At 42.3% G+C, this 121,896-nt stretch overlaps 1 protein-coding gene across 1 annotated transcript; it reads right to left on the bottom strand.

The window, feature by feature from the left end:
- Nucleotides 1-248: 248 nt before the first annotated feature.
- On the bottom strand, nt 249-65,274 carry LOC126481422 (uncharacterized). Its single transcript, XM_050105163.1, has 3 exons — nt 65,052-65,274; nt 10,734-11,011; nt 249-1,935 (listed from the first exon to the last, which is right to left on the bottom strand). The coding sequence occupies exons 1-3, from the start codon at nt 65,226-65,228 to the stop codon at nt 867-869; spliced, it is 1,524 nt and encodes a 507-aa protein (XP_049961120.1). The 5' UTR covers nt 65,229-65,274; the 3' UTR covers nt 249-866.
- Between the last annotated feature and the right edge of the window lie 56,622 nt (nt 65,275-121,896).

The following is a 121,896-nucleotide window of genomic DNA, read 5'->3' as shown; positions in this document are numbered from 1 at the left end:
TGAAAGAAAAAAAATATAGTGTTTTGTTTAAATAAGCCAAACTAATTCTCCATACAACACTAGAAATTCTATGGTAACACCAAATGCTTCAGTCTTCATAGGGAAGGGAAGAGAATGAAAGAAAGAAAAAGTTTTATATCACTGCACATATGAAGTAGGGTAACATCAAGAAATTTATGTAATAAAGGTACAGGAAGAATATCAACTGAAATACCTTATGTCGTAGAGTAGCTTTAATTATGCCAAAACAATGTTACGATTTGCTATTTAAGGCAAATAGCTATAACAAACACATTTTATAAATAAGTTGATCGCTGTACACCAAACTCTAATATTCATATGAAGAAACTTTATTAAGTCAGATATACAGTTGATTTTCAACTGTTTACAAAACTAAAATACAATTTACATTCATATTCAATATGTTTAGAGAAAAATGACTAGTTCTTGTAAAAAATAAAACAGTTTGTATCTTGCTCCATGTGAATACTGCTTAGTATCAACATATTTTTTGTATTTCATTTACATAAGGAAAAATCACAATTGGTACAATGTTAAATATTGGCAGTACCTCCTGCCATGTGCATGTATCTACTCCTTGTATTATGTATGGATGTAGACAGTTTTATTTCCTCCACATCACTTCATACAGTTTATCACATTTGTGTACATAGTGATTTAATATCACAGTTTTGTATCAATTAATGCGTCCTACGTGATGTTTTTAAAGCATAATACATTTCATTACACAGCAAAGTAGTACTGTGACTAGCATTCTGTGGTTAGCACAGCATGGTACTTGTTGCACTATGCATGCTAGGCTTATACGAATCACTTAAGATCAACAGTCTTCATGAAGAAAGTCTTCACTTCCCATCATTAGATGGAGTGAGATAATTATCTGTTATTGGTTCTGCTCTTTCAACAATAACGTGTAATTCAGTTTCCCTGTATGTTCGTCCATCAGGAACAACCAGTTTCAGTCTATTTTCTGGTGTTCCAGACTTATCTTTGGCAGTTTTGTTTTCATCACCACCTTTTGAATTGTTAGAGGTTGGCACACTAACCCAGTGCTTCCGATTTTTAATTTGTTTCCGCCTCATTAAAATTATGCAGATACCAATTACCAGTAGCAGAACACAAATAGGAATGATGATGAGAAGGAACAAATTCAATCCAGACGGTATAGCACTGCACTGCAACATCTGGAAGTCTCTAAAAAGTATAGCTTTCTTCTGCGGTTCTTGCTTTATACACCACAATATTTCTTCTGTTGACAGTGATGCAGATCCCTTCAACTGGATATACTGAACATCCTTCTGTATATAAGAACTCCATTCTTCTAGTGAAGAACATGAACATGGCTGATTCACCACTATCTTTCTTAGAACTATGTCAAGACCAGTTTTGTTAAAACGTAGTGAACCCTTCTGAAAGACTCCAACTGTGTTGTTTTCAAATGTAACCCTTCTTAAATTATGAAGTCTTAGACTATATCCATCTACAGCCAACCCAGCAAAAGCACCTGAATCTAACACAGAGAAGTAGTTGTTCCTCATTTCTACAGGCCCTCTCACAACCACTCTAAATGCTTCGCCATGAGTCCGATTTATGTTGCAGGCACGAAGTGTGAAGACTTGTGGTCCTTCAATTTCAAATGCCTGGCTCCGCACTTCCTCCATTGTCAGTCCATCTATGTGCATTTCGCGCATCACAGTTACATCAGACAAAGTACGACTGTGTACTTCACCATTGATACTCCCTCCAGCTATGATAAATGTGTCCACAGAAAACCTCTTGAATGCTTGTCCCTCAATTTTGTCAATTGTACAGTTTATGATCTCCAGTCGGTCCATTTCTCCCAGACTAGCAAAAGAGAATGGTGCTATGTATTCGATGTGCAATGCGTGCAAAAGGATGTCTTCAATCCGATCTCTGAAAAATAGCAAAAACCATATTTATAATTATGAACACCAGTTATTTAACATTGCAAAAGCTTTATAGCAAAGAGTGCCTTATTAGAAAAAATATTTTTAATGAACTCTCTGAAAGATTACTGTGATACTTAAAACACGAAAAAGATTAAGAACAGTCTTTCCTTCCTTTGAACTGAGTCACCTAGCAAATTATAGAGGGATTTGCTATTTATATTGAATCTGAATAATAGTGAAACTGAAGATTTTCATGTGCAGAAGGTATTTTTAGAGGTGAACAACACAGCAACAATTATTCTTGATGATCATATCATTTTGTTTCTGTAATCATTTTCCAGGTCTGTAACAATGTAAACAATTTTATGCTACCAAGAATACATAAGCTGCATAATTCTGCTTCAGATGCTCAGTAGTACTGAGTGTCCAAAACAGTGTTACGCTAGTGATAAAATAATAAGCACGCTACTGTAATTCAGACAAGGTATTCATAATGTACTGAAAAATTCTTCCATTCATCTCATCATCAAAAAGAATATATGGAATGAGTCCAAGTACACATTTACAAAAGAGAAGCAAATCATAACTTACTCTGTACACTGCATTATTTTTTCATTAGATGTTGCTGCAAAGCAATATAGTACATCTTTATTTAAATTAATTATCATGTAGGATATTTCTGTTTTTGCAGAATTAGTTACTTGTTTCTGCAAACCCACACAGTATTCTTAAACTGCTCACATGAATCCACTAAGTCTAAGTAGCTTCTGCAGGGAAAATTACAGTTCTGATTAACTGTTTTTCTTCCCTGATGGCACTAAAAATTGAATGATGCCGTAATAGCTCGATGAGCTGACTATAGTGATACCATTAGAGAGGATTTGTTCTTGGTGGTGACATTACTGTACCTCTAATGCCTGCAGAAAAGATTGTGCCTACTTCTGCCTGGTACAGAGGCAGCTAAAGTTTCATTGATGTAATAAATAATTCAGGAGTAAAAGTAATGACTCACCAAATAGCAGAGATGTTAAGTCATCGATAGGGACATAAAGTTAACTGAAAATTTCAGTAGCTGTCAGGTGGAAGGGGTGTGAGAAGAAAGATGGTATGTAATGGGAGAGAGGATTTAGGAACAGTGGCTCTGGGGGAAGCAGCAAGTGCACAGGATAGGAATGTGACACTTTGGCACCTCCAGGTATGTGCAATAGACAAATACTGTGAGACAAAGACAGACTGAGCATGGCAAGGAAAATCCGTCTCTGTAGTAGGGTTGGGGAACTAGTGCATGTATCATTAAGGGAAGTGATGAGAAAGAGGAAAAGGCATGAGAAATACGTGTTAGCATGTACAAGGCAGAAGGCCATAATGTGCCTGCCAGAGGCAATACATGAAAATGAGCTGCTAGTTTACAGTTTTCCCTTTCATTATAAATGCCCCCATGTGCTTTACTGGACACATGACATGTCCATTTGGTAGCAGATTTTCCAACTACCCTGCTGTTGACAGTCATCATAGTTGTATCAGTGCATTTTTTAATGATCTAACAGTAGTTTTGGAAATAATATATGACATAACACTAAATCCGGAGACGTAGGCTGCCTTGAGGGCAGAACTAAGCCAGCTTAGCAGCATGCCCAACCTGACAAAGATGCAAGGGTCTGTGTTGTGTACTTGATAGGTAAAATGTCTGTATTTTTATATATTTGCAGGAGTAATCATAATTACATCTAAAAATCACATGCTTCAGCTTTCAGTATTAGACAAGTGCCCATGATGTATAGTGGCATTACTCAGCAATTGTCTTTGAAGCTGATGAAATGGTACAGTATGTCACATCTGATATTCTAATTGTAATTGAAGCATTGCTGAATATGTATTAGTGTCCACAATTTTTCTTCCCAAGGGCTGTGTTTATTATGACACACAATAATCAGCCATGATTCTCCGGTATAGGCCCAGAGTTTACAGTGACTAAATTTACATGAACTGCACTTAATAACTAATTACATCATAATTTCTGAAAAGTTCCCCGACATATACACGTGACCGAAGTTACTACTTGGTGTGCTATATTTTTAAAGATTCTCCTCCCATCCTGTCTGCAGTGGCCATTTCTGCTGCTCTTCTTTGTTTAGGCTCAGTCTCTACTGTTAATTCTGCAAAACAATTATGCAATATTTCAGAAAGTTCATGGTTCTGTTTTATAAATGATCTAGGAAACAAGGGTATTGGGGAAGTTACCTACGACCTTTCCTAGTCTTATCCTCACATTCAACTCTCCACTGAGTCAGGATTTGAAATGACTATAAAAGCATACTTAGAAAACTACCCAGACCAAGTGGAAATGTATTAGACTTCGTGGCATGGGATGGAGATCAGTATTGCTTCTTTTTTTTATCCAAGGTAAAAAGGGTCGCAAAAATAAGCAGCAAAGTCTTAAACAAATGGAGACTAGTTGACCTCATTTATTGTACAGTATCTAGAATCATTTAATTTGGACAATGAACATGTAAAGCATTACACTCAAACAATCTGTCAACACTGTTCCAGGAAAATAGGTAACTAGCAGCATGATTAAAGATGGTAAGACCTTCTTCCCCACACCCAAAGAAAAGTTGTTTCCCTTGGTATACAAACAATATCAGACAGCTTTCTTAAAAGCTACTAGCTATTGGAAAACAACTGCAGTAGCTAATATTTTATCACATGTCATCTCCCAAAACCTAAGCAACTTTTATTGTATGTTAAGATTCCCTGTGGTCTAGTCCTGAAATATTGTTTTACAATTTTAGGGCTAAAACACAACCACTCTCTCCAGATGTTCCTTCCTTATTAGCCACTCATTGTGATTATGTCCAGCACAAGTTGGCTAGGCCCTCTGGATCTCAACTCTAACCTTCAAAGATAGTAACTGCCAAAAACTTTCAACACTATTCCACACTAGGATATGTCAGGATGTGCTGACTACGTTCTGTCAGGAAAAACAAAAAGTCTGCCCTAAGAGGATCAAACCTGTATCTGAGATCAGATCTTATACTACTTGAACAACACCCATTCCAACAAAGGCTTTATGCATTCAAACCTTTTCGATACAACCTGTGAAATAATTCTATGGTTTCCATTATAAATATTGGTTAAAATGCTAAAAATTAAATAAAAAGTCTCAATTGCATTTTCAGTTTTATTTGTTAGCATCCGGATTTGGCCCTTTCCTCAGACCATCTTCAGGCTTTTCCCCCCACTACCAGTAGCCATAATGGCATGGAAAAGCCATGATCTGAAGAAAGGGCCAAAACTGGGTGCTGACAAATAAAGAACATGAAAATGTGATCGAGACTGTTTTTTAGCATTTTGTACTGATTGCTGTGCTCCAATTACAGAACGCTTTCTAAAATTGTAAATTTCTATTTCGAGAGAGAGGAGAGAGGCCTTTATGAGGGGCAGTCATAAGGTTTTAATTATCACCTTGAAAAAATAGTTACATCATTTTTATTATTTGGAGCTATGTTTTCAAATCCTGGTAGATGTACTATGGTACTGTGGCTCACGTGGCACATCACTTCAGTGACAAATTGATGCAGCCAATTGATAAGATTGATTATTCTGCAATAATTCATATTCTTCATTCGGAAGTGTATGATAACAATACATCAGTATAGTGTTTAGGTGGTATGGGTGCCCGCAGTGTCGTCAAACAAATCAATGATGATGAATGAAGTGGCAGACTATCTCTCTATGAAGAACCAGAAATCACAAGTGAACACTGAAGTATCACAGTAGAGGCAATAGTGGTAAAACAAAAAGTAAGTTTTCAACAACCAGCACCACATTTTTAAGACGACAAATCACTGCCTCTGGGTTCTACAACTGGCGACACCCATTAGAAAACTGAAGCAGAGGAAATGTTGCAGCTGCATCAAGCCAACATAGATGACTCCTGTAATTGCCTAATCACCATGGACAAGTACTGGGTGTATCAATGTTGTCCTGAGGGAAAGAAGCAGAGGAAGTAGTGGAAACACGTGGATTCACTAACCCTGAGATAGGTGACAGAGCAGAGTGATGCTGAGAGACTATGCAAATCATCCCAGGAGTGTACTATCAAAATTTCTTGAGGACATTATGGGAAGGTGGTAAAAACCGAAACATCGTGGGGAAGCTGTCCAAGAGGGTGTTCTCGCTTCATGAAAATGCCTCACCTCATTCTGTACTAGACAGTCACACATGCTGCTTCTTCGGGCTGTCAAATTTACATTTTTAAAATTATTTAATGTAAGAAGATTAGTACTAGCATCAGATCAAAAGGCCCAAGAAAATTTTATTTTCTTTATTCTGAAACCTTCTACTGCAGTGTGTTTTCTTTCTTGTCTACATGCTTGGAATAGTGTTATTGTATGAATCCATCTTTTATCGTGTGTGATACGACAAGAGTGAGTGTTTTTCCACTGCAAGATATAGTCTATAGGAAGTCAAATAAATACGTATTCATTTGTATGTAAGTGAATGGGTTTATTCATGAGTATTTTTTTTGTAAAAAATTTTTTCCTTCACCTAGTTGGCCGGCCGCGGTGGCCTTGAGGTTCTAGGCACTTCAGTCCGGAACCGTGTGACTGCTACGATCACAGGTTCGAATCCTGCCTCGGGCATGGATGTGTGTGATGTGCTTAGGTTAGTTCGGTTTAAGTAGTTCTAAGTTCTAGGGGACTGATGACCTAAGATGTTAAGTCCCATAGTGCTCAGAGCCATTTGAACCATTTTTCTCCTAGTTGTAGGTAAGGCAACAAGTAGTTTATTTTCTCTTGATGACAAATGCCTAAAACTTCTTGTGGATTTACTTTGTGATGACTATGATGATGATTGGTTTTTGGGGCGCTCAGCTATGCGGTTGTTAGTGCCTGTACAAAGTCCCAAATCTTACACTGGTCCAATCTAGCCACTATCATGGATCATGAAGATGATGAAATGATGAGGACAACATAAACACTCAGTCCCCGGGCAGAGAAAATCCCCCAACCCAACTGGGAATCGAACCCGTGCCCCGTGATCCAGAGGCAGCAACATGAGCCACCAGGCCACGAGCTGCGGACTTGTGGTGGTGGTGGTGGTGGTGGTGGTGGTGGTGGTGGTGGGGGTGAAGGTGAAGAAGAATCAGTAAGATGTTTCTCTGAAGCTTGAGCATGATAAGATTGAAGAAAGTGAATACAATACTTATTCAGATATTAGTGGCACTTCTAGTTTGAAACCATTGATATTAATAATGGCTTCCTTTTTTCCCGTCTGAACAGTTCATCTGAATTAAACAAGCAGCCGTTTAGCCAAAGGAGCCCCAGTAAAAAACCACAATATTATTTTCACATATTTACCTGAAGCTAGGGTGGCCAAGTGCTGAGCTTAGACTGGAGAAGCAGGACCCAACCATGAATGTGGGCTAGCATAAAACCAGAGATAGTTTTTGCCAGACTACCTGTGTGGTGTATTATATTGCATAGTGTAACAAGAAAACACAGCTGTGATGTCAAATAGTGGTGTCACTCGGTATTTATACATTAAGTACATGATTATTATGAGCTGATGAATTCTGAATTTTATTTGCTATATGTGAATTTCTGTCCCATATAGGAAAAAAAATTATGCAAAAGCATATATACCTACAGAATATCTGACAAGGGATGAGTAACTCATTCCATTTTGGGTACATTGCTTATTTAAGCATTTTAAATTATATGAAAAATTCCAAGTATTTTTTGCATCATCTTTGACAGCATGCTGGACATCTTGCATATGTATTGAATCAGAGAAATCATATGATAAGCTCAGATAGAAAATAAAAAAGCGAAAGTAAGAGTGTCATTTGTGGTTTATCTTTCCAGCAGATTTGGAAGAAAACTGTTAATATAACAAAATATATTTTTCTGGTTATTGAACACTATGGTCTGGCAATAACAATGTCCTTCTACGATGTTTGGAGTGCATTCAAGGGTTCAAGCAAGAATTTGTGAACTTAATGCTAAGGCACAGTTGGAACCTGTGAAAACTACCATCTCAACCTGTGCGGATCACACACTTCTGCCACAGTTCTATTATGTGTGACTTTTTGGAGACCTTAGAAAGTTTGTACACATTTTACACCACTTCATTCCTTAGATGGACAATTCTTTTGACAAATGTTGAAGTTACAGTTAAGATACTTCCAGATACATGATGGAGTGCTCACTACAAGTTTCAATGCCTTAAAAAAAAAATTATCTTGACACTGAAGAACTGTGTGTTTGTGGAACACGGTCTTACAAGTAGTCAACCATGCTTAACAGTATTTACAGATTCTTGGATTCAGCTTCAGATTGTTTATTTGTAAGGTGAGAAGTTGAAAGCTCTTTCGAAGATAAGAGAAATAGTTCACGAGGCGCTTTGAATTGCAAAGGGCAAAAACGTAGAAGGAATAAAATGATGCCTGGAGAGAAGATTGCAGTGAGACACTGTCTTTGGATTAGGAACTGAGAAGGTCAAAGCTGGAATGCATCTATGGGTTTCTACTAGAAATAAGTAGATGTTGCAATACCACAGACTGGTCATCAGATCATTATTCTGTTTTATTAGGGTCCAGCAGTATGACAAACCTCAAAAATGGAACTTCTGCCTGTTGTAAAAAGTTTAGTTGACAATTAGGATGAGATTCCCGAGGATGATATCCTTGCAGAAATTCCGTGTCTAAACACGATTTCTGCATGCTGCCAATGTTCCAAAAGATTCTTACAGTTCATGGCTGAATATGACTTTTTGAAATCTCTTCCCAGTCTCCTTTTAACATTAGGATTTTTCGTAGCTTGGTACGTTTTGCTTGTGTCACGGAGAAGTAGTTCTTCACGAAATCAAACTAAGTAAGGATTATGTTAAGTTCACTATGAGTCAAGCACATTCTCCAATTTGGCAATTTTGTCAATCAAATTGTCAATTGGTTGTGATAACGCAATTCCAAAATCTGCAGCAGAAAAAGTTGTTAGGAAGATATTCTAAGCTGCATGTTGAAGTCACTTATTATTAATAAAATCTTTGTCTAATTGTATTCCTTCATGGATAAGCCGTTAAACTGTGTGACTTATGAAAATGTTTTACTTATTTATTGCCATTCATAAAAACTGTTTACAAAATACATTGACAAAAAATATTAACAAGGAGGAGTTGTTCAAAATTAACAAATGGTGGTAGGCGTGTTTCTACATCTGAAAGATGATATCTACTCAAATTTTGGACCAGTCATATAACAGTGCACTAGTACTTCCACTATGAGGATTGCGAATCAGGTTTCTTTTAAATACACACTGTAACAGTCATGAGCGTTAGTTACCTTTTAGATTGGGTGTTTTGAATTGATTTTAGTCAAGAATGCCTTTAAGGTGACAAAGATGCCATTATCAACATCTCAGTGAGTGAACTTCGTCACGCAGTAGGGCTACGAGATGCCGGATGTTCCTTCTGCGATACTGCAGAGAGACTTGGCAAGAATGTAGCCACTGGCAAAGGTTGACACGAGAATGTAAGGTCACAAGAGGACCTGACTCCTGACAGCAACGCGGCACTACGGAGAAGGAAGACCACTGTGTTCAGCGTATGGCACTGGTGCACCCTACTGCACCTGCAGCAGCATTTGGCACCACAGGGACACAACAAACTGTTACAAACGGTTTACTTCAAGGACAGCTCCGAGCCAGACACTCCGTAGTGTGCATTCGACTGACCCTAATCTGTTGCCATTTGTGACTTCAGTGGTGTCAAGTGAGAGGTCATTTGACAGCAGGCTGGAGATCTGTTGTGTTTCCTGATGAAAGCTGGTTCTACCTCGGTGCCAGTGATGCCGTGTATTGGCTTGGAGAGGTGAGTGTCTGCAACTGACCTGTCTGCATGCTAGACACACTGGACCTACACCTGGAGTTACGGTCTCCGATGCGATTTCGTATGACACCGGGAGCACTCTTGTGGTTATCTCGTGCACCCTGAATGCAAATTTGTATATCAGTCTGGTGATTCAACCTATTGTGCTGCCATTCCTGAACGGCATTCCAGGGGGTTTTGCCCAACAGTGCAACACTTGCCCACATATCACTGCTGCAACAAAACCTGCTCTACAGACTGTTGACATGTCGTCTCGGCCTGCTCGATCACCAGATCTGTCTCCAATTGAGAACGTACGGGACACCATCGGAAGACAAATCTAGCGTCATCAACAACCAGCATTATCTATATCTTTACTGACTTACCAAGTGCGATAGGCACAGAACTCCATTCGAGAAACTGACATCTGGCACACGTACAACACAATGTGTGCACATCTCCGTGCATGTATTCAAAATTCTTATGGTTCCACCAGTTTTTAATGTATCAGCATTTCACATTTGAAGTGGCTTATCTCGCACTTACATTAACCTGTGATCTTGCAGTGTTACTTGGACAGATGTATTCCTGAAATTTCATTACTCTACATTAATTATTTTTTGGTGTTGCAATTTTTCCTTCAGTATAGTTAACATTAGACTTTGTATTAATTAACCACTTGCTTCACCCACAAAAAATTGTGTGTTGTGTTTGTCGGATTGGTGGTCGTTGGAGGGCGGGGGGAGGGGGGGGAGGCGTAAGCTGACAAGTTAAAACTCCGCACCAGGTGACTATCTAGCTATGCCACTGTGTATTATCCGAGAGTGGCCTCCCTGTTATATTTTTAGCTAACTTGAGATGAACCAACTGTCATGGTCACTGATTTTTATCGAGGTGACAATTAAAACTTTTAAGGCCAGATGAAACACAAACCTGAAGGCGAAGCTCTCTATGGAGGTGACATTGGAGCGTTCGATGTTTATGGCGAGCGGGGGTAAAGCCCCGTAGGTTTCGAGCGTGGCGGCGTCGCGGCCGAAGGCGGCGGTGCGCAGGCGCAGCTGTGCCACGTGGGCCACGTGCACGAGGCGCAGGCGCCCCTGCTGCGACACGGCTCCGGCGCCCACCGTCACGTTGGCGCACCGCTCCACGTGCAGCGACGCCGTGTTCACTGGCAGCGCGAAGCCCCCGTCTTCGGCGCCCAGTGACAGCTCCTGCAAAAAGGTGTCGCTATGAAACTGTTTGAGGACACTGTTGCAAGGGGAAATATTATATCTACACAGATACTCCGCTAGCAACCGTACGGTGCATGGCGGAGGGTATCCTGTACCACTACAAGTCGTTTCCTTTCCTATTCGACTTGCAAATATAGCGACAGAAAAACGACTGTCTATGTGTCTCCGTAAGAGCCCTAATTTCTCGTATCTTCGTGGCCCTTCCGTGCAAGGTATATTGGCGGCAGTAAAAATCATTCGGCAGTTAGCTTCAAATGCCCCTTCTCTAAATTTACTCAACACCGTTCTTCGAAAAGAACGTCGTTTTCCCACCAGGACTCGCTTTTGAGTTCCCGAAGCATCTCCGTTAACACTTGCGTGTCGTTCGAACCTACAAGTAAGAAATCTAACACCGCGCCTGTGAATTGCTTCGATGTCTTCATTCAGTCCGACCTGATAAGGATTCCAAAGACTCGAGCAGCACTCAAGAACAGGTCGCACCAGCGTCCTATATGCGGTCTCCGTTACAGGTGAACCACACGTTTCTAAAATTCTCCCAATAATTCGCCTTCCGGACCACAGTCCTCACATGCTCGTTCCATTTCATATCGCTTTGCAACGTTATGCCCAGATATTTAAACGACTTGATTGTGTCAAGCACGACACTAGTAATATTGTATCTGAGCATTAAAGATTTTTTCTTCCTACTCACCCTCATTAACTTACGTTTTTCCACATTCAGAGCTTGCTACCATTCATAGCACTAACTACAAATTTTGTCTAAGTAATCTCGTATTTTCCTAGTCACTCAACTTCGACACCTTACCGTACAACACAGCATCATCAGCAACTTGCTGCCCACCCAGTCCTGCAAATCATACAAGAGTGAAAGAGAGAGAGAGAGAGAGAGAGAGAGAGAGAGAACACGAACAACACCGGCCTTATCACATTTCCCTGGGGCACTCCTGACGATATCCTTGTCTCGGATAAACACTGACGTCGAGGACAACATACTGGGTTATGTTACTTAAGAAGTCTTCAAGACACTCACATATCTGTCAACTTACTCCATATGATCATACATTCGTTAACTTCTTCTTGGTTGGCTCTACAGTCCTTTAAGAACCTTGGCCTCCTGTATCACCTGCCTCCATTCTTTTCTGTCCATCGTCTTCCTTCTCCAATTTCTTATTCCATCGCCTTTAGATCTTCCATATCATCCAGCCACCTTTTCCTGGGTCTATCTCTTCTTCTTCTTCTTCTTCTTCTTCTCCCGTCAGGTTTTCCCATAAAAAATTTCTGGATACTACGGGTTTCTAATATTCTCTGTACATGTCCTGCCCATCTTATTCTTCCCTGCTTAATTTTAACAAAAGTATCCATCTGTCCAAAAAGTGTTTGTAGTTCTACATTTGTTTTTACTCTCCAGCCATCTTCCTCTCTCACTGCTCCAAAAATCCTTCTCAGTATCTTTCTTTCCCATCTCAATAACCAGTTCTCCTCCTCTAATGTCAATACCCAGCCTTCTGATCCATATATTACTATAGGTCTTAATATGGTCGTGTATATTTTTATTTTTGTATTCCTACTAACATTCCTGGAATTAAATACGTTCTTTAAGGCAAAATAGCAACGACTTCCACCCGCTATCTAGTCTTGAATTTCTGCTGCTACTTTATTGTCCTCCGTTATTACAGAACCTAAATATTTAAATGTTTTCACTCTTTCATATTCTTTCCCACTCATTACTATTGAATTCTTCGTAAACAGCCTGCAGGAAATCTAGAAATACGGCATTTGCCTGTTGCCCTTCGTCCATAGTTATCTGTATATCATGTGAGAAAAGGGCAGGCTGACTTTCGCACGAGCGATACTTTCTAAATCCATGCTGATTCGTGGACATAAGCTTCCCATTCTCAATAATGTTTATTATATTCGAACTGAGAATATGTTCAAGGATTCTGCAGCAAACCGATGTTAGGGATATTAGTCTGTAATTTTCCGGCTCCGTTCTTCTACCCTTCTTATATACAAGAGTCACCTGCGCTTTTTTTCCTGTTGCTTGGGACTTCGTGCTGGGCGAGAGATTCACGATTAATGGGTTCTCTACCCCAGAGATGCGTATTACAATGTCGTCCTAACGGGAGTCAGTCCGATGGTCTGATGGCGGTATGTTCGTACGATTCTACTGTGTCAACGATTTCTTGAACGTGAAATTTAAAACTTCGGCCTTCGTTTTACTATCTTCAGCTTCCACACTAGACTGGTCATGAGGGACTGAATGGAAGTATTTTATTTCTGTCGAAATTTCTCACGCGCGAGCGGGAAATTAAGCAAGAATCTACATTACAAAAACGCTGTACCAAAACCCAAAATAGCATTGGGACAGCAAAAATTCGTTTAAGTATTACGCGTAATTATTGGCCAAACCTAAAAAATTAAAATGCTATCGATCTACTTGTATTAAACTTTTAACACAATAGGACAATAGAAACGCCGGCCAGAGTGGCCGAGCGGTTCTAGGCGCTACAGTCTGGAACCGCGCGACCGCTACGGTCGCAGGTTCGAATCCTGCCTCGGGCATGGATGTGTGTGATGTCCTTAGGTTAGTTAGGTTTAAGTAGTTCTAAGTTCTAGGGGACTGATGACCTTAGAAGTTAAGTCCCATAGTGCTCAGAGCCATTTGATCAATAGAAACTGTGTGTTTGCTTTGTGATAGCACAAATACTCGGACAAGTCATCCAGTATTTGAGAATGAGAGCAGTTAGCGTCTTCCAAAAAGTTTTAAGCATAATTTCAAAACATTTCTAAAATTTCTCTCGCTTATATGCTTCAGAGCAAATATTTAACATATTAACTCTTTAGTAGAGTAATCGGCAATCTGAAGCTGTTTTATACATGGCAGTTCGTTTCTTCGAAGAGTCGAGGGTTTATTGGTTCTTTCTGACATGCACATTGCACTAGATACAGTAAACGCATTCAAGCCGAGATCCAGGAACTGTGCTGGAAGGGGGGGGGGGGGGGGGGGGGGGGTTGGAGCAGCAAACCAGTTTCACGCTGAGTGGCGGAAACTCTTGAGATTTCACCCTGGGCATATTCGCTACTAAGGTTCGGAAACACATGGTACCCATCCTAACGATAATTTTATATCAGGCTATGTACTCTGCTGAAAACTACCTGTTTGAATAAGCTCTTGAATGATTATAGCGGCCGCCACGAAAACAGGCACCTCAACGCACTGTCAAGAAACTCGGAAAAAATATTAGTCCTCTAGTCTAGAATATAATGGAGTGCTTTCCGAAAGAAAATTCTTTCCAGCTGGTACGAAAAAAATAAATAAATAAAAACTAACGTTACAAGAAATTTCGAAGAAAAATATCTGTATTTCAATCAGTGGGGAAAAAAAATACAGAACACCCTGACATATTTGGACTGAAAATAATGTATGAACATTCTCAAAGTTTATAGATGCCTATGGTACATATTTTTATCGTGAAAACATGAAAGTATTCCGAGGTAAAATATAAAATACCGCAAGAGACGTGAAACTGTTCAGCCTGTGTAAAGAAAAATGTGGTCGCTGATGGATTTGCGTTCTGTTGGACCTTCTGGAAACTTCCAGCGGGATAGTTGTTGAGAAAACTATGAAATTAATTTTGGTTACGTCCGAGACATCATCATTATTGAATCATGTCACGAATGAATGCATTTTATTTACGAGAGCCCCCGTGTGCGACAGCGCGCGATTACTAGTACGCTGCAGTCAGGATTTTAGTTCCGACGGCTCTTCGTAATATGACCGTTAATTTTTCCCTTCGCCCAAAACGCCGATATACGCTATATAAAAGTAATTGTAGGTATTTTCAGGCCATATTTCCGTTGAAATCGAGCAAAATATATTTTTGCATGTTTTGTGAAACCCAGAGTATGCTATTGTCCTTAGCAGGCAGTTAGGTGCATTTTACACAAAACTTCGTCCTTGCTGCTGCAAGGACTCTGCATTCCACTAAAAAATTTTGCCCATGATTATGGTTTCTGAATCGAAACCGAGTGATCGGAGAAGACAAGCAACGGAGGTCTCTGAGACAGAATAATTAATTTTTTCACAGAGATCACTCTATGTTTCTAGCCATCGGATACTCTCCTCTGCGTAGTATTGAAGTACAGTTCCTGCCAGAAATGTTTTGTGAAAATCGTCAAATGCATGATTTCCCTTTGCATGTATATCTCTTTCTTGGATGATCAAAACGCCTGTTCACATCTAGAGATTCTGCCGTTGTTACTGCACTGCTAATAAGGATTATGTCGATTATATGAAATACTACAAGATTTTGTTGTCATTTTATGAACTTTCGCAAAATTTATATTACTCCTGGCTCTTTCACTTCCGACTAGATCAATAAGAAATCTTCAGTACTTTCTATACGACAATTTTAGATTGTTTTCGAATGTCTTTTCACCCTTTACGCACACCGACCGGAGTATCACTACAGATAGGCCCGCCCTTGTTCCTGCATTTCGCTACTTACCAAAGAGACATAAGTGCGTCGTTCCACGGGAAGACTGCCACAAGTGAATACACGATATCGCACGGAAACAGTGATCATTCAGCTGACACTGACCTACTGCACTTTTAACAGGGTACGTACGTGCGTGTACTCAGACGAGGGAATCACGTCGGTTAGCGCCGGCGGACTGCAGGGAGCGGCTGTGAAGGTCCTTAGAAAAATAAGGTTGGGCAGTAAGCTTTGTGTTGCCATTGGTTGGCGCTGTGACGTCACTAAGGAACATCGTCTACATCTACATACATACTCCACAATCCACCATACGGTGCGTGGCGGAGGGTACCTCGTACCACAACTAGCATCTTCTCTCCCTGTTCCACTCCCAAACAGAACGAGGGAACAATGACTGCCTATATGCCTCTGTTCGAGCCCTAATCTCTCTTATCCTATCTTTGTGGTCATTCCGCAAAATATAAGTTAGCGGCAGTAAAATTGTCCTGCAGTCAGCCTCAAATGCTGGTTCTCTAAATTTCCTCAGTAGCGATTCACGAAATGAACACCACCTTTCCTCCAGAGACTCCCACCCAAGTTCCTGAAGCATTTCCGTAACACTCGCGTGATGATCAAACCTACCAGTGACAAATCTAGCAGCCCGCCTCTGAATTGCTTTACGTCTTCCCTCAATCCAGCCTGATAGGGATCCCAAACGCTCGAGCAATACTCAAGAATAGGTCGTATTAGTGTTTTATAAGCGGCCTCCTTTACAGATGAACCACATCTTCCCAAAATTCTACCAATGAACCGAAGACGACTATCCGCCTTCCCCACAACTGCCATTACATGCTTGTCCCACTTCATATCGCTCTGCAACGTTACGCCCAAATATTTAATCGACGTGACTGTGTCAAGCGCTACACTACTAATGGAGTGTTCAAACATTACGGGATTCTTTTTCCTATTCGTCTGCATTAATTTCTATTATCTATATTTAGAGTTAGCTGTCATTCTTTACACCAATCACAAATCCTGTCCAAGTCATCTTGTATCCTCCTACAGTCACTCAACGACGACACCTTCCCGTGCACCACAGCATCATCAGCAAACAGCCGCACATTGCTATTCACCTTATCCAAAAGATCGTTTATATAGATAGAAAACAACAGCGGACCTACCACACTTCCCTGGGCCACTCCAGATGATAGCCTCACCTCCAATGAACACTCACCATCGAGGACAACGTACTGGATTCTACCAAGGGAACAGCGCTGTAACATATAAACGCGCATTTATGCGACGTATCTGTGGTAAGTTTTAGTCTCTACAGGAACAATGAAATGTAAATTGCTATTCCGCTATTGCTAAAATGTTGCTGCTGAATTCTATAATTGTTTCCTAAACAGACACTATCGACTTGTAAAAACTTCAAGCATTTGAAACATGCACAAATAAGTGCACATGTAGGATATCGAAATCTGCTACTGAGAAGTCTAGGTCTTCGATGTCTTCTCTTTCAATTGCCTCCACCTCAGGCATATGTTGCAAGATGCTGCCGAACACAGTTGCAGTCACAGACCTTCCTTCTTCTCCTGGCTCAGCACACGATGCATCTGAAGGAGGAACAGCGTGGGCGGTTTGCTCACGACAAGAACAGTCTTTTCCCGCTCTTTACCGCGACTGATGAAGAATGATCACAAAAATGTCCAAGGCCTTTTATAAGGGAAACAAGTTCTCCAAACAGTCTTGATTAACTTCTAAGTCGCTGAACTGACCCAAAAGTGACCGAATATTTTTCAGTAACACTTTTTGAAGTTGTAGCAGATGCTTTGAGCAGCCAACGCTGACGTTCTAGCAGCATTTATAAAATTTATTTAGGAAATGGTCTTGGGCTTGAAAATTAATATCGAATCCACGGGCTAGTGAATCAAGCACATCGAAGGTGTCACTTTCTATATTTATGAAATCACTGACGTGCCTTTCTCTTTAGGCATTTAACAGCGGCTCGCCTGTGCAGTTGTGGGAAACAGTGGTTGAGCTGCTGAGCACACTTGTTGTCGGTCTCTGCCTTTCATTGTGAAGCGTCGTTGAGATAACCAGGGCTTATTTTCACCTCGTGCTCTTCCATTATTAACAGTTTCTCGAACGCTGCTTTGTCACTGCCTTGTTTTCCAACATGATGCCTTGATCCAATAAACGGTTTCTCAAGAGCTTGAGCAAGTTTGGGACGTCAGCAAACATATTTCAGAGGATCACACAGTTATTTCGGTCAAGAGAGCAGTATCGAGTATCAAAATTGAAGAAGCAGGCTGCTGCTTAGTTGTAAACAACCCTCAGCCCGTAACAACGGGGACGTTGCTGTGAAGTCCAAGTATTCTGTCATCTTGCTGATCGTAACAAATTCTGCTATCAGTGTTCATTTCATCGAATGACAAAACACAAATATGTTCTGTCAATCAGTGTTACAGCCTGTATTTTTATCACCACTAATATATCCTTCAAAAAATACCTGGGTGACATCTGAAATTGCGGTTTATCCAAGAACGCAAGGTTGACACTGCAGGTGATGGTTATTCGAGTCGTTCCCTGAGAAAACTAATTTTTCTGCAATACGGAGCATCTGAAAATGTCCTCTTTGCCCCATCGACCCCGTTTCGACCTGCCTACTAAAACTCTGATTTGAATGGGTGAAACCGTTTTGCCCAATACTCGATTAATTTTAGGAGACCCAAGTCCATTTTGATTTCTTTCTTCGTCGTACAGAAGCTGTTTCGTCGATCAGAACTGAATTCGAAGATCTTTATGATGTACTCGCAATTTCGTGCGCATGGTTTTCAGATGAGCGTTTTTTTCTCCTTTTTAATGCCACTACGGAATTCTGCAAAATGATTTTATCTGAATCATTACAAACAACTTCATCTGTAAATGTACATTTATCAGCACTGTTTCTCCGTAGTGAAGGCTTTTCTTAAGTCTATGCTGTTTCTACAGATCAAGTTTATTTTTTTATTTCAAGTTATTGCCTTTCGGGTAGTGCCCATTCAGCTATCTCGTAATGGAAAGGCGATACGACAGTGTACTAGAGACGATTGTCAGTTATGACCACACGAAAATAAGGACAAAACAACAGTTAGTGCCCTCGGGAATCGAACCTAGTCCCTTTCGGTTAGCAATCTGCCTCACTGACCGCGCATCTATCGAGACGGACGTATCGAGTTTATTGAAACGTTCCGTTCTTTCTTCTGTTGCGCGTGGTGTACTCTCAGAGGCGTTAATAATTACACTATGGTAATGCATCACTCGTAACCACATGTTTCCGTGGTAAATTTAGCAGTCCCAAACGCATGTCTCCAACATCAGTTTCTTTAAAACGACGAAAATGTATTCTAGCATTTGAGACATTCGCAACGTCTTTGCTACCGAGTTTCGACAGCCAGATCTTTTGTAGATGGGCATCGCGAGAATAACAGCAAACAGCATATTCCTTTTGCACGCGTAAAACACACCACTCACTATGCAGAAGTAATTATGGGAAAACGACAGTACTCAAGGAAAACACAAAGCCTCCTACAAAGAAGTATGGGCGCAGTGTTCCTCTGTAACACAATGGCAGAGACGCGTTTGCTTATGCGCAGTATTTGCTGGCCCCCCGCTGGCGAGCGCGACCTTGGGGTGTCTAATTTCGAGACGGTAACTCTAGTATTTGTTGGATCTTTTAGAATCTACATCTATACAGTGCAAACCATCGTGAAGTGCGTGGCAGGGTACGTCCCATTGTACCAGTTATTGGAGTTCCTTCCCGTTCCGTTAACGTATGGAGTGCGGGAAGAATGACTGACTGAATCATTATCATGTGGCGGCTATTTGCTCCTGCCTTCAGCAAGCAGGTTTCGGCCCAAAACATCCAGGGTGACAACTGCCGTCTGGCCTACTTGTTAAGAAATTCCCCCCCCCCCCCTCTCTCTCTCTCTCTCTCTCTCTCTCTCTCTCTCTCTCTCTCCAAACTGCTTTAACTATTTCTTGTTTAATACGAGCATATAAAAACGCACAAGTACAGCCTCTTTACGTCTCTACGTTAGCGCCACACGAAAATCGAAGTCCGCCCAATACACAAAGAAACGACGATTGAGGACAAATAACCTGAGGCTAATTCACCCCGCCTACCTCCGACCTGTTACGTACGACTGGTGAGTGTTTGCGTAATGCAGGGAGAGAGAGAATTAATAACGGGCTCGATACAGAGCCTACTCCTTTCAAAGAGTTCGAAGGGACAGTCGAACTTAATCAACAAATATCAGGTGGGACGCTAGACACTCCGAGGTGGTTAAGAATCGAATCCAGAACATTAACGTAAAGTTTGGTGTTCTGTGGGCAATCTTCCACCATCCGTCCTCTCCTCCTAGCCACGCATCATCGATGAAAAATAAGGCAACAGTCAGAACCATATACGTAGCCCGCGTTAGTTAGTTATCCTAAACTCGTATATATGACACATGCATTTAGCCGGCCGATGTGGCCGAGCGGTTCTAGGCGCTTCAGTCTGGAACCGCACGACCGTTACGGTCGCAGGTTCGAATCCTGCCGCGGGCATGTATGTGTGTGACGTTCTTAGGTTAGTTGGGTTTAAGTAGATCTAAGTTCTTGGGGACTTATGACCTCAGACGTTAAGTCCCATAGTGCTCAGAGCCATTTGAAGACTTGCATTTCCCTGCTCAACCGCCAACGATGGTGTGTCGCATGGTAACTCCTGCCTTCATTGAATGCATGTGAAGGATAGTGTATTATTTTTATACCGGTTACGGGGACACTAGAGAAGTTCGGATCATCAGCTAGTCTTCGGTCACTGATGGAGCAAAGGCATAATTTCGTAGAGTCTGATCTCACAAGGGAGCCTCCCCATCGCACCCCCCTCAGATTTAGTTATAAGTTGGCACATTGGATAGGCCTTGAAAAACTGAACACAGATCAATCGAGAAAACAGGAAGAAGTTGCGTGGAACTATGAAAAAATAAGCAAAATATACAAACTGAGTAGTCCATGCATAATATAGGCAATATCAAGGAAACTGTGAGCTGAGGAGTGCCGTGGTCCCGTGGTTAGCTTGAGCAGCCGCGGAACGAGAGGTCCTTGGTTCAAGTCTTCCCTCGCGTGAAAACTTTAATTTTTTATTTTCAGTTTACGTGACAAACTCTTATGTTTTCATCACTTTTTTGGGAGTGATTATCACATCCACAAGAAAACCTAAATCGGGCAAGGTAGAAGAATCCTTTTACCCAATCGCCAAGTGTACAAGTTGGATGGGTCGACAACATATTCCTGTCATGTGACGCACATGCTATTCCTGTCATGTGACGCACATGCCGTCACCAGTGGCGTATAGAGTATATCAGACGTGTTTTCCTGTGAGGAATCGGTTGACCTATGACCTTGCGATCAAATGTTTTCGGTTCCCATTGGAGAGGCACGTCCTTTCGTCTACTAATCGCACGGTTTTGCGGTGCGGTCGCAAAACAGGGACAGATCATAACTATGCGAAAATAAAGAAAGTAAACTTTTCACCCGAGGGAAGACTTGAACCAAGGACCTCTCGTTCCGCAGCTGCTCACGCTAACCACGGGACCACGGCGCTCCTGAGCTCACACTATCCTTTTGTTACTTATCTTGCACATGGACTACTCAGTTTGTATATTTTGCTTTTTTTTCATAGTTTCACACAAATTCTTCCTGTTTTCTCGATTGATCTGTGTTCAGTTTTTCAAGGCCTATCCACTGTGCCAACTTATAACTAAATCTGAGGGTGGTGCGATGGGGAGGTTCCCTTGTCAGCAGTGACTTTATTGCAGGCAGACGACCTGATATAAATCACAGCAGTCCACGAGTCAGCTGTGATGATATTGGCGGAATGGAGATTCCAGTGTACCTAGTTTCGTTCAATGGATAATTAAATTTTCTTTCCTCTCTTTTGTGTTTCAAAAGCTGATTAACGAAGTTCATGTTCCATGCCTCCCCACGTGCTATTAACCATCAGAAATGTTGTTTTTTTTCGTTAGTAGATTCTTTGTTTCAGCCCCAAACGTATGCCTGTTTTACATCCTACATCTTTACATTTTGTCATGGCTTTCTTTCAAAAGTCCAATTTAATATCTGAATGTTGCAACACCGGTAGGGGCATTGTAAATTAGAATAAAATGTAGTTAGTATGAAGAATCATAACTTCCCAAGACGAATCATCGCATGGTCCAGTCACATTATCACCGCCTCCCATGTTCGACGTCAGCGTGTAGTAACCACCCACCGACGGCAGGTGGCACAACCAGCAGTGAAGCGTGTCGGGCGACTCGCATTGTTGCTGCTGTTGTAACGCGGAAACGAAGCGGATTATCTGACGTCCAGAAGAGCACGTTCATTGACTTTCGGGCCAAGAGTGCGAGCATTTCGGAAGCGGCTAAGTCTTTAAATTGTTCGCGTGCCACCATGGATAAGGTATGCCGTGCATGGCAAAATGGCGCGATGGCACCGAGGACCGTAGATGGTGGCGATGAACGACTGCTGCGAAGATTTGAACGTGCGGATAGATGCACAACTGTTCAGAAACTGACCGCCCACATCAACTAAGGGGGCGAACAATAGTGGCTGTTAAGCGAACGTTATTGCGTACGGGCCTCCGCAGCAGGCACCTGGATCATGCAGCCACGTTGAGTATGCCTCTATCCTTGGGGAACGACGGCATCTACCAGCTCGCAGTGTACGTCCGTAGTTCGAAGAGCGCCACGATGAGTTTGCAGTACTCTCAGGACCACGAATCTCCCCGGATTTAGACCCAGTCAAGAATTGACCTCGATCGGGCTGTTCGCGTCACGCATCCTCAACCGAGAAACCTAGGGCAGCTGGCCACATCACTGGAATCGGCATGGCCCCGCAACCCTGTCGATAAATATCATAACCTCACTAACACTCTTCCTAGCCCGCCCGGTTGGCCGTGAGGTCTAACGCACGGCTTTCCGGGCGGGAAGAAGCGCCTGGTCCCCGGCACGAATACGCCCGGCGGATTTGTGTCGAGGACCGGTGAACCGGCCAGTCTGTGGATGGTTTTAGGCGGTTTTCCATCTGCCTCGGCGAATGCGGGATGGAACCCCCTTATTCCGCCTCAGTTACGCTATGTCGGTGATTGATGCGCAAACAAGTTCTCCACTTACGCGTACACCACCATTACTCTACCACGCAAACATAGGGGCTACACTAGTCTGGTGTGAGACGTTCCCTGGGGGGTCCCCCGGGGGCCGAACCGCACAATAACCCTGGGTTCGGTGTGGGGCGGCGGAGGGGTGAAGTGGACTGAGCAGTCGTCGTGGGGTTGTGGACCACTGCGGCGGGGGCGGAGCCTCTCCGTCGTTTCTAGGTCCCCGGTTAACATACAATACAATACATACAAAATTCTCTTCCTGCACTTCTCGCGCTGCGAAAGGTATTATTCAGGCTTTTGACAGGTGGGGACATTAATGTGACTGTACGGTGTAAATACCCGGTTTGGAATAGTTCTCGATACACTGATGCCGGCCGCTGTGGCCGAGCGGTTCTAGGCAACTTCAGTCCGAAACCACGCTGCTGCTACGGTCGCAGGTTCGAATCCTGCCTCGGGCATGCATGTGTCTGATGTCCTTAGGTTAGTTAGGTTTAAGTAGTTTTAAGTTTTAGGGGACTGATGACCTCAGATGATAAGTCCCATAGTGCTTAGAGCCATTTGAACCATTTGACACACTGATAAATATTTATCATCGTTATTTATTTATTTGGCAGGTCATAATAGATTTTCATAAAGTCCGCAATCAAGTTCGATGCACTTTGTACACTGGGAAGAACCTATTGTGTTACTCGTGTTGGTGCAACTTTACGTTCCACAAGGTTGCGCACCATTGGCACGTCTGAGTATCGCAGTACATGAAATGTGTTCCGTTCCGGGGAGTGTCAGTCTACACTGCACATCGACATTCTTGATGTCAAGTTATAAAACTCGCATAGAGGGTCGAGCGTAACTCTTGAGTTTGTTGATGATTGATTAATTCGTTTAGCTTTCGAAAGAGTATGAATTACAATCACCTCATTGCATTTTTTCTTCTCCCTGTCCATAAAAAGAATCTAATGGCTTGCGACAACGTTACGTAATTTTTGGAAGTTACATTCTGAGGTCGAAAACTGAAAGAGATTAATGGAAGCTTCCGCTAGTTTTGTAGTGAATGCTTGCTACTGTTGGTTTTCCCCTGAACTTACGTATGTTTCCTATGTTATTTAAGTTTGCTAATAACACGTTTCCATTTAAAGAGTCATATCGTAGAGTTATATGAATTTTTTTAATTGCATTTTTAGCCATATTTATATTTTTGGACTAATATAGGCGGTTTTAATTCACTCGTTTTGTGATGTTACCGGAACCTGAAACAACCTAAGCAGAAGGTTTGTCCACAATAGAAAGTCAAGAAGTGTAAATATGGACACATCTAGTATCTACAAATGCATCTATAGCCAGTGCAACAAATTTCACATAGGTCAAAATGGCAGACATTTGAAGACACTGTTTAAAGAGCACACGGACTGTTATAAGCCGGACAAATGCAACAAACGAACATTATCGGCAAATAGTCAAGTCACAGGCCACCAAAATTTAGGACTACCTGCAAATTCTGCTCAAAATCTAAAAATAAATGGATGCCAGAGAAACGTAAATCACAACTCATAATACAGTGAATGAAAATATTATTCTAAGTGAAGTAATTCTTTATACTGAACTGGTAGCAATATAAAACAATTCATTAATAACAGTCACAGTACCGATAGTTCGCGGTTAAAGGCGCTGCAGTCTGGAACCGCAAGACCGCTACGGTCGCAGGTTCGAATCCTGCCTCGGGCATGGATGTTTGTGATGTCCTTAGGTTAGTTAGGTTTAACTAGTTCTAAGTTCTAGGGGACTAATGACCTCAGCAGTTGAGCCCCATAGTGCTCAGAGCCATTTGAACCTAAAGTTGGTCACAGTAAATCAAAACATTTTATTTGCATAAACATCCGTTTCAATTCGGATAAAATTTTAAAACTGCAGGCATTATTCGACGACTGAAGACACGCTGCTTTATCATATGGGGTTATTTTCATGACAATCCACTAGCAAGTTTGTCAAGAGGCTGGGCTAACATTTGAACTTGACTACGCGCTACCACAGCGGACTATATTTTTAATGTCTGTTGTTGTATGGGCTCCACGGCTGGCGAAGGAAAGTGCGAATACACATGCTCGCGAACGTGCAGGCTTACATATAATGTAAATTTTAGGATCAGAATCGTGTCGACGTACATATACAGAGCCCCGTGAAGCGCCGCGCCGTGGCGCCTATGATGTTACTTGTCTGATTATATGAAACCAAACAGCATATTATGTGAACTATGGAAGAAATGTCACGACAACCAATTTAAATTCTGAGTAAGCCATCAGGTCTCATCAAGACTATAAGCCTTAGGAGAAGCTACAGTTTCGATCAATAAAAGTTCTTCAGCAGACAGTCGCCGGACTTTTCTTCATATTGTTATGTCAATGCAGTCAAGCAATATTTGTCCTTTATTTTAAATTCCGTAAAACATGTTACATATTAACTACTTTAAGGCCAGTTTCCGGCAGAGGCGTTAGCAAAACGCATCTGATTTCTGCAGTATTTTTTTCTCAGGTAGAGAGGAAATAATGATGCGTATATTTTTATACTGTCCTAACTGACAATCATACGGCTGGTATATGTACGGTTGCTAAGAGAGAGGGAAAAAAAAACGTTTTGCTCTAAAAGCCAAACTATATACTTTAAATAGCAATAGCTTCAGGTGGGTACAATCAGTTACAGTTAACTTTTTGTGAGATCAACGTTCAAAGTGCTTAAACTAAAGAAAAAAATATTGAACAGGCTTATGATTTGGCAGTTAGGATACCAAGTGTGTGCTCATTCTTCTTTCTAACGTAAGATAAACTTATGTGAAAATAAAGCTTTTTATTAAATAAATTAAATATTTATTTTTCTGGAGCACAAAATAAAAAGATGTTCAATAACTTTGCTCATTTCGATCAGACTTGTAAAGAAATAATTTGTCGTTAATATTAATATTTCTCATTTGAACCTACTTTAACCTGAACGTAATTCTTCTTGAAAATAGGTTAGTGAAACTCTTGACAAAGTAATTTTAAATTAAACCAACATCATCATCATCATCATCGTCGTCGTCGTCGTCGTCGTCGTCGTCGTCGTCGTCGTGATTTGTGTCGGTTTGAATTTTATTACGTTTCTCTGTCCAAGGGCGTTTATGGATGGGAACACACTTACGACATTGGTATTGTGCCCTGAAACTGGAAAATAATGTTCTTCCCATTTATGTAATTCCGAAAATTCTTCGTTATGCTATGATTTAAAATAAGCTGTCCACTTTTTGTGTGTCAAAAGCATTTTAAAGGTACAGTCGCCTTTTTTGGTGCTTGAATTTCGTGAAATTTTAACATTAACTAAATTCCTTGCTGTCGTCCATGTGGCGGGGCGGGACGGGGCGCGCATCGGCTCGCTCGCTCAGCGCGCGACGTGGCAATGACGTGTATTACGCTCCTTAAGCCTGCTAAGAAAAACAGACAAAATTAAGAACAGCATTGGTGTGGATATCTAAATATCCTTATGGTACATCTCCTTATTCTTCCCTACACTTGATCGTCACACTTACGTCATTAGCTTTGAACGGGCCTTATTTGTGCGTTCTTCACTTCGTCGCTAAGAAGCCTAACAAAGGCCGAACAAATCAGATTTATATATATTTGGCCAGATACGACCATAAAAAGTGGACACGTCAGGCTAAAGCAGGAAAGCTGGCAAACCCTAGTTGTATATCTACATGCAATCACAGTTAAGCCTCTGGCAGTGTGTTCATCGAACCACCTTCAAGCTTCGAATAGCGCTCGGGAGAAAGCGTATACTTAAATCTTGTTGTGATAGTCATTTCTCCCTATGTAGGTGGGCGCCAAAATGTATTTTCACAAAACACGTAGTATATGACTGGCAAGTTGATAAGCGCCACTAACGCAGTTTTGTAATCCAACCTACTGCAAGTGCGTTGCTGGTATTACTCCGATAGTCGCCTCTGCCGTTACTACACAAGGTCTGCGAAGTAGAGTTATGGCGATTCGTGAATAAGTCGTTCATTTGAACGACTCTAAATAAAGAATCGTAAGAATCGAATCGTGATACGGACGAATCGTCGTTCAAAAGAATCGTAAGAACGATTGCGTGTTTCCGAGTAGTGACGATCCCAAGTTCCAACGATTCATCTATTCTCAGTAGCAATGCTTCGAAGGCAACTTCCGAATCATGCCCAGTCGTGACGAATGATTACGACCGTCAGATGGTAGTCAAGTGGAGGATGCGTGTGAACAAAGGAAGCTCGGAACGAACAAACAATAGATGCAATCAAATCAAACGTGACCTTTCATCAATTAAGGCACTACAGGTATAAATCAAGAATCACACTTGTAACGTCATATGCATGTTTACTCATTAATAAACTATTTCTGGCATATCTTGTCATGATAGTTCGATTCTAACCCCATTGACAATTTCAGACATGTCCTACCATCTGTGAGTAAGATGTAGAACTTTTTGGATTCCGTAAGAATCGTGCCATCGCAGACTAGAATGGATCGTGAAAGAATCGTGAACGAATCGTAGGAATCGATTCACGATGTGAGATTGAATCGTAGGAATCGAATCTGGAAAAAGAATCGTGTTGCCCAACTCTACTGCGAAGTAGCAGCAGCAGCCAGTGTGGAGCGGCTTCCCCCCATTCTACCTGCTTCCCCTCGCGGGACAAGCGCGCACCTGCAAGAGCAGCTGTACCGTTCCTTCTTCCTCCTCCTCCTTAGCTGTTCACAAACGGCCCTGCACCCCACTATCCCGTTCCAACCTCCGCCCCTTGGGCGAGGCAGTTTCCTCTGAAATTACGCGCGCGATACTAGCGAATTCATATTTCTGCTTCACGATCCTGTCCACCTTACGCCCATCGAAACCGACGATTCAAAAATTGAAGTCGCCCATCGTTGCGGCAAATTTATTTATTACTCATTCCCAGTGAAATGCTGCAGTCAAAGATTACCCTAAAGTGAATTAGTAATGAGTTGCAGTTTTACGCACATGGCCATTCCTTTTTGAAGAATTTTCGTGGAGAGGAGAAAACTGTCCTATTTATCTTCGAGACATCGGCTAAGCTGACATTTGTCTTAAGAAACTATTTAGCACCTTTAGAAACAACATGTCATCAGTCGGAGGCAGCTTCCGACGCTAGTCCATCCTGGACTAGTCTTTTTGTATATTCATAGGTAATGGACCCTACTTCATTTGAACCTGCATACTGTACTGAAGTCTGTCTCCAACTACAATTCCCTCTCCAAACCACTCCCATTACGAGGTCAACAATTCCTTGATGCCACAGAATGTGACATACCAACTATCTCATCTTTCAATCAAGTTGAGCCATAAAACTTTTCTTCCCAACTCGACTCAGCACTTCTACGTTCGGTATTCGATGTGCCCGTCGAATCTTCACCATTCTCCTGTAGTGCCACATTTCGAAAGCCTCTATTACCTTCTTGCCTGTCGCCCACGTGGTTCCCAGCTCGTGGTCCTGTGATTACCACCGCTGCCTCTAGACCATCGGGTCCCTCGTTCGATTCCCTGCCGGGTCGGAAATTCTCTTCGCTCGGGGACTCTGTTGTCATTTCATTTCACCTTCATCGACGCTCAAGTCGCTGAAGTGTCATCAAGTAGAAAGACTTGCACCATTAGCCAAACAACCTCAGGTAGGGTCTCCCGGCTAATAACACCATACGATCATTTCATTTCATCGCACACGCGTAGCTTCCACGTAATGCTACAGCGTAAACATAGCCTCAGAAAAGACTGCATGACGCGTAAATCTATATTCCATGTGAACAAATTTATCTTTTTCTGAAAGATTTTTCTTTCTATTTGAAACGTGAATTTTCCTCTATACTTGGGTCGCCCTCCGTTATTTCACTGCCTAATTTCCCAGTATTTTTACTTGGTGCAGTCTCCTTAAATTTCTTTCCCCATAACTCACTATACAGGGAAACATCTATTTTGTGTACCTATAAATTCTTTTAATATTTGCCACTATCATCATTACTATTGTCACTGTAACTGCCAGAAGCAGCAGCAGCACAAGTACTGCCAGTATGAACTATATTAGTTGATAGTATTATTTGCTCACATTGTCGCTATAGACACTCAAACAATATTAATACTATTTGCCCTATGAAAACTTATTTCTTAGGTTACTGATGGAAAAAAGTACTGAATGTGCGAAACCCTGGTCCGATGGAACATAGGACCCGGTGACCCTAATCAGATCAGGTTACATAAATATGTAAATAAATAGATAAAAACAAACAATAAAACTCATCCACCACTTATAGTGCGCTATTTGCTAATACAGTTATCATGGCCGTATTTGATTCGCCTACACTTCATTACACTTGTTCAACTTTCGTTGATGCTCATCTTATAACATCAAGATGCTATCCATTCCATTCAGCTGTTCTTAAGTCCTTTGCCGTCTTCGACAGTTATAATGTCATCCACAAACCTTAGAAAGTTTTCATTTCTTCTCTTTCAACTTTAATTCTCTTTCCAGATTTCTCTTTAGTTTGCTGTACTATTGGCTCGTTGAAGTTATTGAATGACAAGGGCGATGCGCTACGACCCAATGTCTTTCCCTTCTCAACACGTTGCTTAACTTTCATGTTGTTGAACCCTCATAACACGTCATTAGTTAGCAAGGTATTGATTTGTGTGTGTGTGTGTGTGTGTGTGTGTGTGTGTGTTTAAGTTGGGGGGGGGGGTAATTATCGCACACGGGGAGACAACGGCTCCGAATGATGTGCGATGCAGTAGTTAATTTAGGGATGATGAAACTTGCACAGAACTGGCTAACGTGGAGAACAGCATCCAACCAACCTTAGGACCGGTGACAACAGACACAACAAAATGCTGCCAGTTTAAGGTAGAAGGCGATCTACTCGGAATCCGTTATTTTCCGAAATCGTCAGAAGAAGTAACGGGGAAACCGGTAGTGTCGCGTGGTGTGCTACGTCCACTGTGCGTTGGATACTGGAGCAGCAGCGGCAGTCCTACGGTTCCGAACGAGGGCGAAGCGGCGCTGCACGGCGCGCCGGTGTGGCGATAAGGCGCTCTCCCAACACACGTGTCCGCCGCGCCTCAAGGGCCCCATTGTCCGGCACTCCGCTGTCCTCACACAGTGGGTGCGCGGGCGCGCAAACACACCTCCCGTGCATCCAGCGGAAACTGCTGCCAGACATCCACTGTTCCGTCATGGAAAAGTATCTCGTTGCAACTAATGTGGTGAACGTCTTGTTCACGGCTCGTCGTTTGAATATTTAGGGTTAATACTAAGAAGCGATATGAGATGGGACGGTTTAGGGAAGGCGAATGGAAGACAAATTTCTTGAAATGGTTCCGGGAAGGTACAGCACATCTGTAAATATACAGGGTGGTCAGAAACAGTCTGAAATGCTCGTAGGGGTGTTGCAGGGTAGGCTGTGATGATAAATAATTGCTAAGAAAAAAGTTCGGTATATTGCGCCGTTTAGAAATTAATTATCATTAACATTACCTAATCAGGGCGTTGTGCGCGCAGATTCTGAAAATGTAGCCTAACGTGTTTAGCTGCTGTGACAGTAGCACCGATCTCGGTGGCTTCCGCCGACAACCGACGTGCCGACATGGGCCGAAAACGCCTGATGTTTTCAACTCAGCACGCAGTTGTGTGTGCGGTCAGAATGTAGCCGATCTCTTCCGAACGTATAGACTTTGGACGACAGTCCCCGATATTCAAAACAGTTTCTTTTCTTCGGTCATATTGGCTCACACAATACGAAACACGAACTTTGGGAAAGTGATAAGTTTAGCCAAAGCAGGAGTTTGTGGCATCCGGAGCACGAAAAATATAATCGGGACATATTTTGGAATCTATGGAATGAAATTGCAGGTTTATTGCAATTCATAAGTAGGCAAAATCTGTATCAAAAATTTTAGGCGTAAATAATAACCTCAAAAAATTTCTTCAGTGAGAAGGATGGTGTAATGGTGTACTTTATGCTTAAAAGCTACTGTAGTGGATCTTTTTTTGGGTTGTGGTAGATGGACATTAGATGTCTACAAATTATTATGAATGCTGACTCGAGTTTTTGTGCCAGTGCGGTGGTGATTGTGTTACATGAAATGGTTTGCAAATTTGGTGTGTGTTTTTCCACTTTTTAAGTGCTTTAGGAGTCCTACCGACTTGGATGAACATCAACAAAAGCAAAACGAGGATAATGGAATGTAGTCAAATTAAATCAGGTGATGCTGAGGGGATTAGATTAGGAAATGAGACACTTAAAGTAGTAAAGGAGTTTTGCTATTTAGGGAGTAAAATAACTGATGATGGTCGAAGTAGAGAGGATATAAAATGTAGACTGGCAATGGCAAGGAAATCGTTTCTGAAGAAGAGAAATTTGTTAACATCGAGTATAGATTTAAGTGTCAGGAAGTCGTTTCTGAAAGTATTTGTATGGAGTGTAGCCATGTATGGAAGTGAAACATGGACGATAACCAGTTTGGACAAGAAGAGAATAGAAGCTTTCGAAATGTGGTGCTACAGAAGAATGCTGAAGATAAGGTGGGTAGATCACGTAACTAATGAGGAGGTATTGAATAGGATTGGGGAGAAGAGAAGTTTGTGGCACAACTTGACTAGAAGAAGGGATCGGTTGGTAGGACATGTTTTGAGGCATCAAGGGATCACAAATTTAGCATTGGAGGGCAGCGTGGAGGGTAAAAATCGTAGAGGGAGGCCAAGAGATCAATACACTAAGCATATTCAGAAGGATGTAGGTTGCAGTAGGTACTGGGAGATGAAGAAGCTTGCACAGGATAGAGTAGCATGGAGAGCTGCATCAAACCAGTCTCAGGACTGAAGACCACAACAACAACAACCGACTTGGATTGGTACTGTTATCCTCTCTCCAGCCATTTTGTTGTCAGTCTTTGTCTAATTATACGTGCTGGAATTCCTCGTCCCGGTGTTCACCTTACAACTAGGGAAAACCACCAAAACCCCAGTCGGGTTGGCGCTGGATTTTCTAATTTTCTATTCATGGCAAATCTCTCTTTTTGTCTTGTAGTTGATATTGTGTTTTAGATAGATAGATCTCTTGCGTATTTGTAATGTTGGAGTACTATTCTGTTGGTTGTTATAATGGTACTTTGATTTTACTCTGTTGCTTATTCAATTTGATTCTGAGTTCAGCCTGCTTCTACGATTGGATTTTGCTATACTGACTGAGTATGTTTTTAGATTACGATTTAGTTTCTTGGTTAGCTCTGTTCCTAAGTTCTGGTATGTGGTGAGATTGGTCAGGTCAGCTATGGTGGGTCGTGCACTTCAGGCCACTGATTTGTGGTGATGGGAAGGAGTTGTGTGTAGCAATTCACTTCACCGACTTCTCCTCTTTCTAACTTTTTCCATTAACTCTTTGTCATTGGGGAACGTCCTTTGAATTGAGTGGCGGTGAAGTCTGGGGGGGGGGGGGGGGGAATTAAGGGTGTGTGTGTGTGTGTGTGTGTGTGTGTGTGTGTGTGAGAGAGAGAGAGAGAGAGAGAGAGAGAGAGAGAGAGAGAGAGAGAGAAATCTTATGGGACTTGGCTGCTAAGGTCATCAGTCCCTAAGCTTACACACTACTTAAACTAAATTATCCTAAAGACAAACACACACATCCATGCCCGAGGTAGGACTCTAACCTCCGCCGGGACCAGCCGCACAGTCCATGACTGCAGCGCCTTAAACCGCTCGGCAAGGGTACTTGTATTTGATTATTCCGAAGTGATAGATTGGCCCACAGATCAGGTCTTCCATAGTCACTTCTCTACCTAGTCCGTGTCTGGCACATTCTAGTGTTATCTTTTCCAGGTTAGGTCGGGTACTGGTGGCCTCACAGACTAGTTCGTTTGCCGTGGTGTAGTGCAGCCTTAAGTTTCGGCGGTCGAATGCAGCAATTCTGTCGCATTGTGCTTTGGAAGCTGTCCATAGGCAGTGGCAATACTCAAGGATTTGCCCTATAAAGTATGACTCAGAGAATGCTCAGGCGAGTCTCTCCGCTTCCGTTTTTTCCCCAGAGCGGGTGGTGGACTGCTCGAGAGCCGGTTGCTCGCAATTTCATACGCACCTTAGGAATTATTTGGAAATTGAAACCATCACGTCGAAAATATTGTGGGTAGGGCGGACCAAAGACGGCATTTTATTGGCAGACTCTTAGAAGATTTAACTAATGCAGGTGACTAGAATGAGATTTTCATTCTGCAGCGGAGTGTGCGCTGATATGAAACTTCCTGGCAGATTAAAACTGTGTGCCGGACTGAGACTCGAACTCGGGACCTTTGCCTTTCGCGGGCAAGTGCTCTACCAACTGGGCTACCCAAGCACGACTCTCGCCCCATCCTCACAGCTTTACTTCCGCCAGTACCTCGTCTCCTACCTTCCAAACTTTATAGAAGTTCTCCTGCGATACATGCGGTACTAGCATTCCTGAAAGAAGGGATATTGCGGAGACATGGCTTAGCCACAGCCTAGGGGATGTTTCCAGAATGAGATTTTCACTCTGCAGCGGAGTGCGCGCTGATATGAAACTTTAAAGGTAGGAGACAAGGTACTGGCGGAAGTAAAGCTGTGAGGATGGGGCGTGAGTCGTGCTTGGGTAGCTCAGTAGGTAGAGCACTTGCCCGCGAACGGCAAAGGTCCCGAGTTCGAGTCTCGGTCCGGCACACAGTTTTAATCTGCCAGGAAGTTTCAATGCAGGTGACTACCTAAACTACGCTTGTCCGTAGTCTTCTGGAGTATTGCCACGCGATATGGGGCCTTTGCCAGATATGATTGACAGAGGACGTCCAGAAAGTTCAAAGCAGGGCAGCACATTTTGTATTATCGCGGAATAGGGGAGAGTATGTGTGTGTGTTTTTCCACATGTGCTATGTTCAAGTGTAAATTGCAGTCTAGTCATCTAGATGCAGTAGATTTTCTCATAACTCTTGTTGGATCTATTTAGAGAATCTGTAGTGCGAATAAGTTTAGACGACTTTAAGTACAATATTCGTAATGAAATTTTGAGAACTGATGTGGCAGAGTCGCGCAAACCGTATATTAAATATTAGGTCGCGCGCAAAAGTGTATTGAAGCACAAGCTCATTTTCAGCACTTATCATAATGTAATGTAAAAGACGAGATCAGTTCACTAAATATGATCTTTTGCATTAACTTAGTTATTTCTTCATTTTTGTTATTGTATCTGTTCGTGGTGGACAAAATTTCGTTCGTAATTGGTGAGCAGTATGCTCTCAGGCCCGGTTTTTCATGCGCTACCCCGCAGTATGGCAGTGGGCTTGCTACCCGTCATATGAGGGTGGTTCATAAAAGACACGTTTACACAGGCTATAAAAATTGTACAGTGCCGATAACATATCCCGCTAATGTTGCCAGGTTTCTGCAGGCACATGACGTCAACATTGCTGATCACTGTTGCTCGACAGTGTTCGGGGCCGGGGCCAGAATCGATGTTGATGTCAACATTATGTTCAAACCTTGGCGTAAATCTGGCTCATGTAAATGCGCTTTAAGTTATAGAGTCTGTCAAATCTCTGTTGATCCACTGGACAGCGGCCGGTCCAAATATTTACCAAGGAAAATCGTGAAACAACCCTATATTTTGAGAAGTTATTTTATTTAGGCAACCAGTTTCGGCATCTCAATAGTGCAGTCTTCAAGCGACTATGCATTCCATGAGTAGATAATCAGATATCTCGATACTTGCATAACTGGAGCCACCAATAATTCTGTGAATTCGTTTTTGGAGTGTTTACTACGAAGATGTGACAAGTTATAGTGTTAAAGCTTGATTTGTTAAAAAGTTCCGGTACTGTGACCTTCCGGAGTGGGGTATTTGAAATTTAGACTTTTTAAAACGTTACTTTAATGCTTTTCTGCTCATTTTGAAAGTGTGAATACAACATTTACACTGACGAAAAAATAAAGTTCTATCGTGCCACAACTCACAATCTGAGATTTTTATTTTCTTCCGTCAGAGGAATCGGCACGAAGTACCGGTGTGTGCTGTAACGAATCAAGCACTGTGTTCGAAGACAGCTCTGTATAGAGAAAAAGTATGGTCAGTTTGTCGGTGGCTGCCATTTTTGACCCATTGATTTGCTGCTAATACGCTGATCATTCCAGTATACCGGTAGGTATTTAGCAGTTTTTGTAAAAGAAGCGAGTTCAATAAAGTTAATTTATCAAAGTCGCGCTTTTCAACTAGTATTTTAGATGTTTCAGATGTTGGTTGACGTGTGGGTAATGACTGACTTGGAAGTTGCCGCGACTCACTGCGGAAGGCACACCCATAGCACTTCCATATACTACTGACTGCTGACGTCAGGACAGGAAGCAGAGAGCGGCATTCACTCGCAGAGCTCGTACACACAGAGAATACTTGCCAGTGCGGCAATGTTACTGATTCCTGTCTAGCTGCACAGTCTCCTGTATCCCGTAGTCTTTATCGTCATGTTTGAAATCATGCATCGTATGTATCTTTCCTTTTCTATGGCGGTTGTATTTCTCTGTGTAATGGTCGTTCACTTCTAAGTATTTTATCCTCAACCCTTATCATAGAACTTCTCCGCGTAGGAATTTAAGCAGTTGACAAAGGCTATGTTCATTTTCTCGTCGCATCCAAACGGTTGTACACCAAGCCCCGGTATCAAGTGCGAGATATCTAAGTGGTTGAAAGACCGGCAACATGCTTTCGTATCTCAGAAATGTAAAACACTGTAATTCCCAAAGAGCAAAAATACTGTATCCTAGGACAATACGAATGAGTCACAATTTAAACCACTCTTCTTATGCAAATGCCTGGATTTACATTTTGTGGGGATCTGGAATGGAATCATCACAGACTCATATGTAAAGTAGCTGGCAGCCTTCGGCTCATTGGTAGAATGCTGAGAAAACACGATCACCCTACAAAAGAGAGCTCTTGCCCAACACTCATGCGATCCATCCTAGGATATTGGTAACGTGTGCACAGCAGTGTTTACTGTAGCTTAAAAAATTATGGGGGCTCACAATCCGACTTGCTGACACGGCACACCACAGTCAGATTTTTTCTCCGTGAAAACGTTCCTCGTTAATCGGATAGGGATTGTTTGTTAACCAGTTCCCATGTCCTGTCAGCTGGAACCAGCTTCATCACTCATGAAATCCAACAGGGATCCAACATTCCACTCTGAGTTGTTTGACATAGCCAGTACAGTAATTGACACGTTTTGCCTTTTCTTCCTCCTTCAGTTCTTTGACAGTTACAATTTCGTAGGGCTTCATCCCTATATGGTGTAAAACATGTTGACAATATCTATGCTAAATGTTCTCTTGTTGCGACAATTTAGATGTCGACTTCAAAATGGGTCTGAGCACTATGGGACTTAACATCTGAGGTCATCAGTTCCCTAGAACTTAGAACTACTTAAACCTAACTAACCTAAGGACATCACACACATCCATGCCCGAGGCAGGATTCGAACCTGCGACCGTAGCGGTCGCGCGGTTCCAGACTGAAGCGCCTAGAACCACTCGGCCACAACGGCCGGCCATGTCGACTTCTTTGAACACTCATTCGTGCTGGAATCTCCGCGGCTACAGCAGGTTTACGAACGGACATGGCTTTTTTTTTTTTTTTTTTTTGCGTTTGCAGTAGACCCTGTAGTACGCCACATTGTCATCAAACTTTGTATACTGCTCTTTTCTGGTATGGAAACGCCAGGAAACTTTTTTGCAAAAATGCGCCATCTTTCCTTAAATGAACGGCTTGACACGTACGCTTCCACTACTGTGTCTTTCTTGAATAGAATACATCTCGCTGAAATATTTACTTTACACATCTTAGCCACGCCATGACGCCTTTCGTACTGACAATACAAAACGTGGCACTGACGGCTCCGGAACAATAATGACAATTGGCGTGTGACAATGAGCAGTCTACTCGGGGCAGGCGTTTTCTTGCGCCACACTGTAATATTATGATCGCGTCGTGAGATGTCCGCTGTCAGAGGGGCGAATGACACTGGACGAGGGAAGCATCCCCTGCGCATGCGCAACACTAGCAACACAGTCCTCGCAGCACTTAACATCTGTTGTCTCACTATCCGAGTGGCATGTTGGCAGTTGAGGCAGTAGTTTCTACCCCCGTACGATGCGCTTTTAAGCTGCTACGACGTCTCTCTGCCGCGCGCTTACAGTACTGCTGCGTCAGTTGGACGCACGCAAAATATGAGCGAGTGGCGGGGACTTTGGAACGCGGCGAGTCCCCTCACCTCGCCTCGCAGCGCAACGGCAACGGTTGGGTGGGCGTGCCTGTGTAGCGCAATCCGTGGCGTGAGCGGGCGCGGGCGCAGCTGAAAGCGGCGGTGAAGTCACGGCTGGCGGGCCCACAGCCACAGGAAGCCGCGCGGCCCGGCGTGTCGCCCTCTGACGAGAGCCGGCCAGCCACGCCACGCGCCAGCTCGTTATCGGCGCGCTGCAGTAATGCCAATCAAGGACAGCGGCCTCGTTTCCCTCTGCTCGAACGCTGCTCACGTCCGCGGAAGGAATCGACCGTGAACTTAACCGACTGCTCCGCCATTCCACAGCTCCGATTTTCATCTCGAGTCACGAGCAGATAACGGAGTCGAAAGAGACGCAACCTTTTCCTGCTATCCACCGCCACCTACCTGCTACATTACAGGCATTGGTTTGTTATGAGAGAAAAAAAAGAGCCTCAAAGCTAGCCTGAAGTGGTCTACCGTAACATCATTCGTGACAACGTGGTAACATACACCTTTGGCCGATCAACATGCAGAACAGCTATCCGTTAAATATTAGCACTTGCAAAAAAAAAAATAGTGACGTCGTTCTTTATATACCGGGTGATCAAAAAGTCAGTATGAATTTGAAAACTTAATAAATCACGGAATAATGTAGATAGAGAGGTACAAATTGACACACATGCTTGGAATGACGTGGGGTTTTATTAGAATCAAAAAATACAAACAGATGGCGCTTCATCTGATCCGAATAGCAATAATTAGCATAACAAAGTAAGACAAAGCAAAGATGATGTTCTTTACAGGAAATGCTCAATATGTCCACCATCATTCCTCCACAATAGCTGTAGTCGAGGAATAATGTTGTGAATAGCACTGTAAAGCATGTCCGGAGTTATGGTGAGGCATTGGCGTCGGATGTTGTCTTTCAGCATCCCTAGAGATATGGGTCGATCACGATACACTTGCGACTTCAGGTAACCCCAAAGCCAATAATCGCACGGGCTGAGGTCTGGGGACCTGGGAGGCCAATCAAGACGAAAGTGGCGGCTGAGCACACGACCATCACCAAACGACGCGCGCAAGAGATCTTTCACGCGTCTAGCAATACTAGGACTTGCACAGGGAAGTGATTGCATGACATTTATAATAGTAACCAATGTCCGGAAATGCACCGTTTCCGTTCTACGACGGTTTTAATTGGGATGTGATAACGCGTCTACGTCTGCTGAGGGAAAGAGAAAAGTCAGTCTGGCATAACAATGGTGGTCGCCACGTCGAGCCGCTGTAGTAATACTTTACTTCTGTGCTGTTCTGTAAGATTCAGTATGCTGGGTTCATTTCTGTTTCGAAATGATGTAAACACTTAATATTTAGTGTTGATGGAAATAAATGTGCTTACGTGACAAATGGATGTTTCGTTATGTTTCCTTTCGAATTATCTAATAATTGCACTGCGTGTTCCATTCCTGAAGCAGAACTGAATGAGTTAAACATCTGAACTGGAACCGTCGTATAACGGAAACGGTACGTTTCCGGAAATGAGTTACTTTCAAAATATTATGTACTCACTCCCCTCTACGAGCCCTGGAAGTTTGTAACGGTAATTTCCAAACACCCTGTAGAAGCGAGAGTTAAAGCGGCATCCAGAGCGTCTCATCAAATTTCAACAGGAACCAAAAGAAGTATATATAAACTATAGCAAAACTGGTATTACTATTTGGGCAGAAGCATGGAGAACAGATAAGTACATAGCGAAAAAGGTGAAGGTCCTGCGGGATTTGTAAGGGAGGAAAATTGCGAAGGAGAAAGAGCAAGAAGCTCAGGGGGATACACTAGGACATGCTGGAAAGAATTGTCTCCGAATTTTTTACGTGAAAACTCGAAAAGGTTTATAAAGAAAACAAAGTTTATTAACATTCTACACCTTTACTACTCATGATTAGATATTTGCAGCCCGAACTGTAGCGTGTAACATGGCAGTGTGTAATGTGCTACGTTGGTGCTTGAGTAACAGCGTGCAGTTATATCGAGTTTCGAAGAATTCTTCCACACGAAGCATCCTCTCCATCATGACAATGCCAGAATACACACGAGCGCTGCGACATCTGGAGCAATCCGACGCCTTGGCTTCACTATCATCGATCACCCTCCTTATACTACCGACTAGGCCGAATCCAATTTTCACATGTTTCCAAACCTTCGAGGACTTCATTTTGTAGTGATGAAACGGTGCAAGCAGAGGTGAGGGGTCAAACATTCTACAGTGACGGTATCGACAAAGTGGTCTTTCGTTGAGACAAATGTGTTAGTCACCAGGGTTGCTATGTTAAGAAATACATATGTAGACACGAAGAACAGAGATGTATAATGTTAATATTGTTTGTTTTATTTAAATAGCCTTAAGAGGTTTCACATGAAAAACCTGGAGGCTTTACTTTTTCAGCACCCCTCTCTATAATAAATGAGAAGTTATTGCAAAAGCCAAGACAAATAAACTGAGGTGGGCCGGCAACGTCTGTAGAAGTGAGGACTGCTCAAGATTAAGAGAGCCGAAAGACGAACCCTTTACACAGACCAAAAATAAGATCGAAAGGACAGGTGGCCAAGAATATTCGGATACTCTGAGCAAGAGAAGAAGATGGCCAAGGACGTGAAACTATGCTGAAAGCTACCTGACGAGGCCAAAACCCGACTTCAATTTATCGTGCCAGAAGAATTAAGAATAAGTGGCCTCATCGGATTAGCTCGGTAGCTTAGTGGTAGGGAACTGTTACTTGAAGCCTCGCCCCGATCTGATCCGGACATGTCGACGCCGGGACGCCGAGCTGTGTACTGCAGAGAACAAGAAAAGTTTGCCGTATTTGGCTATTGCGCAGTATTTTTATGTAGTTTATTTGAAGATACTGATTTCAATAAGATAATCTTTGAAGTTTAATTTTGATCGTGACTGCGTGAAGGCTAGAGAATTTGAGCTTCATAATTTCTAATGTCGCAATTCACTACTGTTTTTTATGAAAAACTACAAAATTCGCGGATTGCCAGACGCGTAATTACACAAGAGTCACTACGAAATTTACACATGCTAATGGAAGTATAAGTGTGGCCTATGGGGACGTGGGCGTGTGCAGTCAAACTCCCAGGAGGACGTGCGTGCATAGTGCAAGCTGCACCCCGTGGCCCAGCTACCGGAAGGCTGTCCAGCGAACCGCCGTACCGCTGACATCTACGGCAGCGGCCTGTGGCGCAACGCACCACCCCTCACCCCCCGCCCCCACCCATCTTACGTATGCGATGAAATTCTCGTGTTTCGCCCACTGAAAACTTCGAAATGAATGCTGAGTAAGGCCATATCGATTATAGTCAAAGGACAATTTGACCCACAGAATTTATCGAAAATTGTGCACTTCCACCGAAATCCGTACCGGATGACATAAATAGCGTGGAAACGGGCTATAATGCATCTGAAGACCTCCTTGAAACACCTGGTGAGTGAGTGTGAAAAAGGAAAAATAGCCCATCAAGCAGCTGAAGCTGTGGGCGCCAAAACGTGAGACAAATCACGTGAAATCAAGCTGAAGACAAAGAAACTCACGTTATATCAGAAGGAAAAAGAGACATCGTCGATAATTCTAACACCAGTCGGGACAAGAAAGCAACCCCTCTCTCAGTCCAAGGAATAGAACGAACATGGTACGAGATCGGGTAACCAGTGGTGTCACTCCAAGAATATAAAACCTTGGGAAAATTGAATTGAGGCACTGAAATGAAAGGAAAACGGATAACTTCAAGTGTTGACTGATGCTCGAAATGGCGACAAATTTCAGGATTCAATCCCGTGTCTTTGCCGTAAACAGAAGGAATCTTTGATATTACTTGATTACAGGAGGAAATTATCCCCATTCTTTACATACCACACTTTGATGAAATTTTCAATGCGGCTGTCGGTAACTATCATACGTGATCAATGAAACAGGATCCGACTCAATAGAGGAATGCAAGTACTCTACTTGATTTGAATTCTATGAAGATAGTAAAGACAAATTTGGCGTTTTCCATATGCAAGGAGAAGGTTACATCGCAATAAATCAAAATAGAGCATAAATTGTGCTACTGAAAACAGTGAAGAAAGATGAACATGTAGGCTTCTAAGTGCTTCAGTGAATGAACTATGAGAGCTGCATGTTTTACATTTGCCTTCATCTCTGTTTAAACTATTTTATGTAGGTGATTTGACATTTATTTAGTTCACGTCAATGCAAATGCAACAATGAAGCAATTTATTTCTCTATATTTCATTTGTTTATTATTCCCCAAGGAACATAGTAATGTAAAATCAAGTATATCATATAGGGCTTTACAAATTTGAACTGCTATAGTAATTTATTGAGATAACTTACAGATTCGGTAGATGTATTATTTTGTAGCAAGCAACCTCAAGTTTGAGTCATGTAGTGCGTCAGTACCCCATTCCGCCACCAGAAGCGAGAGCGTAGTGCACAGTTAAAATGGCTACATTCACTGGTCTTGTGTATCTGGATGTGCTTGAAAAGTTCCTAATTCCGCAGACTGAGGAATATGACCGAGATAGGATGGTTTACTACCAGCAAGGAAGTGCACCACCTCATTTGCTCGCGGAAGTTGGAAGCGTCCTGGATAATCGCCTCCCAGTCGGTGGACTGGTCGTGAAGGGCCAATCGCATGACCACCTCGCTCTCCTCACTTTACAGCATTGGATTTCCATTTTTGGGGTTTCATTGAAGATCTCGTGTACGTTTTTCCTCTGCCAACCAATTTAGCCGACCTGAAAAACCTGATCTACGCTGCCGTTGCACAAGGTACGCCCGATTTGCCATAACGAGTGTGGGACGAAATTGATTACCGGAGGGATGTTTGCAGACATCTCAGTGGTAGTCACCTCAAATCAAAACGGCACTTGACACTTATGTGAAACTTGAGGTGGTTTGCTACAAAATGACATCTACCCATCTGTAAATTATCTCAATAAATTTCTGTATTATTCCAAAATTGGAAAGCCCTTTTGACCCACCCTGATTTCCTCTTTTTAAAGACACAATAAACAAAAGTTCCTTTTATGAGGATCCAATGTTTATTTTATAGAGAAGCAAGTATTTATCTCCTTGCCATCTCTCCCTGATAATCAACTAGAAACGAATTAATTTTCTTGGAGAAAATTTTGTTTAATGGCATCCGAAGACTCGCCGAGATGGCAAATGGTGGTGAGTGCAAGAACAGGCTGAAGAGGAAGGAGGCAGGTTAAAAAAGACGGTACAGTTTTAGGTTACGACTTAAAAGGTCTGGGGTGAAACACCGGTCAGTTCTAGGATTTTCGTCTGTTACTTGTCACATCTTTCGCCTATTGTAATGCACGCTAATGTGAGGAATGCCAGCAGCACTGTGGTTTGGAGTCCACGTTAAACTGTAGGTTCCCTTGTAACAGGTTGGGTGAGTCAGTTCAAAGGCGGGAGGCAAGCAACAGCACACTACCTCCAATAGGACCATGCCTAATGAAGCAGTATGGTGCAATCCAGCCATCGAGTTGACAGGTTTATTACAGACTAGCGAACCTGGCAGTGCTTTGCAACAGATAAATATTTTCGGGAATTGAATATACGTCTTAATTTCCGTCCACCCCTCTCTCTGTTGATGGAGGGGAGGGAGGAGAAGACCCCCCCCCCTCCCTCTCCCTCTCTCCCTCTCTCTCTCTCTCTCTCTCTCCCCCCCCCCCCTCTCTCTCTCTCTCTCTCTCTCTCTCTCTCTCTCTCTCTCTCTCTCTGACCTAGAGCCTTGTTTGTTGTTGTTGTTGGGAACGAATCCTTGCACAGTATGAGAAACCTCAGGATAGTAGCTTCATTGACAGTATTCCGCATAGTTTTAATCTGCAAATAGGTATGATTACAAAATTTCAGACGTTTCAGATTCTGTCGTAGTATTCTAATCATAAGTCGTTTTTGGCAACGAACTTGTACATTGTTGTTTAAAAAGATACATAACCTACGTCTGCCTGAATATTTATTAGAGTATCGTGTGAAACTCATGTAAATAAGCAGGAACTTTTCGAGATTTTTTGGTAACAACGTTAGACAACGACTTGGCTTTATATAGTAGTACAGATTAGGACCTTCAAGGCCCAATCTTACATCGAACCAAGGAACAATATTTGGAGAGAAAGCTAAGGCGGTGTGGCAAATTACTAGTTGCACCATCATTATTTATTGCGGATCACTGTAGTGGTGTGTACGTGCATTACTAATTAGGATGATGATGATGATGATGATCACATCTTCACGCATTTTTCAGACTTTTTCCGATTGGACTGATCTGCTTTTCACGTTTCTAATCCGATTTCAGTGTAAAAAAAAAGTACCTCTTATCATTTGTTTCAATTCTTTTCTATCTTCAGCATCTCCAAGGATTTTCCTCACTTTTTCTTTCGAAGATCTAATTTTTTCCTATCTTTCCAAATTCCTACATGTTCACTCAGTCATCGGACACAGCGAACTAATTGGACGAATTACACCGTTATAAGCTTATATTTTTGTTGTACGCAACAAGGTTTCTTAATCTCAGCGTACTTCTCAAGGTACAGGAGAACAAGTGTTCCAATTTTATCTTCCAATTTAAACCAATGACTAATTCATCCCACGTGATCAATCTACCAACCATAGTCTCTTTCTATTCTTGACGTCAGGATGTATTCCGTCTTTCCTCTGTCGATCAGCAGGCTCAATCGCAGGCCAGTTCCAAGATCCGTTTCACTAAGTTTCTCTGTTCGTCTTTCTAGTGGCTGATCACCATCTCGCTATTTATGAAGCTCTACGTATTCCATTGACAATAGGCTTATCTGCAACTTAAAACTTTATTAACTGAAAGATATACGTTCGAGAATAATCACCTAAAACTCTGTAGACATTTCATTAAGGAGGAAAGTAATTCGTCTATACCCGACATCTTACTTACACAGCCGTTTTAATGAATACTACGTATTATTAGTACTTCATGCCAGTTTATTTCCGCTTCTGCTTGCTTTTATAAATGAATAACAGGTTCGGGAAAGAAAGAAAGAAAGAAACAGCCATCGCCTGCGTCGTTACGAAGTGTGCCCTAATTCCACTTACGTCGTTGTGAGTTTTGGTCACCAGTTCGGCGTAGCTGTTTTGTCCTGAACTCGTGTTTAGAATTACATTAAAATCCTTTTCCGGCTGTCCCAATCAAACAAAATCTGTATAATCAAACAACAGTATAGTGCAACTTCTTTTTTCTTTCCAAAGCGTTATACTTTACTGTTTGTTACCACAAGTCTGTTTCTTGAAAGACACATGGACGAAAAGCGTCTGGCCATAGTACAGCACCTAACCCTCATTTGATAGATACCACAGGTGACAGCACAATAACATCCGTCAAGCCTCGGCTGTTTTCTTGTCTTGCTAAAACTGCTGAACCAAAACAAGCTGTCCTTTGTTAACATTACTTGAATCAGCATCTTTCATTACCTGCACGTGGAATCGTCTGAATGATTTCTCTGTACATTTAACGCTTGTACAGGCTTTATACTGCTTCTCGAACCGCATTTAGCTGTACTTCGCACCCCTGTAGAATAGAAGTGCTCTTAATGAATAGCCTGGCAAATCAGAGGTGTTATCTAAACGAGATACGGCAGATCCTTTCACCCGTCTTTTCTCTAAAACTTAAATATAAAAACGTTCGTAACAAGACACTGTAGCACCGCGAATCCATTCCAGATTCCTGTCTTTAGCAGGTGGTATGCCACTAGTTGCACTATACGAACACGCCTCACAGTCTGACTAAAGTTTTCGATTTTTCGCTCATTCCCACCTACACAGTCCTAGCTTGGTTGCCCGCGAAAGGCAGGGATGCCAGACCGTTCCGATCGGAAACATATTTTTACATTTTCGCAAATGTTCTTCGCAGGAAAAGAAGCTATATCATCTCAGGTTTCTTCAAATTAATCGCACACTAGTATTTTCTCGTCAGCGTAGGATATGCCTGTTGGTTCTATCTTAAGTCTCTTGGCCATAGATACTTACCTGATGCTGGTGACCCTACGGATTAATTCCCGATACATTCATTGATACTAGAGCCTTCTGCCTAGGTATACACGAAGCGTTTGTGTTTGCCTACGACAAAATTACTGGTACCAGTATCGTGAGTTGATTTCCAAAATCTTCCGGGGATGCAAATTTTCTGCCAACAGTAGAACATCAAGCAGTTGGAAGGATGACCAGCTCTCATCAGTAACAGTTTCCAATCCATGTATATTTTTTACATTATTTTATTATTTTGCCACACTTTCTATTTTCAAGAATTTTTTCTTTTCTTTTTACATAATTCTTATGTGAAATCAATGCCAATATTGTTAGTTTCTGATGATGTTTCGATAAAAGTATTAAAAGTACTGCAAAATGACATATTCCCTGTGAAAACGTAATATTTGTTGTTCGTTGTATTACTAACATTGTTTAGAAGACCTGTTTTGTGTGAGAATTATCCTGTCAGCATTTTATAGGCAAATAGTAGCAAGAGCCCTGGAGTAGTCCACGCACAAAGGTAACTGCTTTGTCTTAGGTTGCTGAGTTCAATACCTGGTAGAGACTTCAGGGGCCGTACAGACGAGATTTATGATTGGAAACATCCCGTTTCTACATTAAGATAAGATCCAATGTAATGAATTTGTTGGTCATTTTTAGAGCTAAAGATGCCGTCGACTAACTCCGAGGACATTTTCCCTTTAACAGTTAAATGTACTTTGACAAAGGAGCGGTACATCACCTACTGAGAAACTACTTTGCCGTGGGGCAAGGTAGGCGGTTTGCACCACCTCCTATCCCCCCCCCCCCCCCCTCCCCTCACACAGCCACACACACCTCTGGTGGGTTCATACTATACGTTCCATTCATTCCTACGAAACAAAACCTCTCAGACATACAGTATCATTCATCTTTAACACAGTGCTTTGCTACGATTTTTTCCAGCAACGTGGTTTTATTACAGCTTTCCGATGCTTTGCTCGTATCAATTTTCGTAACCTAGAGCTACTGCAATTATTCATCAACTGTTCAGTGCCTAGCGACAACAGTTTTTACCATTCTATAAATTCTCAGAAGCAAGGGCAAAAGAACAGCTTGCGTACTGCACGTATTTCATTGCCGTTATTCAATACTTTTGTAGACGGAAACACGTCAAACAATTTGTATTCAGAAGTTCTTCGCTTACGTTATTTCCGTCGTTTCGCTAAGTCCATGCAAGTGTAATGGCGCCCCGTTAAGCAAGACCATGCCATATTCTTTCTCTAGCCTACATGCATTAGTTAATCACGGAAACAACTAAAATTTCATACTGGAATAGCTATTTCTACCTAAACCCGCCTTCCACCAGCTCACAAGAAAAGGAATTTGAACTGAAAAAGTCAGCAGTCAGTAATTTTCCAAGAGAAGAGTGAGTCGTCTGTTTCAAAGAAATAATGGAACTGCGCGTATGTTGTTTTGCCATGCTTAGGTTTTGAGTCCTTGATCATAAAGGCGGTGAGACTTAGAACAACTGTAAAGATGGAAAACCACATAAGCTGGGAACTCGAAAGATCCATTTTTTGCCAATCTTGTTTGGGAGTGGAACTAACTTCTTTGTGCCAAAGAGTATATTTCGTAGAAGCGAACATCGTGTCCAAGCTTTTAGCCGCAATCTCTAAGCAAATACTGTGGCGACTGTGCCGTCGATACGAATATTAGCATAGAACAGTAAACATTTCGGTGTCTGCTATTGAGTTATTGGCCGAACAGTATTGGCTCGGTTGATATTATAGGAAAACGGGAGAAAACAGTTTTAACAACGACTTAAATTGGTGTCCTTCAGCTCTCACTCTCCGACGAATAAGGACTCTCTGAAACTTTGTAATGGAGACAGGCGCAGCGATCTGGTGCAAACTATATGGAATAGTATTGAGATTTTTCACGTTGTGCGCCCAGAGGGAGATAACTGTACTCAAAACTTGAATGCCAGTGTGTGCATGTGTGTCCCCATTCTCGTTTTTGTAACGACCTAGAACCAGTGGCGTCAGCGAGGTATTTTCGTGCTGCCAACTTACTGGTCACGCGTGCATGTTGCGTTAGCCACCTCGCTGTCACTTCTGTCACGAAAGCTTCCTTCGGATGAGAACAAATTCCGAGCGCGGTACTGAGACAAAGAAATAAGGGGTCGATAGATTAATGCCCTGCTTTCTGTATTTATACTCGTCGTTTCGCTCGTGTATATCTACATCTTCCCGCAGACTAGATTCACGCGTTACTATCACTATAAAAATGCGCGATTAATAGAATTTCCGACAGAAGCTGTTGTATTTAATATATCTGCTTTTGATTGCATATTCCTGCCCAGATACATGTAAACAGTGATGAAGCACTAGTCTCATGTCAGTCTCAGAAATAGCGTGCTTAATTACATTACGCTCTCCATCCAGTTACTACAGTTAGGTATCCGATAAATACACGCTAGTGCATGAATAAAAGTAAACAACCAGTGGCTATGATTTTGCACTCGAGCGTGGGGACAGTCACGGAGATCGCCGCCGTGAAAGCTTGAAGAGTCACAGTCATAGAGATGTCTGATATCTTGGGATCACTCCCGTCTGTTGCACCAACTGGTCAGTGAATATTGTTGGTGAAGCAGACCGCAGAAAACTCACTTTCGTCATGTCGTGTTCGTAAATGGGAGGAAAGACTGGTGACAATAGTTACGAGAGGCACTGACTGACAGTCTTGCACCACACGTTGGCTAATTCTAGAAGTGTGTGTACGGGTGGAAGTGAATATGTGATAATGCCCGAGTTTGCACTATTCTGTGTTGCCTCAAACACTAAATGTATATGGCCAAAGTAGGCTATGGCTCTCCACACCATGACGCGTAGCGTTAATATATGTCGCTACCCTGATAAACTCATAGTTACCTCTCTTCACGTAGGTGTCGCAGTCTGAAACATCAGTCACTCACGTTTAAGTAGCATCTGTTCTCACTACTGACTATAACTTCACGTTATTCATTCATCAGATTGACTTTTTCTTTACGCTTCTTTTTTTTTGGGGGGAGGGGGAGGGGGTGGTGGCTTCCTTGATGAGGGAATTGGCGAGTGGCAGCCTAGCAGTCCCGCTCGTAGCAAACAGTTCCTGATGGTCCTAGCTCACTGAGCTAACACCAATAATTCCACGTCTAGTGCAGCGGCTGAGGCATAAGTCCGTATAGAGATGTCTGGAACCATTGCGAGCAGCATGTCAGCCTTCTTTGGACGACCAACATCAACACCTCTGTCACCTCACATCGAACATGTTGGTTAATTTTTCAGAAGGACCATCCAACCTCAATAATATGACCTCGCTGGAATTCGGTAAACTGAACAGATTGTGGTCGGCAATATAATGTGGAAACTTTTACAATGTTTGTTAGCACATTGCAGTGTTCGAAACTAGAGACCACTTTTCAGCAAGTCATAAGAATTATGGACTCTTCGTTTTCTTTGAAAGTGTTAATTTTTCGTGCTCTGGTATTGTGTTTAATTGTAGCATAGGGCGGACAACGCCAGACCAATTTCTGAGCATAGCTTTTCTTTTCTGGTGTACTTTTTTCTTTCGAAATCACATTGTAGGATTGGTTTTCCTTTTGCGCGGCAAGTGTTCCTTGGTAATCTGGTCATCTGTTATCCTCCTCCTCGCTTCACATCCAGAGATTTGGGTTGTGATTCCCAGTCGGTATTTGTTTTCCTATACGAGTTGCATTCAAGTTCTAAGGCCTCCGATTTTTGATTTTTTTCTCCGGACTGGAAAGAGAGAGAAACATGCGCATTGTTTTAAAATGAGGCCGTGTTCATTGTCAATACATCCCAGAGATGGCAGCACCGTACGGCAGATGGAATTTTACCGCCAGTGGCAAGAATGAGAACTGTTTTAAATACTTAAAATGGCGACGTTTTCCTTACTTTAACAGTGTGCAATCATTCGTTTTCTGAATTTGCGTGGTGTGAAACCAATTGAAATTCATCAACAGTTGAAGGAGGCATGTGGTGATGGAGTCATGGATGTGTCGAAAGTGCGTTCGTGGGTGCGACAGTTTAGTGAAGGCAGAACATCGTGTGGCAACAAACCGAAACAACCTCAGGCTCGCACAAGCCGGTCTGACGACATGATCGAGAAAGTGGAGAGAATTGTTTTGGGGGATCACCAAATGACTGTTGAACAGATCGCCTCCAGAGTTGGCATTTCTGTGGGTTCTGTGCACACAATCCTGCATGACGACCTGAAAATGCGAAAAGTGTCATCCAGGTGGGTGCCACGAATGCTGACGGACGACCACATGGCTGCCCGTGTGGCATGTTGCCAAGCAATGTTGACGCGCAACGACAGCATGAATGGGACTTTCTTTTCGTCGGTTGTGACAATGGACGAGACGTGGATGCCATTTTTCAATCCAGAAACAAAGCGCCAGTCAGCTCAATGGAAGCACACAGATTCACCGCCGCCAAAAAAATTTTGGGTAACCGCCAGTGCTGAAAAAATGATGGTGTCCATGTTCTGGGGCAGTGAGGGCGTAATCCTTACCCATTGCGTTCCAAAGGGCACTACAGTAACAGGTGGATCCTACGAAAATGTTTTGAAGAACAAATTCCTTCCTGCACTGCAACAAAATCGTCCGGGAAGGGCTGCGCGTGTGCTGTTTCACCAAGACAATGCACCCGCACATAGAGCTAACGTTACACAACAGTTTCTTCGTGATAACAACTTTGAAGTGATTCCTCATGCTCCCTACTGACCTGACCTGGCTCCTAGTGACTTTTGGCTTTTTCCAACAATGAAAGACACTCTCCATGGTCGCACATTCACCAGCCGTGCCGCTATTGCCTCAGCGATTTTCCAGTGGTCAAAACAGACTCCTAAAGAAGCCTTCGCCGCTGCCATGGAATCATGGCCTCAGCGTTGTGAAAAATGTGTACGTCTGCAGGGCGATTACGTCGAGAAGTAACGCCAGTTTCATCGATTTCGGGTGAGTAGTTAATTAGAAAAAAATCGGAGGCCTTAGAACTTGAATGCACCTTGTAGTATTTCAGCTTTTCGTGTTTCCTGGTCTCTGAGGCTGAGATTGGGAATCAGCCTAGCATTTGCCTAATGGAGCGCAGAAAGCCACCTAATAAGCACGCTATGGCCTCGCCTTCCTGTCTCTTAAGATATTCGGCTGAATGTTAAGCTACGCGAATAGCTCTGCAGTTCGGATTAGGATGTTATAAGAGCGTAGGATGTTGGGACCAGAGCCCATTTCAAAATTTTCTAGATATATGACCGCGTAATGATGTGAAAAAACTACCGACGTTTCAGCTTCTACGAACCTTCCCCCCCCCCCCCCCTCCCCCACTTTTTCAAAGGAACTCCTATGTATAAAAGAGCTTGAAACTTCTGATTACTTTAGAAATGTTTCAATGTGTTCAGTACTTTACGTCAAACATGTAAACGAGAAAGGTTTGAAATTATATCTAAAGCTAAGTGCTCTCATTATCACGCATTGCTTGAGTGAAGTTGTGTAATTTGCACTCCATTTTTATACAAAATCTAGTTTTACACTTATCTTAGTCTTTAAGACGTCTTATCTCTCGAAGTCTGTGCTGTTCAGTGATACAATTTGGCAGGTACGTTGAGTGGTGCATGTCCATACTGTTCACAAAATGAATTGCGATTACATTTAGTAGTAAAGAAGCAATAAATTCAAACGCCATGCTTAATGCAAAAGTCTGACTGCACGAACAGAGAAAATGTAGCAAGCGATAACCTTTTTCCTTTCATTATTTTGTGGGGTTATCAGCGAAAAAAAGTTTTGTAACGTTTACAAATGATGTGTAAAGTTTGTTGCAACACACTTAGTACTTTCATTCTCAAACAGTGGTTGAAGATAGTCGGTCAACTGCCTCAAGACATGGACAATTTCTAACTGCAATACTTGTTTTAATGTGTCAATCCTTAAACATAAGATCATACATCTTAATGAGCAGATGACAGTTTAAATTTTTAAATTTGGCCAATAATTATGCGAAAATAAAAATTTTTGTTTCCCTGGAAGCCGTTAGATAGGCATCCCGCAAATGAGAGCGATCACTATGAACCATAACCCACATTAGCCATTTAGTAATATAAAGGGTGTCTGAAAGTAACTATCTGTTGAAAAATGTGAATAAATTCTACATTTACAACTCTAATTTATTGAAATTAATATTATGCATACATTCTTGTGCACTAAAGAGCCAAAGAAACTGATACATCTACATAATATCATGTAGGCCCTCCGCGATCACACGATATGGCATGGCATGTCTGAAGTAGTGCTGTAGGGAATTGACGCCTTGAACCTGCAGGCGCTTCAGTGTACAAGACTGTGGCTACACACTTAAAAATTAAATGCAGCCACCTTGACGTCGACCAGTATGGAACCCACAGTTCTCTGGAAGAAGTCAACTGGGATACTGCCGATAACACCCGGAATGTGTGCTTCCAGTTCTTGTGGTGTGGAATGACTGCCACAAATGATATCTTGTCATTTATCCTGTGCGGTAAATGAACGCAGAATGCTACCTGCAGATGCTTGAAAATTATGTTTAGTCCACAGCATCTGCATGGGATAGCATCGAAGCCATTTTTAACCAAGTTGGCGCACCAACTCTCTCTTCGAATGACGTGCGTCACCAAGTCACTCTTCGAATGACGTGCGCTCGTGGTTGGATGAGAAGTTTCCAGGATGTTGGCAGGGCGTACACCGATCCCATGAGTGGTTTGGAAGAAGTCTAGACCTGCCACCATGTCACTTCTCTTTATGCATCTGGGCAAAATATGAAGTGTACTGGACGGAAGCTCTCGCGCTGGAAGAATTGGAAGCGCAGATTCAGGACATTATCAGCAGTACCCCATGCTACTTTCTCCAGAGGACTGTTGATTCCACACTCAGCCATTTGAGATCATTGATCAACGTCGTGGGTTCCTACTTTGAGTTTTAAAGTATGCATGCACATTCTTAACAATGAATGCATGATATTAATTCCAATAAATTAGCGTTGTAAATATAACATTCAGTCAACTTTTTCAATACCTAGTTACTTTTCAGATATCGTGTAGATTGCAAGCACTTTTCATGAGGGTGACTCCCCTGATGGACACTGCATGCCTGCTATAGAAGCTGAATCGTCGGTAGTTTCGTCACATCGTAACGCGGCCTCTCAATCAGAAGAATTTTGTTGGAAAGGATATTACTTTTTTACTCATTTTATGTTTCGTACTCTGTTGATACTTTAAAAGATATGTTTGCATAGGATGAATAACATTTGGCGCACATTTGCCTTCACGCGTGAGCCGAGTGTGAGTGAACGTCAGCCGAAGGGAAGAGTAATTAACGTAGTGATTTCTACTGTTTCTCAAGCTCCGGGGACGGTCGCCTAATTTAATTTGCGGGCATTGTGAGCGTCAGCGGTAAACATTAGCTGACGGCAAACGAGCGCAATTGGCGCGCCACAGCGCGACCTCGCGGGAGCAGCAGAGCACGTGACAGCCGAGAGGCCCGTCTGGAGGCGGCCTTAGCTGAGCAGGCAATGAGCCGGCCGCAGCCTGGGCGCACAGAGCGACGAACGAAGGGGCGGCTGTCTTCGTTTAAGTCTGCCGTTGTTCACATCGCGCCACAGCCCTAAGACAGGCTATCCCTATTATTCTTTAGTCGGATCTTTAATTGAATCACTAAAGACGTGGTCGACGACACGACAAACTAATGCTCTTTAAATCCTTCCTCTCTACCATTCTCTTCCTTCGCAGCGATAGCTTTGTCTCTGTCTAGTTCCTTATTTAGTCACGGCAGATCCATGTTCAAGGACGTATATACTTATTTTCTGTGAAGTGCAGAACATCAACAGTTCATTAAAACTCGCTGTTTACCATTTATAGACCAAGAATGTAGTCTGTAGTGCAGAGAGGCCCGTTTCCTTTTCATTCTCTCGTATCAAAATTAGCCAGACACGTTTCGTCAACACATGACCGTATATTTAAGGTACATTTTTAATGTGGTACACATTTCTTACGGTTACGTGCTCCCGAGACGTTTCATAACAAACTCTTTTTAGTAATAAAATTGATTGAAACGGGAGACGTGCTGAGTGTAGTCGTTCTCATATACACTGTTGGATCAAAAGTATTCGGAACCCTAATGTAATGCGGAATTGACCACTAGATGTCACGAGAAGCGAACACGCCAGTATAAAAGGATGCAGGGTAGAGAAGCAGTAAGAGCAGAATGGGTCGGTCAAGAGAACTAAGTCTTAGAACGCGGAGTTGTCATAGGACGTCACCTGACTAACAAATCCATCAGGGACATTTCAGAACTTCAAACCTGTCAAAGTCGACTTAGTGATGTAACTGAAGTGGAACAACCACAGCTACACCAAGACCAGCCAGACCTCGTGTAGAGACGAACAGAGACCGTTGAGCATCACGGAGAGTTGTTGTAAAGAACCGCATGAAACCAGTGGAAAGGATCATTCAAGAGTTGCAAAGCACTATCAGCAGCCCAACTATCACAATGACTGAGCAGGAAGTTAAAAAGAATAAGATAAAGTAGTCGAACAGATCCTCATAAGCCACCCATTTCTGTAGTCAGCGCTGCGCAATGCTCGAGGTGATGGCTTGTGAAAGGGTTTTGATTTGGCGAATGGCTGGGAAACGTTCCTATAGTCATCCGTAATGCTACGAGTGAAGTACGGAGAAGGCAGTGTTACGAAATGCAGGTGTCTGGAATTTAGGATGTGTTCTCCTAATTGCGCTTAAGGAAAGGCTACTTGTAGAAGGATATGAACACGTTTTACAGCAGTGTACTGCGTACAGTTCAACGGTTCAGAGACGACGCGACGTGTGAGTGTATCAGCACGACACTCCACCACGTTGAAGCAGCCCCTCTGAGGCAGTGGTTTGTTGACAGTAACATTCTTGAAGCCGGCCGGGGTGGCCGAGCGGTTCTAGGCGCTACAGTCTGAATCCGCGCTACCGCTACGGTCGCAGGTTCGAATCCTGCCTCGGGCATGGATGTGTGTGCTGTCCTTAGGTTAGTTAGGTTTAAGTAGTTCTAAGTCCTAGGGGACTGATGGCCTCAGAAGTTAAGGCCCATAGTGCCAGAGCCATTTAACATTCATGAAATGGCCTGCATAGTGTCCCAACCTGAACCCATCTGAACTCTTTTGAGATGGTTTAGAAAGTCGAATTCGCTCCAGACGCCAGAGTCCAACATCACTACCTAACTGGCTATGGGGCTCATTAAAAAGAATGGTCTGCCATCGCTCCACAGACATTCCGATGCCTCATTGAACTTGTCCCCAGCAGAGTTTCAAGCCGTTCGAAAACCGAACGGTGGTCACACCCCAAATTATCGTCTACTAATATGTGTCCGGATTCTTTGACCAGATAGCGTATCATAACCAATTTCACTGTAATTTGGCGAAAATTAAATTAGGTCAATCTGTAAGAGATCTCGCATCGTACAATCACATTGCATTCACATTTGCGGGAACCAGTTCTGATCAGCCAACTCCTCATGTGTCACGATTTTACGAGGCTGCAAAAAGTATATCCAGCACACACTTTTGGAAAACGGGGAAAAGGAGCGGGGGGATTAAAAAGCGTGACTTAGAAAAAAAAAACTCATTGCTATCAGCTGTGATAGCTATCAGTAAGTGCAATGAAATTTCTGATAATTTAAATTTTGAGCACAGCACTGTATGGAAGTGAGTCGTGGGATGTGGGGAAACCAGAAAAGAAGAGAATCGAACCGTTTGAGAAGTGATAATACAGAAGGATGTTTAAAATTAGGAGGTTCTCCACAGGCCTGGCGAGGAGAGGAACATGTGGAAAACATTGACAAGAAGGGACTTAATAAGAGGACATTTGACTTCCACGGTACAGAGGGTACCAACCGTAGGGACTGATGACCATAGCTGTTAAGTCCCATAGTGCTCAGAGCCAACCAACCGTAGGAAAAGGCAGAGACCGAAATATATCCAAGCAAATAGCTGTGGACGTTGGATGCAAGTGCCACTCTTAGATAAAGAGGTTCGAGAGACTAGCAAAAGGGAAAAGATTAAAAGCACCATTCTGCGAACAGAACAGGAATGGCAAACTGAGCGTAAAAACGTTTAGCCGATAACTTATTTGAGTCAGTGAAAGATATTTCTATTTTGACCATCTACTGGCTTATTTAACATTGTAAACCACCCTTCATACCATGAACTGAATTTCTGCGAAGTCCTATTTTGGGTTTCCCGTACACTTTTGATACCGGGTGTCAGTGTCCAAGTGTTACATTTATTATAATGAGAGCTCACATGCTGTAATTCCGGGTTTCAGTGTAGCGAAAAATGAAAGCGCAGAGATGAATTACGCGAAGTTGTGCTCATTGATAGTCGTTTGTGGGTGCTAAGTCGACCAGGAGTGCGATAGCTGCAAGAGCGCGTGAAGCAGGAACCATACCGATCTATCTTCGGGCATCAGAGTGTTGGGGAACCTTGGCCTGCATTGACCGTAGCGTATAATGCAGCATACATGAAGTTATCATTACTTCACTTTCCGAAGGTTTGCTCCGATGGCGCATCTTGGGAGTAACAAGACATGTACATCGAGGAACAAAACGCTATCATCCCTATATTTTTTAATCATAAAAACAAATGCTCTTGCTGCAGTTTACCACAACTGCTAGCTTGCTCAACAAGAGAGGTACATCTCTATAACATGGCAGGAAAGTGGACATAAACAAAACAATTTGTCGGTTGATGTCGGGAAATCAGTCATGTGCCCGGCTTCGTTTTAAAAGTGATCAGGCTTTTGACTGGTTTAACGACAATTTTCCTTGTGAAGTTTTTTTCGTATGTCTCCCCTGTCTTGCATATTCTAGACTGTCTGCTCCTACAATCGCCTTGCAATTCTTTCCAGCGCCAATTTAACTATTCCAGGCTACTATAGCGGATGTCCCGCTTATCTGTCCCCGCTCCTGATCAGTTTTCTATAGACTTCTTTCCTAGTCTACTCTTTTTAGTACCTCTTCATACCTTACCTTCCCACATGAATTTTTAACATATCTACATACTACACAGGTCACCGTACGATGCATGGCGGAGGATACCACGTACCACAGCTGCCATTTCCTCCCCTGTTCCACTCGCAAATAAAGCGAGGGAAAAACGACTGCATGAGCGCCTCCGTACGAGTCCTATTTCTTCCATCTTAACATACTTCCATAGCACCAGACTTCATGTGCTTCCAATTCCTTCTCACCCGGATTTTACATGGTCCAAGTGTCACTTCCATACAATTCTCTGTTATGCTTTACTTTCACGAACTTCTTCCTTAATTACGTAACCATATTCGGGAACAAAGACTTAACCGAAGCTTTTTTCACCTGCGTCTCTCATCATCAGATATCTTAGTTGCTTTTGATGTCCTGTGTAATATTACATCCTATATGGCAGAGTTCTTTCATATCACTACTGTTTCATTCCTTATTTCGATGTTACTCATGTCGCTGTTTTTTCTGATACTGAACACCCATCACTTTCACCGTATCCCTGTTTATCCGTAACCTGCATTCTGTGTTAAATGTTCTTTCCATTTCATCCATCAAGTTTCTATGTCTGCCTTATTTTCCGTGTGCGAACCCTACATACCATTGGTAAGAGCTCCCAACAGCCTGCTGTTTGTCGTAACACTAGCTTGTGGCGTGGATGACTTTGCCATTCTTTGTCTGCTTGTCTATAGATTTTCCGTTCGAAACCTAGCAGCAGATTTTACCCCTCTGCGGCATTCACCTTTTTGGAAAGCTGCTGCTTGTATGTGTTGCTTGACAGACAAACGACATTTTCGCTTTCGATTTACTGTACACAGCAAAATAATATAACTTAAAACACAGGTAGTGGTCTGGATATTTTCTTATTCAGTTACAGACGAGTATTGAAGTATATTTTGTAAATACCCTCTCCCAATATTCTTTAGTCCCGTAGAGAAGGCCCTTGCTGATACTCCATTAACTGTTGTGGTGACTACTCGCTATGCTGATGTGGGTAAGAAAGCGCTATATTAATATGAGCTTGTCTTTATGATTACGATTCAGATTGGGAAGGACAGAATGTTGTTTCCAAATTACACGTTCAGCTCAGTTGAGATTGATGTCATAATTGCTTCTCCTGAGTCATTAGTGATAACAGCTGGAAGCGACATTTATCCTTAAGTAAATAAGCTGTCACAGTATTTCACAACAGTAATGTTCGAAAAAATGCTGCTACATGTTAATCGCACACTGGATCTATACGCAATTCCTTTTATTTGTTGCGCTACGTAAACTATCCGTTACGCATAGTTATTTGGCATTGCTGATTGCGCTAATTTTCTTGGTGCCAGTTTTCACGTTTCACAAACACCTTCAAAGACACTGGTCGTTGCGAAAGTAACAACACCGTCTGAAGTCGAATCGAGATATTCCGATAGCTGTTGGGTCCGCAGTGCTGCGTCGACACTGAGGTCATACGAGACAAGAGCGACAGAGGGAATAAACAGCTTTACTTCCTCGTACGGATTTTCGCACCACCGTCATCGTCATACGCATATGCATCAAAGAACGTTTCCGTTATATCTGTGCAGAGAGCTCTTGGCAGCAAGGAAGGCTAGCCCATTATGACGAGAGCGTATTCGTAAAAGACACCAGTTTGTTGACAATATGATGGTATAATCCGGTAAAATGCAGACAAGGAGTCACCTTGGTACGCATTATTACAGCTAACATGTCGGAACGTGTGAAAAAGGAGGTTTATATAAGTGTATCGTCTCGCTTTTGTAGCAAATTGCAATTAAGGTAAACGTGACATGTTCGTTATTTGAGACAGCTTAATCTACGGAAGTTTCCTAAATTATGTCACATTGCTGTCGTACATATAATTATGAAATAATTCTTCCTAAATATTAGTAATCTCTTTCCTGGAACTACTATAGCTATCTTTTCTGGATGGAACATCTCTAGGATGGTTAATGTGGACGGTTAACTTTTAGTTTCTTGCGGTAATATTATCAGTCATGGAGTTAAATAGCCAGTCTGAGGCTGATTGTTGTATCCGTAACTCCAAGATCCTACATACTTTGATTGGCAAGTATGAATGTTTACGAACAGATCATATTTGCAAAGTACCGTTATAAAATATAAGGCGTTGGAGGAGGATGCCTCATTCGATACTGAACAAACGTTAATGCAACTAATATGCTCTAAAGATCCAGGAAAGTTACCTCCAACTTCCCAACGTAAGAATTAAATATCACTCATTGACTGGAGGGATACATAAAATACTACTTTCTGACGAATATGTACTGATTGCGTTACGTCAGTAAACACGTTACTACTACAGTATTCTGCTTAGATACATTAATTGCCTTGCTGCCAAACTTCTTATGCGTTATATTCTGAAATGTGTGGATTTCACCGGACAACATCACAAGAAACACGAACAAAAGTCAATAATCTCAAAATTATTTCTCAAATTAAAACTACTGCGTTTTGACGGCGTAATGTTTTGCAACAGTTTACGAATGTCAAATTGCAGTTAGATTCGATAACAGTGCTTTGACAGTCTTATTATGACTGTCTTTAGCGCCCTTGTTAAAATATGACACGACTGTGCCTAAAAGTGGTAAAACTATAAAAACAAAAAGAGCATTAAGGCATAACATTTCCCTAAAATCCACGTGCACGACCACCCACATACGACAGAAAGAACAGTTCCTATATCAGTTCTTGAAAGAGAAAAGTTTCATTTGAGAAATTAGGATACTAAGAGTTACGGAGCCGGCTGATCCCTTGACTCGGAATGGATGATCCGGCTATTCTGGCACACACCAAACATCCAGCTTTAAAGCTTAGACTAGAGTCTATCGTATTTTACGAACTAAAAGATGTACTTTTTCTTCAAAAAATTGCCTCCAAAATTCAGGTGCGTCGTATACTCGAAATTAATATGTAAATGTCCAGTGTTTGATATTCGATGCCGCGGGAGGCCTATCTCTATCTGGCAATATTGGATTCAATTACCAGCAGCAGTGCACCGAAGCGACAGAGTTGCGGGGATTCACAAGCTTGTTGACACTTTCCTCCCTCTCACTCCGCCATCACAAACCCAGAATGCTCTCTAGCCCACGATGAGTAGTCATTGCAGTCTACTGTGCCAGTGAACTTGAATTTAAAGTGATTTGTGTTATCAGTAACATTACAATATTTTTGTTAGCAACTAGTTTCGTAAGTAATAGCATATGCAGAAGAACATGAAAATAGACAGCTGAGCATCATTTCGGCACTCCAGTAACAGAAAAGCCACTCACGATACACAGAAGAACTGAAAAAAATGAGGAAGACAAATGTGCAAATAGACAATGCAAAATGGCCAAAACTAGAAGGTGACATATTTAAATGGATTCAAGGATACCGTCAAAACCATTGTGGAACTAATCCAAATATAGCGAATATGGACGAAACTCCTCTGACATTTGATGTGCTGAGTAACAGAACTGTCGCCATGAAAGGTGCTACAACTGTAACTATAAAAAATAGTGAACATGAAAAAATTCCATACATTGTTGTCCTTTCATGTTGTGCTGACAGCATTAAACTTAATCAAACATTCATTTTCAAGCGCAAAACAATGCCAAAACATTCTGAAATACTGCTAGATATTGTTCACGTACATGGCAATGGTTGAATGGACGAGGCTGGTATGGAATTATGGATTAACAGAGTGAGAGAGAGAAGAAGAGGTGCTTTTTTGAGAAGAGTTCTCTTCTTGTGCTGGATCAGTTTAGTGAAAGAGAAATTGAGACAGGGAAATACAGAGCTTGCTATTATTCTAGGATGACTCACATCACAATTTCAACCTCTTGATGTCTTGATACATAAACCATTTAAAGTGTGTATGAGAGCGGAATGGAACAAATGGATGAGGGAACAAACCCAACTCGAATTCACACCGAAGGGAGCTTTGAAACGACATACACTCAGTGTGTCAGTGGATAAAACAGACATGGTCCAGAGTGAGAGAAGACATTATTGTTAAATCGCTGAAGAAATGCGGCATAAGTGACGCTCAGTGAAGACCCATTTTATATATATGAAGACGACTACGACGACGACGAAGACGACTACGACGACGAAGAAGGAAAGTTCAGATGACGAATTTCAGGGATTTTAAAGATCAGTTCGGTTTTATAAACTAATAATTTTTTTAGTTTGGTTTTGCAAACTAATAATAAAATAATGTTTTAAACATTTGCTTAAAAATTGAGGTGGGTCTTATAGCCCGTAGCGTCTTATTATCTGTAAAATACGGTATAGTTCACAGATTTTTAAGTTTTACCACATTCGTCTATTTGTCTAGAGAGAATGGTTGGCAGGTCCCCCTCATGTATGCTTACGTTCTCTCGTTGAAGGTATGAAATACACTCAGTAAAATGTACTGTGATTCTTACGTCACAGGCGTCAGACTGTGGAAAAGGGGACCGGGAGGGGGGCGGGGGCGGCATGTCTCTCGTCATGTAGAAAGAATGCGTTAACGGACATTATCCTATTCGGAAGTGGGACACACAGTGAGATCGTCTTTCAGTTTGTCCACAGGAATTCTGAGCAGATGAGAAAATTTTTACTTTGAGATGCCTTATCTGCTGCATTTCCTTGCAAAGTGCATACAATTCTGCACTAAATATGTAGTATTCGTTGGGAAGGTGACTCCTGAAAATGTGATCGGAACATACGCATTAAGTCACGGGAGTCCCTTTGCTTTAGACAGTGCATATTACATGAAAATTGTGGTATCCATGATAAAACAAGAACTTAAAAGTTAAATCTTGGGTGCAGTCTAAGAATTTGTCATTTCTGAAGTAATTCTGGGTCTCTTAAGAAGCCAAGATAGAGAGCTGTTCCACTTTCCGCGCATGAGACAAATGAGGACAGCAACTACTCAAATATTCAGAGAGAAATTAATACGGTACATCATTTCCGAGGTGGCGAGATTGGGAATTATAATTTCAAATGCTGTCGTCGGTGAGGCCATCAGATCTGGAAGACTAGGCTACTTGGTCGAGGAGGAATAAAAAAATCGGCAGAAGATGTAAGTGCAGTGGGCGTTTGCCTACACGAGAGGCACAGGGAAGTCTGAACCTGGCCACAAGGGGGGGGGTGGGGAGAGGGAAGAGGGAAGAGGGGGGGGGGAGGGAGAGGGAGAGGGAGAGGGAGAGGGAGAGGGAGAGAGAGAGAGAGAGAGAGAGAGAGAGAGAGAGGGGGCATTTGGCTTAGGAAATGCGGCGGTGAATATTGCTATGTAAGGCACACACTTCGCTTCGCTGGGATATACAACTTGACAGTACTGTTAATGCAAATAAATATTTTTTCACTTGACAGCACTCCTGTGGGCAAAAGCAAATATTCTTGCCCCTTGCTTCTGTTATTATTCGCACATCGTAGTTCTTTAAGCATTATTCTGAGTTGAAGAAGAGAGCGTATCGGATATTCAGATACCTGAGATCTGAAGGCTGTGGGGCGTAAATCATGTCAGACTGAATTCCACGGAGAGTAACGTTATGGCGATAACCCATTTGTATGACTCTGGAAGCTTCGTTGCATAAATGCAAGGGTTGCGTGAAGACTACTGGCTACGATCTGCGATGCATCACACACACCTGTGACGTAGGTAATCGATGGAACGCTGTCTGCATACAACGGGTCTACGCGCAGTGGAGCTCGTTTTCCCATATAGCTGCAGTCTTTCCAGGCAACGAGAGATTTCTGCAGCTGACCTAGTTTTAATGGCACTGTTTTCTCATATTGTGGGTCTGGTGGGGAACATGGTCGCGCATAAATTAAGATTGGAGAAATCTGATGTAGCGTCTGAAATATAACTGCTCGAATGCGGAGGTTACCCTTTAACAGTAGATCTGTGTAGATGGAAGATCGCGGACGTAAATCACAAAAGTACGGTGCAAAACGGACCATCTGTTTTTATCTTATTTATTGTAGCTCTTGTTTTTAGAGACGTTTTATGGAGCAATTAGTGACTGTTGTTCCACATACAGAATTGCGGTGGAATGGTACAGATTACACACTTTTGCGTCTGTAGAGAACTTAAGCTGTTCTAAAGGCGACGGTTCGTTTGAACACTACAGTGCTCCACTACGCATGTTCGTAGTGAAGATAGTACAAAGTGGTGGGACACTTCACTCATTTGAGGGGACGGCGGTTCAAATCCCCCTCCGACCATCCTGATTTTAGATTTGCCTTGATTTCCTTAATCGCAAAAGGCGGATACCGGTTCACTTTAGAACGGCACGAGTTATTTGTTTCCCAGCCCGCGAGCGTGTTTGGTCTGTAATGATGGAATCTTCAATACCTTAAACACTCCTCTTCTTCCTTGTTTCCTGCAAAACTCAGTGGCTTGTATAGGGAGACCTTCAGTGTAATATGAACTCCGAGCCACGGTGCAGCTTACCATTTTTGTGCGTACTGCATCCGTCTAAATGTCAAAAAAAAAAAAAAAACAACATTCCACTAAGACTGCTGATATGTGGAACTTTTTTGTTGATGTTCAAGGGCCTGGAAGCTCTCCTCAACGATTTTAAATTTCCGGTAAGTGGTCAAACTTCTCCTGCTACATTTCACTGATCTGTGAAAGTTTGAATTTCAAAGATTTATGAGGTACATTTTCTGGACAGTTATTGGTAGTTTACAAAGGTAATGTCACTATTTCCAGTCATTGCGCAAGCGAGCTCTTGAATTGGCTTGAATAGCAGAGAGGTACCGCTGAGGTTAATCTTGACTCAGTCTGTAACAGCATCAGTTGATTACCAACATAATTCTTTCAAAGAGGCGCCAACCGATTAACTCCGTTATTTTACCTCTTGCATGATAGACCTCAGGGAACCTTTTAATTTAACCGTTGTTACCTTATTATTTGTAATGATGGTTCCGTAATGAGTGCTCTCCGGTTCTAATACGTAGTTTTGAAAACTGATGAGCGTTTTTCTCGACTTGAGTTGTTCGCGCTTGTGCTGCACCGTGGATTTGGCACAATACTTGACTGTTTCACAATCTAACGAGAGGCGTCAATATCTCATCGTATCTTATCTCAGTCGGACTGGTAAGCCTGCCTTCGCTGGGAACAACTTTTCACAATATGGTTCTGAATCACCTAGTACAAAACGGGGATTCAGTGCAACGCTTTCAATGAAAGAAGTTACGATAGACCACAATACTGAACTCGAATAATGCAGGCAGGAACCACATAACTTCCCCTCCTAACTCTCTCGCTCCCACTTTACGTGCACCTCCAGAACAACGCTTACACTGCGATTCGCTTTATGGGCGGAAACTGCGATTTCAGGCACGCTTGTTGCTAGCGGCATCTATGTGGGCGCTGCTCAGTAGTTGGTAGCGCCGGGCTGTTAAACTGCTTTCACACACAGATGCATTAGTCCTGAATAAGCATATGACACTGCTTACGCAACCCGCCGGTTCGCCACCACGCCTCCCACACTCCACATACGAGCGTGCTCACACATGTGGTAAATACTTTTGCATTGAACTGAACCGCACGTAATCTCTGCCGAGGGAATCGGTACTTCATTTATGAGAAGCGTTTTAACAGCTGTAGTGTTAATCTATAGCAGCAACGTAAACACGTTTTGAAAATAATTTCCATTATATCAGAAGTTTGACATGTATGAACAATGAAAACATTCTTTAAGACGAGGCAGTTCGCACATCGGGTTGATACACCCTACATACGCACACAAGCTTAATTATGTTGTGAAGAAATACTATGAACAGGTATGAATGCGAAAACGCACCGTGCTTCGCTCACAAGTGAACTGTGGCATCACTTTTGAGATTTTAGTAACTTTTTTGGACTATACGGATTTGTTATACCAGAGGCGTTGTGCGTCAGTGCGAGGGAGACACTGGTTAGCACGCCGCTGCCCTACTTGCTAGTTACCACTTTTCGAAATCGGAGCCAGTCCTTCAAATAACTCCTCAGTTACCTCAATAAGGCCGGAGTAATCCTTTCCAGTCTTCGCACCAAGCACAAGTTATTTCGTCGGTTCATCACGTGGCTCTCAGACCTTTCACTTACGGGATAGGTGTATAGGGTATACAAAAGTAATATTTTTATGGGCATCGTCTTTGTAAAAGTTACGTAGTGGCCCCCATTACATTTTTCGCAGTTTATGCACAATATACGTACAAACATGCATCAAAGTCAGATTTGTCTTATCTAATACAGATTTTGTAAATTTTCCTTGTAGCATAACTGATAAAGCGTTAAAGGTGAGGCGAACGTAGGCATCGGGGTATGTTAAAGGTCAGTCTATCACACAACACACTCAAAATCTGGTAGGGAGGAGGCACTATCACACACTAGTCTAATTTTCGTTAGCTCCGGAGATACTTAAATAACTTTTTTTTTATCTCCTTAAAGCAATACGAAATTCATTTTTGTCGTGGAAAGAAACGATGCACTGATACTATATTGTGGATGAACACTTAAAACATCTGTACAGCAACAACAATGTTACGTTAGAGTGCGTCAGTGGATAGCATATCCTCACACAACTTTGTTGTGTACTACACGTTGAAACCAGCTGCCAGTTGTCTAAACACGCTTCCTAAAATGGAATGAATGGAAGTGTCCAGCTGTGCAAAAGAGCAGGTAGGGGACACATCACAGGTGTCTTCGGCAGGTGTTGTGTGAGAATGAACTGGATGGAGTAATTGGTGCGCCGGAGTTGCAGCCGTACCACACGCACCGCGAAACTAGGACGCACGATATTCCCTCGAGTCACTGGATGCTTGCAGCTGGCAACGCGGAAAACACTGTCGAGTGGGCGTATCGGAGCTGCGACCTCGCGCAGAACGCTGCGCAGTTGGCCAGAACCGGCGTGGAAGCGCTAGTTACCTGTTGCTCGCGGCCCGCGCAGGAGCAGGTGACCGCCCCCGTTGCGCCGTCGCAGTGGCACGCTTCGGCGTCGCACAGGCTGGGGACGGACGCCGCCGAGGCGGCCGCCACGACGGAGATCAGCGGCAGCAGCCGGTACAGGGCTAGCGTGGCCGCCGGGGCCGGGCGGGGCGGCATCGTGCAGCCTGCTGCATCGTACCAACACGGCCGCCGCTCTGCTTCTGAGAGCGCAGCTGTTTACAAGCGCAGCGCCAGTGTCAGTTGACGCCGGGCTGGAGGGGAAGAGTGGAAGGGGGGAGTCGCGACGCGCAGGCGCAACAGCGGCCAGGCCTCAGCTCAGCTTGGCTACGGCTGCACTGCTGTTCTCACGCGCACCACCTGCTTCCGCTCCCTTGAGCGGGGGCGAGTCAGCACACTGCTTTGGTTGCTCACTCCGGTGAGGGGCTTACCTGTAGCATACCGAGGCACTGGAACAAGAAGCGGCCTAGGCATCTGACCTACTACTAGTGACTGGCAGGGATGACTATATTGACCCTTTAGGTTTTGGTATGCCGCATCATGTTATCTTGGATCAAGAAGTAGCTGTAGACATGCTCCAGGGAAGTGTGTCGGGACTCTTGTTTCTGTAGTACACGCTTGTTAAATATGTAAGGCAGGTGGAATATACGTCTCCTCCTCCCCCCTCTCTGTCCATCTCCTCCTCTTCCTCTCCCCTTGTTCCGTCCCCCTCTCCCTGTCCATCTGCTCTTTCCTGTTTCCAATTTCCTCCTCCCCCTTTTCTGTCCATGTCCTCTCTCTCCCCCTCTCCTTCCTGTCTCTGACCTTCAGCCTTCTTCATTGTTATTGTAAACGAAACATTGACTGCGAATTGAAGTCGCTTAAAATGAATGCGCACATCGATTAGGATCATTGGTATACGGGATGTGAGAGAACTCTCCATCTGGTGGATGAGGATAGTAGCTTAAATGACAGTATTTCGCTCAGTTTTAATCTGTGAATGGGTAGAATTATAAAGTTTCGGGTGATTCCAATCCCATAGTAATATTCTAATCAAAGTCAATAAGCCATAAATATAATTTTCCTAGTTTCTGTTAAAACTGATTTTGAGAAAGAAAAGGAAATTACAGATTTTCACAGCACAGCCATTTTCTTTCCCGCAGTCGGTGTCTACAGTACGAGGTTTGTCCGGAAAATACGTATAAAAGTTGAATAATAACTTTATTTTACTATTATTCAGGTATTACAATATGGTCTCCCTCAAAGTACTCGCCCTGAGACGCGATACACTTCTGCCAACGCCGTTTCCACTGTTGAGAACATTGCTGAAAGTCTTCAGTTGTGATGTTGTTCAGTTGCCGTGTCATTTCCGCCTTGATGGCTTCCACATCTCCCAAGTGCCGCCCCCGAAGCACCATTTTGCATTTCGGGAACATGAAGAAGTCACACGGGGCTAAATCGGGTGAATAAGGCGGGTGGTCTGTCACGGTGATTGAGCTTCGGGCCAAAAACTCGCGCACAACGAGTGGCGTGTGAGCGGGCGCATTGTCGTGATGAAGGATCCACCTGCCCCCTTTTGCCAACTCCGGTCGAACTCGGGCCACACGAGCCCTGAGACGTGTCAGAACTTCAACGTAAAATTTTCCGTTCACTCTCTGACCGGGAGGGACAAATTCCTTGTGAACAATGCCCCTAGAATCAAAGAAAACAATCAACATTGTCTTCACATTGGACCTTGATTTTCGCGACTTTTTTGTTCTCGGTTCTCCTGCTAGTTTCCATTCCTTGCTTTGAGATTTGAGTTCCACATCGAATTCGTAAAACCAGGACTCGTCTCCAGTGATGACTCGGTTGAGAAAGTCCCCTCGTTCCTCTGCTTCCAACCAATCCTCACAGCACTCAACCCTCTTTGCTTTCTGTTCTGGCGTCAAGAGCTTCGGTACGATTTCCGCACACAATTTCTTCATTTCAAGTTTTTGTGTCAGGATTTCATGAACGATTGTTTTGGGGATTGACAGCTCGTCAGCAATAATTCTGACTGTCAATCTACGGTCTTTAAGAACACAAGCCCGAATTAGTTCAACATTTGCATCGGAACTCGATGTCGACGGGCGTCCTGGGCGAGGGTCATCGTTCACTTCCTCACGGAACCTTCTTAACCACTTGTTCACGTTTGGTTCCTTCAGAGAAGTGTCTCCGTAAACTTGTTTCAAACACTCAAAAATCTCACGGCCATTCTTGCCTAGCTTTGCAAGAAACTTCATGTTGGCGCGCTGTTCCTCAATCAGAGAGCTCCATGCCAACGGCAGGTGAAAAAGAGTAACTGTCAACAAGCTGCCGCACACTCCCACTTTCATGCAGAGTGCTCTGACTCGAACTGAGCGTTGATGGGATTGATTACAGCAGTAGTCCCACCTGGCGGCGACTGCAGCTTGTAACATAAAGACATTATTCAACTTTTATACGTATTTTCCGGACAAACCTCGTAAATCTGTACAATCTTCTTTTAAAAAATATGTTTGCTGCGTCTGTCCGAATGTTTACTAGGGCATCGCGTAAAAATATGAAGTGAATATCACACAGGATCTGTCGTAGGAAAGGTAGGTGGCAGACTTCTGCTCGTTAGCAGGATACTGAGAAAATGCAGTCATGCTTCAGTCTTTACAAAACATTTGCGCGTCCCATCTTAGAATATTTGTCAACAGTGTGGACCCAGACCAAGTAGGACTAGCAGGGAACGGTCATTGGGTTGATGCACGCGAGAGCGTCACGGAGATGCTGGAAAACCAGAATAGGCAGACACTCGAGGACAGATGTCAGTTATTCCGCGAAAACCTACTTACAATGTTTCAAGAATCTGTATTAAGTGAAGAAACTAGAGATAGTCTTCAATTAATTACAGCGCGCACAGGGACATTTAATGAATCATTCTTCCCACGCTCCATACGTGATTGAAAGGGAAGAAACCCAAACATGCGGTACAATGTTAAGTATTGTTTGCCATGCGCTTCACAGTGGTTTGCAGAGCATGGATATGAATGTAGATAAAATGAGAAAAAAACCTAATTCGCAAAATATTGCGAGAGCCACGAATCTGTTTGTACGGAAATACATTTTTGTCACTGTTTCTAACCTATTCATGAAGACAGCATTACTTCTTATATTCTCCGGTTAACATCACTTTTTAAAATAATTTAAAGTCAGTAAATAAGTGATTGAAAGGGAAGAAACCCAAACATGCGGTACAATGTTAAGTATTGTTTGCCATGCACTTCACAGTGGTTTGCAGAGCATGGATATGAATGTAGATAAAATGAGAAAAAAACCTAATTCGCAAAGTATTGCGAGAGCCACGAATCTGTTTGTACGGAAATACATTTTTGTCACTGTTTCTAAACTATTCATGAAGACAGCATTACTTCTTATATTCTCCGGTTAACATCACTTTTTAAAATAATTTAAAGTCAGTAAATAAGTCTTCTTGTTTTGTGATCAGCATCTAAATTGGAAAATGATGTCCACTGCCTGAAGAGTGGAGAGATGGAAAAATAATAAAGGAAAAAAATGCCTTCAGTAAACTGAGCTTTGCCGCTGGAAGCCGGTAAAAGCATGAAATAATGCTATTTAAAGCAAGTAATTTGTGTATTTACTCAACCATCGTTTATGACAGGGATAGCAGAATTCTGCAGAAGCGAATATAACTTGAAATAGTAATATAATAAAAGCAGAGCTAGAAAAATGAAATTATGCCTGTGGTAAAATGCTAATATTAATTTTTAAAATGGCAGCTCTCATATATGTATTTACGACTTGAAAAGTATAATTTAATATTACTGCCCCTCTGTAAACTAAATGAAATTATGTAAAATAACTGAGAAATGAAAGTATTAGCTATCTGTAAATTCTGACTTGAAATAATTAGCAATGACGGTAACGTTAAAGAAAACTTTGATTCTAATGCTTTTACGTGAATTATTAAACAATTTACGTAGCAACCTTAAAATAGCTACGGCCCACAGCTTGGAAGACAGTTCTTTTGGTTAACTATAAATCAACTGTAAAATTAAATGCCGTTTCCTTTCGGAAAAGAACATGTTAATTTATAATCGGACTTCGTAATGTACGAGTAAAAATGAATACAGGTTCTATTGGAATTTAAAAACAAAAGATAGCTACGAATGATGGCAGATGGCTCTGAGCACTATGGGTCTTAACATCTGAGGTCATCAGTCCCCTAGAACTTAGAACTACTTAAACCTAACTAACCTAAGGACATCACACACATCCATGCCCGAGGCAGGATTCGAACCTGCGACCGTAGCGGTCGCGCGGTTCCAGACTGTAGCGCCTAGAACCGTCGGCCACTTCGAGCTACGAATGAAATGGCAACTGGAAATTGCGCGGACGAAAAGAAAAGCTTCCGTATTTAATTATTCCACAATTACTAATCTTACGAGGAAAGGAGAAATAAAAAATGAATTTAACAATATATTCAAAGTAATTGACACGCACACCATTTGGTCATCACAGCGACTAATCAATAGTTATGACAGAAAAACAAAAAATGTCTGTGAACATAACACTTGATTCCTATATATTTAATTACTTCCGGAATCTGATTTAACATTTGTTCTCGAGATAAGAACTAAAGCTGAATACCCTGCTAAACTAACATCAGATCAATGCCAGCGCAATTCCGAATGGAGGGAGCTAACAAAGCGAGCAAGCAAAATAAGCAGACAATGAGATCAAATAGTGAGATAGAAGACCCTTGTACAATGGTTTATATAATCACTGACGTCGATGATCTTTGTCCATTTAGAGATTACATTTGTGGTTACAGCTCTGGTATCTCTGATACGGTTAATATACCACGAAAGTTTTATACTTTTCATTTGCGCTATTTACAGTGTCCCTTTGCACACATTTACATTAATAAAATTCAGGGGAAAAATTTATACTCTTCGGCTGTGACGCCATAATAGCCTATTATGAAATGTTTTGCCTATTTCAGCGAGTCGTTGATTGTTGTTATTGTGGTCTTCAGTCCTGAGACTGGTTTGATGCAGCTCTCCATGCTACTCTATCCTGTGCAAGCTTCTTCATCTCCCAGTACCTACTGCAACCTACATCCTTCTGAATCTGCTTAGTGTATTCATCTCTTGGTCTCCCTCTACGATTTTTACCCTCCATGCTGCCCTCCTATACTAAATTTGTGATTCCTTGATGCCTCAGAACATGTCCTACCAACCGATCCCTTCTTCTGGTCAAGCTGTGCCACAAACTTCTCTTCTTCCCAATCCTATTCAATTCTTCCTCATTAGTTATGTGATCTACCCATCTAATCTTCAGCATTCTTCTGTAGCACCACATTTCGAAAGCTTCTATTCTCTTCTTGTCCAAACTATTTATCGTCCATGTTTCACTTCCATACATAGTCGTTGATTGAAGTATTAAAAAAAGAAAAAAAAAAAAAAAGAAAATAAGAAGAAGAGAGAGAGAGAGAGATGACACTCAGAAGCCTCTGATTAGTTCAAGTTATCCATGTCCAATCACGTTAATTTCCTACTTCTCTGTAATTTTTCGGTTTTAATCAGTATTTCATCAATAATAATTTACGTTCAGACTGAACATCTGTTCCTGGAAATGTTTTGCAGTTTAAAATCTCTATTTTACCAATACTCTGTCTGTCTTCCTCATGTGCAGCCTTCTTTCACGATTGTTAAACCATACTAAAGTTTTAAATACAACTGTTATCTCGCTTTCTGGACCATGACTTCGTCTTGGAACACTGTCTCATTGCATGGGTTGCTGTTCGTGACGATTCTGATTGTGTTTATTGATTTCAGCTCACGTAACTTGCGGTCGTAACATTCCATCATTACTGCTTTTTCGGCTTTCGACTTAGCGTCTATCTTGGATACCACGATTTACGTCGTTCACGATAGGGTCATCTGGCTAGTTTGTATTAGGCTACGACACAAAAAACACGTCATGGTCACAGGCTACGTTTGCCTTCACCAAATCGAGACACTCAAAGTATTTTCTTGCAACAGCGTCCTTACCTTAAAGCTATTGTTGTTGCTTATTGAATTTCCAATGGTACTGCATTTTAGTGATATCACATATGTTGCAATATTTGTATAATATTCCTAAGGGCAGACCATAATAACGAAATGTATTTTACTTAAATTGAAGTTGGCGTCAACGTCCAGTTGTTGATGGCGATTCATAAAATTACTGAAAAAAATTGGTCCGAGTTTTAATTTACTCATAACTGAATCATTACACGATGAATTAATGTAGCCGGCCTTGGTGGCCGAGCGGTTCTAGGCGCTACAGTCTGGAACCGCGCGACCGCTACGGTCGCCGGTTCGAACCCTGCCTCGGGCATGGATGTGTGTGAAGTCCTTAGGTTAGTTAGGTTTAAGTAGTTCTAAGCTCTAGGGGACTGATGACCTCAGAAGTTAAGTCCCATAGTGCTCAGAGCCATTTGAACCATTTGAATTAAATTACAATTAAATGAACACCCTTAGCTGCTTACAGGCGTTGACATACGTCAACGGGGACTCGAACCCGGGATCTCCTCCTTACATGGCAGACGCTCTATCCATCTGAGCCACCGAGGACACAGAGGATAGCGCGACTGCAGGGATTTATCTCTGGCATGCCTCCCGCGAAACCCACATTCTCAACGTATTGTCCCGCACTACGTTCGTAGTGCCCCCGCCCATTATACTCGCGGGAGGCGTGCCAGAGATAAATCCCTGCAGTCGCGCTATCCTCTGTGTCCTCGGTGGCTCAGATGGATAGAGCGTCTGCCATGTAAGGAGGAGATCCCGGATTCGAGTCCCGGTCGGGGCTCACATTTTCATCTGTCCCCGTTGACGTATGTCAACGCCTGTAAGCAGCTAAGGGTGTTCATTAAAAAAAAAAAATGGTTTAAATGGCTCTGAGCACTATGGGACTTAACATCTAAGGTCATCAGTCCCCTAGAACTTAGAATTACTTAAACCTAATCAACCTAAGGACATCACACATAACCATGCCCGAAGCAGGATTCGAACCTGCGACCGTAGCGGTCGCGCGGTTCCAGACTGGAGCGCCTAGAACCGCTCGGCTACACTGGCCGGCCGGTGTTCATTTCATTGTAATTTCATTCTAACGAGCTGCATGGTCACCGATCGTATCTGTTCTGTCGGACATGTACCACCTTAGTATATATATATATATATATATATATATATATATATATATATATATATATATATATATATATATAGTTAAGGCTCACCGGCCACTTGACCATCTTCTTCTTCTGTGCGAATGCACAAACCGTGCCTGAACTCTTACGGGAATCGGCAACGCGCCGCGAGTAATGAGTATAATGGGCTGGGGCACTACGAACGTAGTGCGGGACAATACGTTGAGAATGTGGGTTTCGCGGGAGGCGTGCCATCCTCTGTCTCCTCGGTGGCTCACATGGATAGAGCGTCTGCCATGTAAGCAGGAGAACCCGAGTTCGAGTCCCGGTCGGGGCTCACATTTTCATCTGTCCCCGTTGACGTATGTCAACGCCTGTAAGCAGTTAAGGGTGTTCATTTCATTGTAATTTCATTCTAACGAGCTGCATGGTCACCGATGGTATCTGTTCTTTCGGACATGTCCGAAAGAACAGATACCACCTTAGTATACATTTGAATAAATGTAACCTTTTTTATTCTCTCTTCACACAGGTAAAAAACAGACGCTCGCAAGCATTTTAGTATCTATTCTGTCACAGTATTCCCACACATACATAATACCCAGATTTTCAATGTTCTACCAGCCTCATTACAAAGATTGTTGTGAAGTAAACCTTAAACTACAGAACTACAAGTGGCACATTGGCGCCAGTATCACAGAGTACACATGAATTATGTATTGTTCTAGAAGTATCGAGAACTTTCCTTTTAAGATTTAACTCAAATCCAAACATTTTTTTTTAAATATAAAGGACAACTATTGAAAATATTATGGAAATAAAACATCTTTGTGAAAGTAAAAGAATAAAGTAAACGTGTTTATAAAAAAAAATACACATATTATCCGACGTCATAAACTTGCGTAACGTAAGCTGGCAAATTAACCAAATGTAAGTAGCATCTCTCGTAAGTGATGTTCCATAGAGTTTACAAAACAGAATTGCAAACAAAGTTGCATTTTACATTTCGTAGTGAGATTTTTAGAAGCCTTATTTTCCCAGAATAACTAGGTAGCATGTAAAATCATCGGTATGTACTCGGCGAACTACTTTAAGCAAGGCAGAGCCTCGCCAGAGTGCTAATAAATTGTGCAAGTATCCAAAAACTCGAATCAGATACTTCATATCCGAAAATACGTACAATAATAGCTGAAAATAAAGCCGAATCGTGTTTCATAATCTGGATGAGTTACATTAAATCTCGATTATTATGAGTGGCATGCAAAGCTTCTGCAGTGGAGTATCTTATGCGTCACGCAGCTCTAAGCGGACTGCGATGAAATGTGCTGATATAGTGCGTCATGGCGCCCTACCGTCGACTGTTGTTCCAACGCTCAGCACAAGATTGAGCTACATCGTGATAAATTTACACGTCGAACTGTTCTGTGTTACATGGCAATAAATATGTTCGGTATCAAACACAGCATTTGTCACATGTTCAGTATCTCATGAGGGGAGTAGGCGAAATTGATTCAGTTACCACAAAGTCCACTGTGGCTTAATGCCATGAAAACATATATATAGGAGGAATTTTTATTTTATCGGTCCCTTTTTTCCAGATGTGTAGCCACTGATATACGCACCGTCAGTGCCAGACTATTTCCAAGTGCAATCCAAGTGCTTTAGTTTTCAGCCTAGCGTTGAGGATGGAGGATGCCGTCATTTCAAATGTCCAGAACAAGTAAACTATCTTTATGTTTCATCTCTCTCTGTTGGTTGATATGTTCTCCATTCCTGTGTAAAAAAAGGAAGAAAGGAAGGTTAGGATTTACCATCCCGTCGACGATGTTCGTGGGGACTTCAAAAAGTCATTTACACATTATTCTGGTAGCCTAAATACACTACTGACCATTAAAATTGCCACACCACAAAGATGACGTGCTACAGACGCGAAATTTAACCGACAGGAAGAAGATGCTGTGATATGCAAATGATTAGCTTTTCAGAGCATTCACACAAGGTTGGCGCCGGTTGCGACACCTACAACGTGCTGACATGAGTTTCCAACAGATTTCTCATACACAAACAGCAGTTGACCGGCGTTGCCTGGTGAAACGTTGATGTGATGCCTTGTGTAAGGAGGAGAAATGCGTACCACCACGTTTCCGACTTTGACAAAGGTCGGATTGTAGCCTATCGCGATTGCGGTTTATCGTATCGCGACATTTCTGCTCGCGTTGGTCGACACCCAATGATTGTTAGCAGAGTATGAAATCGGTGGGTTCAGGAGGCTAATACGGAACGCCGTGCTGGATCCCAACGGCCTCGCATCACTAGCAGTCGAGATGACAGGCATCTTATCCGCATGGCTGTAACGAATCGTGCAGCCACGTCTCGATCCCTGAGCCAACAGATGGGGACGTTTGCAAGACAACAACCATCTGCACGAACAGTTCGAGGACGTTTGCAAGAGCATGGACTATCAGCTCGGAGACCATGGCTGCGGTTACTCTTGACGCTGCATCACAGACAGGAGCGCCTGCGATGGTGTACTCAACGACGAACCTGGGTGCGCGAATGGCGGAACGTCATTTTTTCGGATGAATCCAGGTTCTGTTTACAGCATCATCATGGTCGCATCTGTGTTTGGCGACATCGCGCTGAACGCACATTGGAAGCGTGTATTCGTCATCATCACCCGGCGTGATGGTATGGGTGCCATTGGTTACACGTCTCGGTCACCTCTTATTCACATTGACGGCACTTTCAACAGTGGACGTTACATTTCAGATGTGTTACGACCCGTGGCTCTACTCTTCATTCGATACCTGCGAAACCCTACATTTCAGCAGGGTAATGCACGACCGCATGTTGCAGGTCCTGTGTGGGCCTTTCTGGATACAGAAAATGTTCGACTGCTGCCCTGTCCAGCACATTCTCCAGATCTCTCGCCAATTGAAAGCATCTGGTCAATGGTGGCCGAGCAACTGGCTCGTCACAATACGCCAGTCACTACTCTCAATGAACTGTGGTATCGTGTTGAAGATGCATGGGCAGCTGTACCTGTACACGCCATCCAAGCTCTGTTTGACGCAATGCCCAAGCGTATCAAGGCCGTTATTACGGCGAGAGGTGGTTGTTCTGGGTACTGATTTCTCAGGATCTATGCACCCAAATTGAGTGAAAATGTAATCACATGTCAGTTCTAGTGTAATACATTTGTTCAATGAATCCCCGTATATCATCTGCATTTCTTCTTGTTGTAGCAATTTTAATGGCCAGTAGTGTAACTTTTATTGAATGTTACACTACAATTCAAAATGAGACCGATATATGGCACCATTTTATAACATAGTCATCAAGTCTCTGTAAACTACGGTCGGAACGTTCCACCAGTCTTTCGGTTCCTCGACGATCGAAATCCGATTCTGCGTTACGGAGACATTCGAAAACAGCTGTGTGAACGTCATCATCCATACGAAATCTCTCTATCCCCTAAATGTTTTTAGCTTGTGGCGAAAAGATCTTCCGTCCTTCCCAATCGGCATCACCCACGGCTGGGTCGCCATAGCCAAATTGTTGCGACCATTTCACAAACTGAATCCGACGTTGCATTTGCTCCATATACTTTCACAATTTCACTAGGAATCTATGTGAAATTTAGACGTTTTGCTAACAAGAAACTTGCTGTTCCGCCTACTTGAACTTCGGAACACGTATCCAGTTGCCGTGCCGTTTCATTCTCACACTGTGATACACCTGTTACCCGTACTGCAGCAGAACTGAGTCGGCAGGAAACCGGAACGTGTACTCTCTTCTGACATTGCGCCACTGTTGTCGTGCAGTGGTCTTAGGGTGGGACGATACGTGTGTCCCTGTTCCTCAGTTTCCTACTTAATAATGCTGGGGATAATTTACAAGGTGTAAGTAAGGCCACGGAGTAGACAACATTTCATTAGAACTACTGATAGACTTGGGAGAGCTAGCCCTGACAAAACTCTACCATCTGGTGAGCAACATGTATGAGACAGGCGAAATTACAGACGAATGGAAAAACTGGTAGAAGCCGACCTCGGCGAAGATCAGTTTGGATTCCGTAGAAATGTTGGAACACGTGAGGCAATACTGACCCTACGATTTATCTTAGAAAATAGATTAAGGAAAGGCAAACCTACGCTTCTTGCATTTGTAGACTTAGAGAAAGCTTTTTACAATGTTGACTGGAATACTCTCTTTCAAATTCTGAAGGTGGAAGGGGTAAAATACAGGGAGCGAAAGGCTATTTACAATTTGTACAGAAACCAGATGACAGTTACAAGAGTCGAGGGGCATGTAAGGGAAGCAGTGGTTGGGAAGGGAGTGAGACAGGATTGTAGCCTATCCCCGATGTTATTCAATCTGTATATTGAACAAGCAGTAAAGGAAACAAAAGAAAAATTCGGAGTAGGAATTAAAATCCATGGAGAAGAAATAAAAACTTTGAAGTTCGCCGATGACATTGTAATTCTGTCAGAGACAGGAAAGGACTTGGAAGAGCAGCTTAACGGAATGGACAGTGTCTTGAAACGAGAATATAAGATGAACATCAAAAAAAGCAAAACGAGGATAATGGAATGCAGTCCAATTAAATAGGACGATGCTGAGGGAATTAGATTAGAAAATTAGACGCTTAACGTAGTAAATGGGTTTTGCTATTTGGGGAACAAAATAACTGATGATGGTCGAAGTAGAGAGGATATAAAATGTAGACTGGCAATGGCAAGGAAAGCGTTTCTGAAGAAGAGAAATTTTTTAAAATCAAATATAGATTTAAGTGTCAGGAAGTCGTTTCTGAAAGTATTTGTAGGGAGTGTGGCCATGTATGGAAGTGAAACGTGGACGATAAATAGTTTGGACAGGAAGAGAAGAGAAGCTTTCGAAATGTGGTGCTACAGAAGAATGCTGAAGATTAGATGGGTAGATCACATAACTAATGAGGAGGTACTGAACAGAATTAGGGAGAAGAGAGATTTGTGCCACACCTTTACTAGAAGAAGGGATCGGTTCGCAGGACGTGTTCTGAGGCATGAAGGGATCACCAATTTAGTGTTGGAGGGCAGCGTGGAGGGTAAAAATCGTAGAGGGAGACCAAGAGATTAATACACAAGCAGATTCAGAAGGATGTAGGTTGCAGTAGGTACTGAGAGATGAAGAAGCTTGCACAGGATAGAGTAGCATGGAGAGCTGCATCAAACCAGTCTCTGGACTGAAGACCACAACAACAACAAGTAAGGGGAAGGAAACCGGCTGTTACCTTTTGGAGGAAAGAGTCTCGGGATTTGCTTTAAATGGTTATAGAAAATAAAGGAAAACCTAGCTCTTAATGGCCCATTTTCTCCACTGTACAGAACTACTTATTAGAGTACCACTTAAACCATCCATAGCAGCTCACGAACGCTGCGTGTATCTGTGTCTAGATTCGTACTCTGCAAGCCACTGTGAAGTACGTAACAGATAGCGCTTCCCATCATACATTACGCTTTCTTCCCATTCCATTCACGTATTTTTAACGAAATTTATTAATAATAATTTTACAAATCATTGCACATAGTGCTATTAAAACAAAATTAACATTTTATCACAAATTTCGCCTTGTGATGTATCTGTTGTTTCCTCCGTCATGTAAATGAAAACTTGATATTTTGAAACACGTCATTCTTAGGCGATAATTGTTACAACCTCCTTTTTTCCTTCTTTTTCATCCTTTTCCTTCTTTTTCATCCTTTTTCTCCTTCTTCTTCCTCTTCGTCTTCTCCGCAGCTATAATAGTGTGGTTACTGTGTGTAGATAGTTGCATTTCCGTGGTCCTTTGTGTCATAAAAACCTGTGACGTTCGTACTGCCTTTCCACCATCCCTTTTTAGTCGTATCTGGTGTGGGTCTCACGCACTTGGGCACTATTCTTGCATGGGAGCATAAGCATTTTAGAAGTATTTTCCTTTGTAGACTCTAGTATTTTCTCAGAATGCTACAAATTAACCAAAGTCTGCCAAATGATTCGTCTGTCATTGACAGAGTGTGTAATCATTCCATTTCCTGCCTCCACACATTGTTACACCCAGAAATTGATATGAGTTGACTGATTCCAATTGTGAGCCATTGCTGTTGTAGTCACACTATATCATACTTCTGCGCATGCGTCTGCGTATATCATAAATTCCCTCCTTTCACGTTTGTAAGCTAGCCCAATACTCCTGTTAGCTATTAGAGTATTTTCTTTGAATTATCCGTTGAACTAGACTCTCGGCGCCTATAACGAATTATCACGAAATACGGGACAATTCCTGTAACGATGTCACTCCGACCAGACAAATATACTACGAATCTCACACGTTGCACAGATTCCTACTTACTTTGAAAGTTTCACAGGAGGTCAACGCTGTAAAAAGAACCGCACAAGCACATTTCAGTCGACCGCTTATGTATCAATCTGGCAGTTGCTTTCCGCGCTGCAACAGGCCTTTGAACGATATCGTTAAGATACGAAGTTTGACCTCCGCTATTGACCCGAGTCATTAATCCCTGATGCTGTACTCAACGATGCCGCGACATGTCCACAGTAAGCTGCATTAGTTTATGTTGAGAGTCAGTTACCCTGGATGAATAGCTCTTCTCGATTTCTCATAGCTTTTTATACTGCTTCTTTCTGATCAGTAGCATCGCTTGCAAACAATCTTAGAAAGCTGCTTCCATTTTGTGTTTCTGCAATGGTCTATGTTTTCGAAATGTAATCTTGGCCTGAGGCATATGTGATATTGCGTTCGTTTCTGGAGGTGACCCTCCATCGAAGTCGACATGCTGACTTTTTGCCTGTTAACGCTCAATCCTAGCACTTAAAAGATCGGATTTTCCGCAAGTGTGTAATGTGCATGTTAGGTAATCCTACTTTCTGTATGAAGCGTTCTTAATTCAAGAAGCATGACATCCGCCGTACTACCATTATTTGCATATGGGACCTTCTATGGAACCTCATATCTCTGAAGGTCTCTGCGGACGACGAATTAGGTTGAAAGTGTGAATGGATGTGTACGGCAGACTAAAAACTGGCGAAGGTGACATAGTTGTGGCGAAGATGGCGCAGGGCCCTAAGCATCGGTTCATTAAATGGTAGGGCTCCTCATTGCAGGCGCAACAGCAGTGGACAAGACATGCCATCATATGGCTTCTGAATTATGTCCACCCTCCTGCAGCTACAATTGAAGCTCGACCATTGTCGGGGTCGTGCGAATATGAGGTTGAAGATCAAATAGTCTTCTTCCTAGTATATCCTAAATATTTTCAGTTGATGACTGATCCGGGGGACGGAGTTCAGACTTTGCACAGTTTAGTTTGTGTAGTCTGCATCGTCGTCCTGCAAAACATAATTCGCCATACCTTGCATCACGTTACCGGAGATCCAAAATAGTCACCGCATCTTAATAATGAATTTTAAAACCTGTTTTTTTCTTTGCCCTATGTAGACTACGAAACATGATTATTTTGATAACATATGAGACATAACTAATTGTTTATTTTTGTGAATATTTAGTCTTCGACATTTGCGCATAACACTTGACTTTCAGTCAAGCAACTACTGTGATGACTGTGAAGAGGAATAGACTGCATGTCAAATGAGCATTTGCTTTCTCCCTTCGCTATGTCCGCTTTCCGTAACAACGATGTAAGAGTAAATTTAACACTAACAGCCATCATTCATTTACCCTGAACGCTTACACCTAACACAAAACGTCCGGCACAACGAGACAGAAAATATTCCAATTTTTGGCATTTTTCAGCGGTTCAGAGACTTTATATCGACATAAAACAGGTGAACACACAAGTACTGCAATGCCCGTATGCACCACAGTCATAAATACGTATCTTTGTTTATACTCTATTGCATAGTAGAGAGTTGAAGATTCACTAACAAATATATTACTGGTAGCTATTGATGAATGGCAAATTCTTAATTTAACTGGATCTCGTTGTAGATTTTATGTGTTTATCTCATAAACAAACGTGCTTTACTCGGCACACATGTCACTTGTAGAAACATGGCGGGCATACTGCCAACCAGGAACCATTATTTATAATTATTTAATTGAACTGAAACTGCAAAAATAAAACAAGCGTGTTACATTTAGAAATAAAAATAACTACTTTTCGTTTATATTTTAAAGTGCAAAAATGTGGCGTTGCGTATCATTTAGCTCCCTCGTGTACATATAGGTCTCGTCCGTCGTTAAAATTTTCCTGTGAAGAGCACAAATGTAATAATTTGGGTAAAAGTGTGAAATGTTTAGTCATTCAGTACTGAGTAAAATAAAGCCTTTCACTTGCATCCAGTAGCCTCAAACGAGACAAATTGATACCTTGCATCGTATACAAACCCCACAATCTCTTTAATTTGTGATTTTATCAAGGAAATGCAGTTCGATGTATGCAAATCAGCATATGGCAGGTGTGACGGTATAAAATCACTCAGCTATCTTCACTTACTGTTGTTTGTATTTTGCCTATACTGACCCTTTTATACTGAGATGTTTCCCACACCACCTTGTGTTGTGGCTTTATACGTATGAGTGATTTTCTGTGGGTGTGTTCTGTTGTGGTGAATACGTACACCGTTGGTGGGAAACAGGGCGATGGGTGAAACTGCTTTCACACTATACGCTTCCGTTGTTATGGCGCTCTGCTCCAGCTGCTGTATTGAATCTGAAATTGTTAATCAAAGTTGCGGAGAAATATTCGTCGGGGCTCTGTTGCATAGTAATCAGACTTGCCTTCAGTTCTTAGAAACATTGGTGGCAAAAAAAAATAATCCGTGAAATCACTTCTTTTCCGAAGAAAGCATCAAATTATTTAATTAGAATTGAACGCTCCCGTCGGAATTGTTCTCGAGCTGGTATTCATTAATAGATGACACTTGAGTATACGTCGTTTGTGGAAATAACACGTACCTCTTTGAAATGAACGAAGTTATATTGACCCTATTGTCAATGAAATTCTTCTCGCACATGAATTAGCGATTCTCTATCATACGTACAGATGTATGTCCAAATTACCTTCAAAATCTCGCAATGGCCTCGATTTGTACTGCTCAATAAAGAACAGACTCCTCTCTCATGAAATTAAATCTTAACAAGAACAAAAGCTTACTATTTAACAATAATTATCTAAGCGCACTACGCTACAGAGTAATAAAGAATATCTTTGTCTCTCTCTCTCATACTGTCACACTAATGCATAGCAATCTTATTACATGATACATCATAACGGTGGAGCGTAATAAAGTAATCTTACACTACGCCTATTATGACTCACCGACTGTGTCTACCCTCGCTCCTCAGTAAATGATAGTATAGTTTGATCATTTTCATGTTCAAGTCAACCTTAGGGAGTCGAGGATCGTTTTAGTTACTCTATCCAGAGAACTGAAAGTGTACATTGGATTCACTCATAGATATCCACACTATAAATGAATTGAGTGTGTCCGTGTCAAACAACTCACAGTATTGCGAGCTCAATTTTTATATTGTCAGAGTACAGGTTAATGTAGATCTGAAATTTAATTGAAGTACTACCTAACGTTAGGGTATGTGCCAAAGGCGCTCCTTAATGTTTTCGGTGAATCCTTTTGTAAAAGTACTTGAGCCATTTGGTAAAGATCTTGTGCGCACAACTGATCTTTTTGCGTGAAAATCGACAGGTAACGACGGTTATTTCAGAAAGTGTACAGGAGAGACAAAAGTTCTACAGTTGGGATTCAGCTTACTTTGAAGACCTACTTGCGAGTGTCATTAATGCCAAGCAGCGACTTCTTGTCACCTGTGCGGGGTGAATCACCTGAAACTTGCACTCCTGAGCCGAACGAGATTTTCTGCAAATGATACTACGAAGAGAAGCACATAATTTTGCTGCATGGGTAAATGTGTTGATTCATTTACCAGCGAAATATCGTTATTTTATTTATTTATTTATTTATTTGTGAAACGATATACGTTTTTAACCGCATTTGAAAGCTCTTTCAAATACGAGTTCGATGGTATAACGCTCCTTAATGTTTTCGGTGAATCCTTTTGTAAAAGTACTTGAGACATTTGGTAAAGATGAAAGGCAAGGCGGCCGGAATCGGCAGTCGCGGTGTAAGCACAAAGACCTAATCTTGACACGAGAGGCACACTTGACAGAGTTGCACCATATAAGTCGGGGATGGCATGAGATTCCCTTCTATTTGTCATCTCCGGGTAACTGATTTGAATTCTATTCCCATTGCATCGTATCCTCGTGATTATTATTTTTTCGGCATAGAATTTACATGAAAATAAGAGTCAGTGTAGGTTCCCTGAAAAGGTGTTTGATCTGTGTTGAGCTGAAATAGAATCTAATCTAAAGTCCTTTCTAATTCTGTGTCCTGAATTCTATATATTCAGAAGTTGTAAGATGTTCTTGATTCTTATCAATAACCATAGGATGCACTATACACTAAACCAACCGTCTCAACGTATGCTCGTCATCTTTCCGATGCACCTTAACACTTGTTGATGTGCTTGTAACTGCTCAGCATTTGCATAGTTGGTAACTTCGCGAGTAACAGTTGACATGACAAAATTTACATGCACAGGTATGTTACAACAATAATACAATTACCAAGAAAATGTCCATTACAAAATATTGAAACGAAGTATAAGCGGGTTTTTAGCTGAGAACGGGTTACCCCTTCCGAACAGCATGACTTCAGCTCAGCGAGTTAAAGGAAGATACAAACATGCACTGACATTGTCAAATTTGACATAAGCAAAAAACATCTTGCCATAGACCAGATTCATTTGAATCACTAACCCATGTTCATTATGCATTGTGAGACCTGATTTAAGTTATTATTAATTAATTAATTAGAAATTAAAAGAAATCATTCATACTATAGCTAAATTCTCTGCATTCTGGAAAGAAAACTTATCTTTACATTGAAAAACAAATACATTATGTCTACATACATTTTGAACATTATGCCTGACAAGAAAAACTAACTACTAAATTGGAAAAAGGAAACAAAATATCCTAAGTATGGTTCATAGTTTCAATGTAAAACTGTGTAATCAATGTTATTTGATATGAAAAGTATCTTCAATCTTCAGAATTTTCAGTCATCGTGAAATTCCTTCAATAAGTTATGAGATACATTCCTTTCACCTTTTCATTCTTCACATCTTTCAAAACATAGGCCCCTGGATGAGGTATTTTTGTAATCACAAATGGTCCTTGATACAATAAGCCTTAGGATGAGTTTTTACTAAAACTTGGTCTTTCACTTTATATGTTTTATTCTTCCTAGTCGATTGTCAAAATAGATTTTTTTCTTCGCCTTGTTCGTTTTATTGAGTAAGGCTTGTTCAAATAGCTCCAAGCACTATGGGACTTAACATCTGAGGTCATCAGTCCCCTAGACTTAGAACTACTTAAACCTAACTAACCTAAGGACATCACACACATTCAATGCCCAAGGCAGGATTCGAACCTGCGACTGTAGCAGCAGCGCGGTTCCGGACTGAAGCGCCTAGAACCGCTCGGCCACAGCGACCGGCTGAGTAAGGCTTGGTGTACTTTTATTTTGTAGACACATCCTGTCAATTGCTACTTTAGGAATTGGTCGAATCCAGTCATTCTGTTCCTGTTTTCCAAGCATCAGTTCGTATGGAGTGCACTCTGTCGTAGTGTGTCATATTGTTCACAATTTCTTGAAAATCGTCAAGATAATAGATCCATTTGGTTTGCTGGTTGTGGCAATATGTTCTCATGAACCGGTTTAATTCACGAAAGATTCGTTTCACAGGATTTGCAAAAGGGTGGTACGCTGTTGTTAGAATTTGTTTTATACCACAGCTGCTTAGTATTTGCCTCCAACGACATCCAGTGAACGTTGACCCATTGTCAGAAAGAACAGCCTCTGGTTTGCCTATACTGACTACATAATCTTTGACCAGTTTCTTGGCTATGGATGCATCAGTAGCTGATTTTAACAGATAAAGTTTGACATATTTGGTGAATATATCGAGAAAAGCCACAATATATTTGTATCCTCCTCTTGATGACGGTAGAGGATCACAGACATCGACCGAAATTATCGATAGCTGTTTAGTAGGTGTAATAGGATGTAGGAAATCCATCACACAAAAGTTTCCTGGTTTGGCTAGCTGAAAAATTTTACATTTCCTTAACTGTCGATGCACTTTCCTGCGAATATTTGGGAAGTAACAATATGCTTGAATCTTTTGAATACATTTTAATACTCCAAAATGTCCGCAAGTGATGTACGTGTACAAAATTAAGTCATCCTTCTCGGGAATATACACCTTCCAGTTACCTGAATCAAGATGCCATTTGAAAAATAAGACGTCGTCCTCAACTTTGTACAATCGCTTCAGCTCTTCGTTTCTGGGTTTTCATTTTGTAGTTTTCTCATGTTCTTACACATTTTAAGAAATTGATTCCTATATATTTTAACAGACATTAACAGAACTTTGAATTCGGACGGATTGTCCGTGATGTTGATTGTTGACAAATCACCGTCTGGCATTCTTGACATTGCATCGGCGATGAAATTATCCTGTCCGCTTATGTATTTAATTTCAAATTGAAACTCTGGGAATGAGAGCGTCCATCTTGCAAGTCTGGGATGTTGTAATTTACATGTTTGCAAAAAACTTAATGCTTTGTGGTCACAGTATACTGTTGTCTTTGTTCCGCATAAGTAATAGTGAAATTTTTTAAATGACTAGACTACGGCCAATGCTTCCTTTTCGGTACTCGTATACGTTTTTTCACAAGCAGTCAAGAGTCGACTAGCGAAAGTTATTGGACAGAAAGTTGTTTTTCCATCTATCGTTTTTACTTGGAAGAGGCAGGAACCGATTCCAATTTCCCAAGCATTCGCCACTAAACCGAATTCTTGGCTCATATCTGGATGATATAATATTTGTGATTTAACTAAGGCATGTTTTATTGCTTCAAATGCATTCTAGCATTGTTGCGTCCACACCCACAGAGTATTTTTGCCAAGCAAGCTGCACAATGGTTCTGCTTTAATAGAGTGGTCGTAAATGAAACGCCTGAAAAAGGAGGCAACTCCGAGGAATCCCTTTAATTGCTTTTTAGTTGTTGGAATTGCGAAGTTTTTGATTACCTTTAATTTCTCGGAGTCCGGTAAGATTCCCCTTTCATTTCTAAGATGACCCAGAAATTTAATTTTATCCAGAGCAAAATGGGACTTCTTCAGACTTGCAGTTACGCCTGCTTCCTTGAAACGCTCCAACACTCTCCTCATTAAATAGACGTGCTCCTTCCCTGTGATCGTAGCGATGAGCATGTCGTCCACAAAGAAAGTTAAACCGCTTCGAAGTGCAGGTCCCAATGCGTAATCTAGAGCATTTATAAAAACTCCCGAACTTACGTTTAGCCCGAAAGGTGGAACCTTAAATTGGTAGCTTCTACCTGCGTGTACAAACCTGCCAAAATGAACTCGTGAGATCAATATTCGATAAGTATTTTATCCCTTCGATCCTTTGAATTAACTCATCGATATTTTCCGGATGAGTTCGCACGGGCACGATAATCTTATTTATTTGCCCTGCGTCTAGCACGAGACGAACTTTTCCTCCCTTTTTCGGGAAAACATGAAGAGTACTAATGTATGAACTCATCGAAGGTTCGATCAGCTCCAATTCAAGCATCTGTTGGGTTTCCGCATCAACCGCCTTTCGTTGCTGCCACGGTACTGGATAAAAAGTACAGCAGAAAACTTTGTGTGGAATCACATCTAAATGACATGCGTATCCCTTGATTACACCAGGTTTTTCTTCAAAGACTTCATGATATTCCTGTAGAAGATCGTGTAATTGCTTTCTTTGATGGTGCTGCAAATATTCAGTTTCTTGAACTTTTTCATATACCGTATCTTCAATTTTTAAGACTGGTTGCAAATAATTAATTTAGTATCCCCGTGCAGGTTCGCATTGTATCCACCGAATTTGCAGTTTTCCTCCATGACAATACTTTCCATGGCTACTATGTTCCCTGAGAAGATCCTCTTGATGTCTTTGATCCATTATTGTAAAACTGGCACGGCCCAGAGAAGAATCTATATGCCAATTCCTCTCTCGAAATTCATCAATTCCCAAGATACAGTCATCAACCAATATTTCTATTACAAGGAATGTGCAATTCATAGCTGCATTTCCTATACTTAACTTTAGTTGAGTCTGCATTTTAATCAGAGAAGACCTATGACCAATAGGGCCTACAATCCTACAACACCGAACAGGGAAAATCGGTAGATTTACTTTCTGAAGTATTCTTTGAAATAACTTCTCAGAAACGACATTTACTGCTGCTCCCGTGTCTGAAGTAGCCTACACAGTAATGCCTCAATTACCGCCTGAATTTTCGCAACAGGTTCAGTGGTACGTTCTTCTTGACAAGGCATCATATCCTGCTGAAGTTCTATTAGTTATCTGCCATCATTATACCGAAAAAAAATTGACTCTTGAATTTTCGCCCTTCAAAACTTCCTCGACTGCGCCGTCGGGGCTTCTGACAGTCGAGTCCAGTTTGACGATTGTCCGTTATTGGTAGATGTTTGCTCCGTTACGTCAGTTATTACTGATGGTTGGTTTCGCCATTCATTTGCATTGACGTCTGGCTCCCAACTTGAAGTTTCTGGTTGATTTTGATACTCTTGGGTTTATTACTGATATCGGCGTTTTGGCTGATAATTTCCCTCTTGATAATATCCTTTCCTCTTATTATTATTTTTCCTCCAATTCCATTTATATGTTTGTTCACCTTGTTGGTCATGATTACTTTGGTCTCGATTTTCATTACAAGATTTCTGGAAATAATTCACCTGTGGGTATGGTGAATTGTGTGCAAAAGTTTGTTTCCATACCCTCTATTCTATTTGGTTTGTTTATCATGCGGTTTGTTGTTGCTATTATATTTGTTAGGTTGGTAACTTGGATGGGTAAAGCGCACACGTGGTTCTTCGAACAGGATATCTGTTGAATCCAGTGTGGCTTAGAAATCTTCCACATGTTGTTCAGGCACATGTTGAAGTGTTTCCTTTACTTCAATTGGAAGTTTGGCCTTAAATATTCGAATGATAACCAGCGTTGGGGTTGGTTCATTCCAGTATTTGGTTTTATTTATGTACTTCTCCAAATACTTCCTTAAAGATCCATTTTTAAAAGGAAATGGTTGTGAGTCAAAAACTTCCATGCGTAGTCTTTCTTGCAGTCTCTTATCCCAGTATTTGTGCAAGAAAGCGCTTTCAAATTGCTCATACTCTTGACTCCATTCGGATGCTTCTGACGCCCGCATCGATCCGTCCCTATGTATAAATCCTGCAACGTACATAATTTTTTGTTGCTCAGTCCACATTCGTGGCAGTATTCCTCTAAGTTGCTTGATAAAGACCACGAGATTGATAGACTTCCTTTCGGGGTTAAATATCTGAAATTGACGATATTTAAGCATTTTCTCTTCATTCATAGTCACAGGTGTATTCTGGTGACTATTTCGTGGTGGATGATATTCGTGATAATTTGGTTCATGTTGATTACGTGAATACGCACCAGTACAGGGATATTGTTGCATGGATTCGGTTTCACTGGTTTCGTCAGGAATAATGTCTGCTTTTGATAAACTGCGGGTAACAGGTGCCCCTCTAGTATTAACTAAACCTTGCTGGCATGCTTTGAGTGTGTTTTCAATCTTCGCCTTATAAGCAGGAAATTATTCTCTTATATTCTCCTTAATCTCTTGAATTTCTGATTTAAGTTCCCCTTGTGCAGTTTCGTTGTTAACTTGCAAGTCAGCAATTGTTGCTGTCAAGATTTGATGAACATAATTTCGCACCGTCTCGGTTTGCTCTTTCGCCCAATCCTCTATGTTTTTAGAAAATGCGATCTTATGTTCGTTGAAAAGTTTCTCTATATGTCTCTCACCTACGTGACTAAGATTGTCTATCCTTCGAGTAAGATCAATGATTGCTTGCTCGTTGTCGTGCTTAATTGTATTCACGTCCTGTGCAATGGTGTTCTGTACATGTACAACTCCTTGCACGTGATTATTTAGCTTATCTTGACGATATAAGATGATATTGTATTTGGTTGTTAAGTCTTTGTATTGCTGTTGTTGCGTAACGATGAGTTGTGCTTGACTGGCAATCAAGTGACTCTGTTTTGATCCCAAACTTTGAGATTTTTCAGTAATATTATCATTTATTGCTTTTAGTTTATTAGATTGCTCCGGAGCGAAAGTTTATTGTGCTGTTGCAAAATTAGACTGTGTGGTTTCCAATGCTTGGAATTTACGATTAATGTCATTTGCAAAAGTGGATTGTGCCGTTGCAAAATTAGACTGCGCAATCTCCTGTGCCTGAATCTTATTCGTTACTAGTTAATCGCTTGTGATATGACGGTCAAATTTGACACCAGCTGGGACAATAAATCAGTATTCTCACCAATTGACGTTTGCACTGGGTGTATTGAAGATTACACCGACACATTTTTCGGCACAGTAATTTCGTTCCCGCGCGTAGTTGCGGGCAATGCTACCCTAGCGAGTACTTCTGTATCAGAGGTCAAATTCGTGTCATTTGTTGGTTGCTGCGTATTTCTTTGGATTTCACTCGACGTATGAATGTCGGAAATTGCAACAGTTTGTGTCACAGCGTGAGTGCAGTAATTACTGCTGGTTGCTCAGCCGTAATCAACATTTCACTAGCTATGCCTGTATGGAATTCCGTGTTGTGCGCTTGCTTATTGGCTTTGAACATAGACCTAGTTATCACCATTAAAATAAGCAACAGACAGTTTATCTACTAAATAATTCCCATAAGAGTTAATATTAATTTCTAGACACACAAAATAAGCAACAGACAGTTTATCTAATAAATACTTCCCACAAGAGTAATATTAATTTCTACACACACAAAACATGTTAATGTCCTAAAGCTGTTAATGCACAGTTTACAATGTTACAAGGACACAGTACATAGATATCACATAAAATACTGTCTTAAGATATCTACTGAAATAAGGAAATTCTAGTAAAAGTTATACAGAAACTACTCATTTATGCATTAAAGTCAATAAGTAGAAGGTCATTACAATGCATAAATGCTCAAAGACAGCTAGTAATTCAAATGTCTGGCCTTTTTTAAGTTTCAGCTTGGCTGCTAGGACTGCGTACACTTTCTCCTCACAAGATACTCCCGCACATTCAGTTAGCATGAAGCATACAAGGAACCATAATGTAGTTCCACCTTCTGTCTATACATACTTGCACAAAAATGAGACATTAATTACTTAATTAATAAGATGACTAATTTCATATAAAAATTAGAACTATCTCTGTCACAAAGTATGTTACAGGTCTCCGTAATCACAAATATGTTTGACTGTTAGTGTCATGTCTGTTACCATTAAAGTGGTATTAAAGTGTTGTTGCTGCAGGGTCGAGTCCTGTCACGGTCGCCATTTATAAATTCACTCTGATGAGCACTTATATTGAGTGAGTGTCTCTCTCTATTTATATGTTTCCCACACCACCATGTGTTTGTCTTTAGATGTATGAGTGACTGTGTGTATCTGTTGTGTTGAATACCCACACTGTTGGTTTGATACAGGGTAATGTGTGAAACTGCTTTCACGCTACACACTTCCGGAGTTGTAGCGATCTGCTCCGTTGCTGCAGACGCTGTATCGAAGCTGAAAGTGTTAATCAAAGTTGTGGAGAAATATTCGTCTGGGCTCTGTTGCATGGCAATCAGATTTGCTTTCAGTTCTTAGAAATGTCCAACATTGGTGGCTTTAAATGATCCGTGAAATTACTCCTTTTCCAAAGAAAGCATCAGACTATTTAATAAGAACTGAATACTCCCGTCTGAAATTTTCTCGAGCTGGTATTCATTAATAAATCATAATTGAAGTATACACCAATTGTGGGATAAACACGTACCTTCTTGAAATGAACAATCTTTTATTGACTTTTATGTCAATGAAATTCTTCTCGTAACATGAATTATCTGTTCAGTGGCTTATATACTGATATATAATACAATCTCCTTCAAAATTTCGCAATGGCGTCGATTTCGACTTCACGAGAATGAAAACTCTTAATGAATTACTTCTTAACAAGAACAAAGATTTCCTACACTAAGAATAACTATCTGAGTGCTAACCGCCACAGAGTAATAAAGAATATCTTTGTCTCTCTCTCTCTCTCTCTCTCTCTCTCTCTCTCTCTCTAGCACCGTCACGTCAAGTCACGCTGCTTTCTCTCATATTGTATGATACATCATAATAGGCCTAAGTGAGATGTACATGTAGTATGGTCGCAGGAAGAGCACGACTTCTGGTCAGAACTGTACCAAGTTATGAAAACAAAATCAAATAGGGGTAATGCAGGAGTATCTAATTATGAATAACAAAATACGAGTATGGTTAAGCTATATGAACAGCACAGCGAACGCATTATTGTAGCCAAGATAGATACGAAGCTAACACACACTACAATACTACAAGTTTATATGCCAAATAGCTCCGCAGACAAAGTGATTGAAAGAATGTGAGGTAAAGTAAAGGAAATAACTCAGATAGTTAAGGGACGCGAAAATTTAATTGCATTGGGTGACTGGAATTCGATATTACGAAAAGGAGGAGATAGAAAAGTAACAGAAGGAGAACATGGACTAGGGAAAAGGAATGAAAGAGGAAGCCGCATGGAAGAATTTTGTATGGAACACAATTTAATCATCACTAACACAGGGTTTAAATATTATGAAAAGAGGGTTTGTACATGGAAGAGACCTGACGACACTGGATGTTTTCAGACTGGTTATCTAATGGTAAGACAGATTTAAAACCAGAGACATATGTGCACTTTGGCCATAATTTATGGTTTATGAACTGGTGATGGAAACTGAAGAAATTACGAAAAGGTAGGAAATTAAGTAAATGGAACCTGGATAAACAGAAAGAACCAGAAGTTGTTGACAGTTTCAGAGGAAGCATTAGGCAACGATTTGGGGAAACAGGGGAAAGGACACCATAGAGACGAATGGATATCTTTGAGAGATGATATGATATGAAGGCAGAAGAGGGTCAAATAGGCAAGGAGGTTTTAAATTTAGTTGACGAAGGGAGACAATTTAAAAATGCTGCAGATAAAGGAAGCAAAAGGAGATAAAGACGCCTAATAACGCGACTGACAAAAATGCAAAATCATTAAGCAGGTGTGGTTAGAGGAGAAATGCAAGGTTGTAGAAGCATGTATGACCAGGGAATAGGTAGAGACCACCTGTACGAGTATTAAAGAGAGATTTGCAGAAAAGAAAATTAGCTCTATGAATGGCAACAGCTTAGATGGCTCAGGGAAAAAAGTTGAGGAAAATATAGAAAAAATGCGGAAGTAGGTGACGACGTAGAAGACATGATGCTACGAGAAGAATTTGACAGTATTCTGAAAGACCTAAGTAAGGAGAAGGCCCCTGAAGTAGATGACATTCCCTTGGAATTACTGATATACTTGGGAGAACTAACCATGACAAAACTATTCCACCTAGTGAGAAGATACATGAGACAGTGAAATACCCTCAGGCTAGAAGAAGAATGTGAACATTCCAGTTCCAAATCGGCTAGGTGATGCCAAGTGTGAATATTACCAAACCGTCAGTTTAATTATTCATGGTTGCGAAATGTGCGAAATGGTGACACGAATTATTTGCAAAAGAATGGACAAACTGGTAAAAGCCGATCTCGGGGAAGATCAATTTGGTTACGGAGAAATGTAGGAACACACGAGGCATACCGACCCTAGGACTTATCTTAAAAGATAGGATAAATAAAGGGAAATATAGGTTTAGAGAAAGCTTTTGACATTGTTGACTGGACTAGCTCTGTAACATTTTGAAGATAGCAGGGATAAAATACAGCTAGCGAAAGGCTATTTATAGCTTGCACAGAAGCCATACTACAATTGTATGAGCGAGAAGGAAACTGTAGAAGGGAGTGAGACAGGGTTGTACACTGAGCAAGCAGTGATGAAAACAAACGAGAAATTTGGAAACAGATTTAAAGTTCAGTGAGAAGAAATAAAAACTTCGAGGTTTGCCGATGATGTAATTCAGTCATGCATAGCAAAGGAAGAGGAGTTGGACGGAATGAACAGCGCGCTAAAAATAGATTAAAAGATGGGCATCAAGAAAAGCAGAACAATGGTAATGGAATGCAGTCGAATTAAATCAGACGATGGTGAGGAAATTAGATTAGGAAGTGAGACACTAAAAGCAGTAGATGAATTTTGTTCTTTGGGCAGCAAAATAAATGATGATGGCCGAAGTAGAGGATATGAATTGTAGATTAGGTATAGCAAGGAAAACGTTTAGAAGAAGTCATTAACATCTAGTATAAAATTAAATATTAGCAAGTATCTTTTAGAGGTATTTGTATGGAGTGGTGCCTCGTACGGAGATGAGATGTGGTCGGTAAGCAGTTCAGATGAGAAGAGAACAGAAGCTTTGGAAATATAATGCTTTAGAAGAATGCTGAAAATTTGATGGGTTGATCGAATGACTAATGAGAAGGTAATGAATAGAATTCAGGAAAAAAGAAATTTGTGGCACAACTTGACCAGAAGAAGGGATGGTTTGATTGTCAGATTCTGATTCATCAAGGCGTAGTCATACTGGTAAAGAAGGGAAGTGTGTGTGAGTGGGGGGGGGGGGGGGGGGGGGATGAAATTGTGGAGGTAGGCCAGGACATAAATAGAGTAAGCAGCTTTAAATAGATGTAGGTTGCAATAAGTATTCAGAGATGAAAGGCTTGGACAAGAGAGACTAGCGTGGGGAGCTGAATCAAACCTGTCTTGGGACTGAAGACCCCAACAGCAGATTACGACCACTTTGTCTTTCAATTTTAGCACATTTCTTGAATACGTTTGCGAAAAGTTGCAATGCCAACATTAAGAAGCTTTATATTACTGTTTCTAAGAGCTTTGAGTTTTCGTTAAAAAAGTACTTTGATCTATTTAAGAAGACACACTTCGATTGACAGAAGAGTTAAGAGTATTAACTGTGCAAGAAAAGTAAATTCCCTTTTGGTACTATCATTTGCTGAAAAAGTCGTTTCAGTATCTTCAACCTTTCACGCTGTATTTAATGAAAACAATCACAGAAATTGGGGAGGGGATATCAGTAAAGGAACTGATGGCGGAATGAAGACGTTTCCTAGAAATATTAGGTTGGTGCATAAGTCCTTGGTGTTTTTGTTTTGCATATTGGTATTCCGGTTGCTATGTGTTTGTTTATCGATTGTCTTTTTTTGTTCTTCAGTATTGATGTTTGAGTTTACGTTTTACCATTTTGCCATTTATAGCGATTGGAGCTGTGGACGCTACAAAATGGAGTGCCACGTGGAGAAATCGGAACATCTGCGACATGTTCTTCTGTTTGAATTCAGTAGAAGGGTGACAGCAATGGAGGTAGCCAGAAACATTTGCCCCGTGTATGAGAATGAAGCCATTGGACAGAGCACGGAAAGAAAATGGGTTTCTCGTTTTAAGGAGGATAGTTTTGACATTAGTGACTCAGGCTGGCAAATGTGATGAGCTGTGATCATTCCACCATCGTTCGACATTTGCATGTGATGGGGAGAGGTCATTAATCGGGTGTGTGGGTACCGCATGCTGTGAGACAAAATCACAGAAATCAGCGGGTGACCATATGTGCTCCTCTGTTTGCTCGTCATCAGTTGGATCGTAAACAACACCGACCATTCCTGTCCTGTATCATTTCTGCTGACGAGAAATGGTATCTTTGTGGTAACATAAGGAAAAGAAAGGAATAGTTGAGCCCAAACAAAGCAGCAACTCCCTGTACAAAAACCTGTGCGCATCCACAAAAGATAATGTTACGCATCTGGCGGAACAGCGACAGTGTGGTGTACTACGAATTGCTTCCCCGAGGTGTCACCTTCACTGCTGACATTTATTGTCAGCAACTGAGACGTCCTGAAGACGCAATCCACTGACCAGGAAGGCAGCATATAGTGATGCTACTCCACGATGACGCCCTCCCGCTTTTTCTTAGACACACAAAAAGCACTATACAAGAGTTGTGCTGGGGAGGCATTCTGCAACCACCTTACTCACTCTGTGGGACAGCTTTCAAGGATGAAAATGTGCTCCCCGTCAAAACCACGTGATTTCTATAGTCGCAGAACCGAAAAGTTATCCAGCGTTGGCAGATTGTTGTAAATAGTGAAGGCGAATATACAGGGTTCATCAAAAAGAGTCATCCGATTTGGCACGTTTACATTTCTGAAACTAATAAACATAAACAATGAATTTTGTTTTTTGATGAACGGGAAACTCATGAACTTTTTTATAGGTATTCAATATGTCTCCCTGGAGATTTTTGCGGACTCCTTTTGAAACTATGGCGGATGCGTTCGACGTCTGTGTCAGACACTCGGGGAGGCCCGGCGATTTGCCTTTACACAAACAACCTGTTTCTCGGAATTTTTCATGCCACCGTCTAATGCTCTGTGCTGTAGGAATAGTACGAAAGTCACGCTGTACAGTTATTACTGAACCGCACTGAGCAAAACGTAGAATACAAAACGCTTTCTGTTCTCCCGACACCATTTTTACTAGAACTGAAGTGGGCGCACACTGCTGCTACCTACCGGGAACCATGTAAAACTCGAGAGTTCGCTCTTTCCAACAATACGTTGTTCACGGACGTATCTCAAATAACGTAATAGTTATGATTTTTTAAAATCTGATGATCCATTTTGCTACACCCTGTATTATTGACGACTGAAGTCTCTGTTGTGCTTATTAAACTAATGCAAAAACGAGTCAGTTAGTCGCTGTGACGTGGTGCGGCAGTGAGCCGAGACTTGCGTAGGCGAGCGGCCGCTGAAGCACGCAGGCAGCGTCGCGGATCCTGCAGGCTGCGCGGCGCGCATCTCTGCTTGGCTTCAAGCAGCGCGGCCTCCTCCTCTAATTGTTCTTCGCGTCACCAGTAGGCAGTTCGAGCCGACTGCCCGTTAACGATGCTGGCGAAAACACCAGCACTCACCGTACACGCGTTGAGTACCGTCCATTTGCCTCCTGCTGCGTGGTCTTTCCAATTTCGTAACCCCTAATCAACAACATTTAAGATAAGATTGCTCAAAATTTGAGGGACGCCCACAGGTACCGAGTATTCCTTTCCCGCGGGTGGAGCGGCGGTAGTGAAGTACTACACCTACGAGGAGTATTCATAAAGTTTTAATTATCGCACATTTACAGTCCTGGTACCTGGTACGATGCACCTGAAGAGAAACAAAAAATTAATTACATTACCTTATTCTTTCGATGTTATGATTAAGCCTTTATGACTACTCCTCGTACACAAGGGCGTCGAACACCAATTAGGGGCGTACTAGGAGACACCACCCTGAGGCCTTGTAATACCGTCTCTAGATTCGATAACGGCCTCAATTTTTTGAGAGGGGAAGTCAAAAAGTTTTTCATGTATGCCATATCCAGCTGAAGCCACTCACTGAACATTACATCGTATAGAGCTACCACATTATAGGGATGTTAATTGCTGTATTTTACTCGTCGTTCCAAATTGTCAAAAAATGGTTCAAATGGCTCTGAGCACTATGGGACTGAACTTCTGAGGTCATCAGTCCCCTAGAACCTAGAACTACTTAAACCTATCTAACCTAAGGACATCACACACATCCATGCCCGAGGCAGGATTCGAACCTGTGACCGAAGCGGCCGCGCGGTTCCAAACTGAAGCGCCTAGAGCCTCTCGGTCACTCCGGCCAGCTCCAAATTGCCCAGGCAATTTTGTGACGTATGTATACAGACTGAAGCGACGAACGAGAAATAAACAATATCATTTAATATTAGTAGAAAGCATGGGCTGCTGATATTTAGGGTGGAGCAAAATTCAGTTCTAATCTAAGGTCGGAAGTGGCTGTAATTACAGAAGAGACTTATTTCTTCCAAGGCCAGAATTAGAACCCAGTCTCCTGCTCACTAGGCAGACGTTCTACCCACTACGTCACGCTGTTACGTGGCTTTGCACAACTGCACGGACTACTCTAGCAAGCGTCCCTTGTCAACCCACATTCCCTTCCACGCCTCGGCCCATTTGGTATTCCCCTTAAACTTGACAGCGCTGTAGAGGCTCTCCAACTGCATTGTGATAGCACCTCAACATTGAACGAATGGGGGGTTCAAATGGCTCTGAGCACTATGGGACTTAACATCTGTGGTCATCAGTCCCCTAGAACTTACAACTACTTAAACCTAACTAACCTAAGGACATCACACACATCCATGTCCAAGGCAGGATTCGAACCTGCGGCCGTAGCGGTCACGCGGTTCCAGACTGAAGCGCCTAGAACCGCATGGCCACACCGGCCGGCCGAAGGGGGGGGGGGGGGGGGATCATGCCTGAAACCCAAACGTAGGTTCTTTATTCAAATGAAATTCTATGGCTCCAGAGACCAACGGTTCGAGTTTAGGGAGAATACCAAGTGGACTGAGGCTTGAATTGAAATTTAGATTGAGGAGGGAGTCATGCGAGAGTAGTCCTTGCAGTAGTGCAAAGCCATTGTGCCAGGGTGGCGCAGTGGTTAGTGCATCTGCCTAGCGAGCAGGAAACTGGGTTAAATCCCGGCCGTCGTACAAATTTTAATTCATCGCTTCAGTCTGCATATATACATCCTAGAAGTCTGAAGCTTGAAAAGGTTCTTGGTACCATGTAGTTTGATATTCTATGAGATCACGATAGAGCGATTTATCTGGCCTGTGGTGATACGATAAGGTGCCTGAGTGTTCATCAAGCGAAGAACAATTTGATAAAGCCCCGTGATTACGGTTGCTATCATCCTGGAAGGTGTGAGTTTCCACAGCATATGGAGGAAAAGCTAAAATATTGTAACTGAGAATGCTGAATGGAATGCCCTGGTTTGTGTTCACCGTAATATGAATGAGTGTGTGCAAGTCTTGCTGCTAAAAACACCGCAGAAACATGACAGAACCACTTTCAGCGTGAAGTATACTCTTCACATAACCCTGGGTTTGGTGTGGGGTGGCGGTGAAACGGGTGGACTGCTGTGGCCTTTGTGGGGCTGTGAACCACTGAGGGCTACGGTGGGACGAACCCTCTCCGTCATTTCTAGGTCCCCGGTTCAACACACACACACACACACACACACACACACACACACACACACACACACGCACGCACGCACGCACGCACACATTCCTTCGGTGCAGTCGGTGCCGTGCAAAAGGAGGCATAATCGCATAGCATCTCTGCACACTTCACTCCTCCAGTTAACCATTATCATCGATCAGATAGCAGTTTTTGGTCCACTTATTGCGCGCTTTCATTGGTCTGGATAATGTGCATGCTGCTCCATTCTCCTCCGTGCACCTTTGCATGGTCACCTGTCCTTCACCCATTGATGTATGTCAACAAATTTGCCACAACTGCCGATGTACTTGAGCAGTTTTAGATGCTTTTGCACACAGAAATCGAATACAGCATGCATTCCACAGAATTATTCGAAGCCATTGTCGTTTGCTGCCACGCAGAGCAAAACATTACTGCACCAAAACAACGGCTTCTGTATTTTCGCAAAGAAGCAATAGAGCGTACTATGGTCGAGCAACTTTGTTCTGTTGCCAACATTTAAATGTAAATTCCCTTGCTTCTCAAATACGCTACGAACTTGAAAGAGCGTATACGAAAACAAACACTCCACTTTAACGAGACTGATGACAGTCGGTCACCTGACTTGAATAAATTAAGTGTGTACGAGGATGGGCCATAAAGTTTTAGTTATCACTTCGATAACGTCAAGCTTTGGCCATGAAATATGGTAATGATGTTAGACATCCTGTACATATTCACCCTTCAACACGATAAATTTTTTCAATGATGCGGATGAATAGGTAGGGACCTTATTTGTACGAGCATGCATGCCTTTCAGGAAACGTTCCACTTTGTCGTCGTCTTTCTGGGAAAGCCTGCCCCACAGTGGTTTCATCATCCGAGTAACAAGTCACTGTGTGCCATAATTATCAGCCTAATACAAGGGGTTGAAGCGCAATTAGATAGCTCAAGGAAGTAGCATGTGTGGCTGTGTTCTCTACTGGGATGCTGCAGTGGAGCAAAATTACATACTTGGAAGTGCTTTCTGCGACTCTTCGGCTCCACAGCCTGTAGTAAGCTCATAAGGATATTTCATTAGTATGTTTCTGTGATCGTTTGCCGCTTACAAGCATAATTTGTGTTAGCACGAAGGGCTTTCAACAAGTAATGCAACACTTTTTTTATGAAAGCTTGTTGTTTTTGTTCATGATCCCAGTACACCGTATTATTCTCCACGCTTTTGGCTGCAAAACTCTATTTTTCAACATAATCCCCGGTCAATGCGACGGCCTTACTGAGAGGGTACCTGCATGGCACCACTCTACTGTTCGACGTCGGAGCCAACGTCTTGCTGCATCAATAACCTCCCCATTGTCCACGTACGCTTCCCACATAGTGCATCCTTCATTGGGCAAAGCAGCTGGAAGCCGGAAGGTGCGACACATGGTCTGTAGGGTGGATGAGGAAGAACAGTCCAATGAAGTTTTGTGAGCTCCTCTCGGGTGTGCAGACTTGCATGAGCAGGAGAAGTTCATTTGCATTTTTGTGGCGAAGAATGCGCTGAATTTGTTTTTGAGGGTAGCAGAATACACTTACGAGTTGATCGCTGCACCACGAGGGAGAAATCAAACATAAAAACCTCTCAGAGTCCCAGAAGACCGTCGCCATGACTTTACCGGCTGAGGGTGCGGCCTTGAAGTTTTTTTGGGGGGAGGAGAGGTGGCGTGGTGTCCCTCCATGGGTTTCCGTTTTGTTTCCAGTTCAAACTGATGAACCCAGGTTCCATCGCCCGGGACTGTGTTCAACAAAAAGTTGTCACGATCAGTCTCGCAAAGCGCGAGCAACTCCGCACAGATAGTCCTTCGTGCCTCTTTATGGCCTCCTGAGGAGGCGGCGAGGAACCCAGCGCTTTGAGTACCCTACCCGCTGGACGAGTGTGTCAGCACTACCAACAGAGGCATCCAGTTGAGAAGCGAGTTGCTTGATTGCGATCCATCGAACACCTCGAATGAGAGTGTCCGCACGTTCCAACATTAGCTGAGTCCGGTCGGCCTGCACGCGGGAGATCTGTGTGTCTGTTCACTGCCGGGTACCCGTAGACATTTTTGAAAGCCCCTATGAATATCTGCTATGCGCTGATTTTCAGCAGAAAGAAACTTAATGTGAGCTCTCTGCTTAGAACACACCTTCGTTACAGAAGACCGAGCGAGGTGGCGCAGTGGGTAGACACTGGACTCGTATTCGGGAGGACGACGGTTCAATCCCGCGTCCGGCCATCCTGACTTAGGTTTTCCGTGATTTCCCTAAATCGCTCCAGGCAAATGCCGGGATGGTTCCTTTCAAAGGGCACGGCCGACTTCCTTCCCCGTCCTGCCCTAATCCAATGAGACCGATGACCTCGCTGTCTGGTCTCCTTCCCCGAAACAACCAACCAACCAACCGTTACAGAAGCTATTTTAAAGGGCACGTACCGAGCGAGGTGGCGCAGTGATTACCACACTGGACTAGCATACGGGAGGACGACGGTTCAAATCCGCTTCTGGTCACCCTGATTTAGGTTTTCCGTGATTTCCCTAAATCGCTCGAGGCAAATTCCGGGATGGTTCCTTTGAAAGGGCATGGCCATCCTTCCCTAATCCGAGCTTGTGCTCCCTCTAACGGCCTCGTAGTCGACAGGACATTAAACACAAATCTCCCCGTTCTCCTCCTTCAAGTTCCACCCATGGAAACTTCCTGAAACTACAGGAGCTGAAACAGGAATATTCTACTATGTCCCATAATAAATTCCGCATTTTTTCAACCGTAATTGGCCTAGGAAAAAAATATATTGATTATCTGTAGGTTATCAATTGAAGACATGATGTCTGTAAATGAGTCCGCAATCATTTTATTTCTGGGACTTTTATTTTCACAAGGCCGTCTTGATCACACAGATTTCTTTACACTTTATTACCGGTTTCCGCTTACCGCCATCTTCAGATCGTTAAAATATTCTGATAAAAAATCATCGTCAAGTTAAACATGAGAGAGCCGCCCAGAGTGGCCGACGGTTCTAGGCGCTACAGTCTGGAACCGCGCGCTACAGTCTGGAACCGCGCGACCGCGCGACCTTGGGGCATGGATGTGTGTGATGTCCTTAGGTTGGTTAGGTTTAAGTAGTTCTAAGTTCTAGGGGACTGATGACCACAGCAGTTAAGTCCCATAGTGCTCAGAGCCATTTTTAAACATGTGAGTACATTGTATGTACCACGTACTCCTCACATTTTTAACTTGACGATGATTTTTTATCAGAATATTTTAACGATCTGAAGATGGTGGTAAGACGAAACCGGTAATAAAGTGTAAAGAAATCTGTGTGATCAAAACGGACTTGTGGAAAAAAAAGTGCCAAGGATCTCTAGGTTTCCATTGCTTACTTTGCTCCTTGTTTTAAGGTCATTGTAGTATGCTTAGCACATGTCCGTAGTGAATAGGCGGCTAATGAAGTCATCTGTGTTGACCTGACACAGCGACAACATTTCCGCTGCTGCCTCGGTTCCGGAGTTTTTTGAATGGGTGTGAGCAGTCGCGGAAACCAGCGGGTGGTAACGTTTGTCACATTCAAACTTCCGTGCAAGATGCTGAAAACTGGCCCATGGCTGATTTGCACTTTTCCACTATCGCCTCGATTTTGGTAAGTTGGTATTCATGCATCAGGGCCTCCACCTGTCTTATTATTTCTCGTTCTTCACTGAGAGGTGGTCTGCCACTTTGTTCTTCGTCACTGACTTACTTGACAACACTGGCGATGTTTCATATCATGGTACATTGTTACACTTCCACAAATTTAGCATGTCTTCATACATCGTTCTTCTCCTTCAAAGGCACGAGACCTTATTTTATTAGTGAGACCGTCATTTTATTTTGGTTCCTCCAGAGGCGTGTCACAGTGCTGTGGCGCATGAATTACAATATACCTGCTAACCAACAAAAAGTGTAGTAGGTAATAATTTTTTGCGACATGATGATTACGGTACGAGTACGCCTCGAAGTAGAGGCGCCTTGCAGGAGACCCGCCGCTTCTGGAACTGCATTCCAGATAAGGAATTACACTAACTTTTGGGTCTCACTTCGTATATAGTGCTGGATAAGCACTCAACAAAAAACGAGTTCATCAGTGCTGTCTCGGATCAAAGATGCCGTGTAGCTCCATGTTCCCGTTGTCATGTCCATCATTACGCGGCGTCTTTCATGTCTGGATGTCGCGGGACTGCTATTTATTTATATTTTTACGTAAAAAAATTGCATTTCATGATGATATCTTATCGGGCGTCCATCCGAGTGGCTTCGTTCAAGTTCGGCGACGTTTCGTTGTGTCATTCTCATCGTTTCCTGGCGAAGTTCGATGATGCTTTTTTATTTACTTAATTTTTAAATCTTTTCATTCTTTTCCTTGAGTGGTAGACGGCGGGCTGTTTGAGAGCTTTTTCATGATGTGTTCAGCCATAGGGTTTAACATTCATGTATTTCATTTTACTTTATTTTTATTGCAATTAGAAAGCATATATATTTTGGTCAAAAATGTTATAGACAGTTTTTGATTGGAAAACTTAAATTAATATTCATCTCGTTGTGGTTTGTTGGATTTCTTACTTCTGTTCGCGCAGATCCAATTGACGCGTACAGCGACTGGTTACTACAATGTTTGTAGTTGTTTGTCGCTTATACCTAGTTCTTTTAATGTCTTGGCTCTTACCTTTCGTGTAGGTGTGATAGTGTTTCTTAGTTTTCAGTTAGTGGCAGCATCGTGAAAGCCAGTTCAGGGTAGACTTTTGTTGTGTTCTGTGCTACTGTTCTGTTAGGTGATTTGGCTTTGGTGTTTTGGTTATTCTTGTTGTTATTATATCTTCCAATCCTGTCGTTCGCAGAATTCGCTTGCCTTATTTGGCTCTCAAGTTGGCTAACCGTGTTTGGAGCGGTGTTATCCTGGCGAAGTCGTAAACCTCGTTGCTGTTGCCCTGTTGTTCACTCTCAGGAAGCTACATGGGAGTCATGTTTTGGTTGAGTTCATTTTGTTGATGACAAGCGCTAGCTTTCCTCCTAGAACCGGGGCGCCGGATTCTAGAGCGGCCTGATGAAAGTCAAAATATTGGATTATTCGGATTAACCCTTGTCTCTTCTGTATTCTATGTAAGATTTCTTTTTGGTGGGCGTGGCAGTTAGGTATTTGTCGTAGTGTAGTTCTGAGTATCTTGCAGTGTTGCTTAGTAGTAGGTGTGTTTTCCAGAGTGTGTATCGGATATCTCTTTTGTCTTAGTTTTCCTTTTTTATTAGGTGTCTATGTCGGAACAGGACCACTTGTATCTTATTGGGGTTGGGTTGTATCCTGTTGTTGGCCATCCATGTTTCGAGTTCGTATAGGTATGTGTTGGTTCTCCTTTGCATTATTTGGGTCTGGTTGCTCGAGACCTAGTATGCAGTGTCGTCTGCATATAATGCCAATTCTTCTTTGTTGTTGTTCGCTATTGGTAGATCCGTTGTGTATAAGATGCACAACAGAGAAGATACGATTTCTCCTTCCGCTACACTGGCCTGAGGGGGGAAGATGTCTGACGTTCCCTTTCCTATGTGCACCCTGCACTGCTTGTCGCTAGTTTGTCTTTTTACCGTTCTTATTATTTTGAAGGCGAGCCCCACATGGAGTAGTTTCACGATGTCTCAGAATAAAGCGAGCGAGCATTGGCTGTTGTTGATGGCTTTTGTTATGTCGCTAGATAATATCAGGAGTAGATCATTGGTAGAATGATGTTCCTGAATTCCGCAGGTATGTTTGACATGATTTGTCTGTGTTCTGTGTATCTTCGTAGCCGGTTTGTTAGTATGCGCTCATGTGTCTTGCCAACTACGCTTTGTGGTGTTATTGGTCTATATGGGTATGGGTTGGTTTTGCAACCGTTTAATTTTCCCTTTCCTCCATGCTACCGACGATGTTTCTTAGTACATGCAATACTTGAAGATCATCATTAGTAATGGTATTATCACTTCTTGTGCAGCTTTCCTACGGTGGTTTCCATTATCCCCTGGTGCCGAGCTCCTACCGGTCATTATAGCACGTTTTCGGATATTGGCAAAGTCAGTTGCTCTTCTTCCTCATTGTCTACTGTCGTATATCAATTCTGTGGTTTATGTTTCGTTCAGTTTATAGTCGGCAAGCTTCAGCAAATATTTTGGTCTTGTGGGTATGAGTGTATTGCTTCCATTGCGTTTTTAAATTTCTGTGCTATTTTCCTTGCGTCCGTCTTGGGTTCACTGTCAGTTATTAAGCGAGAGTCTGTTTTCTGTCTGTGCTCTGTCAATGTTTTGAATCTGTGCCAAAATTTCCCTTTGTTTTTTTGTCCATTTCCTTGCATGTTTCTGTTTATTTTCATTGTCTGTACTCTGATAATACCCGCTTTATTCTTGCATTCAGTCTATTCCAGCGAGGTTTTACTGTGGGGTCGTTTCTCATCCTGATTTCTCTGTGTATATCTTTTATTTCTCTCTCTATTGAGTCTAAGTGCTGCCTGTGGTATTGCCGGTCTCCAGTTTTGAATGTCTTTTTTGAGGATTTTTTTACGGCATTCTATAGTGTTGATCCGAGTTTGGTGCTGACCGTTTCTAGGTCGTAGAGTTCTGTCTGGGCTCATCAGTTCTTCGTGGATTAGTCGCTGGCGCACGGAGTCCGATGTATATAGCTGAGTGGCGACCATCGCCCCACCCCCACCTCCTTCCCCTTGCGTCACGGGCCCCGCGCCGGTGAAGGCGTGGGAAGAGACGGGCCCCACTCAACTATATAGATCGGACGTCCGCGTATCATCAACACTTCGCCAGACGATGATGGGAATGACACTCATCGAAACGTCGTGTAATTTGAACGCAGCCACCGGATGGAAGCCTGAGAAGATTTCATCAGCAGTACACGCTGGGAAAGGTTAAATTCACATATTTCATTTCAATTTCGCATAATCTCGATACATATTGCATTTATGTGTTCTTTTTTATTTTCGTTTTATATCTATAGAAGACTCACTTAGCAGCGGCACATTTAAAACCCAGAACAGTGTTTGAGGCTGGGATCGTAACTCCGACGTCCGCTCTACGAGGCAGCGAAGCTACTCCGAGACGACAGAAGCTGACCCTGGGCAGCTGTTAGAGGAATACAGTTGCCTACAAAACGCTAGTGGGTTGGGGCCAGTCTTGCGGGCAGTTGCTCCGAGGGCAGCACTCTGGCGTCATCGACAGCCTCTCGCGAACGGATTACTTTCTGCCGTAGCCGCGCGGAGTGGCCGCGCCGTTAAAGGCGCCATGTCACGGACTGCGCGGCCCCTCCCCCCGGAGGTTCGAGTCCTCCCTCGGGCACGGGTGTGTGTGTTGTTCTTAGCATAAGTCAGTTTAAGTAGTGTTTTAGTCTAGGGACCGATGACCTCAGCAGTTTGATCCCTTAAGAATTCACCCCCCCACCACACACACACACACACACACACACACACACTTCCGGCCGGCGGTAAGCTAGTCTTAAGTGCTTCACCAGAGTCACACGGAGGAGGGTCGTTTGATGGAAAAGATGTCGTTAACAACTATTTGCGAGCAGTCTCTGGGGAATAAACAGATTCGAATACCCGTACTCAGAAAAGTGAGTAGTAGTTCCAGCGGACTACTGACTCTGCGATCGCATCCAGCAATAAGTACAACTATTTCGTCATAGCTTCAGGATTAATTGCTCCATGTGAATTTTCAGTGACGGGCATTTTTTCAACGCTGCCTCGTCGGATTGGTGAACACAGACCCTAGGATTCTTCATTATTTTGATACACTCACCAATACCCAAGCTCAAACAAAAGCTGAATGTCATCGTAGTAACATTAAAACAGTTATATGTTCAGTGTTTGCGAAGGTTTACTTCACTGTACTTTTTACTGTTCTACATGTTGAAGCTATCCTCGAATTTGTGCAGTTCATCATATCCTTTTCTCTGAAACTAGCTGAGAACCCTGGTATTGCCCGGCTATTCATTGCGCCAATTGAGCATCGAAGATTATTTTTGAGTCTGAAACATTAACGTATTTATGAATTTTTTTAAATGTTCATTTTTACGATGTTCTGGGGTGATCTGTAATGTTCTTAAAAAATGAAAATAAAGGCCTCGCGGAGCGGGTCTTTTCATTTAGTGGATGAGTATAAAAACAAATAGAAAATGAAAAATTTTCAAAGCAGTGATTATCACTTTTTTTGTCATCCGACTCCTGACTGATTGACCCACCACGAATTCTTCTCTTGTGCCAACCTCTTCATCTCAGAGTAGCACTTGCATCCAACGTCATTAATTAATTTTCTGGATGATTTCTAATCCCGGTCAACGCCAACAGCTTTTACTCTCTGCAGCTCGCTCTATTACCATGGAAGTTATTCCATGATGTCTTAACAGATGTCCTATCATCCTGTCCCTCCTTCTTGTCTTTGTTTCTCACATATTCCTTTCCTCGCCGATTCTGCGCAGAACCTCCTCATTCCAAACTTTATCAGTCCACCTGATTTTCAAGATCCTCGTCTCAAACGCCTCGCTTCTCTTTTTTTCCGGTTCCCCCGAATTCCACGATTCACGTCCATACAATGCTGCGCTCCAAAGGTACATTCTCAGAAATTTCTTCCTCAAATTAAGGCCTATGTTTGATACAAATGGCGTCTTCTTGCCAGGGACGCCCTCTCTCTGGTCCTTGCTTCGTTCGTTCTGTGTTATTGTGGTTCCAGAATAACAGATTTCTTAACTTTGTCTACTTTATGCTCATCAATTTTGATGTGTTTCTTCAGTTTCTCCTGGATTATTAATTGGTCGAACAGTTCACACGAGTTCTGCCGGTTCACAGAGTCCAACCAGCACAATAATTCGGCGATCAAGCATGTCGCCATCGTCAGATGCGATGACGAGCATTTAAAATATTCAGGAACATTCAAAAACGTTGAAGAACACTCCGTGATGATCTGCAACACTTGGGAATATCTTAGAAGATGCGAAACATACATCAACATTCAAGAATATTCATAAAAACGTGAGGACAATATAGACATATCTCGATTTTTTCCTCCGGGGATACACATTGATATGGAGGAGATGGAAGATGTCCTGGTGATCACCACAATATAATACCGACCACTTCAAATATTCGTATCTCCACAGCCACAAAGCTACCACCGCATAACCACTGTAATGCACAACAGGGGAACCACGGGTAGCATCAAACATAAAATAACAGCGTTGGAGTTGGGTGGGCTTCGAGATATCGTAAACTTCTCCCACAAACATTTTAATTTATTTATTAAATAAAATTTTTTAAAGAAAAAAAAAACTTTTAATGCCCAGACCACAATTTTCGTATCACAACTAAAGTACGATATCTAGTTCCGATTGCTATCTCCATCCATCTTCAGATCGTTCAAAATGTGAGAAAGTGCATTGGAAAGCATCATTAATTGTAGTGATGTAGATACCAAGACAATAACAGTATATAGTTCAAAAACATGACCGTGAGCCAGCCAGATTATAGACTGTAATCTCGCATGATGACGATAATATAGGAAAATGTTCAGTTGCATGAGTAAAAGTTGGATCAAAAGCTCATTATTTGCAATAATATAGCAACTGTTATCGTGAGAACAGTATATGCAACAGCTCCAAAAATTGTAAGCTGTTCCGTAGCCTGGCTTACGCAAGAATGATACTGCATGGCATATGAGCTAGTCATCTTTATATAACGTGTAAAGGTTGAAAGCTCATAGGAAAATACTATACGCCCACCAGCCTGATAAGAGATGTTAAAACTTACGCGTCTTGTCTATTTACCGTTTATTAGTTCAATTTTTAACTCTTTTGTATTATGTTGGTTTATTTATTTATTTATTTATTGTGTTTACCCTTTCATAGCTATTGGAAATCTCATCTGCAACTCTAGAGTCTTATTTCCCTGTCTTTTGGTGAGGCTCTAGGCCTCATTGCTGTAGAGAAGTACATAAAAATGCCATAGTTTTATAAAATTTTAGTTTCTTTCCTTACCTTGGCTTTTTAAAGTTCTCTGTGACGAAAAATATAGTAGAATTTTTCACGTTTTTTTTCCATCTTTGTTTTAATCGTCTAGTTATGTTATTTGATTTCCAAGACAGTTAAAACTTTTTACTTTTTCTACAATTCTTGACAAAATAAGTAAATCACCCAGGAAGGTAGGAGGAAACGAAATGATACTTAACGGGTTGAGGGGGTATCAGGGATTACAAAATCGAGTCAAATTTACTAAGAAGCTGGCAACATGAACTCGTTTATCAGTATGATGTTGAACCCCCTCTGGCCTTGTTGCATGTACTGATTCGCTGGCGAAAGGTGTCAAAGCCGTTGTATTCTCTCCTGAGGTAAATGGCCAACAGCTATTGTAACTAGCCCATGATGTAGTGGATATAGGCATTGAGATAGTGTTGACGTCTGAGCTTCTCCCAAACATGTTCTATCGGTGACAGATCTAAGGATCTTGCTGGCCACGGGAGTATGTTAACGTAATGCAGACAGTTCATGGAGGCACGTGTCGTCTGTGCACACTGACCTGTTGGAAAGTAGCACCAAGTCACTGTTGCATGAGGAGTGACACAGAAGGACAGAGGAAGACCGTGACATTCCGTTGTGCCGTCAGAATTCCCTCTGTTATTACCTGCCGTGATGCGATGTCACCCCACACCATGACGCCAAGTGTAATAGAGCTATGCATCTCCATATCATTGGAAGAATGGGACCTCACCCTAGCTTGCCACCATACTCGTCCACGATGGTCATCCGGGTTGCTACAGATCCGCGATTAAATGAGCAGTGATGCTTCATGCCCACAGTACCACTCCAAACGCAGCCGTTAGTGTTGTGTTGTTAACGGCAGCCTACGTATGGGGCGTTAATTGCCTAATCCCTTTGCTGCTAGTCTCCTACCAACGGTACGGGATGACACAGAACGTTGCAGCTAGCCCATTACTTGTTGTTGGATAGCAGGCGTAGATGTAAGTGGTTCGTCCAGAACGTTGTGGTGGACGTCGAGTATGCCTACCCTCTCTTTCCCATAATGTCTAACATCAGACAACTGCCAAATCCGAATGCCCCATAAATCTAGACACTGGTGATAACACCGTCTCACGTGAGTACAAGGCATCCCTATTTCCTTCTGAGTTATCCATCAGCATTTGATGCTGTTCACGTCCCTGTTATACGGTAGCAGGCTTAGTAACAACACCAAACAAGAACAGCACTAATGCACTCAGGTAGCCGTCCTACATGTCATAGAGAATTGCAGCTCTACTCATTCACATACCCACTAATGATGTGTGCGAGTATAGAATTTCATTTGCATCTGGCCATGTCTTCTGAGATTAATTTACGTCTGACCATCTCTTCTGGGTGCTTCACTCTTTTTGTCAGGAAGTGTGTTATCTTGTTCTTCTTCTCTACTTTCCGCGGCATTACAATCCTGTGTGGGTTGCAGCCTCATCAACAAGTTTCCTTCATTCTGCCCTCTCCAGCGCGGTTCTCCGCCATCCTCGGACTCTGAGAGATTTTATATCTTCTTCCACATCATCCGTCCACCGATTTCGTAGCCTTTCTCTCTGCCTTCTTCCGGTTGGTCTCCATTCAAAAATCTATTTAGCTGCCCTTCCAATATCCATCCCGAGGACGTGTCCAAGCCAAGCTATTCTTCTACTTTTTATAATTCTTACCATGTCAGCTCCTTGTATGAGACGGTCCAACTCGATCCACAGAAACTATAATTATCCTGAACTGCCCTGTAGATCATGCGCCTACCTGTCCTAGGGTATTGCAGCTCTACTCATTTACGTACCCACTGATGATGTGTACGTGCACAGAGTTCCATTTACATCTATGTCTCCTGGGTGCTTCACTCTTTTTTTTTTCAGACAGTGTATTATCTTGTTATAAAACACTGTTTTTGACCTTATATGTTCTACTCCTGTGAATGCCATTACTTTTGGTTTACTAGTAGAAATATTCGTATTATTTTCGTGGCACAGTAACCTCACTTGTGGACAACTGTTTGCAGTTTTTTGTGTTTAGTATAATATTTTGAATCGAAGTTGAACTCAAATTTCCTACTTTCTCATGGAGTCGTGAATAACATTTTGTAATTGTTGAGAGTCTGTACTGCTATGGTACGTAGGAATGCGTATATTCAACCAGTTTACCGAGAATTTGACAGCACTCACATAGTGCTCGTGCCAAAATGCGGTAATTATAAAATATGTAACAGAAATACACGACGAATGTGGCACACAGAAATATACACCATTGCACAATACCAGTAATGACTATAAAATGAAATTCCAGCGGGAAAGGAAGAAAGACTGTAAGAGCCGTCTGAAGATGGATTTCTAAGAAATACGAAAGCAGTGATGGTTTGATTTAAGTAAACATTTTTAAACCATACTTCTTTCTGGTTGTGTGGACTGAGTGTTGTCCTAATAGTTTCACCTCATCTTGATCACAAAGACGCACAAGTCGCCGAAATGGCGTCAATAGAAAGACTTGCACCAGACGGCTGAACAGTCCCAGACGGGGTCTCCCAGCCAATAATTCCATCCGGTCATTTCATTTCATAATGTCTATTTTCGACAAGATAATGTGTAAATGCTTCGTTATAAAGATCGTCGCTCACTGGGTAGGAGTAGCTGCTGCTGTTTCTCCGTTTCAACGTGTTTCTATTCTTGTCCACCCCTTCCAATTTGTTTGATGCGGATCCGATGCTTCGACAGTTCATTTTATCTTAATAGCTCTCGGCTGCCCACCATCAGTCCTCCCAAATCTCTCTTACGGCCATCCCTCGATTAATCTGGTCTGCGTGATTCGTAGTAGCCGACACAAACAAAATTCATTTATCGACAATGTTATCTTCAAACTTTCACCCTCTTCTATAACACCCGGATCTACCTGGTAAATATTTTATAGCAATACCGAATTTAGAATACGCTTGCAAGCATCTCTTCTTCTCTCAGTTGCGAAAGAGTCTCTTGAGGAAAAAACCCCAACTTCTGAAATCAGAAGTTAATTGTAATGTATTTTCTCGGAGATGAAATCCTTGTGCTTTCCCCTGTTATTCGTGTTAGCATTCCGATACCAACGTGATGAATTATCGTCTGAAATTAATTTCTTTATACTATCTTAAAAATGCTTTTGGTATGCGACTTCTTTCTCCTTTAGTGGTCTTTTGACTGTTGTCTTCAAATTGTAATTTTCAATATTCAAAACAGAATAATAAAAATGCCGTTAAAACATAAATAGCGAAGTCGATTCCTGTTGGTGGAATTTTGACCGCAAATGAAGGAAGAGATAACTGCTCATCAGTCTGTATGCCAGTGTCGTGTGTTGAATATGAAATCTCTCTACAACGTTTTAGCAAGTGGGAAAACACTGGGTGAACCAAATAAGACAGGCAACGCCAATATACACTGATGAGCCAAAACATTATGACCACTACCCACCGAAAGCCTGGTGGTGTTGTGGGCACGCTACACGGTTAGGAAATAATGTAAGCGGAAAACAGACGAACTGGCAGTCATTATAGCGAAGGTACGGGCCGCAACTGCGGAAATCCACTGATGTAAGCGGTTTTGACAAAGGGCACATTGTTGTGGCGCTGCGGCTGGAAATGAGAATCTCTGAGACGGCGAAGCTGGTTGGCTGTTGGCGTACTAAAGTTGGTGGCACGTATGGAAAGTGGTTAAACGATACTGAAGTAACGAATAGGCCGTATAGTATGTCTCGTCACAACACATAGAGGGTCGGAGGATCTCTCACTGTGTAATTCAGCATAAGCAGCGATCTGTGGCAGATCTGACGACACAAATGTTTCGGAGTACACAGTTCAAAGACCACAGTTGAACATGGAGCTCTAAAGCACACGACCCATCGTGGACGATGTGGCCTATTCTACACCTTATGTTAGATATGCTGTGCTGAGTATATTTATATGTTTTGGCGATGGCGTTATGCCCTTATCACTTTAGGACATGGTGTAGAAAAGATCTGAGGATGGTCATTACTGACTGAAACCGGTCATCATCAAAAGAATTGATATTGTGATCAAAGACTGAAATAAAAAAAACAAACATTTGTTCGTAATGTTGTTCTTGAGCACTCACGTCTGCTCGTAACTGGTTGTAAGGATCGCATTGTATGAGCTATACAACGCATGCTACCTGCTGGTGGATGTGATCCTCAAACCTAATTACACTGACGTTACGTTGCACAGCGGTTTCAACCATCTCAGTTCACTCTAATTGTTGCGATCTCACTCAATACTTCGTCCACAGACGTGAACGTCTGATGACTTAGACGGCACCCTTTAGGAAAAGTCTCTTCGTATAGACATTTTACTGCTTTTGCTTTACATTTCGCAGGACTATAAGCGGGTCAGTGTGGCGTAAGTGTATCTCTCCATTTTGCTACTCTGTCATTCACAGTAGTGTTACTAATGTGCAGACGCGCCCGCGACTACATCTCACGTTGTACTATCAGCCTTTTTCACAACTGTTGGCAGGTTTCAAAACTTGGTTAAAGCAAACGTTATTAACAGAGTTGCGCATGCAGCAAAAATGGGTTTCCAGTTAAAACGTATTGAAGAATCGGTTTTCAAGAGATTTGCTGTTTGCGAGTCAATGTATTCACAATCCTGTAATGTTTTCCGTTTCATTTTGCTCGCGGAATCACTTCACAGCAGTTGCACATGTGGTTCGTGACCAACGTGTATATTAACAAGGCGCCAGAGAATTCGCCGATGTAATAAGAAGTGGAAAACATTCTGACAGGAGCCGTAAAAATGCACCAGGTAGTGTCCAAAAGCTCCCGAAATATATTAACTAAAATTATTAAATCTCACCTAAATCTTATTCTGCACCATCACCTTCAAAGTAGTCCCCTAGGCAACGAAAATACCGATCCCAACCTTTCTGTCACATATGAAATGCATCTTGGAGGTCTATTTTTGTTAGAGCGTTTAGTACCCTCTGCGACTTCGCTTCGATCTTCTCCACTATATCAAATATTCGCCTCTTTAAATTATTTTTATTTTTGGGAAGCAGAAGAAGTTACGAGAAGTTAAGTCTGATGAGTACGGCGGCTGCGGAAAAACTGTCACTTGCTTTTAGTTAAAAATTTCTGCATAGTGTAGACCGTACGCCGTCGTACATTGCCATGGTGGAGTACCCAGACGTTCACATGGCTTTTGTGTGGACGGTTTCTACTCATATCCTTCCCTTAGAACATCGCGATGGAACTCTTTATTGATCATCTAACCAGGAGGGACGAAGTATTCATGAGCATTCCCGTTATTGCCAAAAAAAAGGACAAGGATTTACGTTACTCTTGACGAGCATTTTTTGCCCGAGGTGAAGGACTTTTTCAGTGCAACGATTGCTGCTTAGTTTCAGAGCCGTAGCCGTAATCCCAACTTTCATCACTCGTGACAACTTTGAAAGAAAAATTTTGATCGTCCTCAGACAGTAGTTTAAGTTCCCCGCAGACATCCATGCGATGTTGCATCATATTGCCTTGAAAAAGTATGGCACAAACTTCTCCGTAATCCTTCCCAGGTTCAGTTATTCTGACAGAATACGTTTCATCTACCATAACTTATTCCCAAGGTGTTGAAGAGGTCTTGGATAGTCTAATGTGATCTTCGAAAATCAGATTTCTCACTTCTTGAATACTTTGGGTGGTGTAATGCCAGTTGACGGCCAACCGGAATGATCATCATCATTCGTCAAAAGTCACCGGTTTTTGATACGGTTTTACCAGTCGAGTGTGATCTGAAATGTTATCGTTAAAAGCTTGCTTCAACATTTGATCCGTATCTTCAGCGGTTTTCCGAGGTTTAAAACAAAATTTTATCCATACAAACTGCTCTTGCAGATTAGCCATCGCGAAACCGCAGACCCACTGAAAAAAGACAATGTAAATATGCTCGCCAGCAATTAACCAAAGCACTCGTCTCGCAGCCACTTGCCACACTGATTCAAGAAGGATGCGTGGAAGACACCAAGTAATATTTCAGTATACTCGTGGCCATTTGCGCATAAAATTCTAATTTCTGGAACTTTTGGATACCATTTCGTACTTTGAAATAATTTACGAAGACCTGAATTACGCCGGCCGAAGTGGCCGTGCGGTTAAAGGCGCTGCAGTCTGGAACCGCAAGACCGCTACGGTCGCAGGTTCGAATCCTGCCTCGGGCATGGATGTTTGTGATGTCCTTAGGTTAGTTAGGTTTAACTAGTTCTAAGTTCTAGGGGACTAATGACCTCAGAAGTTGAGTCCCATAGTGCTCAGAGCCATTTGAACCATTTGAACCTGAATTACAGTGGTCGGATCAGGGAAAAAGATTTCTGTCACCGAGATCACGTGTGTAACATGTCCATGATTCTTCACTCATCTGAACAGACTGCCGTTCAATGAGCAAACGAGGTACAGCAGAGATATTCTACAGAGTTTGCAAGTAGCGCACCAGAAGAGGTACTGGATAATCACGTGTAATATGCTTACAGCATTTAACTGCTGTACAATCATAATGAAATGTGGGTTACAGAGCGCTGTATCTGTCTTTTTAATCCCAGTTCAAGAAGTACCGACTACATATTCCCTAAATTTGCTGTACATTTGTGGCAGAGAGCACACGTTTGGTCTCCAGTAACGATTCGTGTAAAGAAACCATTAGCTTCTAGGCGAAGACCCTGAAGAGCTCACCAGACCTATCTATGCCCTTGTAATTGATAAAAAGATTTCGAAATAACGACGTTTTTATTTATCTTTAAGCTGCATCAGCCTTTGTTATTCACCTACTAGACATGTTTAGGAAATTACTTTATTTCCAAGCCATGCTGTCGAAGAAGAGAAACACACTTAAAGATAAGTACAAATATGACATTGACTTAAACGAAAAATCAGTATAACTTTCATTCATTGTTACGTAGACGCAGGGATTTTGGAATCTGAATGAGTTAGAATGTAAACCTTGAAAAGTACGAAGTATTATGGAGACAGTCACCAATAACGAACCATCTATCCTTTGTATAAAGTTGCTTCGCTTTGAATATTTACCATTAATTCGCCTACACATACATGTAGAGTACATGTTTAAAGCAAAAGGAAAGTAACGACAACAATATTAAACCGTGTATCGGTCACGTGCCTATTATAAACTTGAAATCAAGTGCTAGGGGAACAACAGGGCCACAACACAAATGAGCACAGATAATTTCGAACTTCAAAGACTATGTTATAGTTTATCATGCGCAATACCACAGAGTAGTAACAAACCATTTAATGGCATTTTACATACCTGTACACTTACGAAGGATGACTTAACATATAGGGCCACTACTGTGTTATCTGAGATATACGAAAGTAGTAAATTTAAGCATTGGCAGCGGAAAGAATATATGTTCTTAAGACAGTATTATCGTGCTCACGATTCTTCGTTGTTAAAAGCTGCTGACGCAGGTTGATCTCGTTCTCTTTCAGCGAATCGGGAAACCCTGTCATTTGAAGCATATGTGTCAATTTTTACCTCTCTTCCTATAGTATTCCGTGAACTATTGAATTTTCAAATATTACCGGATCTTTGGGTCATCCTGTACCATGACATTGTTCAGTGCGACGGTCGTCTGAATATTCGTAACATCCTCAAGGGAAATGAAATTAGAAGGACGTGACGTCAGACAGGAAATCCTTATATGAGCAAGAGTGCTGATTCAGAAATGCTTTGGGGAAGTGTGGAAGAGTTATTCATCTGCGCCGGCCGGTGTCGCCGAGCGGTTCTAGGCGCTACAGTCTGGAACCTCGCGACCGCTACGGTCGCAGGTTCGAATCCTGCCTCGGGCATGGATGTGTGTGATGTCATTAGGTTAGTTAGGTTTAAGTAGTTCTAAGTTCTAGGGAACTGATGACCTAAGATGTTAAGTCCCATAGTGCTCAGAGCCATTTGAACCATTATTCATCTGCGAACTACTGCTTTATTGCTTCGGTTTAATATTTTTAGCTACGACTACAAACAGTCATAGCCAATGTCAATCAAAATTATTGTCTTGGTTGAAGTTTCAAGAGGCTTGGAAAGTGGGTCAAAGATACTCTTTCAAAATGGTGAGCAAAAGAGATTATTTGTTTTCAAATGAAGTAACAACTTCTAACATCGAAAAAAATTGTGTTTCTTTTCCACTGTAGTTTATGATTTAGCTGATTTAGATGAGACGTAACGCCTATCATAAATAGAATTTTCTAGACCCACTGATAGTTCGTTAGTTCTGAATAGTGAACACCTTTCCCAAGAAGAAATACTTGAATTGCTGCTAATAAGGAAGCGAAACGTTTCGTAATGTTACCTCTTGACAACCAAAGTACTTTGTTATGCAGTAGAAGATCTGCATGCTCTCGATTTCAACCACCACTTTCTTTAAATTGGCCATGATTAAGAGCTTTAGCTGTAATGGAGTGACAATCTTAATCATCATATTTCTCCTGAAAATGTCCGCGTACAAAGTGCTTATTAATGAATGATGCAATAACAACTAAGTACCTCGTGATTATTTTTTTCTTTCAAAATAGCAACAAATCCATTTCTTGTATTGGTATTACTTTTCGCCCCCACCATTGAAACTGAGACGATTGTATCGAGTGAAATATGATGTTTCTCAATACACTCAATTGCAGTATTTGCTATACCCTCTTCAAGTGTTGGACGTTTGAGTGGCAATTATCCTAAAACTTGTTCTCTAGGACCTGTAGATGAAATAAATCGCACAAAAAGTGAAACTTGGCCCTATCGTTTATGTCGTAAGACTCGTCAAACGCCGGCCGGAGTGGCCGAGCCGTTCTAGGCGCTACAGTCTGGAACCGAGCGACCACTACGGTCGCAGGTTCGAATCCTGCCTCGGGAGTGGATGTGTGTGTATGTCCTTAGGTTATTTAGGTTTAAGTAGTTCTAAGTTCTAGGGGACTGATGACCACAGCAGTTAAGTCCCATAGTGCTCAGAGCCATTTCAACTCGTCAAATTCCTATTGATAATGCTGCAACCAATTCCCGGCCGCGGTGACCGAGCGGTTCTAGGCGCTTCAGTCCGGAACCGCGCGACTGCTACGGTCGCAGGTTCGAATCCTGTCTCGGACATGGATGTGTGTGATGTCTTTAGGTTGGTTGGGTTTAAGTAGTTCTAAGTTCTAGGGGACTGATGACCTCAGATGTTAAGTCCCATAGTGCTCAGAGCCTTAATTTTTTGTTTTTTTGTAACCAATTTATGACCTTCGACTTAGTGGTTGTTTTTTAAAAACATTTTGCTGTTCTACACAGCCTACCGTAATTTTGTAAACACCAAGTGATTATTGACAATGGAAGGGAGATACATTATAAAATTGCATTTTATTGTTTTCTAAATGTTTAGTAAGCTCAAACAATACATACGTAAATGCAACTATTAATTTTTAGGTTCGTCAAAATGGCCACTCTTTGCTTTAATCACTGGTTTGCATACGCTCGGCATGCGATGGGTCAGTTTTGTCGGGGTTTCATTTGGAATTGCTGCAGGACCTCCCACAAGTGTGTTTCACTCATGATTCCCCGTTTTCGGACCATCCTGTCCAACTTGGGCTACAATCAGGAGACAGGGGAGGCCATTCGACGTTTTTCAACATTTTCTGAACCTATAGAGACTTCACACGGTCATGAAACAGTCGGGATGTATGTGTTTGGTCGTTTTATTGCTGCAAGACAAACCCTTTCCCAATCAGTGGCAAGCCAGATACCTTGGCATGTCGCTGGAGAACGGCATGATAATGCTTTTGGTTCATTTTTCCATCAGATTTCACCAAATCTTCGACTTTATTCGCTCCAAACGATTCCCATACCCTCACAGAGCGCCCTCCAAGCTCCATAGTTGGAATTTCGCACTGAGGATTCAAGCGTTCATGGGGTAAACGCCGTACGAATAGATGGCGTTTACTTCCAGATATTTCGAACTTGGATTCATCAGTGAATAAGACTCTTTCCCCATCCCCTGCCGTCCTGTGTTGGTGCGTAGCAACCCACTGAAGCCTTTTTCCCTGTTAACAGGGCGCAACATTGGTTTCCTTGTTGCTACATAACCCTAGAGTTTGTTTACTGCCAGGCGTCGTCTCACTGTTGACTCACTCACCGATGTATCCCTAGTTGTATTTAGTTCAGTAGTTAATTCATTACTGGTCACTGCCAATTACTTTTCATGGTCTTCTGATATTTTCCTGGGTGCTCCTGAGGGAGGACGATCATCATAGGAACCTGTATCTCGAGCCCGGTAAATAGTCTTGAAAACTCTGCTTATAGAAATCTTCAATTTCTTTGATATTTGAGGACACTGTTGCCTTCTTAGTGCAAAGAGAGAGTCATAAGGAATATGGCACTGTGAGGCCTTTCTCAGTTCCTTTCGCTGTGTATTACCTTCTTTCGCAGCGTGTTATACCTTCACACAAACGGAACTACAACTGAACAGAAGTTTAAACAACGTACCTCTACATATCGTGCCCTCTACTGGCACCACTGGAACTGCTTGGACAGATGAAGTCAGTATTTATAAAACTGAACAATACTGATATATACCACTATGTACGTGTATGTAGAATCATTTTCTGTACAATACTGTAAATGTAATTATTAATCGTTATTTGAGCATTCTATTCTGTATTCTAATCAAATATTCACGTAGATCACTCCCATCTTTCACCGTGTTAATACGAGCATGATGTTTCCAAACTTGTGAAGGGTAGTGTAAGTTTCACTGTTTTCGCAGTTACTGCGAACACGCTATTTTTATATATATATTTATATATATATAAATTATCAGCTTTGTTCTGAAAATCGCTAAATAGCTCTTCAGATGCATCTGCAAAATAACTTTTTTTGTATTCCATCACTTTTCGGACATGCATTCGGGGTATTTTTCATTCATTTTCCGATGTCTCGGCTGACAACCTTCCAGCCGTTCTCAAGGTGAGTTCCTTGCAAGTTTTTAAATCACTTTACATACTGTAAAACAAAACTCGCGTGGATTCAGCGAATCTACAGCGTTTGCGAAGTGTGTTGTTGACAATTATGGATGGCAAGACAACTTAAAATAGTTCGTTTGAGAGTGCAGACGTGAAATGAGAGGTTACCATGATTTGTTAAATTGGAAACCCTCGTTTCAGTTGAGCAACTAGTCTGCTAATAATCAATAACACGTTTTGTAAGCGCTGTAGATTCGCTAGTTCTGTGATTGCTTTGTTTCACTCTTAGTTGTTATGCACATGAATTTTACTCTATGGCTGACGCTCTTATTACCAACCGCGTTATCTCTGACGCAAGCGCGTTTACTGCACAGTGCGCAAAGTGATTTAAAAACTTGCAAGGAACTCACCTTGAGAGCGTCTGAAAGGTCGTCAGCCAAAATATTAGACCATGAATCAAAAGTATGCCGCATGCATGCCCGAAAAATGACGAAATATTCGATCTGCCGCGAAAACTTAAAGAGACCCAACTTTTTATGTATTCACCGTCTATAAATCTTTTGACTGTATTAAAATCCAAGGAGAAGAAATAAAAACTTTGAGGTTCGCCGATGACATTGTAATTCTGTCAGAGACAGCAAAAGACTTGGAAGAGGAGTTGAACGGAATGGACAGTGTCTTGAAAGGAGGATATAAGATGAACATCAACAAAAGCAAAACGAGGATAATGGAATGTAGTCGAATTAAGTCGGGCGATGCTGAGGGAATTAGACTAGGAAATGAGACACTTAAAGTAGTGAAGGAGTTTTGCTATTTGGGGAGCAAAATAACATGATGGTCGAAGTAGAGAGGATATAAAATGTAGACCGGCGATGGCAAGGAAAGCGTTTCTGAAGAAGAGAAATTTGTTAACATCGAGTATAGATTTAAGTGTCAGGAAGTCGTTTCTGAAAGTATTTGTATGGAGTGTAGCCATGTATGGAAGCGAAACATGGACAATAAATAGTTTGGACAAGAAGAGAATAGTGAAATGTGGTGCTACAGAAGAATGTTGAAGATTAGGTGGGTAGATCACGTAACTAATGAGGAGGTATTGAATAGGATTGGGGAGAAGTTTGTGGCACAACTTGACTAGAAGAAGGGATCGGTTGGTAGGACATGTCCTGAGGCATCAAGGGATCACAAATTTAGCATTGGAGGGCAGTGTGGATTGTAAAAATCGTAGAGGGAGACCAAGAGATGAATACACTAAGCAGATTCGGAAGGATGTAGGTTGCAGTAGGTACTGGGAGAAGAAGGAGCTTGCACAGGATAGATTAGCATGGAGAGCTGCATCAAACCAGTCTCAGGACTGAAGACCACAACAACAACAACAACAGTCACAATGCTTTCAGTATTTACATTAAGAATGCACAACTGCACAGTAAGGCTACTGACTGACTCACTCGACTCTTGCATGAATCGCGCACGCCTACCTCGCATGTACAGGTCGATTGAGACTTTGTCGTTCCTAAATGCGCAAAACGGCAACTGCTGGGGATCGTTGGAGGAGAGGCAAAACGCTTCAGAGCGCTTCTGACAGAGGCAGGTGGAACTGCCAGCCGCAGTGGTGCGAATTTTATAAGGGACGGTAAAAAGTTTCCGTTCGAAGGCCTTACAGACCAGAATCAGTATTCTAGTCGGGCAAAATCGCCGTGAGCATTGAGGCAATCATTCCACAGACGCACTAGGTTGGAGATACCTGTTTGGTTAAACACCGGGTCCTGCTCCACGAAGAAGACCGTAACTGCCCGCTACACGTCATCATCCGACAGGAATCGTCGAATCTACATTCCTGGAAATGGAAAAAAGAACACATTGACACCGGTGTGTCAGACCCACCATACTTGCTCCGGACACTGCGAGAGGGCTGTACAAGCAATGATCACACGCACGGCACAGCGGACACACCAGGAACCGCGGTGTTGGCCGTCGAATGACGCTAGCTGCGCAGCATTTGTGCACCGCCGCCGTCAGTGTCAGCCAGTTTGCCGTGGCATACGGAGCTCCATCGCAGTCTTTAACACTGGTAGCATGCCGCGACAGCGTGGATGTGAACCGTATGTGCAGTTGACGGACTTTGAGCGAGGGGGTATAGTGGGCATGCGGGAGGCCGGGTGGACGTACCGCCGAATTGCTCAACACGTGGGGCGTGAGGTCTCCACAGTACATCGATGTTGTCGCCAGTGGTCGGCGGAAGGTGCACGTGCCCGTCGACCTGGGACCGGACCGCAGCGACGCACGGATGCACGCCAAGACCGTAGGATCCTACGCAGTGCCGTAGGGGACCGCACCGCCACTTCCCAGCAAATTAGGGACACTGTTGCTCCTGGGGTATCGGCGAGGACCATTCGCAACCGTCTCCATGAAGCTGGGCTACGGTCCCGCACACCGTTAGGCCGTCTTCCGCTCACGCCCCAACATCGTGCAGCCCGCCTCCAGTGGTGTCGCGACAGGCGTGAATGGAGGGACGAATGGAGACGTGTCGTCTTCAGCGATGAGAGTCGCTTCTGCCTTGGTGGCAATGATGGTCGTACGCGTGTTTGGCGCCGTGCAGGTGAGCGCCACAATCAGGACTGCATACGACCGAGGCACACAGGGCCAACACCCGGCATCATGGTGTGGGGAGCGATCTCCTACACTGGCCGTACACCACTGGTGATCGTCGAGGGGACACTGAATAGTGCACGGTACATCCAAACCGTCATCGAACCCATCGTTCTACCATTCCTAGACAGGCAAGGGAACTTGCTGTTCCAACAGGACAATGCACGTCCGCATGTATCCCGTGCCACCCAACGTGCTCTAGAAGGTGTAAGTCAACTACCCTGGCCAGCAAGCTCAGGATCTGTCCCCCATTGAGCATGTTTGGGACTGGATGAAGCGTCGTCTCACGCGGTCTGCACGTCCGGCACGAACGCTGGTCCAACTGAGGCGCCAGGTGGAAATGGCATGGCAAGCCGTTCCACAGGACTACATCCAGCATCTCTACGATCGTCTCCATGGGAGAATAGCAGCCTGCATTGCTGCGAAAGGTGGATATACACTGTACTAGTGGCGACATTGTGCATGCTCTGTTGCCTGTGTCTATGTGCCTGTGGTTCTGTCAGTGTGATCATGTGATGTATCTGACCCCAGGAATGTGCCAATAATGTTTCCCCTTCCTGGGACAATGAATTCACGGTGTTCTTATTTCAATTTCCAGGAGTGTATTAAGGCCTTTTTTAAGAGGCCGAAGGCATGATAATCGTATGAGGAAAGACGACGACTGTACGTCGGTTGCTCAGGTACCTCTCACTTGAGTTGGCGTACCATTTGGATTG

Source organism: Schistocerca serialis, chromosome 5 (genome assembly GCF_023864345.2).
Source record: "Schistocerca serialis cubense isolate TAMUIC-IGC-003099 chromosome 5, iqSchSeri2.2, whole genome shotgun sequence".
NCBI classification, from domain to species: Eukaryota; Metazoa; Arthropoda; class Insecta; order Orthoptera; family Acrididae; genus Schistocerca; species Schistocerca serialis.
The sequence above is the reverse complement of the archived record's forward strand: the minus strand, read 5'-3'. Positions and strand labels throughout refer to the sequence as shown.

What these genes read in the sequence shown, in the direction of transcription:
- LOC126481422 (XM_050105163.1), bottom strand. Translation starts at nt 65,228, where the DNA reads ATGCCGCCCCGCCCGGCCCCGGCGGCCACGCTAGCCCTGTACCGGCTG. An exon ending in GCGCGGGCCGCGAGCAACAG is followed by an intron (nt 11,012 to 65,051) that starts GTAACTAGCGCT and finishes ACCTTTTTGCAG; the next exon opens with GAGCTGTCACTGGGCGCCGA. An exon ending in ATAGAGAGCTTCGCCTTCAG is followed by an intron (nt 1,936 to 10,733) that starts GTTTGTGTTTCA and finishes GCTATTTTTCAG; the next exon opens with AGATCGGATTGAAGACATCC.